General features: G+C 42.0%; 3 protein-coding genes across 6 annotated transcripts; 1 reads left to right on the forward strand and 2 right to left on the reverse strand.

Moving 5' to 3' along the window:
- The first annotated feature begins 8,641 nt into the window (after window positions 1-8,641).
- Window positions 8,642-13,132, forward strand: SS18L2 (SS18 like 2). Its single transcript, XM_060253994.1, has 3 exons — window positions 8,642-8,864; window positions 9,877-9,953; window positions 12,518-13,132. The coding sequence occupies exons 1-3, from the start codon at window positions 8,796-8,798 to the stop codon at window positions 12,612-12,614; spliced, it is 243 nt and encodes an 80-aa protein (XP_060109977.1). The 5' UTR covers window positions 8,642-8,795; the 3' UTR covers window positions 12,615-13,132.
- Window positions 12,560-92,099, reverse strand: GARRE1 (granule associated Rac and RHOG effector 1). Of its 3 annotated transcripts, none has more exons than XM_060253991.1 (14): window positions 91,953-92,099; window positions 55,511-56,837; window positions 40,575-40,781; window positions 38,057-38,197; window positions 37,057-37,152; window positions 36,805-36,966; window positions 31,662-31,820; window positions 29,176-29,273; window positions 28,918-29,043; window positions 26,130-27,112; window positions 22,199-22,364; window positions 21,567-21,701; window positions 17,619-17,697; window positions 12,560-16,609 (listed from the first exon to the last, which is right to left on the reverse strand). In XM_060253991.1, the coding sequence occupies exons 2-14, from the start codon at window positions 55,991-55,993 to the stop codon at window positions 16,292-16,294; spliced, it is 3,153 nt and encodes a 1,050-aa protein (XP_060109974.1). In that variant the 5' UTR covers window positions 55,994-56,837; window positions 91,953-92,099; the 3' UTR covers window positions 12,560-16,291. The 3 variants fall into 3 exon arrangements, with proteins under 3 accessions (XP_060109974.1, XP_060109975.1, XP_060109976.1); XM_060253992.1 differs by lacking the exon at window positions 91,953-92,099 and adding an exon at window positions 69,259-69,382; XM_060253993.1 differs by lacking the exon at window positions 55,511-56,837 and having other exon boundaries at window positions 91,953-92,084.
- A 14,377-nt stretch (window positions 92,100-106,476) lies between these two features.
- On the reverse strand, window positions 106,477-140,002 carry LSM14A (LSM14A mRNA processing body assembly factor). Of its 2 annotated transcripts, none has more exons than XM_060254475.1 (10): window positions 139,584-140,002; window positions 120,735-120,898; window positions 116,959-117,091; window positions 115,099-115,218; window positions 113,956-114,132; window positions 112,998-113,060; window positions 110,519-110,692; window positions 109,315-109,477; window positions 108,931-109,171; window positions 106,477-107,841 (listed from the first exon to the last, which is right to left on the reverse strand). In XM_060254475.1, exons 1-10 carry the CDS (start codon window positions 139,702-139,704, stop codon window positions 107,818-107,820), a joined length of 1,380 nt encoding a protein of 459 aa, XP_060110458.1. In that variant the 5' UTR covers window positions 139,705-140,002; the 3' UTR covers window positions 106,477-107,817. The 2 variants fall into 2 exon arrangements, with proteins under 2 accessions (XP_060110458.1, XP_060110457.1); XM_060254474.1 differs by having other exon boundaries at window positions 110,519-110,686; window positions 112,986-113,060; window positions 139,584-139,944.
- Between the last annotated feature and the right edge of the window lie 4,177 nt (window positions 140,003-144,179).

Raw genomic sequence — 144,179 nt, forward strand, 5'->3', positions numbered from 1 at the left:
CTAAAAAAAAAAAGAAACAATCAACCCTGGCTTTTGTTTTGGGTGGTTTGGGGAGTGATTGTGCCTGGACCTTTTGACTGCTCCATCAGCAGTGATCTGCCAGAGGAGGCTGACAGTTCTGTCTCTGCATGTGTGGATGCGCTGAGCTTTCATGCAGGACGCAGAACATTTGCTTGGCACGCAGAAGGTCCCAGGTTGGTTCTATTAAAAGCACCTTCCTGACCTGTTCTGTTCTAATATACCTGTCGCCTTTATAAAAGTGCCATCCTGAACAATTCTGGTTTACACAGTTCGAGGAATGACAGATGTCACAGGAACCTTCCTGATCCCCTCAGGCAGGCCCATTCCACAATTTGGGGCTGCGACAGAGAATGCATGTAGACAGCAGTTGCCGACTGTTCCCATTTGCAGTGTGGCACATGCAGAAGGCCCTGCTCAGGTGAGTAAAGCTGTCATGAAAGCTGTCATGGCAGAGCACAGGAGGAGAGGCGGTCCTGCTGGTCCAAGCCCTTGAAGGGTGTTATATGTGACAGCCTGTACTACCTTGAATTGAAGCCAGTCACTGATGGGTAGCCAGCAAAGTAACTGCAGAATACATGCTCTGTCCAGCTCCTGACAATAACCGAGCTGTGGTACTCGGTACCAAACGGAGTCTCCAAGTTGACTTCAAGGTCAGATTCGTGCAGATGGAATGTGTTCACAGAGCTGCCCTTATCCCAATACATAGTTGGGCTCCTCTGGAAAGCTAGGGGGCAGGGGATTAAAAATCTCGCTAAGAATAAACATTTTCTAGCACATTCTTGGCATTATAAGGGTTCATGACAGACACCACATTTTAAGGAGCCAACCATTTCAGCTGACAATAGATGGACACAATCCAGTTTTTCTTGTGCAAACTGAAAACTTGGTGGCATCTTAAAGACTAGCAGTGTGTATTTCAACATGAGCTTTTGTGAGCCACAGCTCACTCAACATGTGCCCCCCAAAACCTTATTTCCATTTTCTAAAACAGTGTTACTTCTTCCCTTCCCTTGCTCTCAGGAGACTGTAGGACATCCATTGAAGGACTAGCTGTGTTCATAGAAGTTTACTTATTTATTTGCTTCATTTATGTTTCTCACCACTGTGGGGAACAAATCAGCTTATATTGTTACATCCATTTTATCCTCAGCCTAGTTTGGTGTAGTGGTTAAGTGCGTGGACTCTTATCTGGGAGAACTGGGTTTGATTCCCCACTCCTCCACTTGGCACCTGCTGGAATGGCCTTGGGTTAGCCATAGCTCTTGCAGAGATTGTCCTTGAAAGCCCCACCCACCTCACAGGGTGTCTGTTGTGGGGGGAGAAGATATAGGAGATTGTAAGTTGCTCTAAGTCTCTGATTCAGAGTGAAGGGCGGGGTATAAATCTGCAATTCATCTTCTTCTCACAAAGCCCCGTGAGGTAGCTTAGGCGGAGAGCGTAACTTCCCCAGCGTCACTCAGCAAGCTTCCATGGCAGAGCAGGGATTTGAACTAGGTCTCTCAGATCATAGTACAATATACACCATGCTGGTTCTTATAAAGTTATGCAATGAGTAGATAAAGTAGATAAAATTTTTCCTCCCTTTTCTGTAAGAGGAATGTAATTAAGTTGATGGATTATAGATTTCAGGAGGGACAAAAGGAAATACTTCCTTTACTCAATTGAGTTTTTAAACTGGGGAATTGACTGCCAGTGGTGGTAAGTGGTGACCATGAGAATGGATGGCTTTAAAAAGGAACTCAACAGATTCATAGTGGAGAGATCCATCAGGGGTTATTATCTAGAATGACTAAAGGAAACCTCCATATTCAAAGACAGCAAACTTCAGAGTACCAATGAAGGAAGACAACATTTGGAGAAAGTCTTAAACTTTGTGTCCCATTTGTTAGCCCTCCAGTGCAACTGGTTGGCCAGCAATGTGAAACAAGATGCTAGACCAAATGGACTGCTGGCCTGATCCAAGAGGGATTATGTTCATCTAATCAAGGGATGCTCAGCAGTCAGGCTGTTGATTTGGCACTAAAGCTTTTCCATGGATTGTCATGTACAGAGTGCCACTAGTATGGCTTTAGGCAAGCATGGAAAGATTGCATAATGGGTTGGTTCTCTGGTAACGAAACTTTTCCTCAAGCTGTTCAACACTGTTACGCAATTTTCATGAAACCTCGCTAATCAACAATAGCCGAGAGGGGGCACCAAGATATTAATTACAGTTCTGAAATTATGCTACTCTTCATAAAGACCTGTATATTACAAGCCAGTTATCCCAATGGCTATTCTTGGTAAATCAGCAGACACTATTACTAAATACACAATTACTAGGCACATAAAGAAACAAAGCCTGCTAACATAAAAATCAGCACGGCTTCTGCAAAGGAAACTCCTGAATAACCAAGTTCTTGGAGTTCTATGGGCAGGTTAACAAGCATGTGGACAAAGACAATCCAATAGGTATAATATACTTGGACTTTCCAGAGGCTTTTGACACTGAACCCTCCTGAATAGGTTTAACAGTCATAGGATAAGAAGAAGACAGGCCCTCTTATGGATTAAGAACTGGCCAAATAAGAGGAATGTTATTGGGACTAGATCTTTTCAATTTGTTGATCAGGGATATAAGAAGAAGATGAAGAAGATATTGGATTTATATCCCGCCCTCCACTCCGAAGAGTCTCAGAGCGGCTTACAATCTCCTTTACCTTCCTCCCCCACAACAGACACCCTGTGAGGTGGGTGGGGCTGGAGAGGGCTCTCACAGCAGCTGCCCTTTCAAGGACAACCTCTGCCAGAGCTATGGCTGACCAAGGCCATTCCAGCAGGTGCAAGTGGAGGAGTGGGGAATCAAACCCGGTTCTCCCAGATAAGAGTCCGCACACTTAACCACTACACCAAACTTGGGGTGAGCAGTGTAGTGTCCAAGATGGTGATAGCAAGGAATTCAGGATTGTGAAGAGCTCCAAGAGGATCTCTCCAGATTGGGAGTGTGGGTGATAATATGGGGAATGTAGGAAAGTGAAAGGCAGAACAAAATATTCTAATTCTAAATACACGCTGATGGGCTATAATCAGGCTGAAGTAGAGAGGGGAAAAAATCTTGGGATTGTAGTCGACAGCAAGATGAAAATGTCGACATAGTGTGCAGCAACAATGAAAAAGACAAAGTCCATGTTGGGAATTATTAGAAAAGGGACTGAAAATAAGATGGCCAATATATAGATGCCTCATATATAGTGTATGGTGAGGCCCCATCTAAAATACTGCATGTGATTCCGATTGCTGTAATTCATAAAGGATATTGCAGAGCTGAAAAAAGTGCAGAAGAGGGCAACCGAGAAGATTAAGGGGTTGGAGCACCATTCCTATGAAAAAAATTTCGAATAGCAGTGCTAGGAGGTGTCACGTTCTCAGGATGCAGGCAGGCAGGAGTCCAAAGCCAGTCCAAGGTCAAAGTCCAGGAAGTCAAGCAGGAGCCAAATCACTAGTGCAGAATCACAAACCGGAACCAGAAGTCAATGTCCAAAAGGTCAGGGTGCCAAGGAAATCAAGCAGGTCAGGATCAGGAATCGGGAAGGAGCGTGGATGTAAGTCAGAGAACAGACTTGTTGCTTCCACAAGGTTACCAGGTCCTGGGTAGGAGCTATATGGGAGTCTCTATCAGCCTGCTCCCTGGGTGGCAGTGACTCTGCTAGAACTCAGGGCTGAGAGATCTGAAGCATTGGTGTGCCTCATGTCTTCACTCTGAAAGTTCTTTCTGGAGCCTGCTTCGAACACTTGAGATGGGAGGAGGAGAGCTTGGAGGAGACTGATCGTCAACAGATGACACTGATGCCTAGAGAGTGCCTGATGGGCCAGCTGCTGTTTGTTCAGCTGAGGAACTGGCTGGCAACTCTTCCAGGTCTGTTAACCCTTCCAGCTCCTCCTCGTCAGGGCTCATGACACTACCCTCCACCGCAGGATGCCCCCCCCCACACAGACAGGCCAGGCCATGTGGAACTGCTGCATGAGGTCAGGGGCATATAGGTTGTCTGCGGGTTCCCATGAACGGTCCTCGGGGCCATAGCCTTCCCAGTCCATGAGGTACTGGAGGTCCCCGCGGTGGATTCGGGAGTCCAGGAACTGGTGGACCTCGTATTCCACCTCGTCATCGACCAGGACAGGAGGCAGCGGTGCTGGAGGTGGCGGTCAAATGGGATCCGGTGGTGTAGCAGGAATAAGGAGGGACTGGTGGAAGACTGGGTGGATGCAGAGGGTGGCTGGCAGCTGTAGCCAGAAAGCAACGGGGTTGATTTGGTCCATGATCAGGTAAGGCCCTGCAAAGTGAGGGTCCAACTTGCGAGACTGGCCAGGCCAACGCAGGTAATGGGTGGAGAGCCAGACGTGGTCCCCAGGCTTCAGTGGGGGCCCCACCTGTTGCTTTTGGTTGGTGGCTGTCTTGTAGGCATCTTTAGCCTGTTGGAGCTGCTCTCGAAGCAAGTCCTGGAGAGCCCGGAGTTCCTGCAGGTGCGCATCAGCAGCAGGGACTGCTGTGGGGGGCAGGACTGCAGGAAAGAAGCGAGGGTGGTACCAAATGGCAGCAAATGGGGTGGCAGCAAATGGGGTCTGTTGCATGGATGCATGTACGGCATTGTAGGCAAACTCGTCCAGGGGTAGCAAGGCAGCCCAGTCATCCTGCTGGTAGCTGGTGTAACAACGCAGGTATTGTTCCAGTGTGGTGTTGGTGTGTTCGGTCTGCCCATCCGTTTGGGGATGATACGCTGAGGACAAATGCACCTGGATGCCTAACCTGGCGTGCAGGGCTTGCCAGAATCGGGAGGTGAACTGGGGGCCTCAGGCTGAGATCAAGTGTGCCGGGAGCCCGTGCAGGCGAAAGATGTGCTGGAGGTAGAGCTGGGCTGTTTCAGGAGCCGTGGGCAGCTTGGGACATGGAACAAAGTGAGCCATCTTGGTGAAGAGGTCCACCATCACCAGGATACAAGTGTGCCCCTTGGACCTGGGGAGCTCTGTGATAAAGTCCAGGGAGATGGTGCCCCAGGGTCCTGCAGGCGTGGGTAGGGGATGCAAAAGCCCTGAGGGCTTGGCCCGTACATCCTTGGCCTGCTGGAACTGACATAGCGGGCCACGTAGAAACAGATGCAAGGCCACCGGAACTCCTGTGTGAGCAGGTGCAGGGTCTTGTGTTGGCTGAAGTGCCCAGCAGGAGGGGAGTCGTGGGTCAGGCGGAGCACGTTGGCCCAGAGGGGCCCCGGAGGTACATATAGGCGCCCACGGTGCAGGAGGAGACCCTAGCGGGTAGAGAGGTCCCCAGTTGGGCCGTCTTGCACTTCCAGGAGGCATTGCTGAGCCCAGGGCTCATGACAGGAGGCAACATCGGCAAGGTCGAAGCCCCTATGCTTCTTGCTTGTTGGCCATCCAAGGAAACTTGTTAGCTACAATTTGATAGGATGCTGAACTAAATGGATCACTGTTCGGATCCAGCAAAGAATGTTCTTATTCTCCTCTCTCTACCCATACTGCGTCTTACCCTCCTCTCTCTACCTCATACTGCTCCTTAACTTATTAGGTCTAAGTAGATTACTAAAGTATGAAAAACTATTCCACATTTGAACAGCTGTGAAAATCCATCACAGACACACAGAATTTTACCGCTGAAAGAGTGATAGGTCTACTATTATCTTCAACTAAAAGATGTAGTGTCTCCATACAATCTATATTTTGAAGCAAAGGAAGAATGAATAAACACCTAAGCTCAGAAAAGTAGTTACATTCAAATGTCTCATGATGCAGAGTGTCTACATTACCTTCACCACAATCACACACTCTATCATAGGATGGTATCTTGGATGAAGTCAACCAGAACTTTCAAGACATAATTGAACGTTGGTTTGAATGTTACACTTTAGTTGGTTATTTAGATCAATTTAACTTGGTTCCCCCCCCCCTATTGAAGACATAGTCTTATTAAACTTGCATAAGATATAAAATATAGGACATATTATACATGTATGCACAGAGGTTTTTATTGTATATTGTTTGATTATTTCTCAATATATATGATCTATATCATCATAGATTGTAATAAAGCTTTTGAAGAAAAAAGAGTATGGTATCTTAAGATACCTCCCTTGCAAAACTCTAGATGATAAGGCATTAAGGTGTGCCAACATAAAGGCACACCTATACCAATAAACAGTCAAATATCAATAGTAACTGGGAAGCTTGACAGATGGAAAAATATCAGCAAACTAAGTAGAACAAATGTGTTGTGCTCTATAGATTGTACTGTTATAATCATACTTAAATAGACGTTTCTTAATTCTTCTCATATGTATGCCTTATATGTATGGACTGGTTTCATTTCACTTTGTCTGAGGAAGTGCATGCAAATAAAAGCTCACACCCTGAATAAAACTTTGGTCTACTGATAATCATAGTTACTAGAAGAACTAGTGAAGATGTTAGCAAAGTGTTCCTCCCAGGTATGCAAGGAAATATGAGATACAAATGGGTTTCTAGGATGTAATATCTAGTAATCCTTTAACTCAATATTACTGGGACACAAAATAGTTGAACACCATCCTGTTAAGGGTTAAAGTTTTTATCAGTTTTTAACTTAAAAACTGTATTAACTTTACATATAATTTTACATCATTAATAAAAATAAAACAAAAGTTCAATAAATTAATTAATTGAAACAATACATCAAATATTTTAATGTTTGATACGTTGTTTACATTAATGCAGTAACCCACCCTGAACTTGTTTGCAGGAAGGCGGAATAGAAATTAAACCAAATAAATAAGTAAATAAATAAATCAGAACTAACCAGCTTCCAAAATTCATTAAAATTCCTACTATTTCTGGCAGCTCTGATTAGTTTTTGCCATTTAGTAAGGCAAGCTTCTTCTTTATTCTTTGATTATAACTTGTCAAGATGGTTTTTTCAAAAAGAGAAAAGCTTGTAGTGTAACTGAAGAGTTAGCACATCTGTATTCCATAAGTGCCTAACAGCAAAGGTTTTTTTTAGACACACTCAAGATTAAACCAGCTATTCTGGGTGGGTTTCAAGGCCTTATCTCAGCCGCCCTGAGCCTGCCTTTGGCGGGGAGGGCAGGATATAAATTAATTAATTAATAGATTGGTTTAGAGTAGGTAGGCAAGGAGAGTAGATTTGCTGTTGTTTACAGCAGCTATCATGCACACAATCCTGAATCAATTTCTCTCTTATGTTAATGTACCTGAAGCGCTGCTTGGAAATAAGTCATCCTGAGCCACAAGTCATCCTGAGCCTTGGAGACAAGTCATCCTGAGTTTCTTGATTAAACTGTTTCTTAATTCCTCCAGCAGCAACTCACCAGGGCCTTTCCTATCACTTCCTATTAGGGTTGTCAGGTCTCCTGCCAATGGTGGGAGATGGAGGTGGGGTATGATTGCCAGATTCAGGTTGGGAAACTCCTGGAGATTTGGAGATGGATCCTGGGGAGGACGGGGGTAAAATACTATAAACTCCACCCTCCAAAGTATCCATTTTCCCCATGGGAACAGATCTGCATAGTCTGGAGATGAGTGGTAATTCCAAGGGATCCACAAGGTCCCACCTGAAGGCTGGCATCCTTACTTCCTACATGATCCTTAACTGGAGATGCCAGGGACTGAACTGGGACCTTCTGAATGCAAGAATGTATTGTTCTGGTAGGGGTGCCACATTAATCTGTCACTCACAGCTAAATAAATCAGGAGCTCTACACATACATACATACAGGTAGATCCAGGTGGGCAGCTTGGCACATAACCGTACACCAAAGGATAAATGGACACAAATCTGACATCAGGAATTACAAAACTGAGAAGCCTGTGGGAGAACACTTTAACCTTCCAGGGTATTCAATGGGTGGCCTCAAAGTAGCTGTACATCACTAGGAAATACATGTCCTTTTGTTTTACCTAGACTTGTAGCAAAAGCCATCAACAGGCAACTTTTATTGGGTTCCCACACAAATGCTATCCAGACCAAATGGTCTCCCAATTTGTTTATTGGAAGCCTGAGCCTGCTTCGGCGGGGTATAAATAAAAATGTATTATTATTATTATTATTTATTACACCATTTTGCCATTTGAGCCTAACTGTATCACTTTACACTCTTAACCCACCAGCTATATGTAATTCTGCTCACTGTATCCCATTCCCTCGTCTGAAGAAGTATGCATGCATACAAAAGCTTACATTCCGAATAAAACTTTGTTGGTCTTAAAGGTGCTACTGCACTCCTACTTCGTTATACATACATACATAATTTGTTGCCGGGGTTGGCAAATTCCTGGAGATTTCGGAGCGAAGTCTGAGGAGGGTTGGTTTTGGGGAGGGAGGGGAACTCAAGAGGGATACAATGTAATGTAAAGTGTTTGTGTGTGTCACACAGACACACGACACTATTGGCAAACGATTTTTTTTTGTTTACAATACAAAAGAATACTAAACGCTGGCATACACATAATAATCAATGGTGCACGCCTGAACGAAGTCCCAGAAAAACGTAGCTCAGCTGAAACTTTCTTCCGCCCTCTTAAAGAGCATCACGCTATTCCAGACCTTAGTATACCCAGGCAATGCCCGGATACAGATAAGCCGCTGCTAGAAGCTTCAATGCCCAGCCCTAACCCGGAAGGAGTACGTTTTTGACGTCAGAAGCAACAGCCAATCCGTGCGAGGCCCGGGTAGACTGCTCCCAGCATCTCTTGCGTGCCGCGGCCTCTTTTTCATTTCCGACGGTGCCGTCATGTCGGTGGTTTTTGTGCCGGAGAAGATTCGGAGCAAAGTGGAAGTGAACCAGGAGACGTTGCAGCGGGTGAGCGGCTGTGGGGTCCCGAGGAGAGGGGCAGCTGCGTCAGGCATGTTCTTGCTCGACATAGCAGCGTCGCTCCATCCGCTCTCCGGAGACTTCAATGGCCTTTCCCCTTTTATCCTAACAGCAGCTCTGCAAGACAGGCTGGGCTGAGAAATCCGCCTCTTTCTGAACACTGCGCCACAGCGATAGAGTTGGTGCCTCTTCAGCTTTCTCTGTGCCTGCATTGGTTGCTTTGTAGCCCGTCACTGGAAACTAGAAGGGCTACCTTAATCTCATGTTTGTGCTGCTTGTGGGGTTTGTTGTGGCAATGCAAGAAAGGCCTGGTTGTGAGGCAGTACTCCACCATGCTGAAAACTGCAGCTGGTGTGGATTTTAGGGATCAAGTGGTGGCTTGATAGGACATTTGCTTTACTTACAGAATATCCCCAGGTTCAGTCTCCAGCAATATCCCCAGGTTCAGATCCCAGACACCAGCTGCTGGGAAAAACTTCCACCCGAGACCTTGGAGAACCAATGCCAGGCAGAGCAGACAGGAGTCTCACTGTGCATAAAGCAGCTTCCTGTGTTCATTTTCCATCATACATTGCCATGAAAATGTCTCTATCTCCCTCCTTGCTTTCCCCTAATTTTTGTTGAACATCCAGCCTGAAGAGGTCCGGAGAACTCTTCTGTAGAAATAGTATTTTCTATTTTCCATACAGTTTGTCATCCTAAAAGGTCCTAATGTGTTTATACAGCAAAGTCACTTAAAAACACAAGCCCTTTGAAATGTTGAAACAGATTACTGATTGTACCATGAACAAGTATATGCCATGGCCACTGACTTAAATGGGCAACAATCTGTAGTCCTTGATTAAGAACAGGTGGGTATTGTTTTTGTAGCCTATAGTTATCAGGAAGCGTAACACTTGGCCTTAACAAAGAATTATCCCCTATTCTACATAATACAATAGCCTTTTTAAAATTAATCTCAGTAATGCACAATGTGACCAATCATTCTTGTGGCTTTCAGCTGCTAGAAGAAAATGACCAATTGATTCGGTGCATTGTCGAATATCAGAATAAAGGAAGAGCTGCAGAATGCGTGCAGTAAGTGCCTCCTAAGACTCACCTATTACAAGCTATTTGCTCCTTTCTTTTGTATTCGTTCCATTCAAACTAACAGCTATAGTAATTTTGAGATTTCTGAACTGTTCAGACACATGCAAGAATAGATCTTACCAGACCTGAGCAATGTGTTGAAGCAGCTGCATTGAAACGGGATAATAGCAAACTGTCTCAACCCTGCACATACAAGGCTAGGGTCTCAAACTATGTGGGGTGCTCCCCAAGTGTGTTGACAAACAAATTAATACCCTCTCCTTTGGTGTTTAAAAATGGATTTGATGTTCCCAAAGATACGAAATGTTAAGTAGCAGTGTCAGTTGAAGGCCAAAAGGTGTGGGGAAGATTTTGATTGGGAAAGATTTCCACATTGCTCCTGTCAGTAGTTCTTCATGGGCTTCCATCTGCTCCTGAAGTAAAGGCAAGTGGCTTAATTGTTCATCCATACAACTTTTGTTCTAATGATGTCCATTTATTTCAGCAGGGACCAGACATGCACCTCTGGGAACCTCACAAGCAAAGCACCAAAGCCCACTGCCTTTTCTTCTGTTTCTAGTCCTCAAGGGCCAAACCAGATGGGGGCTTCCACTTTTTCACCTTTTAAAGTAGCTATGTGTGGTCTGGTTCAGGCTGAGGTCATGAGGTGGCTGGAGGGGTGTGTTAACTCTGCCCTCCACAAGAAACAGTCCCATAAAGCTGTTATTAGCTCTGAGGGTTAGATGAAAAATCAGTTTTGCAAGGCACCTCAAGTTGGGAAGACAGTACAAGAGGAAGGATTAAGTCTTCCCCTAGCATTGCTGTTCTAATTTGATGGAGTGGGGGGGGGGGGCAGGGTTGCTCCATGGAAAAGGGAGAGGGAAGCTAGCATCACATGTGGTTTTTCTCTGATATTCTGAAGTGTGCTATGTCTCACCATGGATGTCTTGTCTAATTACTGGAACAAATAACTTGGATGGACAGTCTCTGATTTTTAAAAAAATAAAGCCTGTTTTAAATGTGGCACCAGCTACTCCAAAAAGCACTTTATCATAGGACTTTGCACTTACCACCTGTAGCCTAAACTGGGCTGCTACTTGTGCAAAACAACTTTTTTATCCCTTTAGCAACCTAGTTTACTACAGGCACCATTCTATCAGCCACTATCACATCACACAATAAACTCCATGTTAAATGGTCTGTTGAGTGAAGAACTTTCTATTATCTGCCCTGAAATTATTCCCAGTCTAACCCAAGCACTAAAAAGTGATAGAATGGTCAGGTCTTTCTACCAATGCTCCCTCTAAGCTGTGGAGTCTTGTGAGAAAAATTCTACTTTGTGAGCTACTGGTATTGTGAGTGATTTGGCTATTGCATAAATTAGTTTGCTCTGGGGCCATCCTTCCTGAGCTAAGACAAAAACGTGTGAGCCAGAGGCTAAAAAACTAAGCTAGCTCATACTTAGAGGGAATACTGCGTCCTACCGTACTTGTTTTCCTAAACTGAAAAGGCTCAGTTCCTGTTATGTTGGAAACAGTGGGTCAGTGAAATCCGACCTTCACTGTTGGTGGAACTGCCTCAAGGTGAGAGTTTTCTGGGGGAAAATAATTTAACGTATTAAGAGAATCACAGGCTATATGGTACCTTTACACCTAGAGGTAGTCTTAAATCTGTGAGAAATTCACAATATCCCTTTATCTAGAAAAGACCTCTGCAAAAAGCTCTGCTGCCCTCCAATTGGAAGGGGAAAGATTTATGCAATATCCTGGCCCCCAGTTGGAAGCATAGAGACCTGCCTTCAACGGCACATTGGTACAGGAAAATGTGGGATCGTTTTGTAATGGATAAGATTTCAGAACAGCTCCAGTCCATAGAAAACCCTGTATATCAATCTTTCATTGAGTGTTGGTTTCCCTTCTTAAATTTTGTGCTTAAAATATTACAGCCACATCTGTTCCATCTAAATATTATTTCTTAGCTTTGTTGTGACAGGAATTATACAATGTTATAAGGCTGATAGTTCTAATATTATTCACTGATGCTGGATATATTTTGCTGTTACCAATTTACATTGACCTTTTGTTTCAGTAGTTGATCCAAGTTCACTGTTAATGTTTTTTCAACATTTTGTTTTTACCTATTCAGTCTAGTTGATTTTGTATACTAAGTTGCACAATTTAATAAAAACGATAGCCTTTTAAAAGCTCAATATGATTTAGCCTGCATATGGAAAGCTTTCTATCACTTTAACTGCCAGCTATGGGATAACCTTCTTGATGCATGCAGCACCATAGCTTTATATCAGATTTCTTTATGAGGGTAGTCAGAACCCACTTGCAGCTAGAGGCAGGATTTTTCTGTTGTGTTGCTTTACGTCCATTGAGTCCCACATACTGTCTTTTACCTGATCACCTGTGTGTCTAAGTGACTTTCCATCTTCACATAAAACCCTTTTGAGTTTCACGTATCTTGAATGAGCATTAAAAGACCTATTATCATACTAGTTAATCATTAGCTAGGGGAGCCATTCTTACTACACTGTTTACCATAGTGTTGTTTGGCTTTTTTTATAGACACCAACACACTTTGCACAGAAATCTGATTTACCTGGCTACTATTGCTGAGGCATCTCCATCTCCCAGCACAGAGAAGACAGCAGACAGTGCCTGAATACAAATATCTGCCTGGAGAAAGTATGAAGGATGTCCATCTGGAAGAATGAGCGTTCTAAAAAATGCCATGCCTTTAGTGATATCCAGCTGAATTGTGCTGCTTTGTCAGTAAATAAACTTTTTGTACTTCCAGAAAGTGGCAGTGCACATAGGATTAAGATGAGGCATTGTATGCTATCTAAAAGTGTGATAAAAGGTTTGCAAAGCACACTTGTTAGAATGCTGTGCAGAAGTGTTAAGCCTGCTCTGTAATTAGTAAGGAGCAGGAGATGTGCTGTAATGACTTGCTATTTGAGGGATAAGACTGCACCGCAGATATTCAGTACAAGAAGCCATGAGCTAGACCGAAGAGAAGTTAAGTGCTTTGTTTCTTCAAACAGTGGCATAATTATGCTGTGCTACCAGTAGAGGGCAACACTGAACTGAAATATTTTCCTTTCCCATAAAAAGCTGTATTGATTTTTATTCACTGAATCTACATAATGTGGTCAACAATAAACCTCTAAGCAAATCTGATATTTTGGCATTGTATATCTTTTTTTCAAGCAGCTGGCCCAGGGGGGCTCAGTAGTGACTTTCCCCCATTTAGAATTCCAGTAACTATTTAAGGTGGCTGGCGGCAGCATCCTTTCAAGATGGCAGTGGGCGAATTTAGCATAGCCATGGTCTATGGCTATGTAGGAGATGGAACATCCTTGCTTCATACTACCAGTTGGTTGTTGCTCTCCTAATACGGGAACACATGTATTCTAGGAGAGGGCTCTCTTCCCCCAGGAGCATAGCTCATACCCAGTTATTTTAAAGCTGCTAAATGATATCTCCAATAGCACCTTCTATAAAGGAGAAATTCCTGCTTTATAAAAAGTACTCAGTTGCTAAAAATGCCAAGGTGGTTCAGGGATGCCATTACTACTGCTGCTGCTCTCAATAATACGCTTTCATCAGATGTTTAACAAGCCACATCTATCCATACATCCTTTATGGTATAAAAAGGAGTCCTGCATTGTAAACTAATCCCATTCCTCCACTACTGCTATGTTCAGAAGCCAACGAACAGCAGCATTTAAAAATGTTAACAAGAACTGCAGAATGGCTGGGATATGACACAAAATCTTACATAAAGGCTTGAACAGTTCCTGAACAATCAAACCTAGGATCCAAGAAATACTCTTGACAGGAAGAGTTAATTTTTTTCCAGTGGGAAGACAGCTATGTGGTTTATATGCTCAAATGCATGAATGCCTTGGATTTTCACAGCTGCTGATGGTATTTCTCCAGTTGTGGACCCACAAGCCTTTGCAACCTCTTTGCAGTCGTCATTGGTAGGTTTACAAGGTAAGGGGCACACTTTTCATCTTAGGTAATGCGCCATTTTGGATTTCTCAACAGTATCTGTGATAACAGAAAAACAAGTCTACTGAAGATAATGATGAGTACCTGTCAAGCTGCAAGTTATCTTCAGCAGAAACGTTAGTTTAACAAGATATAACCTATTATTAAAGGTATATCTTTATTAAAGCAAATAGGTTTTTTGTCTTTAATTACAGGCGCTTCAAAATTAAAATACAAAATATACAGTTCCAGTTCCAAAGCATGAGCTATTCACAGGAGTGTTGCAATAAGGGTAAGTTAACTGAGCACCAAACCCCTTTGCACCTGGCAGTGTGAAACGTATGGCAAGAATCGGGTGCCAAGTGCACATAAACGTGGAAAAATTACCAGTGTTCAGCATGGTTGGAAGCAGAGGATGACATAGCACCTACGAGACAAACAGATTAACTTGTATTTCCACTTTTCACTCCAATTTTAGAAAACTGCCAGTGCTTGCATTTACCACTAAATTGCAAAAAAAAAAAAAAAAAGCTGTCTAGATGCTTTTCAGGGAACTTCAAAAAGAGAAACAGCAAAGATTTGTACTTTGATTTGTGGTAAACAACTGCAGTAGCCTTTAGGGTCCAATATAAGTTTTCAATGGCATACTTGAGGAAACTCATAACCACTTGTTAAATTCACCAATGTTTTTAGCAGAAGGTACAGAACATTAACAATTTACAGACAGAAGCCACACAGACTGTGCAAAGCACATGACTGTAAAGTTATGCACAGCAAACAACTCTGTAAACATGGTAAGGGGTGGGTTTTTGGGGAACATGGTGACAATATCATAAATACAGGCAACATTGGCATCTTCAACCAGCACAAAGAGTAACATTCGAGGCCTGCCAAGATGGCCCACTGCTACACAAGCAGGAGGTGGGGGAGGGGGCTTTGACCCTCCCTACCCAAACTGTTAGTGTTGTGTATTTTTTCATTTATATATAATTTGGTATCTTTAATATACACATGTACTTAGTTTGTAGAAAATGGGAACTTAAATGTGCTTTTATCTTCATCAAAAAACTATATGCATTTATAACTAATAACCCATTTTACTTGTCAATGTATTAGAATGATATGACTTAAGAAAATATAAAAATAATATTAATACTGTCAAAAACCTTTATACCAGAAAATATTGTGGTTTATAATTACTCTTCCAAAGATGAAATATGAAAATTTAAATAGGTTTTTTATAAAGACTTCTCTTGCCTCAATTAATATACAATGGGATAACTATACATATTTACCTTTTTTTTCAATTTAAGCACCAGTCACTCCCCCAGATCCACTTTGGTTGGAAGATAGTTCCTAATTCCACAGGTTCACTTATTTAATGGCACATATTGACTGAAAGTAGTTAACTTTTAATTCTTAGCACTACAAAAAATAGTGTTTTTAAGTTCTCCCTCTTCTGAGCCAGCTCATGTTTACACACTAAGTCTAGCACTGAAATAAGACTTTAAATATTTGCAAGTAGTCTTAACTATTCTTTCACACATTTAAGGAGCACTGTATGGATAATGCCTTTGGCCAAATGTAAAAGTATCAAATTGTGTATTTCAAACATAGTGAGAACCCACAGATGAATGCAATCCACCAAGAATAGCTTTGTGGGGCTTGAGCATAGGTTACAGGTGGATTGGGCCCACTGAATGGCCAGTCACATGCAACCTAACTGGAACAGTTCCAGCTGTTTTTGTTATTTTTGCATGAATAAAGTAACTGGAAAGATCAGTTTTTTGCAGTTGCCTTTGAGCCACTGCTGTTACAAAAAGCTCATGTGGCACATTAACAACCAATGCAGTTCTTTAAAAAAAGTTTCAGCAGCCTAAGTTAACCTGCGTGAAGCCTTTCTTCTAATCTTTTGTCAGTTAGAAATCTAAACAAGATGAGTGTTGAGCAAAACTGACTGCGAGATTCGCCTTAAAGTACTCAAAATTCATTTTAGCAAGAAATGGTAACTATAAATCTATATGAAAAAATAGCTATAAAATACAGTGTTTTCTGTGGTAATAATGTAGCAGGGTTTGTTTTTTGTTGTTTTGTTTTTAGCAGGATAAAAATTAAGTCCACACGCTTTGAAAGCATCACAGTTTAGGGCTGTTGTGTGTACACCTAATATCTTGGCACCATATGCTCAGCACTGAGAGAGAAACCACCACTAGAAGCTGTCACTCCACAGAACAACCAGAAGACAGCCACCACCGCACAACTGTAAAACAAACGAATGTTCATCATGTCGAAGACTTTGGTCCTCTGCTGCTGTGTCTTGCTGGGGGGGGGAGGGGGGAAGGGTCAGTACTGATGCATATAGGATGGTCTACGTTCGTGCTTGACTGGGAAAGGTTTAAAGCCCTTATTCATCGGTTTGTGCTGAGACGGCTGCTGCTGCTGCTGTGGTGATTGTTGCTGTTGCTGCGCATAGGCAAAAGTGGAGGCGATTCCTGTCGATGGAGTGCAATCGTTGGCTGTTGACCAAACTGGTGACTGCAGAATCTGCATGGTGTCATTCCACTGGCTAGCAGGGTTACTCATCTGGTACAAAGACATGCTTTGACTTGGCAGTGTGTGCTGCCAAGGGGCTTTAGGAGGCCAGGTTTTGGTTTTGTTGTCCTGAAAGAGACCAAGATGGACATCTTAGCTCCTTGCAGTTTATCCTCTATCAGTGCTAGATTCGTTCCCAAGGACAGGCTGTGACTTTTCCCATAAGAGTGATGGAAGTGGATCGCTGTTTGAGTGGCAGAGAAGCTTGCTCCTGATGATTCCCAGCACTCTTTGATCCCTGGAGCTATTTTATCCTATGCAATTGAACATGGTCTGGGCTACAGGACTGTTTGTGTTCCCACGTAACTTAAAGGGAGGCACTGACAACAGATCTTGGCTACTTGCAAACACCTCCTCCCCGCTTTCTTCATCATATTAGACAAATTCCAGGAACTGTTTCACAGGTAAAGCGTTTAAGGGGGAAGGTGCAGAAGAAGGATGAAATGGACATATTCCCTTTCCACAGCTCCTCCTTTCCTCCCTTACCACCACCTCCTCCTGCTCCCCCACAGTGATCCTAAGCACTGCCATAGAGGAAGAACATACCCATCCCAAGCCACAGAATAATTCAATGGGGTCAAAGACTTCTTCCCTATTGCCTCAGCTACACTATTCCCAGCTGAGCAAGACCACCCAGTCTGTATCAACACCAGGAGCGGGGAGGAAGGCCCAATTCATCTCAGCCCTTCTAAAGTAGTAAACTGAAATATGAAGCCTGCTGGAAAAGTGCAAGTAAATCCATTCCCTTCACTCCAAATAATTAAGCACTTAAGACTAGTAAGAGCTCATCTATCTTAAAACCTCTGCAGAGCTGCCAAAAACCAAAGTTTGTGCTCCATGCGGGCCAATTTCTTTTAGGTATTTTTTTAACTTTGTAAGTCACTGTGTGCTATTATTAATAGAAAAGAGGGATAGAAATGTTCTAAATAAATGTGCTACATTAAGTTTATCATTTTCAAGTACAATTAAGACTGGTGATGGTAGCCTCAAATAAACGGTTTCCAAACACACCCATAAAAGCCCCATTACCTGTGATAACACTAATTGTCCTAAAAGCACAATACAACTTGTCACTTACCTGATTATGATCATCCACTGTTGAAAGGAGTGGCGGTGATGGAAGTGTGGTGGGATCTTGCTCACCACTGCTGTGTTTTCTGTGGGGATTCAGTAAGAAATATTCAGCGTCTTAGGACAGATCAGCAAATATTGCATCCAATGCATAAAAAAACCCCTTCATAATGCAAAAGGAAGAGAGAGGGGTGACGGCAGTTTCCAGAAAATAATTGGGAACTATTAAAGGGCAATTTTAATATCATGTGCAATATGCTGACAAGATGCTCTCATGGCTAGAAAAGGCCCAGGGACTACAGCAAGCTCTTGATCACTACATGTAAGACATGGCAGTCATTGCTTCAGCACCAACTACTTCGAAACCTTAACAGTGAGGTCTTGTGTATCCACAATATCCTGATATTTAATGATGAATTCTTCTCAAAGCACTGCATAAAGCATGACTGATGGACTTAACTTTTAGTTAACTGCATTCTATTAAAAACAGCCATCGAATCTGAGAAATCAGCACTAGCCCTAACATACGAACAATTCTGCTGGGTCAGACCAAGGTTTCAGTGCCCCTTCACAGTGGCCAGCCAACTGTCTTCAGGAAGCCCTCAAGACAGACATGATGGTACTAACTCTCCTTATATTGTTTGTCCCCCATCATCTGGAAGCCAGCTAGTCTCCTGACTGCACACAACAGTGGTTTTTAAACAAAGCCTCAGCCATTCACACTGATGAAGTCTTCCAGTTCTTTAGTCAACTAGACTGATTCACTAGTGCAGTGGGACTCACTCAATGGATCCCAGAGAGCCATATTCAAAATCCCTATCAAGAGAGCCTCACAACTAGTGTATAATCTTGTGCAATTCCCCCCAAACACAAACAATAATATAACCCTTTAAATTACCAGGGTTCGTCTGAGCATGCAGAGTTGTCTTTCCTTACTACTGCTGAACCTTACCTAGCCTTTTGTATCTGGAATGAGAAGGGCTGCCAAGTCAGAGATGATACAAAATTGTGTGCAAGCTTTTGGGTTCTGTGAACTATTAGGCTGAAAGTTTAAAAATGCTTCTCTATATTAAAGGTTCCCTGTCTTCAGGCTTTACTTTAGTTCTGTGGGAGAAGAGGTAGTCAGAACCAATGTTCCCTCTAAGCTGAGTTAGCGTGAGCTAGCTCACAGATTTTTAGCCTCCAGCTCACACATTTTTGTCTTAGCTCAGGAAAAATAGCCCCAGAACACAATTTATGCAGTAGCTCACAGAGTAGAATTTTTGCTCACAAAACTCTGCAGCTTAGAGGGAACACTGGTCAGAACTTCTATCTGTGCTAACTTTTCTACTTGCAAGGAGTTTTACTATATGGGTTGGTGACCATTGTGATATGCCCCAATCCATCACTTCATTCAGCAGTCTATGCTGGCCCAAACTCACTCAAAGCTGTTCAGATGAAGGGCTTCTATGCATAAATGTCATGGAAAAGCTGTGTCATGTTTTAGAAATAAAACCACAGTGATGAAATTATTACCATATCTAAAGAAGCTGCCCTCTCGCCTAGAAAACGGGGCAGATGCTAGGAGAAACAGTGCTCAAGAGAGCCACAGGTGGCTCCGGAGCCACTGTGGATCACTGCACATTGATTCTCTGACTGGTGTTGCACACAAATGCGAGCTATCAGTACACACAATCAGACCTAAATTTGCAATCATATTTAGCACAGATATGTATGTCTCTCCCCATGGTCTATAGCAGTGTTTCCCATTTGCAGGGTCGTGACACCTGAAGTGTTCTTCAGGGTATGAGCTTTCATGTGCCTTGCAGTATGTTCTTTTGGGGAGATTTCCCCAGGAGGCCTGGGCAGCAAAGAAGGGTGTGTGTGTTTTTTTCAGCCAGGAGGGGTGGGAAGTGGGCATTCCAGTAGGTTTTTTTTTTTTTACCAAACGACCCCTGGGCAGAATTTTTGCTGGCTGGGGTCATCTGATGGTGAGAAAGGCTTTTTTATTCTTTGCCTCCCTTCCTTCCTTCCTTTGCAAGTGATGCTCTGTCTGTATTCTTGGTGCTGGGAGGGGGGAAGCAACAGTGGGAGGGCTTCTAGTGCCCTGGCCCCACTGGTGGACATTCTGGTGCTTTTGGGGCATTGTATGAGGGAATTTTGGACTGGATAGTCCACTGGCCTGATCCAACATGGCTCCTCTTATGTTTATGTTCTTACTTTCTTTTCTTTTCCTTTCCTTCTTTCCCTTTCTCTTTCTCTCCTTCCATTTTTACTGGATGAAACTTTTCTGTTCATCATACTGTTGTTGCAGACATAGGAGCTCTACCAATGAAAAGTTGGCACCCCCAGTTGTAGCCAGGTGGCCTTCTATGAGATTTCTGTGTGAGTGAGTATAAGAGGTGTGGAGCAGAAAGAGATTATTGGAGATTACTGTGGTTTATCTCAACAGCACTGGAAGAGATGGTACTATGAACTTGGCACCATTTTACTGGTCCTGCTTTTAACAGCTGTCTGACACCAAAATTAAACTCCTCTTGTAGATATTAAAAAGGATGAAAATAGTTCACTGGCTAAGTATCTGCACAACAGGTTGCTTTTAAAGGCATGGGAAACACAGCCAGTAAAAAAGCTGCGAGTCCCTCATAAATATCCTTTTTGGGATAACTGCAGAAAAGCTTGTATGAACTTCATATAACTTGAAATTAATTCATTAATTGCAGTACAATTCTCTGCTACCTTTCACAGCAATTTCCCTGTGTTTCAACCAAAAAAAGTATGAAAAATAGCTGTCAAAAGATTTTCTTGAAACCAAACAAGCTTGGTTGTAGCTTGAGGCAGGGTTCCAATAGTAGCAACTGAAGGAAGAGCCTACTAAATGTGTCAGCATATTTTGAGATAGAGCAGCTGCCAGGGCTCAGTGTGGGTAGTACACAGTGCTGGCATTCCTGATGGCAATGGCAACAGCACTCCCAACTGCATACACTGGCCAGTGCTGTTGAGGAAGGGATGTGTAGGTGGTGCAGGCAATTGAACATGGACATTAGGAGTGCTTGCAAGCTGGAGAAGAACACACAAACAGATAGGTGCATGCAAGTGTGGGGGTGAAAAGAGAGGACCGCCCACTTTCCACCCTCATTTTGGCTCAGCATGAGTTTCAGAGAGATTTTTCTGAAAATGAGTTTACTTCTGAAGAAGAGGCAGGTTTGGGGGAGTGCCATGGAAGTGACATCACAGGGAAAGGTGGAATTTTGTTTCAGTGTGGCCCGGAAGTGACATCACTTGGTCTTTGACACCACAGGAAATGACATAATTTCTGTCCCCCGGCTCCACCTCCAAAGTCTCCTGGCTCCACCCCCAAATGTTAGTGGGTCATGAAAGAGACGTGTAAAAATAACTGGGCCATGGGAAAGAAAAATTTGGGAAACCCTGGTCTATAGTATACAAAGTGGCCTGCATCTGTAACAGCCAGAGTTAGCAAATCCCATCCCACGCTACATTTCCTAGCTCTCTGATGCTTACAAAAGTCCAGGAGGAAAAGGACAACATCATCCCACAGAAAAGTGGTTGAAACTGCAGTCTGAAAAACTCAGAATTGGCTCTTCAATCTTCCTTTCAAATAAAGCAATTCATATACAAACAACCCCACCCTTCTTCCCAATCTCTCTCCTAATATCAATTCAGGGGAAGGGAGAGTTTTGTTATTTCCAGATCTAGTTTGCTTTGTGACTCACATGTGAACAGTCAGAATAGAACTTTCAAGTTGGGTGCAGGGAGTAACCTCTGCCAGCTACTTCAAAACAAGCACACGTGCTCTCTCCTCAAGGGGAGGGTCTCAGCAAGAATTTTAGGAGCTTTAGCTCTAAAAGGTTATTGTTGATGCTCTGTACAGGTGTTGCACATATTTGCAGACAGATCACAAAGCATCTGGGATTCTGCCTTGCCATGGAAGTCAAAGGGATCCCCATCTGCTCACCTTCTTTGCTTGACTGCAGCAACAATGTCTGGCCCTGAGAACATGGAAAACAAGCTGTCTCCATTGGCAGAAGAGGTCTCATCACTGGAGCTGGCAGAATCACCCTGAGTACCCGACCAGCTGCTGGTCATCTCACTAAGAGAAGACAAAGGAGCAGAATGTGTGTGGGGATAAAAGCATCCAGAGGTGAAGTTATATATTTAATAAAATGTTAATGAGACAGGAGTATGTGCCTGACACTTATTCGAACTCCTTTGGACAAGAAGCAAAATCCCCGAGACATTTTCTACATTACAAGCAAAAGGCCAAACTGAACAATCCAGTCTCTTTACAATGAGGTCTTGTGGCTTCTGTTTCTATATTTGTATCCCTTCCACTCCTGATCAATTTCATATTCTTTATGTATTCTTTACATATTACATATTCTTTACTACTGATGTTACAACCTTAGTAGCAACTTAATACCCGTACATAATCAGGGTTTGCCATTTTGAACTTCATCCATTGTCAAAGCAAAACTACTTTATCCATTGTTGAAGCAAAACCTTATTAAGTGAATAGTAAATTACCAGCATTTTACACTCATTTGCAAAGCTAAGTATAATGGAAGAGCACCACAGGTGGCTCCTTACCCTTCTGTAAAATACTCAGGAAAGGGCCAGGTTCTGTGAGGGTCATCAGGATGAGGCCAGTTGCTACGTGCGTTGCTGGGGCGACGGAAGTGCTGTGCTTGCCTTTTTTGTTGCATGGCCTGGCTGACCCCAGCCACATAGCGAGCGAACTCTGGATCAGAGCCAACTGGATGCAAAAAGAGAAACCTGGCAGTTGACATATTCAACTGTTCGTACTACAATTATCCCCTCATCTAACTCTCTAAAGCTTAATTGTCTGCTCCTCAAAAAGAAAAGAAACACACATCTCTCTCTGTCACACACACACACACACTCCCCACAATGTAAGCCAGTCAGCAATCGGGAATGTTTGTTCAAGTGCTGCATATTAAGCACTTAGCCAGAAAGTGATTTATGGGCGGGCAAGCAGGCAGAATGTGCTGTGTAGAGGAAATGAGAATGGAGTGGAGGGAGAAGCCAGAAAGTGATGGCTGGCCATCCTTAATGTCCACCTATAGAGGAGAGGTAACAATTGTCAATTGAAACTTCTGCCAATTGAAAGCGATCCTTAGAGGCACAGGATATCTTCTGATGATCCTTCTGTTTATTTCGACCCAAGGCTACTCACAAAGTCTTTCCTAGTGTGGTTCTTCCGCAGCCCCTCAACTCCACCCCACCCAGACTCTGAGCCGAAACTTGGTCTGCACCCACTCAAGAGACAGAGGTCTCTTGCAAATTGATTTCGGCATGTCACCATGCTTGAGAGCATCAAGCTGAGAAAACCTGCTTCACAACCTGTTTCCTGTTGAGAGAGAACAGACTGAAAAAAGTCTGAAGGAAGCACATCCAAGAAAGTAAGAGGCACAAAAGTGTTGCTTTAACACTACTTTCTCTGCCTCAACTAAATGAAGAAATGGCCAAGTCAACCTGAAGAATCTAAGCAACACAAACATGTTCAATTCTACTTAGATAAGCAAAGCTAAACACTAACAAGGAGGACAGATGTGAGGAGCAGGGAGACTGCATTGTGCTTTGCAAGCTGCGCATCATTTCCTTGGCCAACCGGGATGTTTGAGAGAATCATATACAACACAGCAAAAGCAGCAACAGTCCCCAGTATGCATTCATGAAGATACACACAAAGCAGACTTTCCCTTCTTACTCCCCTCTCTTCACAGGGCATCAAGAAAATGGCCCAGGGAAAGGAAGGAACAATGCCCTGGATTAAGTGTATGGGGAGGGGGGGGGGAGAGATGACTCTGCCTTGTGATTTCAACCACCTGGGCTTAGGAATCCACCCCACTTCCTACCAATAAGGTCAGAACTGACCTTCGTCAAAGCACCACCACTAGGAATGGTTCCACAGGGTTAAAGGCACACAGATGGCTACAAACAGCAGTCGAACTGCTTAGATTTTATTGATGAGTTCCTGGCATGACCTGCTCACATGTGAAAAGAACAAAACAGAAGCCTAGGAGGTATCCTTCTCCCAGCATTTAGGTAGGTGACATTTTATGCAGCTGACCCAGTCTGCTATTTTTTGTTCTTGTGTCTTGTAGTTCTTCATTAGCAAAAGCCTTTTAATCTACAGCTGTATTTATTCACCGCAGATGCAAGGTAGAGGTACACCAAAGATGATACTACAAAATGCACTTTTCTGTGGCTTGTGGAACTGGAGAAGGGAGAGAGAAGCCAATTTGACCAAGCTGGTGCTGTGAAGTGGAGCTGTTTCCACAGTAGTGCGCTCCCACCCACATATAATGAAAGCTGCCCAGAAGGCCCAGAGAACTGTAGGAAGACGGTTTCTCTAGTAGCACATTTTTGAAGGGAGTGTGAATCTAGCCAGTGCCAAGGAAGCAAACAATCTGGTAGACCCTTCACAAGCACCACTGCTGAGAAACATGGGATAAAAGGGATTCCACATACATGATCCCCTCCCACTTTGCAGCCCGCAGAGGCAACCTACACATCTAATCCTCTACATGTACCCTCTGTGCGGGGGGCACAGTATGGGAACTTTCATTTCCCACTCCCCATCTTCATCATCCTCTGCTGTCCCTAGAAACTGGACAGTCTCCTTTTCTCTGCCCCTTCCCACCCTTTACTAGAGCTAAACTGGATGAGATGCTGGGACTTCCATGATCAGAGTTCCCAGTTTTAAAAAATGTAATTACCATGCATATACAGGTCCAGTTCTGATTTAAAAAGGTAAAGGTAGTCCCCTGTGCAAGCACCAGTCGTTTCTGACTTGGGTGACATTGCAACATGACGTTTTCATAGCAGACTTTTTTACAGGGTGGTTTGCCACTGCCTTCTCCGGTCTTCTACACTTTCCCCCCAGCAAGCTGGGTACCCATTTTACTGACCCTGGGAGGATGGAAGGCTGAGTCAACCTTGAGCCGGCTACCTGAACCCAGCTTCCGCTGGGATCCAACTCAGGTCGTGAGCAGAGAGCTCGGACTGCAGTATTGCAGCTTTACCACTCTACGCCATGGGGCTGCTCCAGTTCTGATTAGGACCTGGGTTTTTTTGGAAGGGGATTAATCTTTCTCCTGGTGCCAGAGGAACATGATGTTTAACTCCTGTTCCCAGACACCTCCCCCCCGCAGAATAGAAGCACTGGTTTCTATATCCTGCTTTTTTCTACCTTAAGGTTTCTCAAAGCTGCTTACAGTCATGATCCTTTCCTCTCCCCACAACTAGCAGCTTGTGAGGGAGGTCGGGCTGAGAGAGATAGGAGAGAACCAGGACGGGCCTAAGGTCACCCAGCAGGCTTCATATGGAGGAGCGGGGGATCGAACCCAGTTCTCAAGGTTAGATTTTGCCACTCTTAATCAGTACACCATGCGGACTCTGATTTTTAAAAAGTTGGGATACCGTGATAACGGAACAGCCAAGGCCTAGTCTAGTCTGTGGGCTGGGGAGAGAAGAAGAGCGCCTTTCAAACAGTGCCAGACAGTTGTTGTTCTTTTCCAGACACCCCAGCTAGAGCCATCTAATGGGTGCAGCTTTCTCCAACTCCAGAGAGGAAGGTAAAGTAAGGCCAAAAGCCATCGCTGGAAAGCCTGCCTTTGTTTTAGTGAAGAAGCTGGGCTAAATGAGGAGCTCTGTGCACTGGGTGCAGGGAAACAGCGTGGCGGACTACACTATTCCCCAACCACAGAATCACCCTGGGGGGGGGAGGGGGAGTTGATCAGACTCAGATTGGCTCTATCACTGAAGTCATGGTAAGGGGAGAGCAGCACCACAGTAGTATCTGTTAACCAGTGGTATGCGGTCTCTAAATCAGAGGGCTTCATTCTGAGACATCATAAACCACCACTTACAGACTTTTCCTCCTCAAATGTATTGCTTTGTTTTTAAAACTCCTGTATAGCTCCAGAATGCACACAGTCCATTTCCAACAGGTTTCTTCTGCTTACTACCACTAATAAAAAGGTAAGTGGGGTACAGATAGGAGCCCAGATAAGTGCCACACTTCCTAATGGAAGCAATACACTGGGGGAAGGGGAACAGGAGCTTTTTGTAGGGATCCCAAGAACTAATCCACTAGTAGACAGTCTGCCTTCTCTGTCCACCCTGCTTTAGAAAGAAGCTGATGAACAAAACGGGGAACTAGCTCAGGATTCATTCTACATCCCTCCCCCTCAAACACCTAGATGTTCATTTCTAACTTTCTGCATGTTAGCATCTGTCCCAAAAGTTTACAGGGGACAATAATGGTGTTTCTTACACTACCATTTGGTGTTCAAATGGAAATGCTAGCAAAAACTTCACAGAAGTACCCTGACAGATAATATCTATGTACCTCCTAGTTCTAAAAGCAAGCTGCTTTATATCTATTCTTTTCCATCATTTTCAGACAGGAGACCCAAATGTGCTACTGATGAGCAGCACTGAGTACATTCAAGGCCATTTCCCAATAAACATGCATACTACGACATGCACACACCTGCCGGGTCAAAAGGTAGGAACTCTCCCAACATCCCAAAGATTCCATCACTTTGGTCGCGGTTTGGCCACGTGTTGTTTCGAGGTCCTTGTGGCTTCTGTCCCAACATCTCTGACATCATGTTGTCCATATAACTATTTACCAGGCCCAAGCTATACAGATCGGAGCTCAGATCAGAGAAGGCGTGACTGCTCCACTGATGCATGTGAGACAATCCCGGGCCAACAGTCTGGGCTGGCTGCTGGTTGGAATTGGTTGGCCACTTCCCAGGGGGACGCTGCTGCTGGGGCCCAATGGGTTGAAGCAGATGCTGATAAAACTGCATCTGTTGCTGCTTTTGCGGCTGCTGCGACAGCCCTTGTTGAAGATGGTGCAGAGGGGTGTGGGATGAAGACTGAGGCTGCTGCTGCACGGCTGCAGGCTTCTGCTCTGCTGCAGCTGAAGAGGATGCAACAGAATTCCTCCTTTTCACCAGTGGGGAGGTCTGCTGGGATTTGCCCATATTGAAACCGGAGAGGAAATCTATGACCTCCTGCATTTCTTGGTCAGTTGGTAAATTCATGCCTTTGGCATCTTTGCTGCCATCCCCCTTGCTGTTGTCTCGCCTCTCGAGAAAAAACCCATTGAGAGTCTGGTTGCCTGGGCTCTGCCCAGGCTGTGTCGACTCTACTGCCCTGGGGAAGTTACCAATGTTCAGAATGCTTTGCAGCCGTGTGTCCGTGCTGTTGGGTGTTTTTCCTTTGTCCTCCGAGTTGTTAGCTATAAAAATGTTTTTGGAAGGTGTATTAGGAATGGAGTAGCTCCCACTGTTGCTCGAATTTGCACAGGAGGTTTTCTTTGTAAACCGCGACGTCAACTTGGAGAAAGTCTTTTGCAAGCCACCAGTCGATTTGCCTCCATTTCCATGTGGCAAGTCGATATGACTCCCAAAGTCACAGATCTCACGCTGGAGCTGAATCTGAATGCAGGGCAAAGCTTGCTCTCTGTTTAAAAACAACAGAAGAACCAAACAGAAATCTTTACATAATCAAGCATTTTTATATACACCAGCTATAAGACATGCAGTTTAGGATTATCAGTGATATAGTACATTAAAAAACGAAAATATGGACTGGTGAAAATAAGAAGTGCTGCACAAAATACTGGATTAGCCAGTCTAGATGCTAGTAGACTGAGCCACTTGTGGGAAGGGCGGGGTATAAATCTTAAATAAATAAAATAAATAAATAAATAAGTATGTAATTTCCTTATTCAGAAAAAAAGAGGTTGCTGTGAAAAGCTCCAATATCAATTAGGATAAGCAACACTCTGCTCTGAACACAGATGCTTAATCTACAAAAATGCTGTAGCAGAGGAAAAAAGGCTATAAGCATCTTGTTGAAAGATTTGTTGGGAGATTCCAGGCACCTTACCTGATGTTATAAATCTACTTGATAGTTTTGAGCCATCAAATTAAGTGCATCATAGGCTAAGCGTTTAGCTTTCCCCCACATGCTTGCCTCCACCCCCAATCTCCTTTACCTTCCTCCCCCAAAACAAACACCCTGTGAGGTAGGTGGGGCTGAGAGAGCTCTCACAGAAGCTGCCCTTTCAAGGACAGCTCTACAAGAGCTATGGCTGACCCAAGGCCATTCCAGCAGCTGCAAGTGGAGGAGTGGGGAATCAAACCCGGTTCTCCCAGATAAGAGTCCGCACACTTAACCACTACACCAAACTGAGTCTCAAAAGATAAGGCTTGGATCCCATGACATCATTCCCCTTGCACTTTCCTTCACTGCTGCACTCATCACCTCTGCATACATTCATGCTCCTTCAAAACACAAAGAAGTGGCTGCAGCAGAGGAAGTGAGCGTCACAGTGGAGGAAAGTACAATGCTCACAATGTGGGAAAGTGAATCATTAGTCAGGTGTCTCATCTTTCCTGTCTTACTAACATCTGGCTGGAAAAGGTGACCAGGTTTGGTCCTGACAGTTCGAGTGCTGACTCGATACTTAGCCAGCATCAGCCAGTGTGGAGAAGAGCAACCAAGATCTCTAAAGACATCTCAGCTGAAAGGATGTACTCAGCTTCTAACAAGACCCATAACCAACTCTTACCTGCATGGTTTCCGTTTTACCCAAAGAACTGAGGAAGGCATTTAATGCTAACCTTCCACTCTGTGGCTGCTCCATGGCTGAGCACTGCTTTCCAATCATGCATCCAGTTTATGAAGACTATTTTACAATCTATGTTTTTCAGGCACACACAGACAGCAGTATCCCATGTCAGAACTAGGCCCAAATTCTGCTGCGGTCAGGGTGTTCATAAGCCTTCTTCATGCAGCAAATAAGAGGCATTAACCCATTGCAGTACTAAAGACCACATTTTCTTGTAGTGCTTACAGATTTGTTACTCTTTTGCCATTTACTGAAACATTAAATTGACCAAGCCCCATTTCCTTCTCTCTTTTTTAAAGGGAAGAAATGACCTGTGCTGCATTTGCTCTTTCTTTGTCACCCACTGCAGTTAAGTCTCTCAGGAACAAGCCTAGGTCTGATCACAGCCATTTGTGCATGTGACTGGAAAGAAGTGCCTCTCTGTCTCAGAGATTTGCAGCGCCTTTGCATGACAGCTTTCTACCCACAAGTTATGCTTTGCACATATTTGCCACTTGGGCTGACTGACCCTAGCTCAGATCCTGCCTCCAGCTTCTTCATTCACATGCTGCCATGTGATGAGCCACCACTATATAACTCTCACTCATTTTTATTTGGAAAGAGTGCAGCACAAACCAAGGGCCTGCCCCACCTTCCTTCCTTCCACCGACTCAGGTCAAACACTGCAGTATAGAGAACATCCACCAGTCCCAAAGTCTTCTCTGGATCCAGGCTTCTCTGTAGCAGAGACATGGTCGCAGGATCTTCTTTTAGGCACCTAAGGGACACAGGCTTTGATTCAGACTTTGTAGATATTGACTGCTCACTCACCAATCAAATATTTAATTTCCACATTTAACATACACACTGACACACACACACTCCTGCCTGCATCTTTCAAGGTAATTACCAAGTTGATGGTACTTGAACCACAATTCTGGAACCTTCTAAACTGATCTGTGGAGCATACGCCTCTTTGTTTTCAATCTGCGCAGTGTCCACAACCACCTAGCAAAGTTGGGGTGGAAAAAAAGCTGTAAGCGGTCAGCATTTCACAGATGCAGCTCTGTTTTTTAATCTAGAACAGTCCTCCCCCAAGTATTGAGGAAAAAATTAGCACCATTCCACTGGTAATATATCCCCACAAGAGCTGAACATGACATACATACTGCAGTGAGCCTGTATGAAACAGCGGTTAGAATATCAGACTGGAATCTGGGAGAGTCAGGTTCGAATCTCTGCTCTCTGCCATGGAAGCTTGCTGGGTGACCTTGAGCCAGTCTCATACCCTCAGCCTAATTTACCTCACAGGATTTTTGTGAAAATAAAACAAAGGACAGGGGAACAACATAAGCTGCTTTAGGTCCCAATGGGGAGAAAAAGCAGGATATAAATGAAGTAAGCAAATTAATATATTGCTACTGCTAGCTATCTAAAAACTGCATGCAGGGAATTTCAATTTGAAAGAAAAGTCTGCCTCTTATTCCCTGTAATGAATCCAAAAGTTTAATGTCTCAAAAAGGCCACTGACTACTTAAAAGGTTTTTTTAGCTGTAGATAGCTGAGCAGCTTTTCATTTTGTGCTTCTTTTGGGAAACCGAATCTACTTTCCAATTACGTGGGAAACTCAGCCCTGAAATTTGCTACATAAGATTACACAAACAAACCTTTATAAGATTATCATTCTGCACACTGGCTAGAGAATCTTAAATTGTTGCTAAATTTGGAATGGGAGCTTCTCAGTTCTGCAACTCACTGAAGCATCATGGGAAAGGTTTATATAAATGATATAATCCAGCAGCATTTGGATGAGAGGTGCTTTACCTACTGAGGTTTCATTTTATCTGAGCAAATTGAAGTCAGCAGCAAATTTCTCACACCCACCCTAGGAAGCAGCTCCCCGATAACCATTGTTCTTACTTCACAGATGTTTCCTCCATCACTCCCACCCATGGAACAATCTAATAGTGAATGAGGCTCTCATTGGCATGCAATGCAAATGAAATTTAAACATAGTGATGAAAAGTTTTAAACTAGAACTGAAAAGAGCACAGTTTCTGTCCAACTAATAAAAGCCCCTGCTCTGACCACATTGCAATTTATATCATTTTTATCCTGCTCTTTTCTCCAAGGAATTCTGGGTGGCGTACACAACAATCCCATGTGGGAAACCAGGCTGAGACAATATGAATGACCTGAAGTCATCCAATTATAAGAGATTGGATTTATACCCTTCACTATCCAAAGGAGTCTCAGAGAGGCTCACAATGTCCTTTCCCATCCCCTCCCCAAAACAGACACCCTGTGAAGTAGGTGGAGTTGAGAGCTCTGACAGAAACTAATCTTTCCAGATCAGCCTCTGATAGTGTTATAGAAAAAACTGCAAGAATTATCACCAGTTACTTTCACACATTCAGAGTGTACATAAGCTCTATTCAGTGAAATTCAAATAAATATTCATCAAGTATAGTCATATGTTGTTTGCAGCCACTCAAAACTGAAACACAGGGTGTTTCCATGGTTTCATATCTCTGGTCCTTCCAGCCAGAGACAGAGGTTTTGAATTACATGCGTTGATACGTATTTGAAAAATATGTACTGTGTCTCTGAGAAGCAGTGTCTTTGAGAGAAAAGGCTGAGGAAGGACCAGGGATATGAAACTATGGAAAATCCTGGGAATACGGTTCCTTACTCTTTCAATTGGAATTGCGTTTACAGCTGAACTCTAGAAGGCTCCACCCAAAGTTACAGACCAATGAACTGATTCAATAGAGGCATTAGCCTGCTGGAACACTGAGCAGTAGTTTGAAATAAGACTTTTTGGGGGGAGAGAAGAGCACCCTGTGTTTCAGTTTTGAGTGGCTGCAAACAACATACACCAGCACCTGTTGTATATTATAATCTGACAGAGTTATGACTGGCCCAAGGTCACTCCAGCAGTTGCATATGGAAGAGTGGGGAATCAAACCCAGTTCTCCCAGGTAAGAGTCTGTATACTTAATCACTACATCAAACTGGCTTAGTTTAATGGCAAGTAGGGAGATTGAAACTTTCGGTTTAGAAGGATCTATATTTTCATTACTGCAACAGTACAGGACGACTGAAATAAGATGCACCATAACTACAGGGAGAGGGACTGCATAAGGGTTAAAATAGAAAAAAGGGCAAGAAACGTGATCAGGATCTCTTGCGTTTTATGTAAAACTTAAAACAGTTCCAGGTAGACTTGAAATGTCTAAGTTTCATTTCATTTCACTTGTAATGAATCTACAGGGCTGAGGATAAATTTTTTACTCCCCTTCCCACCACCAAGGGGCTGTTTCTCTCTCCCCCCCCTCCCCCCCCCAAAAAAAGGCTGCTAGTTTTCCCATAGGACAAAACATGCAGGTAACTCACCAGCCCAGCTTGGCCAAAGAGCAACTGTACAGCAGTTTTACAAGCTCCTCGCCATGTGGAAGGGCAAACCTGGTTCAATATTTCAGTCACAGGAGAATCATCCCTTGGGGTCACTCCATTATGGTACCCAGTTTCTTTGATCAGTTGTATCATAGTGTGCTGTGAGGGGAAAAAAAGTTTTGAAAATTAACCAGTGCGCATGAAGCAAACAAAACAGCAGATCTCATACATGTGAATGAATGCAACAGTGGTTAAAATACATGTTAGCCTCCCACTTCTGAGCCAGTAAAACTGTCAAGTTTATTTTATTTTATTAGATTTATATCCCACCCTTCCCGCAAGCAGGCTTGCAAGTGTTATACATATATGATGGTGGGTTCCATCATATATGTATAACACTCTGTGATGTATAACACACTGATGTGCACAAGCACAATATAATGGTGACAAGGGCTGAAGTGTCATGGGCTGCTGGAAGCAAAGCTGCAAGGGGTCTAAAAACCACCCAGTCCTGTGCACCATGCAGGATGACCTAAAGCATCCCTGACAAACTGACCTATCTCTGCTTAAACAGAAGGAAGGAGAATCCCGAGCAACCATTCCCACCACAGAACAGCCTTTAATATTAAGAGGTTTCCCCTTTGGTGGGGGAGGGCGGGATATAAGAATAAAACTTACTTACTTACTAATATCCTATCAGTGTCTCCTCAACCATAATTTAAACTTCTTATTGTGAGATTGGAATAGTGGCAATATATGGGAGGGAAATGGAGATGCTCAATGGACCTGATGGCTTGCATAACCAAGTTGTACTTCCAAACAGGGCTTTTTTTGTAGAAAAAGCCCAGCAGGAACTCATTTGCATATCAGGCCACACCCCAACATTGCCATTGCTTCACACAGGGCTTTTTTAAAAAGAAAAGCCGAGCAGGAACTTATTTGCATATTAGGTCACACCCTCTGATGCCAAGCCAGCCAGAACTGCGTTCCTGCTCAAAAAAAGCTCTGCTTCTAAAAGCATAATGCCCATTTTGTTGACAGAACTGTATTTCTCTTGGTGGAGAAAGGAAGGGTGATTCCTGCCCTCCCCCACAGCAGACCCCTAATGTTGCCTCCCACAGTGTCCCTGGAGGTCCCCCTGATCCACAGGAACATGACTGCAGAGGGAAAAGCTGGCTGCAGTGAGGGCAAGAAACTGGTCTTTTACTGTTCTGCTCACATTGCTTAACACTTAAGCTCTCTCTCCCCCCTCTCACCACAATCACTGATTTCTGGATAAAAGATTAGAACATTTCACAAAATTAAAAACCAGAGGAGGGATATATATGTAAAAGCCTTTGTGAGCTAACAAGTTTTTAAAAAAGAACAGAAAAGATTGGATTTATACTCCGCCCTTTCACTCAGAGTTTCAGAGCGTCTTACAGTCTCCCTTCCTCTCCCCACAACAGACACCCGGTGTGCTCGGTGGGGCTAAGAGAGCTCTTTCGAGAACTACTCTTGAGAGAACACTAACTGACCCAAGGTCAATCAGCAGGTGCATGTGGAGCAGTGGGGAATCAACTACACCAAACTGCCTCTCAGTTTGTACTGAGATCCTTAACTAGATCATAAGCTATTAAAACAATTTTATCAGCAGTGGAAATGGTATCAAACTAGATCCAAAATAGATAGGATGCCAGTGGGCCTGTGACTGGAACAAATTTTAAAAAAAACTATTAAAAGCAGCCAGTGAGTCACCCAATTCAGGTTGAAGATGTAGTATTGGGGGAGGGTGAGTAGCTAACTCTTCCTCCCCCACATGCTGTTGTCCTAATAAAAATCCACCCCACCCTCAGTTGCTAATTGCCCAGCAGGGGACATGTGAAGAATCAAACTACCTTCTACTGAGTCAGATTACTGGTATGTAAAGAACACGATTGTTTATTTTGACCAGCTGCAGCTCTCCAGAGTCTCAGAAATCTTTCACACACCTGATCCTTTTCACTGGAGATAACAGGGAATGAACCCTGGTCAGCTCTTGGGGGGGGGTGTGTGTGTGGAGAATGACAGAACAAAGTAAACCCCATATAAGATCTGATGCCTGATCTCCCCAAGTTTTGTCTAGTTTGGCCTCAAGACCACGCTGTCTGGAAAGTCTTAAGTCTTAGAAGGCATACTGATGTCATACAATGCAAGACATAGCTTCATGCAACCTCCCCTCCACCCCCCAAAATAAAAAAACAAATTCTCAATTGGAAAAAGTCACTTTAGAAGTTGCTGAAGTCACTGATGCATACCACCTATAGATGTGTATTGTGGCCAATCCCCTTTCAAACAAACCTGTGTGGCTAAGGAATTATTCAGGAGCAGGCATCTGAAACTGCATACCCTAACAATACCAGCAATAGCACCATTATAGTGGCTTAGAACTTATCAGGGTGATGTTTCAATTCAGGGTTTGCTCCCTGTCTTCTTTCACCACCACCCCCTTTCAGGTTTGAGGAGAGGAATCACTCTGTGCCATGTGCATACAAACTAACTGTATATGTTTGAGATGTTTTAATAAATTTATTGTGATTTTATTGTAATTTTATTTATTTATTTTTCGGATTTATATCCCGCCCTCCCCGCCGAAGCAGGCTCATTTCATTCATTGGGAATTTCATTCCCAAGTGGAGATTCAGGAGTTCGCCCTTCAACGGCTTAGCTTTTTTCTCCAAGGTCGGGAACAAAGAGTGGTCATAGGGAAGCCATTGCCCCAGAGACACCCACTTGTGTGTGGTGTGCCTCAGGGGGCGGTTCTTTCCTCAACGTTATTTAACATCTATATGCGCCCCCTTGCCCAGATTGTCCAGAGATATGGGCTGGGATGTCATCAGTATGCCACCCAACTCTATCTATTGATGGGGGGCCAGGCCAGCTATGTCCCGGAAAATCTGGACCTGGTCTTGCAAGCCATAGTGAAATGGCTCAGGCAGAGTTAACTGAAATTGAACCCAGCAAAGACAGAGGTTCTGTTTCTAAGCCGAGGCAGCTCGGGAAGAGAGATTCCTTTGCCGACCTTTGATGGGGCACCTTTAGCACCAGCTTCTAGGATCAAGAGCTTAGGAGTGCTCCTGGAGCCCTCACTGACTATGGAGGCCCAGGTGAAGTCTGCCAAATCCGCATTTTATCATCTTAGGCAGATAAGGCAGTTGGTTCCTTACCTGGAGTGCAGTGAGTTAGCACCAGTAATCCGCACAATGATCACCTTGAAATAGACTACTGTAACGCCCTCTACATGGAGCTGCCCTGGATGCAAACTCAGAAACTGCAACGGGTGCAAAATGTTGCAGCCAGGTTGTTACTGGAGCTACTTTTACTTGAACCTGCACTGGAGACGTTGCACTGGTTGCCTGTGGTGTTCCAGGCTTGCTTCAAGGTGCTGGTTATGATCTTTAAAGTCCTATGTGGCCTGGGACCTGACTACCTCTGGGACCGCCTTTCCCCATATGAGCCTCAGAGAGCACTACGATCAGGCTCACAAAATCTCCTAATGATCCCTGGGCCAACGGACATTTGGCTGTCCACCACCAGAGCAAGAGCCTTTTCGGTGGCAGCCCCTACCTTCTGGAATGCTCTTTCTGAAAACAACAAGGCCCTGCGGGACTTGCCACAATTCCACAGGGCCTGTAAGACAGAATTGTTTAAACAGGCTTTTAACATCTAATGGAGGCGACCAGTACTTCACCACTCCACAGCACTGATATCCTAACTCAACCCAAACAGAAATGTAATGTGCTAAACAACATCCAATAACATCATTGTAAATAGCGCTGATTAAGAACTGATAATAATGCCATCTAGGGATTAGAATTGTATATGTTCGAGATGTTTTAATGATTTTATTGTAATTATTTAATTCCATGTTGTTTTAACTGCTGTTAGCAGCCGTGAGCCAGTCAGGGGAGGGTGGGATATAAATATAAATAAATAAAATTAGGCTCTGAGAAGACAAGTCTTTTGGAGAAATCCTCTATCAACTTGTTAAAGCAGCATGACAAAGCAGATGAGAGAAACTTCCAGAGGCAGAAGTCATAGAATTGCATGAGTTGGAAGGGGCCATCCAGTCCAATACCCTGCTCAGTGCAGGATCAGCTTAGAGCAGGGGTGTCAAACTTATTTGTTATGAGGGCCAGACCTGACATAAATGAGACCTTGTCAGGCCGGGCCATGTGTGTACCTATTTAAGATTAGGTAGTGGAGATATAAACTTTTTAAAGGATATAAACTTTTTAAAGGACTAAAGATATACTTTTTAAAAAACTTAAAACATGTTTAAAACATTAGCACTTGTTGGTCTTAAAGGTGCTTTCTTTGTATGTTTCCCATGGGATCCAGGAAACTGGGAAAAGGAAGCTCTGACTCTTTCCTTCCTTCCCCAGAGCACCAGGAGGGGGAGGATCCTCAAACAAAAGAGAAAATTTAGGTTTTGCTCTGTAGCTTCTGTGCAATTGAGCAAGCCTTGTAAAGCAAGCTGAGATGCAGAAGGAAGCAAGAGGGAGAAGGAAGAAGATGAGCCAGTTGCTTGGGGGCCTGATAGGAGCCCTCTGGGGGCCTGATTCAGGGCCTGCATGTTTGACACTTCTGGCTTAGAGCATCTCCGACAAGTGCTTGTCCACCCATTGCTTACAGATGATGAAGAAGAAGATATTGGATTTATATCCCGCCCTCCACTCCGAAGAGTCTCAGAGTGGCTCACAATCTCCTTTACCTTCCTCCCCCACAACAGACACCCTGTGAGGTGGGTGGGGCTGGAGAGGGCTCTCACAGCAGCTGCCCTTTCAAGGACAACCTCTGCCAGAGCTCTGGCTGACCCAAGGCTATGCCAGTGGAGGAGTGGGGAATCAAACCCGGTTCTCCCAGATAAGAGTCTGCACACTTAACCACTACACCAAACTGGCTCTCCAGTGATGGGGAGAGACTGCCAGTGAGTCCCTGCAGTGGAAGCAAGTTGCAGTTTGTGAAATGCAACTAGCTTTGCTGGGCCACAAATTCACCTGCAATCCAACATTACCTAAGCACCTCAACACTTTCTTTTTTCTCCTGAATGTGCTTGCTAAATTGACACAACCTTAAAGTGTTTGCTTTGCCAACCCTCAAATAATTATATTTAGTGTATTACCGTTTTCAACTTCAGGTTGTCTGCTGCAGACTCATTGAAGGATATTCCTTTCAGGAAGTGAGCACCTATCTGAATGGGAATTGTTGGGAGCTCACACTGGATTGGCTGAGGAGGAGTCTGTCTCCGACCAGCCTGTTGGGCTTCGGCATCACTGCAGCAGCCCTGAAAGAACAGAACACCAAGTGTGCAAATCAAAGAGATCCATCTGCAACAAACTGAATGTCTTTGCTGAAAAAAAGAAATTGCTCTTACCTGCAAACTTGCTTCAATAGCTTTTGGGTTCAAGTGGAAGCCAGCCTTCATTGCGTATTCACAGTGACCCAAACTTTCCAATGCAATTTTATATGCCTGTCATTTAAAACACACACACAAACCCCCCACAAATCAAACAAAAGGCAAACATTGTGAAGGGTTTTTTAATGCACAAAGCCCTGAAACTTTAAAGGAGATGGCAAATACAACTTACACTATCCAGCTGTACCCTGTCTTTGCTTTCAGAGATGTCCCATTCAGCAAACTTTGTCCTCAGGATGAAAATTTATTAAAATACTTGCATTGTGCCTTTCCCTCTGGATGAAGGCATCTTACAAAAAAAAATTTGAAACATACAGACTATGACTCCAAGTCACCCTCTTCTCTCCTAAGCAGTAACCTGCAGTCTATACCTCATTAGTAGTCCTAGTCAATAGAATGGCCTTGCATTGTCTCCTAAAAATTTCTAGACACATCATTCCCATCACTGCCTCAAGGAGCCCCTTCCATAAAGTGGAAGAAACCACCCCCCACCCCCCAGAAAAGCACAAGTTCTAGTGGATACCAAGTAAACTATCCTAAGCAGGGAGACAACTAGCCCATGGCGACCTGAGGACCACAACTGGTACACAGGGCCTTATGGGAAGACATTGTTCTTTACAAACAACTTGCTGGAAATTTGTTTGAGGAATACCTCACTGGATATGACATCCTAGTGATTCCCTTCCTGGTGGCAGAAAGTGCCAACAAGTCGCAGTCTACTTATGGCAACCCCATGAGGGTTTTCAAGGCAAAAGATGAACAGATAGTTTGCTGCTGCCTGCCTCTGCATAACAACCCTTGACTTCCTTGGTGGTCTCCTATACAAGGACTAACCAGGGCTGTCCCTGCTTAGCTTATGAGATCAGGCTAGCTTGGGCCATTCCCCTCCTAGCAAGCATAAATCCCCACTTCATCCAAGTAGCAATATAAAGAAAATGAAAGCAGAGATGCAGCTAACCTGCAAAGCACTGTCTATTTTCAAGTTGAGTTCTTTTAGCTGGTGCTCAGGAATTGCCACACTTTGAGAACAGAAGAGCTGTTGGACCTCAATTCCAGCCAGACAGCCATCACAGCCTCTCTCTCGCAGCCGTGTTGTGGCCTTTAAGCAGAACGAATACAGTACAGACAAGACAAAAATAGCAACAGTTCAAAATAAACTTTGAAGCACTATAAAACTGCTGTGATAAATGCAAGCAATAAGGGGTCAATTTGGATTATTTACTATAATAAAGCAGCACATTTGAACGCTAGCTTTTCAAGAGGAAAAAAAAAGCAACAGTACAGGAATTTAACAAAAGCCTGGTTAAGAGCCAATCCTACTTATGTTAATCAAGTTTAATGTACGTGTCAATGTAAACCTTAACTATGTTTAAGGCTGAGGGATGGGAAATGAAGAAGGGAAGGCCTGGGGGATGCAATGTGCAATACAACAGTTCACTCCCTTAATCATGTTTACAGAATGGAAAGTGTGCAACGGCCCTATATTTTGTCTTATGCTTTGTCTAATGCAAGATCCCAGAGACCATTTAGGAACTAGAATTGAGCTCACACTCTATTGTTTGAATCCTGTCCACTGAAGTGGATCATAATTTCCCAATAAACAACATCCTGTAAATTCCATTGCTAAAGCCAAATCTATAGTTGTTATTGTTTAAACTCTGGCAAGCTGCTGTGCGGAAAACATTCAAGAAACTCCACTTTCTTTAAGCCATTTAATCCTGGTGGCTCTTGATTCCTCCAGGAGCTTGCATGTTGACATACACTTACATTTCCAATCAAGAGGACAACATATATGCATTTGAAGGCTTCGGCATTCAGTGCAAACCACTTTTAAAGAAGCCTCACAAAGAACATTTGATACAAAGATTCAGTTCAATAAAACACACACAGATTCCATCAGAATCAGCCACATTCTGGACAGAGTGTGAAGCCATACTTTAATGCAGCTCAGCAGTGGTTGAAGCCAATCCAATGACATATCCTTTTATTAGCTTGAACCAGAATCAAAACAGTTCAGTGCTCTTGACTCTGTTCCAGTTCAAAAACTAGGTGCAATACAAGAGGTTCTGGCCTAGCTTTTTGCACAACATGCCAGTTCTTTAAAAATGCATAAGCTTTTTTTCATGGTGTGCATTCTATCAGGTGAATCCTCACCTGCTGTCTGAAATGAAACAGACAAGACTTCTGAGTTGTCATATTATCTGCTGTTTCTAAGAACTAGGTCAAGTGTCACCCATAACCCATAAATGTTAGGAAGTATGCATGAAATATAAATAACCAGAATGCTTAGCAGTACATTTGCAATGTGTTTTCAATTTGTGTTTTTTAAAGTGGATTGCAGCTTTAACCCAGTGGAAGTTTGCCCTGTATGCTATCTTTCAAACCATGAAAGAAAACAGAGCACTAAACATAAAATGTGCTGGATCCACTCAATCCAGTCAAACTTCCCTCCTTATTACAGCCCATATTCCACATGACACTTGTCCACACAATTGTCATGGTACCCAGTATAGACTTTTTTGTAGACTCTTCCCATTTTTAGCAGAGGGAAATCTAGTTGCCTCCAACCCAGTGTGCAGAAACCCTCCCAGACATAGGTTTTACAAGCACCTCATTCGTTCTGGTGGAAGTCACAGACTTTTAGTCCCAGACACACTGATGTCATGCAGAGTGACGTCATCACACTGGCTATGCAGTGCCACATGCGCACACCTCCCTGCTTTCCCCCAACCACTTAAAGGGAGCCTCCTCTTTAAATCGTTGGAGGGAAAGCGGGCACCATGTGTGCCTGCCTCACAAGCCACAAATTTGCCGTTTGCACTTGAAAAGAGTGAGTGCCCTGCATGCCTGACCTGCAAGCACACAGCGCCCGCTCTTTCCAAGTGGGGTGAGGGTTTCCCTGCTGGCCAGCTGGTCAATGTCTAGGGGAAGCCCAAAAAATTGGGGGATCCTCTGCCTCTACCTGGGGAACTGGCATCCCTAGTAACACTGTACAAGATTGCACTGTAAACCTTTGAAATAAAAGGGAGGGAAAGAAAAAATGAACAAATTTTCTATCAGGAATAACAAAGTCTAGCAGCACGTAATCTCATAATGCAAACTGGAGACTGTGAGCTTCAGAATAAGATGCTTGACTGTTGCATTCTACAGCAACAAGAATGGGGACATTGTTTTATGGGAAATGTGGCCTTGAACAAAGGACTGTTCCCCCCCCCCCTCCATTTTTGTTAGATAAATGTCAACATGCTAACACTGTAACTTTTATTTATTCACCCTATATATGCCAAGTTTTGTTGACTTGGCATGGAATAACTGTACTGGGAAAAAGCTACAATACCAGAATTCAATACTGAGGACAGAGATGGGAAAGCAAGAACCTTTCATGCCTTACTGATGAGCTTCCAAGAAGCATCTAATTCATTTTTATTGGAAACAGTAAGCAGGAGATTAACTCCAGATAGCTATTATAAGCTTACCTCTGCTGCTCCTCTCCAGGATCGCACAGCATCTTCTAGCTCAGTTGTGGGGTTTGGACTGGATGTCTCACCCATACTAGAATTCTTCCTTTCCTGAGCTACCACTTCAGCAAAACATGAATGAGCCACTGGTTGGACCTTCTGCAAAGCTTGGGATAAAAACTGAAAGTGTACCTGCATCACTGTCAAGAAACATCGTCCAAGTACCTATGAAAGTGGGAGGGAGAGAAAACACATCAGGATTTCTTCCATTCAAATAATTGGTGTTTGTGTGAATTCTAACATTTGAACTTGATCTTCACCCATCTGAACACATTTACTTGCCACTGGGATGAAAACTTAAGTACTCCGAATCTATTCCTGTAATTGATAAGAGCTTCAAATGAGCAACTCTCAATTATGTAAAATGATCTTATTTAATTACTCAACACTTGTTTCATCTATTTCTCTTCTGGGATGAGAGACAAAGGCAACTAATCAAAACCTGTTTCAATGAGTGAGAGGTGCTCAACAGCTGTGTTACCCGTGTCTAGATGTTATCTACTTTCCTGTTGCAACTATGCACTCCCTTTGCTGAGAAGTCAGGGCCAACACAGTGGGTTGGCAGACATCAAGTACAAATGGAGAAGAAAATAAATACGATCAAACACAGTCTAGAAAATTTTGTGCTTTTGTGCTTACTCTGTAGCTCTAATAGTTCTAAATACTACATGCTTCTGCCACTTTGTCTTTGCAAAGCTGTCCAATGGAGTTATTCTGGTTGGCAGGCTGTTTTTGCCCTTGACCCTGATGATTATAAACCCAGACTGTGAGATAGCCAGCTTATGACCTTTTGCTAAGCATTTTGCAGACAAAAGTCACTTGTATCAACACTGACTCGGATTACTATAGCAGATCAGTCGTAAAAGGTCACTGGAATGCAGTCTCAAACTTGTTTGGATGAATTTCCGTTACTGTGGCCTGAGGATGTGGACAAGTTGCCTGGAAGAGTCCAGGCTACCATTCTATGCTTGGCCCTTTCCTATCTTGGCTTATTAGAATTTGATGAAGGGTATTTCCTGGCTGGGTCTTGGTTCTGATGATTAGTCTACTGAGGGAAGGGGCAGCTACAGCCACCTTGAAGGAAACAGTTGTAAGAATCGTTCATAAGTATCTTCCTTAGATTCCAACTTATTGGTTGGTTGCAGATTTCTCCCTTTTGGACAAGGTCCAGTCTTCCTTGGATGAAATGGAATTTTTGGACTCATTTCAGATCTAATTGGGGGGCTAATACCATCTTTGTCTTCCTGAATGACTACTCATCATTGGAAGAAAGACATGGAAATATGACCTTGTTGACTTTTTAATACCCACTGGGGACTTTTGATACCATCAATCACTGTATACTTCCAGACCAGATAGCTGAGGCAGTAATCACAGGCACTGCAGGCTCTGATGCTATTTGGCACACTGGTTTCAAAAGATGGTATGGGGCATATATCATGTCTTTGAGGTTTCTATTCTGTTTCCTGTGTTGTTCAGAATCTACATGAAACCACTGGACAAGGTTGTCCGTACTGAAGTGTCATCAATATGCAGATAACCTTCATTAAAATGGCTAAATTCTCTGCTAAGGTTTTATTCACAAGGAAACTGATAAGTTAATCTAATACCTTCTAGCAAATACAGGAAGGTTTTTAAATTTAATTTTTTTCCCCTTGAAATGTTCACACCTATATGTTGCGTGTACTAGATGCAGATTCTGTTATAATGTTGTTTGCAGAGGTGACCCTAGGGCATCTGGCGCCCTAGTCACCCCCCCCCCCGCCCAAAGCTGGAGGGCAGGAAGGGCACACACAGCAAAGCACAGAGAGTCTGCATGCCTCTGCTCGCCGTCATTCCATCTTCCAGGTGGCACACAGCCTCCCTGCACTTTGCCGCGCTGGCATGCATGCCCTCCCTGCCCTCCAGCTTTACCCATGGGGGCAGTGGAAGGGGGCAGATGCTGTGGAGGAGGCTGGGTGGCATGTGGCCTCTCCTGGACTCCCAGGGGCCTCCCCTCCCAGGTGGTATCAATCACCCTGGAGGCAGGGGTGGGGGGAGGGCCCAATCCAATGCCCTAGGCAGCTGCCTAGGGCTGTCTAGTGGACGGGACGCCTCTGGTTGTTTGATCTATGGATCATAAAAAAATGAATGAATCAACATATAGATGACACCTACTTCTATTAGTGGTGTGCCAAGAAACTGAAGCCCAATCTGGACAAGACTGAGGTTTGTTGGTCAATGGCAAAAGCTGCTTGAAGGTGAATCTTCCTGGAGGGGGCTGCTCTCTGTCTGAAGGATCAGATTCACTCCTTGGAGAATGCTGTTGGAACCTGGCTTACAGCTTACATGTCTCCTCCATGGCACTTAGTGCCTTTTATCAGCTTTGGCTGATTCATAGCCCTTTCTCAAAAACTATCACCTGACTATGCTGATCTATGCTCTGATCACACTCAGGTTAAACTAATGAAATGCACTTTATGTGGGAATACCCCTGAAAACTGTCCAGAAACTTCAACAGATTCCAAGATACAGTGGCTAGAATATTGCCATGGCTGGATATGAGATTAGTATCATGGTTCACATTTTACCAATTTTAAAGGATTATTATCAACTACCAATTTGCTTCCAAACATAATTCAAAGTGACGGTCATTACCTAAAAAGCCCTCCATAGCCTGGGAACAGGATACTTGAGAAGCTGAGTTCTCCTATATGAACCTGGCTACTTGTTAAAACTGTTCTCACAGATTCTGTTCTGTGTGTGCCCACTTACGTAGGATAGATGGCTACACACTGTACCTTTTCTTTTGTGGTGCTTTCTGCGAGATAATCTCATGCCAACAATGAAATCTTAAGGGGCCAGGCAAAAAATATTTTTATTTCCCCAAGTTTATAAATCCCCACTTTTGAAGTTTTAAAGAGATATATCCATTTATTTTGCTGGCTGACAAGTTTACTGGAACATGCTCTGCTTTTGCAATTTGCAGCTTCAAGTGTTCTTTTGATGCTGCTTTTATTAATTTTCTTGCTCAATTTTTATTTGCTCATTTTATGCTGCTTTATATTTTAAAGATTATGATGTTTTATTATTTTAGATGTGTATGTAAACTGTTTCAAAGATATTATTATAGTGGGAGCAGAAAACAAATCCATGCGATTCAATGTAGAAAGTGCTTTTGAAGGGAGACGTCAAATAAATATACATAATTTGCATATGCAGTTCTTATTCAGCGGAGCAAAAAAAGTAGTACCATATTCACTTAGGCAAATATTCGAAGTTGCACAAGCAAACATCTCAGTTGACACTTTCCAGTTTTCACACAGGACATGATTTCTGCCTTGAAAAGTATAAGACAAACTTAACTACTGCAGAATGAACACCCCCCCCCCTACACACACACAATGCATATACTGTGCCCCAAGCACCAGTAGAGTCATACATCTCCTTTTGCTTGTGATTCACCTCACATGAACACATGAAACTAGCTGCCTTGAACCAGACTTTTGATGGCCATCAAGCTCGTATGGTCTACTCAGACCGATGGCAGCTTTCCAGGGTTGAAGCAGAGATCTGTTGCATCACCTGCTACTGGATCCAACTGCACACTAGAGATTGAGCCTGGGACCTTCTGCATACAAAACAGATGCTCTGCACTGAGCCACAGCCCCCTCACTGACAGCCATGAAGGGAATACTTCTTTAGATTATGGCCATCCCTTTTCCTCCTGATATGTTGTTAGCTCTTGGGATTTTCAACATATCTCGTCCTGGGAGGAAGAGGCTAAAGCATGTACCACATAACAGCTTCCATTCCAGTATTTAAGGAAGAGCAGCTGGGAGCAAAAATATTGGGACTGGATGGAGGGAGGGGAAAGTGTTTTATTTTTAAGTGTACATAGCTTTGAAAAACTTACACTCTGAAAGCAGGATCTAAATCTAAATAAGTGATAGATGCGGACACAAAGGTTTTCCCCACTGACTTAGCTGTGCCTCACTTGTGGCCACCAACTGTATGACTATAACTATGGCTAAATGGAGAACCACTAAACCTTTTCTTATTTTAATGGGTTTATGAGTGTGTCTCCTTCTCACAGACAGCAAGAAGAAATGGCCATATGATATCCCTCCAGACTGATCATCAGGAGCATGGAGAACCATGACTGAGCCTAAGCAGCCCCACCTCTGGCAAATGATCAAGAGGAGACAAATGATCTCAAACCAGGAACTTCCCTCCTTCCTTTCCCAACAGGAGTTTAAAAATCCCAAAACTACCACAGCACTGTTCTAGGTTGCTGGTATCGGTCTGAACAGGTCTTTTTATTTCCCAAACCAGCAGCTCACGTGAATGTTGGAAAATTCATCTAGTTATAATCCTAGCTGGAGACTAGCAACTGCTTGGCGTTTTTAGTGGTATGCTCTTGAACACTTGTGACTTTCCTGAATAGATAGGTCATGTGACAGCTGAGGTATACAATTCACTTTACAAAATCCTTGTGACAAATACACTCACACCAATCCTAAAGTCTCAACATTAGGACTGTAATGTTTAGTCAAACAGACTAAACCTGTATCTCCAATTGAGCAACGCACATGTATTTCAAATGTTACTTTCATGTAGTACATATAAAAACAGAAGACAGGCACTGTTTCTCTCAACATAGTGAGGGATGCCTCTTCTGTAGGTATGTGATGCTTGCACATGTTGTGCCATTTTCAAAACATTATATATACCGTATATGATTAGAACTAGGCAATGAAGTATTTTTTAAGTTGGCTGACATCAAGTCAAGGTTTTCAATTTACTATTTTTTTCCATTTTTTACTTGCTTCCCTGTTTCCAGTTGCAAACACTTCTGCAATTAACTCTCTCTGCAACTGCAGAAGCTGAAACCCAAAGAGAACTAGTATCCTCAGCTAAACCCTTTACTGGAAAATGGGAGGTATGGAAGAGTTTGCTCAGGAAAGGCACCTCATGGATTTTGCCTTTCCCTTCAAGAAGCTGGACTTTGAGGATTCTATGATCAAATGGGCTGCATAATAATTGCAATGCAGTCTCTCTCTCCTCTTACTCCATTTAAGGAATACACATACAAGCAACACATTCTCTCAAAGCACAGGAATATACAGCTCCCTTCCAATTGTATTCTATGAGAACACATTTATATATTTGTTTACAAGCAAGAGTTTGTCAAGATGGCAACACTTCGATCTATTTAAGAAGAGCTCCTAGTCGCAATGGCTCCCTGCCCCCCCCCAGCTTTCCGTCTCGTCTCCCTCCGACATTCCTTTATGATTCAATCATTTCCCCTCTTTGTACAAAGTTTAAACTTAACAGTTTAGGTATGCTGACTGACCTCTCCAAGTGCAGTTTGCGCTTTAAAAAAAATATTGACTTGGCATCCAGGGAAAATAAAATCTGGGACAGTTATACTTTTCTAAAACAAATTATTGTGGAAACAGCAGTACTTTTATTAATTCTTGCTGGATTCAGTTTTACTCATGTTAAGGCTTATTAAAACATTTTGAAACCGTTAAAACTTTAAAGTGAATTCACCTCCAGGAAAATCAAAGGGGATCAAGTACCTCCTTTACAGTAATAACCAGACCTTGCCTTACTATTGGTCTCCCCTCCTCAGTCCTGCGGGTGAACGCACTATAAATGCCACATACTTGCTATTTTATAACATTATAACACAGTAGCCGAAAATTACAGGAGTAAGGGATGTCCTCTGCGGTATGTCACTTTTTGGACTACCACAAGAGCTGAGAGTTTGCTTGGTCAAAGTTTCTAAAACATCTCATTGAGAAAAGAATGGAGCAGGTGGTGAACTTTCTGAAAGGGCTTCAGGCTGACCAGAAATGTTGACTATTCTTTGTTCTGTGTTATCTAAAGCTGGGAGATTCCACTCTGAGATGCTATCTTAGAGGGGGATGTATACATCTCCAAACTTCAAATGAGACATGAAAGCATGGTTAGAAGATGTGAGAATCACCTAAAGTGGCAGCAGTAACCACCAGAGATGATAGAAAGCACTTTTGACAGACTCCTCTCCTCACTTCCTACTAAGCAGGAACTGATCCTGTATTCTTATGAGTCACAAACTTACACAATTCATGTGTCCAGAGTTAAAGAAAAAACCTCAGGTATTTATCCTACTTTCCCATCCTCCATTTGGTGAAGTTTCCCAACATACCAATTGGGCTGAGCAGCAACCACTTAAAAGAACCTGATGCCATCCCAAATGGAACACCAATTAAAGAGTACTCCCTCAGTCACTACTTCCTGTAACATTCCATATTAACAGGTTTGAAGAATTCAGTTCCTGCTTTATTCAGGATCATGTTAAAGCATGCTCTGCACAATCTGCAATGGAGGAGATGGACTGAACAAAAGCCAACAATCATACAGGAGGCCAATGACCCTTCTGGATGTAGCAAGGCCCCTGACACTGCCAAATTTATTTTTGAAATAAAGGTCATTACGATGCAGAGTTAAGAGATGTGTGTGTCAACTGTAGATGCCCAAGAAATGGGGGAAGCTGCAACTTGAAAGTAGGAGAATTGCAGATGTACACACCACAATGCAGATAAACTACCTAGAGGCACAGGCAAAAAGGAGCAATGGAAAGCTTCATAAATCTCTTTCAGCAGCAGCCATGAGTACCAGATTTACATTTTAAAAAGACCTTGTGACATAACCACAAGTTGCCGATGGCCAATAGAGTTCATAACTTGTTAGAAGGTGGCTTTGTTATCTAAATGTACAGAAAAAACTTAACGCATCTAATGCAATGAGGATTCTATCATGTTTACAAAAAAGACACCAACAAAAAAGACACCATGAGACATAAAATTTATGTGTATATTTAGCAGTATGCTGAAGGAATGTTCTGCATCTGACTGCTTATGTATGTCCATTGCAGATGGCAAGGTAGCTCATGTGATACAAACAACTGCAAATATACAACAAAAATAAATGACACCTGTTGCTTTGACTTACTACAGAATGCCCGGGGGCATAATGATGTGACAAGCAAACACACAAAGCACTCAGAAGATGGAGCTAACAGTGCAAGTTATACAGGATAGTATTGCCAAGTTGCCTTTCAATAATATTTTAAAAACCAAACAAATCACAGAAATCCAGATGGTGCTTGATGCAACATGCAGCCTGACAACCAGCATGGTGCCGTGGTTAGAATGTCAGATAAGGCTCAGGTTCAAATCCTTACTCTGCCATGAAAAACTTCCAGGTGACCTTGAGCCAGTCACAACCTCTAAGCCTAACCTACCTTACAGGATTGTTGCAAAGATAAACTGGAAGAGAGGAGACCAATACAAGCTACTCTAGGTCCCCACTATGGAAAAGGCAAGGCAAACAAATAATTGTAGAAGGTGATATAAGCAAAATGGGCAAGACCAGGCCAAAAAGGTAATTCAGTATTGAGAAATCTACTATTGTCTATCAAAATTCCAAGGGTGAACTTGAAGACAGAAAAACATGTGGAAGGCAACCAGAACAACAGGTTGTGTAATAACAGGTGATTAAACTACTCTTACAGTGAATGGGTAAGTCTGTGTTTAGGTCATTAAAGACAAAATCTCTTAATACCATAAACTACTTTTCCTTTAATGCAGTTTTTGTACTCTGAGTCCCAAGCCTCAGAAATCCACATCTGCGCTATGTGGCAATTATGCTAAAACATCAGACAGATGAGATTCAGAACAAGAGGGGTAGGAAACTACTAAATTATGAAGAGTTCAGCAGTCTTGTGCTGCCCCTACCAGAGTCTAGTAAGACAGTCTGTAGCCTGTAATAGATCAGTAGTTCTGTACCTTTAAGATGAAGCCTCATGGGAAATGTAGTTTAGGTACCTTTGTAGGTCATGTGTTGTTACATTACCTCACTCACTGGCTCAAGTTAGAAGCCTCAAAACTTGATTTATGGCTCTTTTCTTGCGTTTTTGTTCTGATTTCTTCATTGGTAAGGAGATACACAAAAACAGTATTTTTCCACTGAAAGATCTGAAAAAATAAACTCTATTCTTATGCAAGATGATTATCCAGCCTGCTGACAGAATGTGAGTTCTAACCTCTGAACCTTTCTGCAGTAGAATAAAACCAGTTTTTATTTTTCTATGAGTTACTTTCTGGGACTTTTGTGTTGTCACTATCTGGCAAAATAGACTTGATCTGATCCTGAACCAGATTATTATTATTGCATCATGGAGCAGGGTGTGTGTTTCTTATTGTAGACCAGGGGTGGCCAAACTGTAGCTCAGGAGCCACATGTGAAAGACACATATTGTGTGGCTCTCAAAGCCCCCACTGCCCTGTTGGCTTTTGTCTCTTTAAATCACTTCTCCAAGCCAAGCCAGCTGGCGGCTTGAAGAATGCATTTAAAGTTAAAGTTGTTTTCTTTCTACCTCTCCCTCCATCTATTTGCTCCCTCCTTCGTCTTGTGGCTCTCAAACATCTGATGTTCATGTTTTGCGGCTCTCAAACATCTGACACTTATTCTATGTGGATCTTCAATTAAGCAAGTTTGGCCACCCCTGTTGTAGGCCCTCCAATGATACTTTGTGGACTAGTACACCTCAACAGGTAGCATAACAGGGTCACCCACAACTGTGTTTGTATTTCTGCATACTCTAGGGACTGTTGATACATGCAGAAAAATATAAAGAAAATTTTTAAAAGTTCCTCTTCCACAGCTTGATGAGCATTCTCAAACTTCGGGGGGGGGGAGGGTAAGGGGAAGCCTACTTTCCACTTTGTTTTCTTTGTACTGTGTTAGATTATTGGTCTATCTAGCTCAATATTTATTCAAACAGACTTCTACTCCAGCCCTAGGCTCTCAAGGTGGCTTACAATATAAAACAGTATCATACAAATTAAAAAGATACCTGTCTCCATGCCCAAAGCTTTTTTTTTTAAAAAAGCCCCAATATGAAAAACCTGAGGAAAATTTTAAACATTAAAAAGTGGAATAGTAGTTAAAATAATTTTTAAAACCTCTGCAACTATAGAACATCTGTAGGAAAGGAAAACAGTATTAATAAACTGAAACACACGCAGCGTTGTTAACAACCTATCAGAAATATCAACAAACAGCCTACGCAAACAAATACCTTTTCACCTTGCACTAGAAGCTCAACAGATTTGGTGCCAGGCTTCACCAGGCATAGCAGGTCTCAAGCAGGGAAAGGTTATTTCACAACAGCTAGTAGCAGAGAGTTGTGGTTTTTTCAGAATGGCAAATGCCAGGGATTGAGTCTGAACCTTCTGTGTACAGAGAGACATGCTACAAGTGAGTAATGGCCCCTCAACTGAGGCTGCATTCAAACCTATTGACCCATCAGAGACCAGAATGCTTCAGGAGCCTGCCCTTTGAATCTTCTGTTTCAGACCAGTGGCTCCCAACCCTTTTCAGTATGGTGACCCTTGAGTCCAAATTTACTTGCTATAGTGACTCACTTAAAAATATATATATAACTTGTACAAATCAATAAAATAACAAAAACCCACTTTCACAAGGCTTTGCAACCCACAAGCTGGGAAATACTACCTTAGACTAACCATCCCAGTACTTCACATGATGGGCTCTGATTATTTGGAAGCACAGAGTTTTGGCAGAGGGGTTAATTAGGATCCATGGAATAGCGGTCTTTCTGATCCTAATTAATCATGCTGGCTATAAAGAGAACAAACCCCCAGCCAATTTATAGTATCATGGAACTGGAGATGAAGTTAGGGTAAATTTATATACTGCGAAATGTGACTTCCCTAATTCCTTCCCATTCTCTGTCCCAGGGTTCAGGACTAGATGAGCAGCTTCCTGCTCACCTGGCCTGGGCAGTTGTGGCAAGGTTCAGAGATAGCACATAATCTGCACATCTAACTCCAGAAATTAGAGCAACACCACTGTGGGAAGCGATTCCTCATTTATCCTGACCTCCCCCACCAATTTCTTGCAGGGCCTCCAACTTTAACGATCCAGCATCTTCTAATCTTCATCCCCCACCCCTCCAAACCTGACCATCCTGGATGCTGTAAACTTTTAATTAGTTTGTCCAATTAGTTTGCAAGTAAAAATGTCCAGACTGAAGGATTAACTAGGATTGAAGGGAAAGATTTTCCTTCAATCCTAACTAACTACATCTTCCATCTCTGCTCTGAAGGAAGATGAAAATATCCAAGATCAACAGTACCCCAGCAACGATGCAGGGTGAGAACTTTTTTAAAACTGAAGACCTTCCTTCCTACATATGTAAATATAGTCTGTAATCTATAGGTGTCCGGGCTTTGTGCTACAAACCCATAATGTTAAATAGGCTAGATGTGGTATATCAAGCATGGAGAAATCCTAGTATTTGCACACAATCCAGGCTTGTACATGGAATACTTGCCTTCTTTTGTTAACAGTATTTGAATTTTGCTAACATTATTTAAATTGTTTAAATTTGGATTGAAAAATTTCTTAATTCAAAATTTCCCAGAAAACCCAGATCACTGGCTCCAAGGTAATTTCCTCACAGGCAATGTCCCTGAGCTCAGACATTAAACACAGGGATTATAAAATGTACCCTGCTTGCATTTTTAAAGTCACTACCGCTTTAGGATGTTTAACTCTGCCCTACATAAAATGCTTCCACAATGTCTTAGCTCCATCAGCCATAGCAACTTCCACTGCATGGTCCTTCCAAGGTAGATTTAAGAGCAGCTCAGTTTCCCAAACAGAATGTTTTTGTGGAAATTCCAAGTTATTTTAACCTCACAGCATGCTGGAGTGTTCCCTTCTAACTAGGGAATGGACATCACTGAAAAATCCTGCATGACCCTATAGCTGACCTTCACTATGAAACGTATACTGAACACCAGCTATCATAGGTAAGGAAGGGGGAAAGCCCAACAATGTTTCTTTGTTTAAACCCCAAATTTAATGTATTAACACAAATGCTAAAGTGTTTTTCTTATCACAGCTACTGTAACAATTGATTTTCCTATGGCTAAATTTTTACAACCACAATAAGCAGAAAACACAAGGGGCGCATTAAGATAAAAATGGCATAAATATGGTTTATTTTTAGTAGAATAAGCCCTTGAAGTTCTTAGATTTGTGTGCTCTCTTCCTCTCTGATGCAGAAGTGCAAAAACCATTGTTTCTTGCCTGCATATTAAGTATGGCTCTGACCTTAATTTTATGCCTAAGGCTACAGATCTGAAGTGTGTTTGTGTTAGGAAAGTTTGCAAACTACAACTAAGCATGTTCATGGATTAAACTGTAGTTTAACTGTGATTTAACCCATCCTAGTTTGTAGACAAGAAAGAAAACAACTTAGAATAAGAAATCCTCAAATACGCAAACCATGCACCAGGGTTGGGGGGAAAGACAGGGACCATGTGAGCCCAAGCACTTTGTGTAATGCCAGACCAAGTTCATTATAGGTTCTTTTATCTGAATGAACGCAAAGAGTATACTATATTATCAAAGCAGCTGAACTTATTCCTACTAGATCTACTTGTGTCCTCAGGCATGGAAGAATTCCACTAAAGTAATCATGAGTTCCCCAAGATCTATGATGCATTTTTTCTTATAAGGAATCTACTCTCAGGTACAAGTCTATGAAGTGGTCTGTTTCTTTCATCAAATACTGGATTGAATCCATTATTCATTTTCTGTTGATGGAAAGGCACTTCCATAAGTCATATGGAAAGCACAAAACATGTGTGAGACTATGACAAAACCAAGCAGAAGTTATAGAAACACTTTTAACAGTAGCTAACAATGCAATCTACAACATCCCTGTATATGTACTTATTTCTAGTTAACAAAAATCTGACAAACTGGAATACCAATAACCTCATTGGCAACACTCCACATTTCCCTGAGCATTCCATCTAAGTTGCTGCCCTGCAAGACAAGTTAATTTAGGCAGAAGGTGGAATGGGTAGCAGGGGAAGAAGTTATGCAAAGACTTAATTTTGTGAACCAAGTTCTCAACGAGGACTATGGACTCCACTAGCATAAAACCAAATCAAAGAAATTAAGGTGCACTGATTCAAGATGAAAACCTCTCCCTCTAAAATTTAAAAATACTGCCTGCATATGCTTCTGGATGTTCAATTCATTTCAGCAGCTGACAAAATGGACTGGGATTAAGAAAACTCATGCTTAAGAACACAGAATTATCATCTGAACCGGGTTTGCCACTCATAAAGTCAGACATTCATTGACATATATAATTGGCATATAACATTGGCATTACAGAAGCTAGCCTCAGTCTCCTGCCTCCCCTGGACATTCTTAACACATCTTTCCCCAACTTCCTATTTTGCCACATTGGCAACCTATGGTTTGAATACACAGTCAATACTAAAAAGTGGAAATCAAACCACATCTCATACATTGTAGCAATGTGTCCAAAGCAGGGCTTCTTTTGTAGAAAAGGTCCAGCAGAAACTCATTTGCTTATTAGACCATACCCCGTGATGCCAAACCAGCCGGAACTGCATTCCTGTGTGTTCCTGCTCAAAAAAAACCCTGGTCCAAAGGCTCAATGCTCTACAGTCAACTCCTCAAACCATTATTTGCACACATTGAAGGTTCAGAAAATGTAACAGTTCTGGAAGTATGCTTTCTTTTTCATTACCCTCCCCACAAACTATTTTAATTTTGCTTACTAGGTTACGTGTAGTCTGCCTTTATCACAGGGACTCAAGATGGATTACACATAGTACAATCAACACAATGGGACATTCAGTAAACAATGCATTAGGATTGTAGAAATCTAGAATTACCAAAAAGAACTGAAGCACAGCATAAGTTTGGTATAGTGGTTAAGCGTGCAGGCTCTTATCTAGGAGAACCAGGTTTGACTCCCCACTCCTCCACATGCAACTGCTGGAGTGATCTTGGGTCAGTCATAACTCTCCCAGAGCTGTTCTGCTCAAGAGAAGTTCTTGGAGAGCTCTCTCAGCCCCATCTATCTCATACGGTGTCTGTGATGAGGGGAAGGGAAAGGACATTGTAAACCACTCTGAGACTACTTTGGGTAGTGAAGGGCGGAGTATAAATCTAATCTCTTCTTCAAAGTATTAACATGACACATTAAGCATTGCAAAAATTACATAATAGGATCCTACTTACAGTAAGCTATACACAGCAGTATATTAACTGTATGGACTAATTTCCCTTTCACATTCCCATGTTTCTCATGACTATTAGGCTCTTCACTATCAATTACATAGAGGTTTCGGTTTCCCAGGGTGAAGCACAGAACTATTGTATTGACCACTGAAAGAATGATTTTGTTATTTACAATTTCCTATTATTTTTGTCACTAATGTTGCCAGTCCTGATACTAAAGAAGTACACATCCCTTTTCCTTTCTTCTGGTGTGCTTGTATGCATATCTGGTATTTATCCAGGCCCAGCACTGGGGATTCTGCTGCCCCAGGCAGAGCCCTGACCCTAGCCCCTGACTTCCAGGGGTGGGGGGAAGGCACTGCAGCCAGCTGCTCAGAGCTTGGCTCTCTGTATGCCCATTGCCATGCTGCCCCCTGACCTTGGTGGCAGTGGGTGTGCTCAAAGCCAGGCTCCAAGCACGCTCGCTGCCACGCCTCCCTCCCAACCTTGCCCAGGCTTCCCGAGTCTGGAGAGGTCAGGGGGGAGGGGGAGGTCAGGGCTGGGCTCAGAGCGCGCTCAGTGCTTGGGCACTCCGTTGACCCCACTCAGCCTTCCCACGGCCCCCAGGAAGACTGGGTGGGTTTGAAAGGTGGCTGGTCTGACCCAGGAACGCAAAAGCAGCAGGTGGCACCTCGCAGGCTCCAAGGAGCGCACTGCGCAGGGATTCCCACTTTCGTGTTCCTCAGGTCTGTAACAGACCCAAGGAACGCAAACCTGGCCAGGCAGCATCTTCACACGCTGCGTTTGGGGAAAGGAAGGTGCCTGGTGGCACCCTGTAGGCCAGGTGGCACCCTAGGTGGCCACCTACTTGGCCTACTTCCACATGCCGGCCATGTATTTATCACTCTGTGGGGTAGGCTAACTTTTGACCACCAGGAAATCAGATGACCTCTTTAGATCTGCAGGAAGAACAAACTAGGACAGATTCAGTTTCCAGACAGAAATGCTTTAGCATTAGCTAAGATGACATTCCGCATACAGTAAATAAAACTATCTGACAATGGTTTAAACAAGCCGATATGAACTAGTGTCCCGGTCTGATGATTGGACAATCATACTATTAGACTTCCTGAAATTTTAAGAAAATGTAAATTGTCAAATGCAGGTAAACTTCAGTAGGGGGAAAAAGAACAATGGGGTATCCTAAAATGACTGTGTATGCATGTTGCCTCCCCCAAATGAGATGTCACATACTCATAAAGATGCCTGTTCTTGGAAAGAATGAATGCTAGCAAAGAGAATAAATAAAATAGATACAACTTATTTTTGTCAATATTGTTTGTGCCATGCACACAAAAGCTCATACCTTGAATAAAATGTTGTTGGTCTTAAAGGTGCCACTGGACTAGCTTTGTTCTACTGCTTCAGACCAACATGGCTGCCCATCTGCATCTATTACTATTCAAAATGTTTCTTTCAGATTTTTACAGGATCAGTGACCTGAGGATCTTTCTGTATTAATAGATTTGAATATGTTGAGACATTGCAATATGCTCCACCAGTGCTGTTTTAATTTTATTGTGTCTCGAAATAGTCACTGCCATTCCCATTTTAAGACCAGGTAAAGACAGAGTAGAAATCTGACACAGATGCATGTCTAAGGCTTCAGTGAAGATGGACAATTCATTGTAGAACAGCCCAAAAACCTTTAAAGCTTTTGAAAATACTACCCACACGCACAGCTAAGACGACAGACAGAAAGTCAAAGTGAAAGATGGTCTTACCTCAATGTCTTGTAGGCTGAACTCCTTTTGATCTTTAAAGTTTGCTGCTCCAGCACTCAGTTCCATAAGCATTTTTGCTATTTCTGGTTTTATTGCTGCCGTGAGTCGACTTGCTGCTTCCATGACATGTTCCTGCACGTCTTTCAGTTGCATAGCTGCCTTAGAATAGTGCGAGTTCCGAAACACACTGCTGAAAAGGTCTGTAAGGAAAGCGCTCGCACGGCAAAATACATTGAGTGCATCCAGATATTTGGAGATTCCCTGCTGGATGTCTGCGATTGGAGTAGCATGGTTGCAGCCGCCAGCAGCAGCCGGGGAAACCAGAGGGGATGTCGTGGCTGGAGATGCTAAAGGCGTGCTCAAGGTCCTGCCTAGCTCTGGCATTTGATACTGCTGGTGTTGCTGCACTTTTTGCTTGGACCCGCCAAGCAAAAAGCGCCTCTTATAGTCCATTTTACTTTCCTGTGCACTGCAGCAATACATAAGGGAATACTTGTCCAAAGGTTCCTTGAATTAACAATCTACTCTCGAGTCTTGCTCCCCCAGAAGTATATCTATGTATACTAAGCAGTAGTAGAAGAGTAGAAGTGTATGCACATAATTCTTGTAAGAGGCATTTCAGAAACAAAAAAGGTAGGTAAATTCGTATCAGCAGTGAGGAAGGCAGGAGATCTGCTGGCTTTGTACTATTCAGTGCTCAAATGCAGCACCGCTGCAGTTGCAAACTGTATTGTAAAAGCAAGCTGTGGTAGCTTAAAAATACTGTATGTTTCCTGCTTAGCATTCTACTATGTGCTCAGGATACAATTTCAAAGCATGAGGCAAAAAAAGCTGTCTGTTCCAGTTCTCCTGCCAATGCATTTTTGACACCTTATGTTAACATTAATTTAGAATGAACAAACTTTAACAATCTTTCTAAAAGTAATTTCATAGTAATAAATGTTTCAGTTAGTATCAGGGGAGGAAGAGCAAAACCACTGTTCAACAGTGATTGTTAACACAGAGCAAGTCTTTCCTTAAAGAACTACTGAGCCTTCACATCAGCAGATCAAATAGCTTAATGGTTTGATGGAGCCCGTCAATCAAACTGCTTTGACTTTCCCATCTTAATACTGAAAAAAAAGACAAGTTTGCTTCCTGGAGACTTTGCAAGTACACATTATTCAGAAAGTGTGTGTTTTTATTGCAAGCCTTCTTTGCCTTCCCTTCTGTATGTTGAGGTAGTTTCCTTTTAACATTAGTTAAGTGGTACTTTCAGAGCGAGCGTCTCTTGATTGTAGAGTCTGAAGAATGCAGAAATGTATTTGTAAGGCCTCTAGGTCATTTCCTGGCAGAAGGAAAATTACAAAGATTATAGATAAGTGAACCATTCATTTTAAAAAAGAACTCCTGCTTCTCTTGCTATATTTCCCTGGATGTAAACTATTAATAGCATGGCAAAAGGTACAGTTATAGGAATATTAAAAGTATCTGAAATACAATAAAGTAAGCCTATTATGTATGTTATGTATTCCCCCTCTAGCAACCCAATGCTTAAATATACTAAAGAAATGCTAACTAAAAACATTTTGTCTGAATGACTTAAATGAGATTAAATCAACTGATGTCCAACTACATTAGCTTAGTTATTACTTATACTAAGCTACAACAAATAAGCTACTTAAAAGAAAAATTATAATTAGATTGATGCAACAAGTCCACACCATCTTAGCATCCTGTTAACTGCAAACACCACAAACTACAGCATGGATTTCCAAAAATAAGAATGACTCAAAATCAGATTGTTTGGCAGGGATCTGACAATACACATTTGCTCCATATCTAGAACGAAACAGGCATTTTACGGACCCAGCATGTGGCTTAAAAATAAAAATCATCAATAAGGAAACACCACCTGGAAAACAAACATAGCTAAGGACACTGGCTCCCAGCACTGAAATACAAGAGGAGTTAAAGCCGGATGGGTTGGTTTAAATCCAAGTGATAAAACTTACAACCAAGAAAGAGCTAATTTTAATAATTAAAGATTCCTGTTTCTTAATTCACGTGTTTATTTGAACCACCATATAAGCTAGTGGGTTGCTGCAACAATCAAATGTTATCTTCAGCTAAATGGAATCTTTCTACCAAGGAACATAAGCAAAACTTCTGGTGGAGCAGCCTCCATGCCTCTTGTGTTGTGGAACCAATATTTGCTTTGGGGAGAAACTGGAGCCATTAATTTTGGCTCTATACATAAAGGACTTTAACAAGATCTTTTGAATACTAATAGCCCAGAACTTTTCAGAGTCAATGGCTGGTAGCTACTTTGCAGAACTGTGCTCTTTCATGAAGTCTGGATAACAGAGTTTAGCCATCCAAAGTATGCACAGTATAAACAACATTCATAACTTTGTGTCTTAATGACCTGCAAAGTCACGCTTTCATTTAGAAAATTTATATGCATCGAATGATGGGCTGAATGGAGCTATAAACATAGTTTGCCCCTTGCCGTTCTTCTCCTCACTCTGTGAGGCTGCAGCTCCTTGGTTTTCCAGTGACTAGAGCAACATTGGTGGAAGGCTTGGGATGAATCAGAAAAAGCATGTCATAAAGCTCAATTTGCAGGCCTATGAGGTGGCAGTGATGACAGCAAAGACTTTTGTTCCTGCCACTGAGTCAGCAGAATCTTTTTCAGCTCAATTGCTTGAAGTGGTTCATGACTTGATAACTCCTAAGTCTGACCTTGCAATGAAAATGTGGCCACCAGCTATAATATTTTTGCAAGATGCTTTTTGCTAACAAATCTCTCATCCATTCTAACTTGGGGGCCAAGTTGAGGGCAGATCTGGTACCTGAGAAGCACCTGCTTCTCCTTTTGTTATTAAAGGCCAGAAGCACCTGCTTCTCCTTTTGTTATAAATACCGTCGTTTCAGATTGACACTGCTTATGGATGGTGACAGGGACCAGTTCCTTGGAACTGTGAAGGCTGCCACTCGGGCACTTCTAAAATCTTGTTGGGGAAAAAGGTATTAGTGAAAATTACTAACTCCTCCACATATTTGAAGGACAGTCTCCCTCCATATTGGGAAGGGATTGGATAATCATATGGAGCACAGGTCCATCAGTGGCTATTGGCCACAGCATAGTGATGGAACTCTACCTGGGGCAGTGATGCTCTGTATTCTTGGTGCTTGGGGTGGGGGGGGGGGGGAGAAAAAAACAGTGGGATGACTTCTAGTGTTCTGGCCTCACTGGTGGACCTCCTGATGGCACCTGTTTTTTTGCCTATTGTGTGACACAGTGTTGGACTGGATGGGCTACTGGCCCCATCCAACATGGTTTCTCTTAAGTTCTCATAAGTCCCTGTGCACCAACTACACTAATCTAGCAAAAATCTGTTAGCAATTCCACCACTTAGGGTGGGCCACCTAACACTGACCAAGGCCTTTTCCATCATGCCTCTAGTTCTGTGAAATGGACTCCTGAAGAGGGGAGAGAGTCCTCTTCTTGGAGATCTTCAGGAGGTGTTGCAAGATCTGCCTGTTTGCCAGGGCTTTTGAGGGGGGTCTGAATAGCAAGTAACTTTTAAGGGAGGAAAGATTTGTGGTTTACTATTTTATTTTTAATTTTATCTATGGATGCTTTAACTATCATCGGAAGCCACCTTGAACCAAGAGGAAAGCTGGGACATGTCTTAATAATTACATGCTGCCGCTCCAGAGACTAGATAGCCCCGTGGCGCAGAGTGTTAAAGCTGCAGTACTGCAGTCCTAAGCTCTGCTCACGATCTGAGTTCCATTTCCGGTGGAAGCTTGGTTTTCAGATAGCCGGGGGAAAAGTGTAGATGACAGGGGAAGGCAATGGCAAACCACCCCGTAAAAAGTCTGCCATGAAAACATTGTGAAAGCAATGGCACCCCAGAGACAGAAACGACTGGTGCTTGCACAGGGGACCTTTCCTTTCCTTTTCTCCAGAGACTGGCTAGAGGTGGCTGGTTCATTCTTTTACACAGACAAGAAAGCTAATTTATTTGTAATAAATCAATCTTACTACCTTCTGCAAAGGGTCCACTAAGGGCCTTTTAAAAAAGCAAGGCATAACACAGATTAATTAAAACAAAATTAATGAGAAACTGAAAGACTACAAAAGCAGCAGAATGAGAACAACTGAACAAGATCCCAACACTCAACTTCCCCAAAAAACAAAACGAACAGGACAGCTGTCATCTGGCTTTTAAATGCAAGAGATGAATAGCTATGTCTTTGGGAAGGGACATTCTTCCGAGGTCGGTAAATTTAGTATCCAGTTTGCTGGGGGGAAAGTGTAGATGACTGGGAAAGGCAATGGCAAACCACCCCATAAAAAAAGTCTGCCATGAAAATGTCATGATATGACGTCACCCCAGAGTCGGAAACAACTGGTGCTTGCACAGGAGACTACCTTTACCTTTTTTTAAATTCTGTGTTTAAGGCATCATGACTGAGAAGGTGTTGTCTCTTATGGCAAGCCACCTAACTTAATCTCTTAAGGATGGCACATCCAAAGTTGTCTTGCCTGATCTTAGTACACAAACAGGTTCACGCTGGTCCTAGGCTCTTTACAGTTCTAGGAATGCAAATACAGCAAACTGCACCCAGAAGCAAGGAAAATATTTCAAAATAGACAGAACATATTCATTGCAATTTCTAGGTCACTGTGTTCTGAACATTTCTTGAAGTTCCCATTCACTAGCAGTCTCTATACAAAACATTGTAGTAATCTGTTAATTACTAAGGCATAAAGGTAAGGCCATGTTTGTAAAAGAGAAGGTACAGATGCACACCGGCTGAAATTGGTGAAAGGTGCTCCAGGTCTTGGACACCACGTGACAATGCATCAGCAAAGATCAATTTAAGAACACCAAGTCACGAAGCCGGTTCTTATAGGGAAATACAATCCTGTCCAAAACCATCTAAATTCCAGCTGTATCACTTAAACAGCACTCACATCTTGTCTGAAGGCAGCTCAGATGATCAGCTGATCCAGCACATTAATGAAGACAGGCCAAGGTACATGCCAACACACCTAGACTAGATGAAACAAACAATGTTGCTATCTACCTACTCATGGCAATTCACTCCAAATCAACAGGCAACCTCTCCCAATAGTTTAATGTACATGCTGAATATCACAGAGTACAAGAAGGAACTTTATGGCAGTCTGCATTATGAATGCTGTTTGAATGAACAGGTCCCTCAGCATTAAGCATCATCCCCTAATGCGAGAACCACAACTCTAACCCAACTCTTTCTTTTTAAAGATACTAATTACTACTAAGCATCATCCCCTAATGCGAGAACCACAACCATAAGGCCAGTAATTTCTAGCCTAGACAGGTGAACTCTAAATGATTTTTGTCAAAAACTAGTGAGAGATCCAGCAGAAGTGGAATCATATTCCCTCCATCTCTCTCCTGACAAAGGTTATCAGGACAGTTTCACTCCCAAAGTGGTATAAGAGTCAAATTCAAACAGGTCTAGGATAATCAGCTTCATCCAGGAGTATCTAAGAGCCCCTTGACATTAACATATTTGTATTCAATTCAGACATAAATCTTATGTAAGGAAAATTTTAAATAACTTAAAAAAAAATAAAAATCTGATTCTGAAATCCAGTCATCTACGCTGAATTAAGTTGCACTGGCTGCATGAGGATGGATATGAATAAGCAGCAAGACATTTGCCCACTAGGCTGAAGTCCTTCTCCGCTCAATGCAACTAATCACATTCGTTTTTACAACAGGCTGGAGGTTCCCTCATGGAATAAACTTTAATGAAGTCAAATCTCATATTGACTTAAATGGAAAAGAGTTTGTGCTATTGATTTTATAGTTATAATGCAGTACAGTATTCAAAGATTTAAGAGAAGACTGGCTGCAGTTGTTGAGAACTACTAGCTGCTTACTCTACCAAACGCTGCACCAATCGTAAAAGGGACAGGTAGAGAGGAGAAAGCAGCACAGCTTCCAAATTGTCCAGTAAGTGTGTACCAGGCATCTGTAATAGCACTGGAGTGGGAGAGCATCTTTCCTGAGGGACAGCCTTTCCTGAGGGCTTTCAGTAGCCTAACTCTAACCCAACTCTTTCTTTCTTTCTTTTTAAAGATACTAATTACTACTAAAACAACTAGAGTAATTTTCTTGAAGATGAAAAACTAGCAGAGGAGAGAAAAATATTTCCCTCAAATGTTACAAACTGCTACAAACACTGTAGCAGACAGAAAGGAGCTGAGCAGGTACTCATCATACATTCTCCATGTAGTCAGGCCAATGGCAGAAATTATCCAGGAAAGGTCTTGGCAAAGTTTTCCATTTAAGGGAAATTTCAGCCACATCTGGAGCTCATTATGATCTAAAGAACTACACAAGCTACCAAGTATAAAAGCAGTCACCCCTGGGCAGACAGTTTCTAGCACAATAGTTACTACAGATCTAGCTCTCTGGCAGCTCTCCCTTGACTCTCTAGGCTGAATGTTGTATCACTTACCTTATTCTGCTTTCAAGCTGCCATCGTTCCTGCTTCATTGCTGTGATGTGCAGCAGCATAAAAACAGCTTTTTGATGAAGACGACTGCAGATTTATACCCCGGCCCTTCTCTATGAATCAGAGTCTCAGAGCAGCTTATAATCTCCTATATCTTCTCCCCCCAAAACAGACACCCTGTGAGGTGAGTGAGGCTGAGAGGGCTCTCACAGCAGCTGCCCTTTCAAGGACAACTCCTACAAGAGACAGGGGGCTGCCCCTGTCCCGAACTCAGAAATTGCAGCTGGTGCAGAACGCCGCAGCCCGGCTGTTATTGGGTCTCCCAAAGTGGGGACACATTCAGCCGGGTCTTCAGACCCTGCACTGGCTTCCAGTGATATACCGAGTCCGGTACAAGGTGCTGGTTATCACCTTTAAAGCCCTATATGGCTTGGGACCTGTCTACCTGAAGGACCGTCTTTCCCCGCATGTTCCCCAGAGAGTACTGAGGTCGGGAACACAAAATCTCCTTACTGTCCCTGGGCCGAAAGAAGCCCGCTTGAAATCCACCAGAGAAAGGGCTTTCTCTGTTATGGCCCCTACATGGTGGGATCAGCTGCCGGAGGAGGTGAGGGCCCTGCGGGACCTTGTTCAGTTCCGCAGGGCCTGTAAGACGACCCTCTTCCGGCTAGCCCATACCTAGCTTGAGAACCTAATGCAACTTGCCAGATTTCCTTTTTATATATACTTGAATATTTATTAATTTTTAGAGTTTTATCTGTTTTAATTGTCTATTCCCTCACATGTTTAAATATTGCTTATTGTTATGTGGGATCTATTGTTGGAAGCCGCCCTGAGCCATTCGTGGGAAGGGCGGGATATAAATTCTAAATAAATAAAATAAATAAAGAGCTATGGCTGACCCAAGGCCATTCCAGCAGCTGCAAGTGGAGGAGTGGGGAATCAAACCCAGTTCTCTCAGATAAGAGTCCATGCACTTAACCACTACGCCAAACTGGCTCTCATCAAACAAACATCAAATTATGTTCTTAACAACCCACTACTAAACTTCCAGCACCAGGACCAAGATAATCCTCTATTCAAGAATTTTGGCAGGCATGACCTTATCAGCCTGAAAAATTACTCCAGTATCATGCAGCTAAAATTTCTCATAAAAAGAGAACACATCATCACGGCACAATTCTCCACAAAAAATAGTTTATAGCACATTTCAAGAGTTCAGAGTGCTTTACAATACACACTTAAGTTATCCTTGCAAACAAACAGTCTAGCAATGTAGGCCACTGTTACCCCGCCAAGCAGGGGGAAGAAGGAGACTGAGAAAATAAGAACTTGACTATCTAATAAGTTCTGGTTAAGAGAAATTTTGAATCTGAGCTTTTCTGGCCCACAGACCATTTTTTGCCTGTTCTCCTTAATCAAAGAATCATAAATGAGCAAAGCACTGAATCATTCAGAAAATTAAATTGGATTTCCCCCCACAGCACAAAGAATCACTCAGAAAATTAATTTCCCCCCACCACACAAAGACTTGGATTACCTCCCAAATCCTAGTAAACCCTTTCTAAATTAAATTTTCTCTTCTTCATGTCATACATGAGAACAATGTCCTATTCCCACATTATCCTAACACCAAGTGGCAACTTTTGTAATTTGAAGCACCTCTGAGGGCCTTCTCTCCGGGAAGGTGACTCCCAGAATGCACTTTGAAACAAATATAGAAATAGAGGAATTGCAAGAGAAGCCATTGTGTGGTCAAACTCAATATATTGTTTTCAGAACCAATTCATATAGGCAACCCATCAATGCCTCAAGTTTGGCCAGAATCATGTTGTCGATGCCCCAATTCATCTGGATGTACCAGATATCAGAGATAATCTCAAACTCATGCCAGGAAAACCCTGTCAAGATTCATTTCCAGAATAATCCCCAGGTGGGTCACCTGCAGTAAGCAAGATTTACTTATCTTGAAGCCTGTTAAGAAACTGAGTCCCTTCAGTTCATCTGGACAGTCATTCTTCTAAAAGACAGAACAAAGTTCTCAACAGAACATGAGGCACTTTCAAAGGGTTCTACTATCCTTGCAGAATGTGCAGTCATATTTCATTTGGAGAGAATTTCAAGGCTTGGAATACAAGTCAACATTAGGAAGGCCCAGGTTTAGCACAATGTGCTATATTTGTACTTGTTTTTCCCTTCAACACATATGCACAGTCCAATAAAAGAATCCACACGCTTGAAATATATCAAATTCAGCAGGGCTTTATCAAGGCAGGGAAAGCTAGGAAACTGCAAGTCCTAAAAATGTCAGTGTACTGTGGTACACCCAAAGTAAAAGCAGGAACTGGGCAAAAAGTCACTTAGCTGATGCCCAAGAGATTTTGTAAGAGTTTGTGGATATCCAACTTACATAGCAATACTGCTTTACAAAGGGCCCAAGTAGATGTGATGACATCTGACCGATGGATGATACAACTATTTTAAGACAATTTTAAAAAATGCCATGAGAACCCAATCCGGATCAGGCCTGCAGCACAGTGTCCTGAGTGCCAGTCAGGATACACAAACGAAGTCCTTGGAGGCAATTCATCTGGCCCCTAACATTTACTGAAATATCTGTCAGACCTGAAGCACAATTACAACACAACACATCGTTAAATAATGGGCATTGAGAGCATCCAATTAAACCAACAGATTAACACAAGGCTAAAAATTCTAGAAAGTAAAAATATTGGTTTTGAATAATTGTATTGCCAGTAATGTAGTGGCAGTAACGTACTACCACTAATGGCAACCTGTTCTAAGCAGCTTAGAGGTGATGGCTAGAATTGGCCCTCTTAGTCTGGAGCAAGTGAAGTATGCACCAGATTGTAAACAACACATTTATACAACAGACTAATACCCTCCAGCAAGCTCTAAGATACCAGGCAATGAAGGAATACCCTTTCTCAAAATAATAATTGCTAACAAAATGAAACAGAGGCATAGGGAGCCACAGATAGTCAAGTTCTCAGAGTTAGAATAAGATAAAATGGATGACCCTAAATATTTATATCCCACTTTTCAACCCATAAACAGACCTCAAAGTAATATTTATTTAGTCTTTGGAGCCAATCCTTATTATGCTGGTACAAGAGCTGGAAACACAGGAAAAAGGATCTGAAACAGTGCCAGTATTCTAGAGAGAGGGATAATTAAGTAATTATCACATTTCTATCCTGCTTTTCTTCCATCATGGACCCCAAGGTGGCATACAGAGGGTTCCCAGGAGGACTCCCATTCGCACATTGACCACAGCCAACCCCCTTAGCTTCAACAAGATTGCTGGTGCATGATGCACCTTCCAACCACACCTCGAGTCCAAGACAACTTGTAAAAAAGCAACAGATGTACAGAACGGTGTACACAAACCTGTTCACAGAGCCTTGTTCAGTAACATTTAGTGCAGAAGATACTCCAGGTTCAATCACGTGTATTTCCCAAGAATCTTAGAGGTGGAACTAGGGGAAAATTTCCTCTGACAGAGATCCTGGCCAGCTGCTTCCAGTTAGTGCCGACAATACTAAAGACAGATCAGTGGTTTGACTTGGTATAAGGCAGTTTCACATGTACCACTGTTTGAGAATATTCAATAGGTGTTTCTAGACTGCTGCATTTTTCTTTTACACAAAGGATAGCCCTAGGCTACAAACCTCATAAAACAGGGGTTCCCGATATTTTTGAACTTGTGAGCACCACTGAAATTCTGACACAGCACAATGGGTGCAGCCACAAAATGGCTGCCATAGGAGGTGCAGCCAGCTACAAAATGGTTGCCCCAGATTATTTTTACTGACATAGTGAAGATTTTTATGCTTTGGTGGCAGCTGCTTCCAAAGCATTGTTTTTAAAAATCTGCACAACCAACCGAAAGCCTTGGTGGGCAAAAGCCCCACCTGGCCCCAACCATTTCCTAAAAGCGCTTAGTGGGCACCATGGCACCTATACAAGCATGTTGGGGACTCCTGTCATAAGGGAATTCAGTGACACTTGCTTCTAAGTTAAGATCAGTCACACTGCTAATCTTTTAGAAACTTTTGGTATTAACATTCTGTTGAATATGTTGTTGTGCAACTGGTTTATTTTTCATCCTCTCACAACTACAATGCATACATTGTTCCACTGATTTGCAGCTATGTACAGCTAAACAGACTGAGAGATGGGCGTGTGAAAGACTGCTTTCTCTCATATGATCCTGCCTGACCTTTATGCCCTCCAGGTGGGTGGTGAACAAGACGACTCCCTTCAGTGACATCCCTGCTTCACTGAATACTTTCCTACAAACAGATTTGTGGAGCACCAACACCATGTTTTAGGTGCCAGGTCAAACCATTAGCCATCAGGCCATGTAATGACTGAAATGTGCTTCTTATTTCCTAAAAGCTATCTCATTTCTTGCTTCAGCAATTAAGTTTAAACTTTTGTTTTATTTTTGTTTCCTAACAGTGTATAATTAAATAAAATATTGATTTAATGTCTGTTCTTAATCTTCGATTTCAAATGCTTTACTTTAAATAATCTAAATAATTTGAACAAAGCCTTGTCCTGAAAAATAGTAGTAATGAACCTCTCTAAAGCTATAGCCTAGAGCACACAAAGACAGACAAAAGTGTGTCATTCTCTAAATGTACTTATAAAAGTGGTAGCTGATCACTACTTTCTACTAGCCCTCTCTCATTTTTCAGAGCCCAGATTCCCTCCTAGCTATGATTAATATAATTGAACAAATATTCTCCTGTAGTGACTTGACTGTTTCTTGGAACTCTACATTTTTATAATTTTAGCTACTTATTCAAACAAAATAAACATTAGTTACTCTAGAGTAATGAACTCATTATGACAGCTGGGTCTGACATAAACGTCACTTTGTCAGGCTGGGTCATGAGAGCCATAAAAATGTAACACCAGGCACCAGAAATATAAACTTTATAAAGGTGATTTCAGATCTTTAATGGCAACAGCAGGTGAATCACAATTATTATTATTTATTAGATATATATCCCACCCTCCCCATCAATAGCAGGCTTGATTGGATTAGGTGTGATATGCAGACAGGTAACCGGAATGGAGATATCAGCAATGGTAATGATACTCAAATGCTACTCAAAAAGAGCGCTTTTGGTCTTTTTGTTGGCTCCCTTTTACAGTGTAATTTATTTATTTTAAAATTTTCTATGCCACTTTTCCATTCCGTTCTGGATACATTCAGGATCCCCAAGGCAGGAAACACTATAAAACACTTAAAAACAAAGCACACATATTAATTCACAGAGTGAGGATACAGGATCTTGGCAGGCTGGAAAACTGGGCTAAAACAAATAAAATAAATTTTAACAAGGATAAATATAAAGTTCTGCATTAGATAGGAAAAATAAAATGCACCGTTATAGGATGGGGGAGACTTGTCTTGGCAGTAGTATGTGTGAAAAGGATCTAGGGGTCTTAATGGACTATACACTAAACATGAGTTAGCAGTGTGATGTGGTAGGTAAAAAGACAAATGCAATTTTGGACTATGTCAACAGAAGTATAGTGTTCAGATCATAAGAAGTGGTGGTATCACTTTACTCTTCTCTGGTTAGACCTCATGTAGAGTATTGTTTTGGGCACCATAATTTAAGGATACAGATAAACATGTTCAGAGGAGGGCAAAAAAGATGGTAAGGGGTCTGGAGACCAAGTCCTATGAGGAAAGTCTGAATAGGCTGGGTATGTTTTGCCTGGAGAAGAGATGATGGAGAGGTGATATGATCACCATCTTCAAGTACTTGAAGGGCTGTCATACAGAGGATGGTGCAGAGCTGTTTACTGTTGCCCTTGAAGGTCGAACCAGGAACCAACAGTTTGAAATTAAATCCAAAGAGTTTTCAACTAAACATTAGGAAGAACTTCATGACAGAGTAATTCCTCAGTGGAACAGGCTTCCCTTGGGAGGTGGTGGGCTCTCCTTCCTTGGAGGATTTTAAACAGAGGCTAGATGGCCATCTGACAGCAATGCTGATTCTGTGAGCTTAGGCAGATCATGAGAGGGAGAGCAGGAAGGGTTGCACCAGTGCTTAGTTCTTGTGGTCCTTTCTTACTTCCCCATGCTGATTGCCACTTTGGGATCCTAGAGGCTTTTTACCATCTTTTGGTCATGGAGCAGAGCTCACTGGGGTGGGGAGATGTATTTGTGCAAGGTGTTGCATTGTGCAAGGGACTGGACTAGATGACCTTGGAGATTCCGTCCAATTCTGTGACTGTATTATTTTATGACACACACAAAGAGGGAGGAGGGCTAATCAATGTTAGAGCACATCAAAGCAAAGAAAAAGTCTTCACCCGCTGGCAGAAGACAATAGGAGACAGCACAATGACTGTGAAGGCCCTTTCTCAGGTTGCCACCAGACTAGCCTAAGATGGCGGAACATCTGAAGCAGGCCTCTGAAGATGACAGCAGTCATCAGGAGGTTCATATTTACTTGAAAGTCATATGACTATTCATTTACTACATAGTCATATTTACTTGAAAAGCACTTGGGTTTGCAATGGAAACATATACAAATTAGGTAAGGGTAAGCTCAGCAAGCTCATGTGAAACAGAATAATCGATCAACAGCAATTTTTTCTACTTAAGAGTAAGCCTGCTGAATCATACCAGCGTCCAACTTGAGTTTTTTTTCTCCTGTTAATTCTCTACTTAATTTGGTGAGCAGGTGTCATTGCATCAGGCTGTTCAGAACACATAAAACTTTCCTTGTCAAGGACAGGGTCAGAACCTCACTGACCAACTGCTTTTCTTGACAAGATAAAGGCAGCTGGAGTAAACTATATAAGACAACTGTGCTTCTTGATTAGAACATTTGAAACAGCATATGTTTAGAGGAAGAGCCAGGAAAGGGGAAAATCTTGCTCATCCCTGAAAACAAGGGTTTTTTTTAATCAATTGGCTCAGACAGGACTGACTGCACAGGTATGTAGTAGACATTCAGAGAATGCCAAGCCAGCGAAAGTATCCACACTGCCTCACTCATTTAAGCTTTAATCAGCTCATTTATTTACTTAGCTAGCTTCTCATGAATTGATTACCAGGATTCCTTACTGGTTGAAAGCCCAGCATGAAAAAGAAAGCTGCAGTTGATCCAAAAAGCTATTATAAAACGTGTCACGAGGCCAATTGTGATCGAGTTTCTCTTTTTTAGCCCAGATGGCTTTGCATTGCTTACCGAAATGAACTTGCACCTGTTCTTGCATATGTTGGTTTATTTGCCATTCCTAAATTCCTCATAGATGTGAGGTGGCTGTTAGAGTCTCCAATGCTCAAGCTTCATGCCTATTCAACTTCTTGAACAAGTTTAACACACGTATCTGATCAAAAGATGAAAGTGAAATTACTGTTGCTAAATACCTGGGCAGTAAATAAGATTAAAAACTGTCCTCACCTAGATTTTTAGTGCTAATTTGCCATGGTATCATGCAGCACATGCCAATAAAGTTTACACGGTACTTTCAGATATACTACTGGCTGACCTTTTTATTAATTGCTCAATACATAATCTAATATTTTGAGTTTATTTCTTTCTTTAATGGCTTTATTTTTCAATTTCAAACACTTCTAATCCTTTGGCACAAGGACAAGAATGGAGAACAAGACGTAAGGGTTAAAAGGTTGCATAGAGTTTTGGCACTGTACAGGATGTCCAACACAGGTTTTGCACAAGCTCCAAACCCATTGACAAGAAATGGGGTAACACCATGGTAAAGCCAGCAGGCAACAATCATTTTATAGAACTCGGTAACTTCTGGATTTTTCTGGGAACTTCAGTGCTGCTTAGACAAAGGTTATCTTAAAGAACAAAAAGCTCTCTCTTATGATTGTTTTCATTTTTTTGAAAGTAAAAGCTATAAAACATTTAGTATCAATGGGGAACACAATAATTACTGGTATGTGTTTAGCTCTGTTCACAAGTTACAGTGAACACACATACAACCTCTCTAAGTGTGTTGAGTAATTCTCATGTTATGATCAACATGCGTACAGGTAAATGTGTGATTGAAATTGCACATTTGTCCCGATACTGGTCTCCAATTTCATTTGTGAAGTAGACACACACTGACTTTTTCTTTGAAACAGATATATACATACAAGTACATGCAGAATGGATGTACTTTCCCTGTAACATGCAAACAGGGTGCTCCATCAAGCAGCTATATGCCTAATGCCAGTTTGGTACAGTGGTTAAGAGGGTGGACTCTAATCTGGAAGAACCGGGTTTGATTCCCCACTCCTCCACTTGCAGCTGCTGGGTGACCTTGGGTCAGTCACAAGTTCTTTCAGATATGTTCTCTCAAGAGCAGATCTCAAAAGCTCTCTCTCAGCCCCACTTACCTCACAGGGTGTCTGTTGTGGGGAGAGGAAGGGAAGGAAATTGTAAGTTGCTCTCAGACTCTGAGTAAAGGGTGGGCTATAAATCCAATCTCCTCGTTTTTACAGGACAATGCAAAGACTACTGGCCTCCAATCAGTTTATAATTGTGGGGAGCAGGAGGGAAGGATGATGAATAAGGAATGTGTCAAATGCTCAGCAAGACAAGGTGAGCTTTGAGGAGGATGTAAGCAAGATAAAGGTATCATCATGTAAGTGTTCCAAAAATAAACAGCAGCAATGGAGAACTGACAGAGTCATTTAAGAGACAAAACTTCTGGATATCCACGGTCAGCTGAGGATGGATGGTCATAGTGGCATACTTACACAGGAGGACTGAGGCAACAGAGCATGTATTAATAAGGCATGAAAAGGCCAGTGACAGTTCCAGAGCGGATGTGGATCAAAGGAAGATGAATTTGTAGAAGGCAACCAGCAAACTGTCTCAGAGGGGCATCCAGCTACATGGGAACATGGATAGAAACATCATATACAGGAGTTGAGCCATGACTGGGAATTATAGGGGCTGATCATTATAAAATCACTTGCCCTGACCTGAATAGCCCATGCTAGCCCAATCTTGTCAAATCTCAGAAGCTAAGCAGGGTTGGCAATGATCAGTGTCTGGATGGAAGACCACTACGATTGCTATGCACCAAGACTGCTATGCAAAAGCAGGCAATGGCAAATCACTTCTGAATATCTCTTGCCTTGAAAACCCTATGGGGTTGCCATTAGTCAGCTCTTGACTTAACAGCCAAAAAAAAAAAAAAAAATTGGAGGGGAAACAGCATGCAAACAAGTCAAAGGTAGAGGACAGTGATGAGTTGAAGGCAAAGACCTCAGAGTCTAAAAAGTAGACTAACATCAAAAAAGAGAGAGGATGCTTCAGAGAAACCTATTACAGCAGGGGTGGCCAACGGTAGCTCTCCAGATGTTTTTTGTCTACAACTCCCATCAGCCCCAGTCATTGGCCATGCTGGCTGGGGCTGATGGAAGTTGTAGGCAAAAAACATCTGGAGAGCTACCCTGTATTACAGGACTACAATATTCAGAAGAAAAAACAGGCAAATGGAATATACACAGTTTAGATCAAGTAACGGTTAGAGTACTACAGTGGAATATACACAAAGTTTAGATCAAGTAACAATTTGAGTTCTACAGGTTAATATTAAATCTTAACAATGCACCTAGACTCAAGGCAGAGGCTGCAGGAAGAGTTTAGAAAAACGGGAGCCATCTTAGTCAGAGAGATTGTCTTCAATTTGAATACTGACATTGGCTTACATCATGCTCCTCTCTTAGGGATGGGCACAAACTGGGGAAATTGAGGTTCATGGTTTGTGAGGCCACATGAACAACAAACCTTCCCATTTATGAAACCTGTTCCTTTTGGGAGGTGTGGCTCACATGGAGGTGTTATGGGAGGTTTGGCTCAAGAACCAGCTAATTTTCATCACAAATTTAGGTTTGTGAGCCGATTCATGCCCATCCCCTGTCCTCTCTTGTACTTTTATCCTCTCAACAATTCTGTGAGGTAGGTTAGGCTGAGAGAGTACAACTGGCCCAAGGCTACACAGAGTGACAACTTGAACATGGATCTCTCAGATCCTAGTCTGCTCTAAGTGCTGTTAGAGATGGTTGTGGCAAGCCAAATTAGCATCAAGAACTGAGGTAAGAGAAGGGTGAAGAGGGATATTATGATAACATGGAAATGAAAAGATCAGTACAGTTGTACAAAATGGACACCAAGAGTCTGACACATGACTACAGGGGCTCTGGATGGATAATGGCTGAATTGGCAGACCTTGAAAATAAGAGGGGGCCAATACTACCAGTGCAACCTACAGCATAGTTAAAATCAGTTATTAATAAAGGATCACACAAATGTCACAGTGATAGAGTGCTTTGAAAAAATGGTCCCATGTGATACAAGCACATTACTAAAATAAGCAGAATTCTTAGACTGTTTTTCTTGCAATGGCTACAAAAGATTGTCCTCATGTTGAACATTCCTCCATAAATTAAAACAATGTTACTCACAGCAAAAACATAATTTTTGCTTATTTTACCTATTCTTATGGATCTGTGTAATGTAATAAATCACTTTTAAAAGAATTAATGCTGAGGCTAATTAACTGCATGTATTAAACTTTGTGCTTTCTGCAGAACTGCACAAATTGTACTTCAGGTAACAATGACAGATTCCCAAGGAAACGTTTTCAGTAGTTAGCATCTATTGCAGCTAAAAAAAGCAATAATACTGTAGCTTGCTTTATTTTCCTAATTTGTACAAAAATGCTTTAATGTAGGTAAGAATCGGTCTGGACAATGATCTGTTTTTCAATTCAGCTTTGGAACATTTGTGTCATCAAATGAGATCAATAGTGTATTAAGTTCCTTGGTATTTCTTTCACTGAATTATACCTATTAGAAAATCTTGAAACTAGAACAATCTGTCAATCCCCCCCACCCCCCAAATCATATTAAAAACTTTAACCAGGTTTGGGGCTGGGGGAGAGAAAAGAGAACCCTTTCATAGCATGTTAGAAATATTTCAATAACTTTCCCACCAATACAAGCACTGGGCAGTAGATTACAAGCTGGAACATGAGAGTATGCCGGGCAGGGGGACGGTAACAACTTCCCTCCTTGTTTTTTGAAGGAAGCAGCAGGATTACAGGGAATGGAGAGAGGAACCTGTTTACACTCTAAAATACTGGGCTCAGAATTTCCCATTCTGAGTGTTATATAAACCATTATAATACTTGCTGGTTGGTGGATCAGCCATTCAACAAGCTTTTCATTTGCAGAGAAGATGAGTAAGGAGTGAGACTGGACTGTTTACTGTTCCCAAGCATGTGACACTTGACAGGACCTTAGCTAGTAGCTAAAACCAGTTTCCACTGTCAGTTTCCTGAGCTGTTCTTATGTAATATTGTTAGCTCCTGTAGTTCTAGATGCATTTCTGCTTCCCCTGTGGATAACATTAAACCTTAACAAATGACACCCTTAGTAAGTATTAAGTCAACAGTTTTAAACTATTTATGCATTCATTTTATTCTGTGTTTGAACAAGATTTCTGAAGGACAGAAAAGACATGATGTTAAATCATATTAGGGAGGGACAGTGGCTCAGTGGTAGAGCATCTGCTTGGTAAGCAGAAGGTCCAAGGTTCAATCCCTGGCATCTCCAAAAAAGGGTCCAGGCAAATAGGTGTGAAAAACCTCAGCTTGAGACCCTGGAGAGTCGCTGCCAGTCTGAGTAAACAATACTGACTTTGATGGACCGAGGGTCTGATTCAGTATAAGGCAGCTTCATATGTCCATTCTACAGAAAGCAATAGAATAAACCAAAAAATGCAGCTTTGAAATATGGCCCATTTTTAAGGAAGGGGAAAAAATAGTTGAACTCTAATTCCCACTGCAATATTATATTAGAAATGTAGTTTTTGTAATGATTTAGTCCATAATAAACATTAAAGTCAGTAATAAACATTAACAGCAACAAGTAATCAATGGCTTTGGATAAGATAGTTTGAAGCTCATTCTGTAGACCAATGTAAAACTAACAACTCAAGGAATATAATTAAACAGGGCAGGACACTGTGGTTTTAAAAACTACAGACAACAACAATAATCAAGCAAGGTCATATGAGGTCACAGGAACTTTAATAGGCCTAACTGGGTAGACTGTAAAGAATACACAACAAAGTATTTCCTAATAACATTTCCATAGCTCAATTCAGAATAAAGTCATTGAAAATTTATAAGGACAGAATATTTTCTATTTGACTCCTGAAAACGATAGATGCAGCCCCAAGACAACTATTTGGGAGAACGTTCCATTTGTTTTCTCTGCATTTTCCCAAACTATTCCCATCAACATTAAAACCAAGAGCACTATTTCAATCATGGATAAGCAACAAAGGGTGGTAGAAGGACACCTAAGAACATCCTTTCCAATAAACCAACTCTAGAACACGACAAGTTTGCCGCTAACATGACATCAATAGTTTCTTTGTCAAATTACCCCTAAATGATCCAGTAGTGACTTTAAGACCTTCATGTGCAGCACACTCCCAGTGCAGTCTCTAGAAAAACAGCAACTGACAGCATTTCATGATAAACACCATTGGGTTATAACATTGTTTTTAGCTAACTTGGTTATATCAACTATTGTAATTTTTATTGTTGTATATGGCCTAGAGCCCGGCACCAGCTGAGATGAGAAGATTTATCAAAACAACAACAACAAGCTTTGGATATACACATTTCAGTGCTGCCCCAACTCTTAATGAATGAGCCAATACTTTGGAGGCAAAACCTCTCATTTTATGGGCTGGCCACTTGTGTAAACTTATTTGCAGTTCTGAACAAAGATGGAAAATATATAATCACAGAACCACTGGTAGTACCTACTCCTGAACTAATCCCAGGACAAATGTTGAAGTCTCCCTACCATAGCAACAACAAAAGACCATAAACTCCAACTTATCTGACAAGAAAGAATGATGCCTAAATCAACAACCATTCCTAGGTATTGAACTGACACAGAGCTGAATTCTCTCTGATTAATCCATGTGGCTTTCCAAACTTTACCCCTCTGCTTTATGAAAACAGCTGTCTATGCCACCCAAACAAGCTGCTACCCTAAACTTTATGGAACTTAGGGAGTAGCCTCCACTTCAGGATTAAGAGCTATGTTTGTGAAAGAAAAATCCATGCACATCAACTGAAGAACTTAGGCCCAAAAGGCTCTTTAGGTCCTGGCTATTTTTATATAATCTAGTAACACATGTTACTACTTGTTATTGGCATCTAGAATATCATTAGCTACAGCTGATTTAGTGAAAGTAACAACAATGATGATTAGTACCTGAATACTGCTTTAGTGCTTCATGTATGCCATCCTGGTGTAATCCATACAACTACCATGTAAGGTGGGTTAATATCATCATCCTCATATTGTAGAGCAGGGGTGGTCAACGGTATCAGGGGTGGCCAACTCCCATCAGTCATTGGCCATGCCGGCTGGGAGTTGTAGGCAAAAAACATTTGGCCACCCCTGTTGTAGAGAAACAGTGACTTGCTTAAGCCATCTAATCAGTTTACAGCAGAGGTGAAATCTGAACCAGGGGCTTCCCAACCTGCAGTTCAATCTCTTAGTGAAATTTTGAAAACCCAGTGCAGCACAGTGATTATCACCATCAGGACCTAACTTGCAAAACTTCCTAAACTAGCTCTTCCTGACAAAAGTTTTCAAGAGGACAAGATGTAATTTGGCAATACAGGACTGACAATGGAATACAGACAGCTTACCTGCCTTATTATATAGAAGACGTTCATTTGTCTTCAACATAATGCTGCTCCTCACTAAAAAAAAATATTTAACCATGAATGCTTATGCTTAAGCTTTACTTAACACTGTGTTACAAGTCTCCACCAGGTTTACTCCACAACAGCACACAAGCCACCAATAAGGGGGAGGGAAAACAGTGGACTGCATGATGAAAAACGGTTTTTCCTGTGATGCCGCTGAAATAATCCATAGGAGTTGGCCTGAAGAGGAGTTGGTGCCACTTATAGATCAGAAGTTTGTAACCTTGTACAATTAAAGAGCCAAACTATGTTAAAACACAGAGCAACAGATCAACAAAGAACCAATATAAAAAAGCCCAAGAACTGTTCCTCTTGGCATTATGTACGGAAGTTTTGGAAGAAAAAAATAAATACAGGCTATCAAACCTAAGTTGCTTATTGGAAATATTTCTAAACTTGTCTCTAAACCTTAAACACAAGGTTTTATCAACATATAATACAATTTATCTTCACTAAGGTATAAGTTTGTGCTACAAGCTCTATGTACGAAATTTAAAAACATACATTCCTTGGATTTTCTATCAACAAAACTGAATACATATCCAAATACTTGAGAGAGCTGTAAACTGCTGCCGTTATGCTACCTTTACATATGTATATCCTCCTCATAAGGCAAAAATTAACATTGAATGGCAACCAGTGTATGCAGCAACTCCAACCCACAACACTTAATCTAGTACTATTTTGTTAAAGACCACTGAACACATGAAGCTTCTGTATACTGAATCAGACCTTAAGGTCAGTATTGTCTACTTAGACAAGCAGCAGCTCTCCAAGGTCTCAGGCAGAGGTCTTTCACATCACCTACAGCTTGATTCTTCTAACTGCAGATCATGGGGTTCTCCAGTCACGTGTTGTTTACCCTAACGAGTGGCAGCTCCCCAAGGTACAAAGATCTTTCTAATCCTACTGTCTAAAATCCCTTTGTCAAATTAGATGCTAAACCTAGAAAACGTCTTCATGCAAAGCATCCAATCTGCAAAAGCCCCTCCTGCACTCCCCAAAGACTGCAGCAGAATTTAGACCACCTATGATACACCATTGCAAATATCTGCTCAAAAGGCAATCCCCTTTAATCTGTTGATTGAATCACCTTTACTCAGAAAGACTTCTAGTGTGACAAACTGCTGTTTACTTTTTAAGCATAATTGGAAATCACACCATTAAATGTAACTGACTAACAGTGGAATGTGATATATTCAAATGACATGCACCAAGCAAGACACAGGTCCTTTTAGAAACTAAATTGGAAAATAAACTTTTCCGCCCTACTCAATCTTCAAAGGAAAGATACAGTGTGTTCCTCCAAAGCCTTCCATTTGTTGACTAGAGATTTATTCTATCATACCAGTTCTTCACCACAAAAATGTAACTTTTTTACCCCCCCCCAAAAAAAAATCACAACATGCATCATTAGTGGCTTTAACTAGACTTCGTATCCAGCAACATCTGTGAGGCAGAAGGTTTCACTTAACCAGATGAAGATTTTTAAAAACCACAAAACCAAGCAATAGTTTAATTTCAAAACAGCAGAGCTCAAATATGTTACCTTCCCACAAAGAACAAGCAACATGCTGAGTCATACATTCTTACTACCACACCCTACTGGGGAGTTTCACCTGCTATGTGAAAAAGAAATGGAGATTTTGTTCTACCTGTTGAGCCTCCTTTCCAGACAGGAACAACACAGCCTGAGCTACCGATGAATCCCTTCTCTGTGAAATAAAGAGGCAGGACCAATAAGGACTTCCTCCTCCAACAGTGTCTGTTACAAACCAGAAGCACCTTCAATTACTGACATGTTTACAACCAAGAACAAGTGGAAGAGAAATATGAGATGTAAAAGGCAGATGACTAAAGAGAGACAGAAAGCCTCTTCAAACTACGGATGGCTAGCTAGTAAACAAACAACTTAAAGGATGTTCTACAGGGTCACTGAACTCTAAAGAAGTCCTGCAAGCTCCAGGACTATAAGCAGAAGGGGATGGGGTATCACTTGTTCCTCACTGGAAAGGAGATTTAGATGTTAAGAGCAAAAAACCCCCAAATCTTACTTTTTTTTTAAGTCAGGCTCAGGAGAACTTTTTGAACTTTACAAAATTCATGTCCCATGAAGTGGGGAGGGGAAGAGGATCATTGATAATAGTCTGCAAAATCTTTTTACAGAAAGTTATATCCAGGCAACCTAACAGAAGTCTGGACAGTTGATCACATACTACCCCTACAGAAGTCCAGAGGAATGTTACCCTATAAAGCTTGTCTTGAACCACAGCGCATGGTGAGAAAGGCAGCATATAAATACCTTCTTTTTAAAAGACAAGCCACTGAAGTAACATCTCCCTAAACTGAATGAGCAGTTACTGTCTTTGGCATTTGTTCACCAGAAGCTCTAGATGCTTCTGTTATGGCCCAAATGAGTCACCTGGCTTGAGAAAAGTCTGACACTCTTCCCAGCATTCTGACAGAACTACAAAGAGGCAGGATGAGTCAGGAAGCCTTTGGTTCAGGGGATGAAATATTCCTCTCAACATCAAGTATGTGCCAGACCTTCTCCTGAGGATGCTTTGGATCTCAGCAACAGGAAGAAGAAACTTATGCAAAGACAAATTTATCTTATAATGATGGGTCTGGTGAAGTATCACCTTGTTCCTACAAAATACACAACTTATAAATAGACATTTGGTTCTGATATACAACAGGCCAATGCCACTAAGGAGGGTTGTCTTATAGGACAAAGATTTAATAGGAAACTTGTCAATGAGCTGAAAGGAGAATTGAAGAGAAGGTTCAGGCACCACTTAAGGAACCAGTGAACTGTGAAAGCACATAGAATTCCTGCTAGTGTGGACATTTCACCTAGTGTGGACATTTCAAAATTAATGTCAACATTAATCTAATAATAATAATAATAATAAACAACTTTTATTTATATCTCGCCCTCCCCACCGAGGCAGGCTCATGCTGGAAAAGACAGAACCAAAGGAAACAGTCTTATGCTTAAGGGATTTGGCATTGAAGGCCCTGATCTTAACTTCCTCGAAAAGACACTTGAAGTATAAGGAAGTTCTGCTTTGACTGGAAGACAGCACACTTTCGGTGCAGTCCTAAGGAGAGTTACTCCAGTCTAAGCCCATTCATTTCAATGGGCTTAGACTGGAGTAACTCTCCTTAGGATTGCTCTGTTAGTGGCCTAGAGCATGGTGTTTTCCATGTGATGGTATAACTTATTAATGGATGACTTGTGGGAATCACCTGATTAGACTAGTCTAAGGAATTAACTGATGTTCTTTAGTTTCAAGGCAACTAATTGTAACCAAAGTAGATGAAGAATTAGACCTTGGAACTGATTATCTGGGAAATTTGGGATTTTCCAGAGAGCCGTGATAGACTGTTTCTGGCCTCTCAAAAACCACAAGTATCTGTTCCAGTATTGTGATAATATGACAATTCTTGTTTAAACCTTCCAAACTTACTGGAGAACCCTGACATCAATGGTGTCTGATACAAGGCAAACAGAAGCCCCTTCAGCCATGCGGGGGGGGGGGGGAGTCATTTGCTGCTACCTGGCAACAACAAGTGTCTCGGAATTGGACTGGGTTTTTTTTTGCAAAAGCTACAGGTGCCTGCTCACTGTGATGAGCTTTTGGCTCTCATGGAACAAGTCTGCTCAGGAGCTGTTAGTCTGAGGTTTTATCAAAAGTAAGTGCAAGTAAAATAGGCCTACAGGTTCACCCTGACTCACATATTTTTTCAAAACCTTCTTAAACTCCGAAAGGTTGGTGAGGCAGGACTTCTCTATACAGATGCCCTGCTGATTCTAGACCTGTCCTCTGTTTGATGTCTAATCTAATACTTTCCGACCATTCTACCTGCAATTGAGATTATGCTAACTCACCTGTAATTTCCTGGCTCTTCTCTGGTTCCCTTTTAGAAACTCATACTCTTTTCCTTCAAGTATCTGGCATGAAGCCAATTGTGAAGATGTTGCATACATCTGAGTTCCTTAAGTACCCTTAACTGCATGTCTTCCAAATCTGGAGACTTCTTATTTTAAAAAACTTGTCCACTAGCCCTTCAACTTCATATTTTGTAATCTTTGACTCATCACTTCATAGTCATGGATAGATGCACTTCAGAAGTTAGGTACTGGTTAAACGACAGGAAGCAGAGCAGAGGAATGGATTGTTTATACAGTGGAGGGAAGCTCCAGTGTTGGCAAAACTTCTGGGAGAGCAACTTCGAATCATCACTACAGCCCAAAGTCACACAGCAAGTATCTCTGCCTAGCCTACTTCAAAGGTTGAAGAGCCAGCATGGTGCAGTGGCTAGTGTTGGAGAAGGATCCAGAAAACCCAGGTCTGAATCCTCACTCCACCATGGAAGGTTGTTGGGTGGCCTTACTGATGGAAAGATAAAATGGAAGAGAGGGAGAGCATGGACATTGCCTGAAGTTTCTTGGAAAAACAGCAGGATAAAAAGACAAAAGACAGAATTAGGGTGAGGAAGTCAAGTGGCCATGTATGCAGATGGCACCCAGTTATTCAGGATGGCGAGGACCTTCTAGATTATGAAGAATTATAAATGATGTTTGAGCAGATGACAATTAATCAAATGAGCTTCAGTGTAAACAACTGTAAAATTATGACCATGGTGATGGGTGGAGAATACACTGCTAGGGTTTGGCAACTCCAGGTGGAGACATCCGAGGAAGGGAAAAGTCTGGGGAGGGCAGAGTATAGTACCATATAGGCTCCAAACTGAACTCCAAATTGTTTGACTTTTCCTGTACAGCACTGTTTCTTCCTCTTGTTCATAGCCTTGGCCCCTTGGGCTAGCAAACTAAGCACACATCTTATTATGTGTAAGACTCAAGGGTTGAGCAGCTATCCTCATGCCTCCAATTATTCTGTTTATATACATTGAAGAGTGGATAACATGTGGATACCTTAGATCAGGGGTGTCAAATGTCCAGCCCATAGGCTAGAACTGGCATGCCTAAGGCTTTAATCAGGCCTGCCAGCTCTTTTTCTGCCTTGTCTTTGCCAGTTGCAGCAGGAAGCAAAGCTGCAAAGAAAATGCAGAGTGGATTTTCCATTAAGGTCTCTGTGCTCAGATAGACCTTAATGGAAAATCCATTCCACATTTTCCTTGCAACTTTATCTGTGCTGCAATGTGTTTCAATGGAGCGGGGATATGTTTCACTTTTCAGTGTTCCTATAGCCAGCCAAAGCTCATGCTTCCTGAAGTTGTGTCCTTGCAAATAAAGGGTTGATGCTTTGAGCCAGCTTGTCTTTGCTCAATGGACCTTAGAATCAGTGCCTAGTGAGTACTCTAACCTGGGAACTCACAGCCAAAGGGGATATTACACTGGAGAGCCATTGCCCATCTGAGTAGACTGGGGGTGGGGGGTGGGGAGAAGTTTGCAATGCCATTTCATTGTTTTCCCAAGGTCAGAGCATTTTATATTTTTTTGTTCCTGCTGTGCTTTTCCTTGAAGTTTTATTTTTAAAATTGCATTGCCAAATCCCATTATTCCCCCCACTATTTCCATTTTAACTGCAAGAATTTTAAACATGTTTGTTTTTTAAGTCAAAACATAATATCTTTAATTGAGTTTGTGTCCTTATAAACTCTGCTACCTCTCATTACATTTTAGGACACACATGGCCCAGCCCCACAAAGTCCCATTTGTGTTAAATCTGACCCTCCTAGTAAATGAGTTCAACATCCCTGCCTTAGATACAGCCAGAACTCTGCATTGTAGATAACAAGGAATCCAAGCCAGAAAGGTTCAAGTAATTTTGTTCAGAGTTTAACAAACCTGTCAAACCAATGGATTCTCCAACTCCACAACTGGTATCAAAAGGAACAGGCACCTAACCACATGGAACAACTGGAGACTGTGCAGATATGATAGGTGGCAGAGTTAATCATAAACCACCACCAACCACCAAAAATATTGGATCCAAGCTGGTTTTAAGAACTGGATTCTCTCCCCCTGCCCCCCCCCCCCGATATGCTAACTCTATTTAAAAACCCAATTTAAAGTGAAACACACATAATCACAACCCAGTACAAATAAGTCTATAACCTCCACTGAAGTCTGTCAACATGGTTTGATGGTAAAACCATCCATTAATATATACTTTTGTTTATAAATGTGAAATGTCAAAACCAATGCAAAACATGACATATCTTTTAAATCAGTCTATATTCTTATTAGATGAATAATTAACAGCACAATCAAATGCAAAGTAGTTCCAGTCTACACCCACAAATTTCAATGAACAAACTGCAGGAACTCTGCGCCATACTGCACTGTTAGCTTTCCTAATTTAAAAGTCAGCCCGCCAAGCTAACAACTTCTTATTGTGATGCACAATTCATTCAACCTCTTATTGTGATGCACAATTCATTAAGCTACAAATCTTTAGTCATTCACTTCAGCATATGTAGCACAGCATATGTAATACAGCAACACACCAATAAATGTATTCAATTTCCTTCCATCCTGGATCTCAGCTACCTAGCGAAGTGGAACAGTGTTCTTAGGAAACTGGTTAAGCAAACAGTACTTTAATATCCAGTTTGTAGAGGAATCATTGATTCACACTGCAGCTGTATGTACACCAGCAGAGACAAAGGCATGAATCATTTTGAGGAAGTAAGCAATGGAAAGAAAAGGTCACTAGGATCCTGCTATCTGTATTATTTGACACTGGGAGGGCAATAAAGCCTCTGGACAAGGGGAAAAACAGGTACGGAAACTCTCAGGTTTCTGGAAAAACAGGTACGGAAACTCTCAAGAGGGAAATGAAGGAGAAACATATAGGATTCTTTGAAACAATATTATTTTATGTGCTACAGATTTACCTGCATGCTTATCTATAGTTTAAAAGGACCAGGCAGTAGGTGAAGCAAAATTAGGAGCTCATTATGGGAAACAGAGGCCTTTCTACGAAAATAAATAAATAATTAAAAACAAAAAACCTGCCTGAGATCCTTGAGAGTGGGATAGACAATACTGACCTTGATGGACCAGTGGTCTGATTAAGCATAAGGAAACTTCATGTGTTTCGGGGTTGGTCTTCATAAAAGGTATTATATAACAATCTGGGGGATTTTTTCTGAGACAATGGAACAGCTTGCAAGTTTTATGTGTGAAGTTCAGGGGGGTTTTTTTTCTGGAAAAAGAGGTACCAGAACTATCAAGAGGGAAATGAAGGAGAAATACACAGGATTCTTTGAAGCAATATTATTTTCATGTGCTATGGACTTTAAAAAGGTAAAGGTAGTACCCTGTGCAAGCATCAGTCGTTTCCTTTACCTCTATTTTAAAGCAGTTTCCAAACTTTGAACATGTCACCAACTTCCTTAGTTCTTTTTTGGGTCCTGCTTTTGATACATAACACCGAATGATGGCCTTGAAGCCACCACATTTTAACATAACTTTGTTGGATCAAAGACTGCTAAGGGAGGTCCAACAATTGTTATGAACAATGAAGATGTTATGATTTTAACTGACAAGGAGCACCTTTCTGGACTGACAATCAGGTTCACCTGAGAAAATCCCCTTCCACACTCACTAGAGGAAATTGCTGTTGCCTTGGTGAGAACAATTCCCCTGTGCTGCCTGGCTGCTTTCCTGCTCATCTGCAGCTTTTACTGGGCATCCCCTCATTTAAATATGTTTGTGACATTACAAGTGGCATCATGTTCCTCTTGTGCCCCTTATAAACTTTTTTTAAAAAATTATTTCCACAAAGAGGTTCTGGAACTCCATTCCACCACATTCCCCCAGGAAAAAAAGCCCTGCTCTGGACATCAACACTTTAAACTCAGAGATGGACTTAAAAGCACTATTCTGTAACTTTCAATGCTTTAAAAAAAATACTTAAAAGCCTACCCATGAGCTCCATTTATTTATTTAAATTCTCTTATATACTTTATCAGTCTAATCAGGGTCACCATCAGGTTCCACATGATATATAACTACATTCAAGTATTACACCAGAGACCAAATTTTTCTACAGAACAGAACAAAGCATGTTACAACAAATTAAGAAAATTATTCTAACTGGAGAACTGAAAAACAGAAACACTTAAGAAATCTCATTTTAAGACAATCAGGAACAAAAACCTTCATCTTATGCCATGACATTCAGGAATATTCTCATAAATCCCTTAGATATGTTAAGTGCATTATTAGGGAAACAAGAATGTGGGATTTAACTCAGCATGCTTCCAAACATTTGTATTAAATGACTTGGTAAGGAATGTAAAATACATTTGTGTGTGTGTGTGTGTCTGTAAAACTTACCTGTATCACTAGGTTTTGTATGAAATTTGCATTAGGCAACTGAGCTATTTTATATTAAGAGTAATTTCCTTTTCCTGCTTTAGTGCACACAAATAGTACAAGCTGTACTCCAAGGACACGTTCTCTCCCTAAAGTTTCTGCATACAGCTTGGACTGTACCCCATGAACAGACGGAGAACCTATTCCTACCTCACCTCCTCCTTCCAGTAAGCAGGACAGGAAGAATCAATGGTCAGATAATATCATACAGTGGTATCTTCCTGACTTTACAAGACTAAGCTACATAATTAGAAAGAGGGGTCAGTATCTCAGGGTCATGGAGGAGACATTAAGTTTATCTGAATGCAGTGTTTGTGATTCAGTTGCTTCCTTCCCTCCCATGGTGAGGAAAGACTGTAGGAAGAAACTTGTGACCCCAAAATCTTGCACTGCTTATACTCATGGTTGAAACTATGTATAAATAGGCCTTAAAGATTTCAACACATTAATTCTGAAAGGAAGTCAAGGAAAGAGGGAACTTAGCAACTGTCTGTACTAAGGTTTATTTCATGGATCTAGAATCACTGTCCCAACGTATCCGATGGGATTGTCTCAGGTATCCAGTATCCTGCTGTTCCTCTCTTGTCTTAGTCTAACTGAAAAGCCTTACACCAGCCTTTACCCTCCCTAATATCTATGCAGGGTTGTTGACCCAATACAATGTCCCTATGTTCTATTTTCTCATCAAAATTTTTCTTAGTCTGCAAGATTCTGACAATTTTCCTATTCAGTTTAATAAAAATTGTCTATAAGAAGTTACATGCAAGCATGGTAATAAGTTTCCTCAAACTATTTAGGATGATTTTTGAACACTGATAGCCATTCCCTATGTAGCTGATCAGGTGAGGAAAGGCTAGTGGATCTCTTTGATATAACGGTTTTATCATAAAATTAGGATGGATTTTAAACCATGATTTAACATCCCTGGGCATCTCCAAGTTTGGACTCTCTACCCACTAGCACTACTGTCCAAATACACATACCCTACTTTATTCGTCCTTGCAGGAGAGCAAGGAAGACTTGAAATAGATTCCAAGCAGACATGTCCACATGAGCTGTTAACAGGTATGGTCAGGGAGGTCCACAATGGCTACTTAACTTCCAGTCACACACAGGCCAAAATCAGGACTGTGGGTAGAAGGGCCTGAAGACACCCCCCATGCCAGTTTCTTAACCTACAATAAGCTGTGAGCCCTGTTGGGAAAGCGTATGTGTACTGAGCATTAAAGTTTCCTCAATGCAGCAAATAGCAACCCCCTGGAGAAGTTTCAGGTTGTGAAAACATCACACCACATGTGGAGGTGGATTTAAGCCCCCTCCCCACATAGAGTTGCCAATTATCCAGAGAAAGAGTCCTGTCTTGTTAATAATGTGCAGGAGTGGGAAGCTGAAGCTCCTTGCAGTGTGGAAATGTAGAACATCCCATTTGTCTATTAAAAGGACAAGATATGTTTTCCTACAAGCAGTAAGTTGGCAAATCTACCCCCATATGCTATAGCCCCAACCCATATAGAGCCATCACTTGCCTGCTAATTAAGTTATCAGCATTGGCCCCAGGCCCCCAGATGAGAGGAACACCTCTCCCACACACAAACTTTGAACCACACAAGAACACAAAAGCAGAGCAGAAGTGGCTGGGAGCACTAATAGGCTCATGAGTTGTTGACCCCAAAAATCCACCAAGTTGCAGACTTGAAGCCTTAATTCATGCCATGTATGCAGTTGTCATAACATACCCCTAAGCTATTAAAAATTCAAACACCTTTGACAGCCTCTAACATGACTGTTGTGAATGACACTAAATCATGCATACCACTGATCCAATCACACATCAGTGAATGGGAGGAAACATTGACATTCTACAAGATATGCCAATCATTTCTGCAGTTCAATGATGACAGTGTACATATCTGTCTACCAGAACAAGAAGCCACATTTCCTACTTTGTTACAGTATTGAACACTAAGCATTTACATATAGGTCAAAGCCTGCTTACTTTGCCTTCACTCTTGTTACTCTCTATTGGTGACACAGCAAAATACTTACCTTAGTGTGCTAACTTCAAGCTCTGAATCTTCACCATCTTAACACCAAATCTTAGCTGATAATTTGTTAGACCAAACCATGTTTACTGCCTTATGAACTAGCACCAACATTTTTGCAGGTGAACCACAACTACATAAATCAAAGATCATTCCTGCTAAAGCCTTGTGCCATAGGAGTTCCTTTGAGTTGGAATACAGTGCCCAAAACATCATTTATTCCAACAGTCATGTCACCCACTGTGCAAATGTGTACTGTTCTTAAAAATGTAAGAATAGCATTTCACATTCAAATATTAACATTTGAAGGCTACTTCATACATTGTCTTCTTTGCTCAGAGATCTTCTCTGTTTAACTTGTGTAGGAAAGGGTTTCCCTCATAACACAAAGGACAATGTAACTTGGTTCTTTCCACCAGTACACAAAACTTCATCAAATGGATGCTTAATTTGATTGTTTGTGGGGAGTCAAGAACTTAAGTTGGTCCTTAACATCACATATATTTTTCTATACAAGGATTATATCCAAGAAGAAATAAAACACGCAAAGCATGTTAACTGAACTACTATATCAAAATAACTTGATCACTTAATATAAGTAACCACATTACATGCAAATCTGAAGGGTGACTCGATTGTAACATCTGCCACAGGCACTGGTGGCTGGAAAAACTACTCTTCTCCTTGCCGTATGCTGCTGATACAACTATCACCACTCCTCATTCACACTCACTACCTCATTCACAGAGCAGCCAGGAAGGAACAGAACACAATGCTGTTTTGCTTCCTTTTCCCTCGTAGCTAAGAAACTTCTTCCTACAATTGTGATACAGAAGAACTAAAAAAAAAAAAAAGCAAAGTACTCCCTGATGAAAGTCTAGGATCACAGTTTGGGACTATTTCTGGATGCAGCACTGCTCCTGGATGTACAGCAAGCAGCTGTGGCTAGAACTGCCTTTTATCAGCTTAGGCTGATCGACCAACTGCAAGTCTTGCTGCAGAAGTGTGACTGGGACAGCTGCACTTGCCTGGGCGACTTCCAGACTACTGTAATGAGCTCTACTTGGGGCAGCCTTCAACAAGCTCTCAGAAAACTGCAACTGGCCCAGAATGTGGCAGTTTAATTGTTCACAGGCTTTGATACTATTTTACTCCAGCTCCAATTCAGGCTCTTTTGACCTTTAAGGGACTAACTGGTTTGGCGAAAAGAATATTTTAAGGACCACCTGCTTCAACATAAGCCTCACCACAGATATAGGGAGATGGCCCCACTCCATGTGCCGCTGTTTGCAAAAGTTTGCCTAGTGATCACATGTTACAGGGTGCTCAGCAGCGGCACCAAGACTTTGGAACTCCATCCTGAGAGCAGTAATAAAGACCATCCTATTTTCAGCAGGCTTTTGTTTCAAGTTGGATGGCAACTGTGAAGTCTTGGATTTTTATCTTTATAGCTCTGAAGGCTACCTGTTCTCAAATTTGCTGTCTCTGACTACACTGGCAAGTTGCAAGTCGTTTTGGAGGTCTTACCAGAAAGTGGGATAAACAATACATGCAACAGAGTTCATTGAGATTTGCTTCCTAGCACACAGAGTTAAAAATACCTGCAACACCTCTTGTAAAAGCTTAACATGTGAACTAGTCTTTAAGACCGATGTAAACACACGGACTCAGGACCAGAGACTTGCTCCCCAACTAAAGTTTTTTTCACTAATGTTATAGATTCTCCAACTGCTACCATCACATTCCTTGCATTGCTCCACAAATAGCACCAAACAGACAGCCACACACTCACTGCGTGTTTCCATACATCTCTAGATTAGCATTATTCATGTGCATAATACTTTCACTGCAAAATGCTGTACAATCATTTCATTCATTATTACAAAAGCACATTAAGGAGGATTATAATTCCTCTTTAACAAATGAGGAGGAGAACGGTGAAACAGACAAGCACTTGTTGAAGACCACTGTGTTTGTGGAATTACTGGAATATAAATCCATGTGTCACATCAAGTCTTGCCATGCTGATGATTTTCCCAAATTAGTAAACTGTACCCACAAAGTCTAAATATTTGCTGCCAGCATCTTTCTCTGAGAGTAGTGTGTGTCACTTCTCTGGTTTGATTAACGTTAGCCTGTTATACCAAAGACTGTGCAAGGATAAATTAACACAGTGGCTCATACACTCTGAAGTAGAGATATTTGGTCTATGTGAAATATACAAACTGAGGAAGCTGAACACTTGCACACAGTATAAGAGTAGAGTAACAGCAAGCTTTTTAAAAATGAGCCAAACATTTTTTTTAAATATAGGCTATGCCAGCTAAATACTGAGAATTTACTAGAACTGATATAGTTGAGTCCCCATTCTGAAGATTAAAACTTTTTTCTGCAAAATTCTGCACTGAATCAAAAGTTTATCCATAAAAAAGAGAAAAGAACAAGCTTTTCATTTAAGTAGATTATGTGACTACAAGGGACTTTTTTGGGGGGAGGGGTAGATGACTGGGGAAGGCAAAATGTCATGATGCGATGTCACCCCAGAGTCAGAAACAACTGGTGCTTGCAAAGGGGACTACCTTTACCTTTTTAACACTCAAGATATTTAAAGCATTATCAAAATGATTACACAAAACAATTATAAAACTAATATGGATGAAAATTATAGTCAACACACAAGAGGCTTTTGTAGATGAAAATACATAAGTGTAGGTCTCCCACTATTATCTCTATGAGGAGAGTATGCAGGAATAGCTCTGTATAAAAATTAAGGAGTTAAATAGTTGCGTTCAATAACATCAGATTGAATACTTAGCTACTAATATACACCATTCAAAACTCAGGAAAGGGGGTAAATCTAATTCAGTGGTAAAATCCATATATTAAGGAGCTACCCTTAAAAATTCATTTTTTATCTAGAGACTAAAAAGAAGATAATCTCCAAGGTGTATGATTGGTTACTCCAAGTTAAGATGCAAGACGAAGTTGTAAAAGAAACATGGATCCGTTGGCTGAAGGACTTCGGCTACAATATAGCCTTAGATGAATGGGAAAAACTATGGAAACAGAACTTAAAATTAATAAAACCAGCAGATCTCAAAGAAAATTTATATAAAATGGTATATAGATGGTACCTTACACCAGACAGACTGGCTAAAATCTATCCCACATATTCAAACAAATGCTGGAAGTGTCGTGAAGCTAAAGGGTCGTTGTTTCACATTTGGTGGCAATGTAAAGATGCAAGAAAATACTGGACCCAAGTTAATATATGGATTCAAAAAATCTTGAATATACATATTAACCATGTGCCGGAGTTGTATCTCCTGAACATTTGTAGACAAAACTTTCCTATGATAAAACTGAAACTGCTACTGTACATAGTTACTATCGCCAGAATACTTTATGCCAAGTATTGGAAGATTGACAGAATTCCTAATAGAGATGAATTTATTAACAAGCTGTTGGACGCCGCAGAATCTGATTTAATGTCCACAAGATTAAGAGATGGTAATGTCCAAAAATGTCAGGAGGAATGGGACCCTATTTATAAATGGGTTAAAAGTAAAGGTTTTGGCATGGTTTTCCCTTTGTTTTTCAAACCCTCTCCATCTCCTAGTGTGTTTGAGTGGGTGGTTGTATAGTTATTAGATTTATTATTGTGTTTTGAATGTACTGCGCATTGAAGTGTCATGAATGCTCTGTTTTTTTCAATGTATTGCGCATTGATGTGTTCTTGAATGTTTTGTGTTTGTATTTTTGATAATGTTGATGGTATTTGTGCTTGTTTTATGTCCATTTCTTGTGTGTCAATGTGTTTTCACTTTTTGTGTGTTAATTCCTTTTCTAATAAAAACCCTTTAAATTTAAAAAAAAATTCATTTTTTAAAATTACTGGCAAATCATACTTTTACACCATGTTTTATACATTAGAAGGAAACACAATACAGCATAAATGCATGAAAATCTGAAAGCTCTGAAGCCAAGGTAGCCCAACCTTTTTTTAGTCTAACAGTAAGGCTCATATAACATTTGAAACAAAGCAATTCTACTTTTATTAATACTAGATTTCTTTAAAACAAAAGCAAATTCATTTTTAATTTCACTAAAAACTCACAGGCACATATCTTTGTGATTAAATTGAAAAAAAACCTTTTATAATTTAAACAAAAAAACCCATACCACACAGCTACATCTCCAATGATAAACCAATTAGTCACCAAGGGTTAAGTGGGAAGCCACTGATGAAGAAAAATCTTTACACTCAAATCTACTGAAATAAGCTTCATAACAGAAGTTACGCAAAACACCCAGTAACATTATGATCATCAATTCCCTCTCAGAGATTGGTTAAAGGGTGTTTACAGAACCTATTTATTTCGAATCAACCCAGAGTTGTTTTTTTTTAAATTGGCATTTTGCAGCTACTCCTACAGACCATGGACGCATTAGACAAGACCTCATCACAGATAAACTCTGCCTTAATTAATGAAGTTCAGGGTTACCCCCAGAAGCACATAGGGAACGTTTTGCAGCATAACCACTCCTAACCTTCGATGCTCCTCCTAACACCTCCTCCCCAGATTCCTACCCTTTCCAGAACTACTACAAATCACAGATAAGCATATTCAAGTCCCTCCTGCAGAACAGTTCCTTATAAGCAGGCCTTGAATTCAGCAGGAGCTCACAGGAGCACAGCTCCTGAACCTTTCTGAGGGTTCCCCCTCCTCCTTCCCACTTTCTCCATTGAATAGTAGGTGCAGCCGCATAACAATCCCTGTCCTCCAAGCATACACAACACCACCACCCACTCCCGCAAATGCCCTACCATTTCCAGAACTGCTCCAAAAAATCACAGACCTGGCCTGTAGATTCTCACAGCACACTGCCTCGGAAGAGTGGGGCGAGAGTTGCCTTACCCGCAGGAGCACGGAAGGAAGGGCGAGTGTCCTAGGCTTCCAGCGCTCTGAGGAGCAAGACCATCCTACTTTCCTCCTCCCCCTCCCCCAAGAAGAAATCACTCACAAAGCTAAGCAATGGCCTGTCATCCGTCAGCGAGCGCGTCCACCCAAGCAAAGAATTCCTGTACCTTCTCTCCCCCCCCCCTCCCTGCATGTCGCGGTGTCATGTTTTCCTCTCTCGGTCCGCCTCGCTCTGGGAGACTCCCTCCCTGGAGAGCCAAAGCAGGCCTTCCTCTTCTCTTCCCCCCTCCTCGGCTGCAATACACCCCCACCCCCGGCCCCCTTGGCACGGCCGAGGCTTCTCACTCACAGACAGCCGGCGAGAGACACCCCGTCTGCGAGCCCTTTCCTTGGCGAAGCTCGGTCACTATTTAGCAGGAAGATGCATAGGAATTCGCGCAGGCGCAGTCCGGCCCACAGCCGCACTCGGAATTTGCCCACCTTCATAAAGAAATAAATAAATGCGTAGGGGCAGCAGGAGGGAGAAGACGGGAGGGGGCCACCTCACGCTCTCGCCTAGCCCTGCCGCCCCCCTCAGCTTCCTTCCTGCAGGGGGCGCCTCAGACAACCTCGGCCCGGCCCGGCCCGCCCCACCGGGCGGCGCCGTAGTCTCTCGCCTTCCCTACCCCTCAGATTCGCCCTTTCCCTCACATCGCCGCCGCCGTGCCCCCTTCCCTTCATGAGATGCACCTCTTCCTCACGAAAGGCGGGTCGCGCTGAGGGAGCTGCAGACCCCAAACGGCTCTGCTCACCTGCCGAGTCCTCCCAGCCAGGCCGGACTCTGCAGCGAGGCCCGTTCCGCCTCTCACTGACTCGACCCGTGTACGGACGCTTGACGGCTGCGCTCCGGAAACGGCGGCGGCGGCTCCTCAGCCGGGCGCCGAGGAGGGAGGGGCCTAGTAGGGCCAAGGGGCGGGGCTCGGCCGCAGAGTGACAGGTGGGAAGGAGGGGCCCGCGCTGCCCGGTCGAGAGGGCGTTCTGTGAGGGAAAGTCGCTGAGGCGAGAGAAAACCTGGGAGGGAGCAGGCGAGTCCGTTTAGGAATCCTCCCCTAAGCACCAGACCTTTAATCCTGGTCCAACCCTGTCCCCAAACCGATTTTCTACACTAGAATAATAGAATCATAAACTCATAGAGTTGGTTTCCTTTCAAATAGATTTTATTGCATTTAAATCATCAGATACAAAGGTCATACATATTATGTAGTATGATCATGCACCAAACATATAACATAGTAAGCTATCGTTTACTCATTAAAACTGATTATACAGCTTTAACCTTCATATGAAAATGTACATATAGCATATATTTAAACTTATTAACTACGAACAAAAGGAAGTCATATTGTAAGTGCTAACAGCAGAGATGAGATAAAATTCTACCTTAAAGAAAGATCATTAATTATATTAAGAATATCTTGCGAAGTAAGATATTCTAAAATAGGAAACCAGATAGCAGAGAAAGTAGAAGATAAGAGAGGACGTTCAAGTTGGTTTCTGTGATTCCATGATTCAAGTGTAGGATTTCAGTTTGGGGACAGAAGGGCTGAACCAGGATTAAAAGTCTAGCGTGGAATTTTTGTCTGGCTACTCAGAAGACGTAAGCCCTGTGTTAGGTAACCACACTTACTCTGGGGGAAAGTCTTTTTAAAGACTGCAGCCTTAACCAACGACTTTGGTTTGTTTAGTCAGTTTATATTTCGCCGCTCACAACTAAAAATCCTCAAGGCTGTCTGCAGGACAAAATACAGTAAAATTTCAGAGCATCAGTGGCATGCAGTGCAGTATGATTAAAACACAGTGAAATGCAATAAAATCAGTAAAGCAGTAAGGTTACCACAAAAAAAATCAGCGAAACATAACACAGTACAATTAAAACAGTTAATAGAAGTGGTAAAGTGGCAAAGCACAATAAGACAAGTAGTAGTAATAAACATTAACAAAATCAGAAAAATACAGTAAATGCAGTTAAATCAGTTAAACAGTAGAATACAAAAAAAGTCAGTAAAATGGAAATACAGTAAAATAAGGGAAAAATACATTGCTGGCATCTGGATTCAACTCTAGTATCCCGAAGGGGAAAAGGGATATTTTTACAGTGTCACATGTTAAATCTGGTTCACATGTGATGGAGTGAGTGAGTGACACCACTGCAGACTGTAGGTGCAGGAAACCATTTTGAAGTGCTGCCTTCTTTTCTACAAGCTCCTTGCAAACAGAAAATAAAGAGGCAGGACAAGAATGTTTCTACCCCTTTCTTCACTTACTGGGCTCGTTTTCTGTTTAGTGTTGCCAGTTTGATGTAGTAGTTAATAGTGCAGACTCTACTCTGGAGAATCGGGTTTGATTCCCCACTCTTCCTTCATGTAAAGCCAGCTGGGTGACCTCTCTTAGAACTGTTCTCTCAAGAGCAGTTATTTCAGAGCTCTCTCAGCTCCATCTACCTCACAGGGTTTCTGTTGTGGAGAGAGGAAGGGAAAGGAGATCATAAACCACTCTGAGTGAAGGGCGGGGTATAAATCCAATCTCTTCTCTTCTTTGCAAGAAGTTTTCCATGCAATGGAAATGCATCCTCACCACTACACTGCCAGCAAATCTCACAATTTAATTATGGAGTGATGCACTTCTTTTTGTCCATCCTGAGGGTGTCCTTGGAGGTGTGGAAAGCCTCAGCACTGAGGAAAGGACAGAATGATGAGAGGGTTGTGTGAGGAGCAGACACCCATCACTGTTGGAGCTCCCTGCAGGATTACCAAACTCCAGGTGGGGCCTATAGATCTCAAGAGAATCACAACTGATCTCCAGGCTAGTTTCTGTGGAGGTGGACTCTATGGCAGCCCATGAGCTCCCTCCCAAACCCTCCCCTCTTAGGCATTGCCCCCAAATCACCAAGCTGGAATTGGCAACCCTAGGTCCGTGGGACGTTTTGGACTCAGTCAGATGGGAGTTAGCAGTTGAACCCAAGAACTGTGGAATGAACCAGCTAGCAAGATTAAGAATTTTTAACCAAATCTCCATTTATGAATTATTTTCAACACAAAGTTTCTCAGGATGAAGTCTTCAACCAGTCTGTAAACCGCTCCAGGGTCAGTGAAGCTGGTGTAATTTGGCAGTGTGTGGAGTTTCAGGCGGCAGAGGCAAAACTATTGGGCAAGGTGCAAGAAAAGAAGGGGGGAGAAGCAAGAAAGGGTGAGCCCTGGATGAGCAATTTAAATTAAATGAGAAAAGACAAGGTAAGGCTGCCAACCTCCAGGTGGGGCCCGGAGATCTTCTGGTATTAAAGCTGATCTCCAGACAACAGAGATCCATTCTGCTGGAGAAAACAGCAGGTTTGAGGGTGGACTCTGTGGCACCAGGTCCCTCCCCTCCCAAACCCTGCTCTCCTCAGGCTCCACTTCTAAGGAATTTTGAAGATAGAAGCTGGCAACCCTAAAAAGAAAACGGAGGACACAGGGAATGACCCTACGTATCAGGGCATCAGCCTCTGTGTGTCCTGGGAAAGAGTAATGTCTCTGAGCCAGGGCAGGCTATTTTCTGCTTGGCTTTAACAGTTAACTCCACTCCTGACCTCACCAGATCCCACCCTGACCCACCAGGTGCCAGCTGCCACTCAGCTCCATTAGGCATCTTCCCTCCATCAATCTGCCAAATGCCAACTGAGGCTCTGAGCCTCAGCAGACCCTTGACCAGGCCATCCTGGAGGGGGGGGGGCAGAGAAAGGAGAAGGTTGTGAGGAAAAGGAGATGGAGGAAGAGAACAGAAGTAACCAGGTTAAGTTTGTCGTGGTAAAAACAAGCAGGAGTCCAGTGGCCTAGTCAAGGTGAAAAAGATTTTATTGGCCTGGTCAAGGTGAAAAAGATTTTATTGGCCTGGTCAAGGTGAAAAAGATTTTATTCTGGCACAAGCTCTGGTGGAATAGCAAACCTAGGGAGGCTGCCAGTTACTGCTATTTTGAATGGCTTCTGTACTTACCTTGGTTACATTGGAATTCTACATAGCTGCATGTGTCTTTCTTGACCCTGCTCTCCCCCCTCACCCCACAACCTCATACATAAATGTTTGCCTACTGCAGACCCTCTGCAACTTCAAGGTGCCCAAGACTCCTGTTTGGTTTAACAACAAGGAAGTAATGTGACAACAAGATGAGAAAATTACTCCATCAAGAAGGGGTGTATCTCTTGTTCAGTGGGTAGAGGTGGAGGAATGGTAGTAGGGTTGCCAAGTCCCCTTAGCCCTGGAGTGGGGGACCTATTGTATCATAGAGTTTCCCCTCCCAAATGGCTAAAGCGTCCGGGAAAACCATACAGTTTTCCCAGAAACACTTTGAGCGGCTGCTGCATGCTGTCGCTGGTACAATGACGTCACTTCTGGGTGACGTCATCGCGCCAGCGACATAGGGTGAGGCTCCCCCACCGGCCCAATGTGGGCCGGTGGGTTGGGAACCTCCCAGGTGGGGAAACCCCCGCCCCGACTGGGGGCTTGGCAGCCCTAAATGGTGGGCAGGAGCAGAGGGCAATAAGGGAGTCTGAAGAGGGATAAAGTGGCAACAAGATGAAGAAAAGGAGAAGATGTCTGTTGGAAAAAATTAGAGCCCTAAGGCTCAATTATAGAGCAGCTGCTTGGCATGCAGAATGTCCCAGGTTCAATAACCAGCATCTCCAGTTAAGAATCAGGTTGTAGGTGATATTAAGGACCTCTCCCTGTGGACCATGGAGATTTGCTGGTAGTCTGAATAGGCAATGCTGACTCTGTTGGACCAAGATTCTGATTCAGTATCAGGCAGCTTCATATGACTGTAGCAAGCGGGCAACTAACTTAAAAGCCCAGCCCAAGACTTTGTCACTGGGAATAAAAAGGTACAAAAAAGAGGCCTTATGGTGGAGGTAGTCCATTTGGCACAGAGTATCCCTGCATTAATATAAGATGGAGGGTGATTTAAGCCTCAATACAAATGGGAAGGGCCTCCCTGAACTTTTGATGTATACAACAAAGAAGTGTGAGGAACCTTCTTCAGCCCCTAAGCCCCATGGCTGGTCAAAGAACAGACATTTGTGTGATGTCTGTATCCCCTTTGCCAAATGCTACTATTCCTCAATGCATGTTTCCTGTCCTGGGACCATAGTTCCCTCTAAGCTGGCTTAGTGTGAGCTAGCTCAAAGATTTTTAGCCTCCAGGTCACACATTTTTTGTCTCAGCTCAGGAAAACTGGCTCCCGAGCACACTAATTTATGCAGTAGCTCACAACTTTAATGCCAGTAACACACAACTTTAATGCCAGCAGCTCACAAAGTAGAATTTTTGCTCACAAGACTCTGCAGCTTAGAGGGAACATTGCCTGGGACCTGAACCTTTGCATGGGCTGTGGGCTTGCATCTGCCAAGTGAGCTGTGGAGGTGTCTGAGGAGGCTGTTCACACTTCCTTCTCTGTGTCAGAATGGTATTTATTTGCCTAAGGGGATTTGAACCCCTTTCTGTAGAACATCCATGAATATGGTGGTTGTAGGGCTCCAGCTGGGCACAATTAGGATGGTCAAACCTAGCTTGGGAAATCCCTGGAGGCTGAGGGGCTGTACCTCTGGACAGTGAAGTTTGGGAAGGAAGCTCAGTGAGAATGCGATGCTATGCAGTTTACCCTCTGGAAGATGCCATTTCCATCAGGGGAACTGATCTCTGTAGTCTGCAGATCAGTTGTAATTCCAGGAGAACACCAGGTCCCTCTTGGAGTTGGCAGCCCTCCCTCCTGACAAAGATTCGAGTGCTGCTGCGGCCACCATATGCCAGTAGGGAGAAGGTCCCACGCCCTAGAAGGACAGAGCAAGGAGCAATGAAGGAAGCAGGCTTGGGGGTGGAATAGTTGGGTTGATGGGAGCCTTTTGTTCCCTTATCTTTTGCAGCACACAGCATGGACCTTGCTAACCCAGCAGACTGAAGCCTAGCTGGCTATTGTGGGAAATGGCTGTTCAACAACACTGGCAGAGTAGCTGATCTTGTCCAAATAAATGTCACAAAACATCTTTTCCAGCAGGCAGGCAGGATAAAGCCTATTGTTCTGTTGTCCTGGACTGCTGGCCTCCCATTTCCGCTAGTGGGCTTCAGTTCTTTGTTGCCAAGATGAAAAATAAAAAGATGCTGACGCATCTAACCCAGAGTCATTAGTGACAAACTAGCCTTCCAATATGGTCCAGGTCAGACTCTTGTTTTTCTAAAAGACCCATTTGAGGATGGTGGGTGGAATGCCACTGTAAACTGGGCTGCTAGTTATACCCAAGGGGGGCAGGTGTGTATTTTTAGAGACATTTCACTTTGCCTCTGAAGTTGCAAATACTACTACTGGTACCCTTGGAGGGCTTAATTTTGTCACTGGGGCCATCTAGAGTTGCTCACCCATAATGTATATTGTGGGCTTCTGATGGAAAAGCCTTCATTTCCTTTTTTCAAACAGCAGAAAAATCAAGCAGCTTCTGGACAAGAAAGGATCTCGTTTAACCCTCTGCTGTGTTTAAAAGGATTCTTAAAAGCTCACACTTATTCAGTTCTTGGCTGGAAACCTCTAGGGAAGGGGATTTCTCATGTTTTTCCCTGGGCTGAACCACTCACAGGAGGGCAGTCTTCCTAACTTTTACTCAAACTCACCATTTGGCAACATCCACACTTTGCTTCTCACCTTACCTGATACTGGACAAACAATTGTTTCCCTTCTTTTCCTGTCCTAAATTTGAAGTGTGTCAGCATCACCCCGCATGTCCCTTTTCCTAGGAGTTCTTTCATCCATCCTGATAAGGTTTGCCTGCTCATGGCCAGTGGAACCAGCCCCATAGCTAGGGCCATTGGGGGCCATGGGAGAGGGGGCCCATTAAATTGTGCAGGAGGCTGGTGACTGCTCCTACCACCTCTCCTGCATAATGTAGAACCCACCGATCAGCTGATTTCGGGGCCCTATAAATGGCATGGGAGGGGCAGCAGTTGTCCCTGGGTGCCCCTCCCATGCGATTTAAATCATGCAGGAGGGAGGCAGCAGCCCAGGGGTGAGGCCCCCCAAAGCTGTTAGGGGGCCAGACCCCATGGGCCCCTGGTTAGCTACAGGCCTGAGTGGAATGGATTCCAGGAGCTAGTTTGGCTAATGTCTCCTCCCTTTAAGGAGCCCAGCTGGCTGAAACAGAGAAGAACTTTCTTAGCCATAAGAGGAGGAGTAGGATGAGATGTGGAGGACTGATTTAATGGTCCTGTCGTTTTTGTCAAAAGGACTTTCAATTCACACAGAGGGAAATGTGCTTTCTACATGCATGTCAGAATCTTAAAAAAAAAAAAAAAAGATCAGATCCCACAAACCGTTGAAGGGTTTTATTTTAAAGAAAAGGCGTTTTTAAAGAAAAAGTATTTCCCAGCCCATTTCAGTTCTTTTATAATCACATATTACGTTTTCTCTGAGTCAGGTGGAGAAGGTGCCATCGAGTTGCAACCAATGGCAATCCCATCCATAGCACACTCCAGGCAAGAGGTGAGCAGAGATGGTTTGCGTTTACCTTCCTCCATGTAACAACCCCAGTCTTCCTTGGTGATCTGCCTTCCAAGCACTAATGAAGACTGACTGTGCTGAGAGTGGGCTAGTTTGTGCCATTCAGCTGGACAGGCAGGTCCCAAATTTCCATGCTTTCCAGGTATGCACAGGTCGGATCCAAATTGGGACCACAGTGCATAGAAGAGCTTAGACCTTCCATCCCATGTCACTTTAGTGACATGAAATGGTCTTGAGGGGGCATGATTTATTTGCCGGAGCTGCATGGGTACTAATGAGCTGTACGGTTCTTTTGCACAACAGAGAGGCTTCAGATTTAGAAATGGTGCAGCGAAAGATCCAAGTTTCCTCTCTCTGCGCACCACTGTCCTCATCCAAGTGGGTGAAACAGCAGTTTGAGGGGGTGGGTTTTGAATGGCAAACAGCGGGAAGTGAAACAAGTTGTGCTCCCTCTCCCCTGTGGTCACAGCCTCCCTCAGCTACATTTAATTAACACAAACCATGCAGAAGAGCTGGCATTATGTCTGTGCTGGAAGACTGTGATGTTGAAAGAGGGCCAACTGCACAATGATGTAGAGAGAACTCCAAATAACCCTGACTTTCCAGCATGTATGAAGCTTAAAGGTAGCCAGGCAAGTCACAAGGACAATTTTGGAAGCACTGGATGCAAGATGGCGCCCTTGCATTAATGGTATGTGCAGATATTTCAAGGGTGGGGGCATAGCTCAGTGGCAGAGCATCTGCTTGATTCACAGAAGGTCCTGGGTTCAATCCCCACTGTCTCTAATTAAAAAGATCAAACAGGAGGTGATATGAATGACTTTCGCCCGAGACCTTGGAGAGCTGCTGCCAGTCTGAGTAAATACATTAATGGATCAGTGGTCAGATTCAGTATGAGGCAGCATCATGTGTATATTTCTCAAGAGTGTCCACAGAAATACGTAAATGTATGTGTCAGGGTTCACTTAAAAACCCAGTAAATTAAGGATTCCAGATGGGCAAACATCCATGATATTTCTACACTGCTTTCCTTCAATGCTCAGAACAGTTTATAAGAAACAAACAAATCATATTTCCCCCGTCCCTCCTCATTCCCAATATTAGTCCCCTCTGCTGAGTGACTATTTTAAGGCTTGCCTTCCAAGATGAGAGGACTTTATGGTCCCAAAAGCTAAGCAGGGAGGAGCCAGTACATAGGCGGAATTTGCAGGGGCACCCTTCTTAGAAACAGGCTCCAGGCTAGGAAGCAGAGTGTGCCATCAAGTTACAACCAATTTGTGAAGACCACAAACATAGGATGTTTAAGGCTAGAGAGAAGCATAGGTAGTATGCACTGCTTTCTTCAGTGCCAGTGTTAAAGATATTAAGGGTATTAAGGAGTAGGCACAGCTTGAGACCCAGTGAGATACTTCTGTGATGCAGCCACCTCACTTGCTTGGGAGCATTCCACATGATACTGCTCTTGTACCAATTCTGTACCTGTCAGAGGGTCTTGCACAGAGCCAGGGCTTCATAGATTATGCCCAATGTGCAGAATTGAACCACTGGCTCCTCCCACATTAGCCAAATCAAGAGCATTAATTGTCCCCAGCTTTGCACTCTCATACTCAAGCAATCTGAAGAAGCGTTGTTATTAGTAGAAAACACAAGTATTACCACTGCTTCAGAAAACCCGATGATGCAAACGTCTAGGATGTCTTTTTTAGCTTGTTTCCATCATGAGACCATTAACACAAAGGAACTCACAAAAACCACAGAAATGCAGTTTGTAAACCTGAAGTCTAGCAAATGCATTTACCCAGAACCTTAGCCTTCTGAATGATCTGTTTTGGTGAGGGAAAACATGGCTAGGAGTTTATTAAACCCCAGCAGTCTGGAATGTATGGGAGCAATGTAGACATGTGCAGTTCACAGTCATTCCCTATAGTTAATTCAACCACAGGAGCTATTCTCATACTTTTGGTCAAGCACAGGGGTGGCCAAACTGTAGCTCGGGAGCCACATGTGGCTCTTCCACACATTGTGTGGCTCTTGAAGTCCTCACTGCCCTGTTGGCTGGCTTGGAGGATGCATTTAAAGTTGCTTTCTTTCCACCTCTCCATCCACAATCTATTTTCCTTCCTTCCTTTGATGTTCATGTCTCGTGGCTCTCAAACTATTCTATATGGCTCTTACATTAAGCAAATTTGGCCACTCCTGGTCAAGCACCTCTACTATTGTGGACAACTGCAGGCCCTGTAAGAAAAACTGTGATTTCTGGGGGTGACAGTAAGGTTTACTGTCATGTTCTCAGGGTGCAGGCAGGCAGGAGTCCCAAGCCAGTCGAAGGTCAAAGTCCAGGAAGTCAAGCAGGAGCCAAGTCACCAATGCAGAATCACAAACCGGAATCAGAAGTCAATGTCCAAAAGCCAAAAGGTCAGGGTGCCAAGGAAATCAAGCAGGTCAGGACCAGGAATCAGGAAGGAGTGTAGAGGCGCATCTTTTTGAGCCCAGCAGGGTCAGTATTATTTATTAATTTATTAGTATTATTTATTAGCTCAAGGGGAAGATTGCAGCGAGCGCCAAGGAATCAGAAAACAGTGTAAAGAAATAAGGCACCATCAGACTACTGCATTCAAAATTAATAAGATGGTCCCAGAGGAAGGATCATAAGGATCTGAAATGAGAACGGACCGGTTTTGCATCATCGGACTGTATTGTTTGGAAAGAACCTGATATCATCTTATGGACAGTAGTGAAGTTGTGTGCTTTGGGTGGTATTTGTCACTGAATTTGTTACTGAAATTAACATTGTAATACTATGTTGTGAATGGAAAGTATTGTAGTTATATGTTGATATTGTTTCGTAACAGGAGAGTATCTTTTCTGTCATTTCCTGATTGTTAACCTCCGTAGTCCCGGCATTGTTTAATGTCATCATTAGAGGAAATGGCAGTTTAGGACTATGGAGCTGATAGAATCTTATCTCTACAAAGCTTCCCCAAACTATGCTCCCCAATCTGCAGGAATTTTCCAAACCTGAGCTGGTGATCCTAATAAGATCCCCTGTCTAAGAGCCACTGCTGTCTTTGCAATGCTGCTGTGTGTGTGTTCCCTGGAAGGAAGCAAAATACTCAAAAGTGTGCTCATTCTCCTTGAATGAGAAAACATGCATTAGAAAGAGAGTGTGGGTCATGAATCTGGAGAGGAAGCTCTGAAAATCAGTATTATTTTCTTTCCTTCTTATGGGCTCATAAAGATTGACACCAAAGGTTTCTGTCTTACCCTGTGGGCCTTTAAAATGCCTGCCACCCTCTTTCTCTAGCCCAGTTTTCTTCCAGGAATGGTAGGAGAGAAACAGTAGTATCGTATAGCAGCAATCTGACTGCAAACGATTGGATCTGAAATCTGGAAGAGGAAAGGGCTTTAGAGGGGCTTATTCTGGGTGCTTTAAGTTGATACAGGTAAGTATCACTTCAGATTGATTTAGAGACAAAAACATGAAATGCATTATTCTGTGGAACTTTAATTTCCATGCCATAGATCTGAACAAAGATGCAGCACACAGGAGACCCAATGCTTGTTTGTGTATGCAGGCTAATTTAAACCAAACAGCATACAGTAAGTTAAATGCTATGTTAGTTCTGACTTCCCCAAAAAAGGCAACAGGGATCAAATGATTAGCAATATTCATAAAAGCCACTTTGGCTTCCCATTTTGTGGGAGTGGGTGGGGAGAAAAGCAGGGTAGCAGAGCTTTAAATAAAGCCCAGTTTTGATCATTGTTATATAATAACATTTTTAATTCTCTTGGTCTACCAGTGCATGGATAGAACAGTGTTCTGCACTGCCATCCACTGGCTAAAATGGAATACTGCATCAAGCCATATGAAATCAATAAGCTGCTTTGTAACAAATCAGATCCTTGTTCCATCGTTCAGTATTGTCTACTCAGACTGGCAAATGCTTTCCAGGGTCTCCACGAGGAGGTCTTTTATATCACTTGCTGCCAGATCTTTCAACTAGAGATGCCAGGGATTGAACCTGAGACCTTTTGCACAAGCAAGACACTTTACCACTCAGCCACTGCCCCTCCCAAAGCCTGGTCAGTGATCAGTTCCTATTTAGCCATTTCCACACAGTGATTTTACTCCCAGTGCAATCCTGTGGTTTTGGTTATGCCGGCAGCCACTAATGCTAATGTGGTTGGAATTCTAGGCATTTCCAGCTGCAAAACAGAATGAAAAGGATGCCACTTTGAACAGTGGAAGGAACAGGATTGTCACATGTTGCGAGGAGAGCAAGCTTTTAGTAAGGGGACAAAATGCACAAGCCACAATGGAAGCTGCAACTGTGTGGATTCAGGAAACAGCGTACTCTTCCACCCCCCAGATGTCAATTTGTGTTGAAACATGATTCTTCTGTCAGCAAATCCACCACACACTGCCAGGAGAGTGTCTTAAAATCTGCTTTCTCCATTTAAAGAAATTTGTTACATCTGCCTTGATGAAGAGTTCTGGGGAACTTGAAAGCTCACACCCTGTTATGCATCACTGGGGTTGATTTTGATAAACGTATTGCATAGATCGAGTTCTTAGTTTTTGGGATTTCACTTTTATACTAATAGAGTTTCAAACAACTTGGAAGACTTTTGGGTGACTACCTAGAAGCCATCAGATTACAGCGTCAAAATTAGAACTCGCTGCTCACATTCCACTCCTCTAAACCTACCACCAGACCCCATGGGCTCTTGAGCCCAAATGTTAAGTCTCTGGAGCTGCTGGCCCATCCTCCTCCGCACCACAGCATCTCATATCCCAGATGGACAACAGAGGAAGTGCACCCTGATCAGTGAGAGCTGCAGTAGTCTACCAACTCCAATAAGATCTAGCTTGGAGATACTTAGCTACAGGGTGAGCAACTAATTCACACACACACACACACACACACGGCTCATGCATCACTTAGCTACAGGGTGAGCAACTAATTCACACACACACACACACGGCTCATGCCTCACTTCTGTCAAGCTCTGTGGTCTCCTTGTGTGCCTCTGGGCCATTAGGATGGATTCCATGGCTCTGTTTTGCTACCAAAGATACATTTCTCCAGCAGAAGTCTTCTTTCCCTGCAACTTTTTTGGGAAGGCTGTCGGAATTGCAAGACTTCTTCCTCAGGTCTCTCACTGCCCATTCAAATCTCAATGAAGTATAAGCGGAGTTGGTGTAAAAGTGCTTCACTTCGCATTTACTGGAACTTCATTTGCCATTCTACTACTCATTCACTGTGCTTGGGAGTGATCTTTTTGGAGTTCTCCATAGGTAGCTTCTGCCTTTGCCATGCTAAGTAATTTGGAATCAACCACAGGATTTTACCAGTGTGGCCAAGTTCCAGACACTTTACGACTTAAGGCTAGATAACATAAGTCTTAATAAAAGAGCCCTGGAAAACCCTTCTTCATTGTGAGAACTGCTTCCTCCAACCCTTTGTTTCCCTTTCTTTGAACAATTACTAATCCACAACACAGCCCATCCTCTTACCCCCTTAAATGCCAAGTGTATGTCTTTTGAAGCACTGTGTCAGTTTTCGGAAGATCACTGTAACTCTTTCCCAATCTATGCCCTCCTTTCATTCTCCTTTTATTTGCTTATTCCCTTTCATTTGGCTCAGAGTGGGGCAAGGTAATATTAATACCTTTAGGTAAGCTTAATATCTTTGGCCCAATTATCAATTAATTCACCCTTCATGGGATATTTATTTTAGAAAGACTGGATTTTATTTACATAAATTCTATATAAAGTGTTCTACAATGTTATATATTTCTAGTTATATATACTGTATCATACCTTTTTTATATGCAGTAGAATTTTGTTATGTGCTGAGTCAATTTATTTGACACTACTTCATTGTACAAAGCTATGTATAGTTTGGAATTTTTCAATAAACTTATCATTTTATTTTTTTAAAAGTACACAACAGCTGCCATTATCACCCTTACACACAAATTTGCCACCACATGCAAAGAACTCCAAAAGGCTGGTGTAATGGACTTTCCTTTATAGAAACCTTGCTGGCTCTTCCCTAAGCCAGGCTTGTTCTTCCATAATAATATATTTAGTTTACTTTTTCTACCAGTTTCCACTGTGGACCCTTTGAAGGTTACCTTGACCACGTTTTAGACCTCTGCTCAGGAGGCTGACTTTAAAGACAATGGGTATTTTCTGTTCTAAAACAAGGGAATCTTCGGGCGCTTTAAAGATTAAGACATATGTTTCTGAGCAAGCCACTTCATAAGATTCATGAACTGTTGCATTTAAGTTGGCAGACATGCAGTTATTATACAAAGGGAGGTTAAAAATCACAGGCATTTTATGACACAGAAGCATTTTCTGGCACAGCAGAACAGAGAGAAATAAGAGCTGATCAATAGAATGATCTAATCACTTCAGTGATGACTTGGAGAAATGACAATACCTGCTAAACAGAAGTATGTTTGATGATCCCTCCAGTAAATGTTTGAGGATATGGCTAGAGAGACAGCTGTTAAGTAGGAACTGTAGCTGACAGCCAGTGGTGCTTAGTTAACTTCTCCAGGCACAGTGCGAAGAAACTAATTCCTGGCACACACCTGGCTGGATTGAACTTCTTCACTGCTTGGGGCAGGTTCTCTGGTCTGACTGGACCCTGCAGCAGTTAAATTTAGGAAATGCTGAGCTTGGTGGCCTCCCTACCCCAATTCTGTTGTACCTTGTCAACTGAGATGACATCTCTCAATGGAGCACAACACTTCATGCATGTAATGGAAAGCTTCTGTCCCATAATTTGTTTGAGGTTTCAAAACACTTCATTTATGTCATAGTTTGCCTTTCTCACCGAGACTCGAGGCAGACTTGAAAATATAACCAAATTATCTTATGCTATCCTGGCTGAAGAACTGAGCTGACTGTAGAAGACTCACGTAACTCTCCCCCACCCCAATTATTTTCATTATGAGACTGGCTGAGCTCTCATTTTTACTTTAAGAATTCTCCGGTATCTCCTGACCTAATCAACTCTAGAAACACATCAATATCTCTTTCTATAGGTGAAAAGATGCAGTTTGAAACAACTATGCAGACTTCACCACTATACAAGAAAGAGCATACAAATTTAGCATTTCCTTCCTCTCCCCTTTTGAAACAAGGATGGGATGGGGGGGAAGAAAAAAAAACTTTCACAAATATTTTTTTCTTGAACTGTTTTATTCTGGCTTAAAATAAAAGATCCACTCTTCTGTAGCAAGGTACACTGAAGGTATGACATGCTGTTCTTTACTGGAGCATGAACACACCCCAACTAGTAAATCCAAAGGATTGGTGCGTAAGATTAAACTCAATTCATACCTTCACAGAACATCTCGTTGGTATTTACAGTTTTATCTTGTTTAAATAAAACTTGGGAGACCTCAGACAGTATTACATTGTTATTGCAACAGGACAGGACTTGCCTTTTGTTTAAAAAACCCAAACTGTTCAGTATGATGATTTGTGGATCCCAAAAAGGCATTGTTAACATGCAAGATATTACTAAACAAGAGTATCTAAATTCTACATCTGCCAAATACGTGACCCCATAAGGAAACCAATTACAAAATACTTTCCTTGTAGTGCTATACAAAAAGATATAAAATTATGATTCTATCAATCACTTTTAAATATCCCCATTTCCTAACAGTGCAGTTATCCACATCTGATCACTACTGAACATTGAGAAAGAAAAAACCCAGCAAATTAAGATAAAAAATGCTTTAATCTTTGGATCCCTTTATTCCTGTGGCTTTCATATACAAATACAAACACAAATTACCAGATTACTGTATCTAATATAACTTAATATTTAAAAAAGGAGAAGTCATTAAACTAGTTATTCAGAATTGGTGTACAATTACTTCATATCAAATCACTTGTGGGATACTGTCTAAAAAATGAACATTCAATGTCTCCAAGCTACAGTCCATCAAAACTCAGCAATTTCAAACACTAGGAAATTCACTTTTAAACTGAGTATGTCAACAATATTAAAACAAGAGTCAACGTTTCAAGAAGTGATACATGGAGACTTTTCAGTTTTATGTCAGGCACAAAAAGGAGTCTCAGAACTTGTGTGCCTGGGTCACTGACCTTTCAGTTGCGTGAGTTAACACAAACTGCAATGTGAAGCCTCTAGGCTTGTCTTGATTGACAATGGGACTTTAAATTTGGTCAAACCCTTTGATATGCCAGAAACTTACAAAACCGAATTTCTCACCAAGACAGAATAGTTTTATGCAGGGTTTTTTTTTTTTTATATTGCGGAAGAACATTTTCTTTTCTTTTTTAATTTGTAGTCAAAATATAATAAAAACCAAACAAGTTTAAAGCCTGAAAAACTACAAAGAAAAAAAAAACCTAAAACAAACTCTTGTGTGTGTGTTTTAGTGTCTCAACACAGCAGGTCTGTTGACTTAAAAATGTTTTATTCTTTTAAAAAAATTAGTCGCTTTTTATACAGCTATACAAAGTTCTTCAATGTTTCTTTGGCAATGGGTTAATCATGGAATTTTACAACTATAAAAAGTTTTCCTTTGCCCAAGAAACAATATTTACTGTGTTTACATTTTTTTGACTGACAAATCAAATTTTCTACTGCCCAGCACCCTATCTGAGAAAAAGTACAACTATTTCAGAAAAGGGATCTTACAGGAGTCCCAAAAACAACCTTCAGTGGATCAACACACTCACAGTACTGACGGCCTTCTGCATACTATTGTCTTTGCAATCTGCAGCAATCAAATACAATTCAGTTAAGAAAAATCTTTTCTGTGATGAAAAAAATACTTAAACGCCATTGACGTACTGCTTTATAGCTTAACTATATGTAAGAAATTACTTATTTTTCTATCGCAAATATATTTAATGCTCGTTGTTTCTGAAGATGGCATTTTTTTTCAAAATGGTTACTGCTTCAAACCCCTTTGGAATTAAAAAACAAACCCCACTGCTGGTGACGAGTTTTACGGCAAATTAAGTCAATTTCTTTGCAAAGACCAACACATTCTCTGGACTATGAAGATCAGCAAGTCCACTTGGCTTTCAACTTCCTCGTGGACTATGCGGCAACCTTGTTGTCTTTCTAAAAAAAAAAAAGACCCCCCCACCCCAAACATTAATGTTACTTACTGGTCAATCAAATATGAAACAAAATTAAATCAAACACTTAGGTCTCAAGCTAGAGAAAAAAGGATAACAGAACTTAAAAGCCATAACTAACTTCATCTGGACGGCATTGGCAGTCACTTTTTAAAAATGTGAAATCTCATTTTCCAGATGCCAGAATCCAATTCCTTTCTACCCCAAGTAGGCCCGGGCGCAGGAAAGCCTTCAAAAAACTGCAAAGTACTATGCAGCTCTTAACACTACATAAGGCTTCTAGAGACCTTCCCCAACTCGATTACATGTAGGACATGAAGTGAGCTCCTTGCTTGGCTCTATGCCTGCAGCTAATCAAAAAGTGTTCAGAGCGGAGTTGACAGTTGCTGCACTGCTGTTGATAAGAACTTCTACAAGGTCAGCTTTTGGTTCTAAAAAAAAAGGTTCTGCCTCACTCGCTTTTAAAACAATATATGGCTAAATTCCCTCCTTTTAAAACCAGAATTGTGGAAGAAATGGAGGCTTGTGTTGACATTAATTTGATAGCTGAGAAAAAGTTCCATCTATTTAACTTTCCCCAAGCCATGACTGCTGGGTCGAGGTGACAGTCTCTCTGCCAGGCTATAGTATTTGCAAAGATGATGTTCTGCCCAGGTCCCAGCCTGGGGGAACATGCTCCCACCTGAGATCAGGGCCCTGTGAGACCTATTACAGTTTTGCAGGGCCTGTAAAATAGAGCTGTTCTGCCAGGCCTTTGGCTGAGGTTGCAGACACCCAATTATTCGGCCTCCCTTGCTGAAGCTTCTAGCTGTATACTACCCACATAAATTTAGATATTACTGTTTTGATTATTGCCTAGCTCCTCCCAGTGATTTGGATCACAATTGTACTATCTTCTGTACTACCTGCTTTTAATTGTTTTAATTATTTATATTAGTATAACTGTTTTTATAGCCTTGTAAAATTGTTGTCTGTGACCCAACCTGAGTTCGTCTGTGGGGAGGTGGGATACAAATAGAAATAAATGAAAGCAAAAAAATAAGTGAAACTTTTGAGAAAAGAACTATGTTACCCTGTATTCAAAATCTGCAAATTCCCTGCCACCACGTCCACCTCTGAATCCACCACGAAACCCCCGAGGGACACTGAAGCTTCCTCTGCTGCCGCCACGTCCTCTAGCACCCCGAAAGCCACCAACTCCGCTACCACTTCCTCTCCCTCTGAAGCCCCCACGGCCACGGTTTGGACGCAACGGAATCCCAAATGTCTCTGCATTTAATCTTCTTTCTTCTGCCCAGGTAGGTCTTCGTTCTCTGAAACATACAACAGAAGGAACTACTAGCTACTAATAACCTGAAGAATGTTTTAAATTAGAGCAAAAATCTCACTGATGACTTGTCACCTTTTGGATACAATTTGAAAAGATTGCTTATAGTGGACTGAGTACCCCCAGTACCTGTTGTCATCACAGGAGATGTTATCGAAGAAAGACTTGGTCTTGTCGTAATAGCAGTTGGGCCCAAGGGGGTCATCTTCGTCTGCATTGCCTTCACTGTTCTGGGTGTCGACACCTGAGTCACCTTTATCTTCCCCGTTTACCGGCTTTTCTGGTTTGTCTTCTGAGGGGGGTGGAAAAAGGGATAACAATGACCCAGACAGCAAAGCATATTTTCATAGCAGGAAAAATAAAACTGAGCATGACATCAACCTAACGGATGCACAATTCAAAGGCTTCAAGTCAAGAACCCTTATGGTTCACCTAAGCAGGCAACCCTGTTACAACACCTGGCTTCATCATGACTCACATAAATGTGGCGAGGTGTGTTTGAAAATACAGCCTCTCAACTGGTTCTCTAGGCTGAAAGGTGATGTTCTAATCCTTACCCTTAGCTGGGCAATTCAAATTCCCCTGCTGTGTGCAGCCCCTTAATATACGATGGAATCCAACAGAGATGTTTCTTACATCTGCCAACGAGTTGTGCAAGACATTTCTCTGTTGGACCCTAGGGATTTGCAAGCACTTGGATTGAAACAGGGGAACTTCTCTAAGTGTGTTTGTTCAGAATGCCGCATAGAGGTGGTGTTCTGCATCTAGCCCCCACACAAGTCCTCACCAGGCACTCCCTGCCTGTTTTTTTGTGGTTCATCAGAGTGAAACAATGAAAGTTGTTCCAACAACTCAGTTACCAGGCCCTTCCAGAAGAAGATATGATGAGCTTCTGCGAACTATTTTAGTATCGGTTGCAAAAACTTTCCTTGCATAACTTGCATCTTGTTGTTAATGGCTCTATACTGATGTAAGTAATATTCAAATGATCTCTGGGCTGTTCGAGTTAGAGTCAGTGAAGCAATGTTACTTTCCAAGCATGATTACAGTCTACTGCTTTTTGGCTGAATGTCTGCTTACAAGCAGAATAAAACTATACCCTGGCTTTTTCCCCAGTGGCAAAGCAGCTTATATCATTCTCCTGATCTTGCATTTTACCCTCACAACAACCCTGTGAAGTAGGTTAGGCTGGCCGAAGGTCACACAGCAAATTTCAACATAGTGCAAGATTACTCTCATTTTTAAACCAAAATCTAATATTTCTACAAAAGGCTCAAATTCATTTGTGGCATACAAGATGATCCTTTGGTTGGAAAATAAATGCACAGCTTACCTTTCAGCTTCAGCTTGTTGTGAAATTCACGATCTATTTCCTCTTTATTGAACTGAGCATTTGCACTTTCAAAATCAAAGTCTTTCTCAAATTTCATTGGAACATCCCGCCTGATACCGAATCTTCCTCGGCCTCCCCGGTGACCCCCACGGCCTCTTCGTACTGGAGGTACCCCTGTAATGGGAAAAATTGCTTTTGGAGGGAACTACAACAAAATGTTGCAACAAAGAGTAATTCCTCTTCTGGTAAGCAGCACCTCAATCTTAATATTATTACCATAAAAGCTGACAGCTACATCCTGCAGCTGATGTCATCAGATAATATCAGGCACTGGGAAAACAACATACCCTGGATACACTTTCAGCCATTAGACCATCTCTACTTACCTAACCCAGTTAGAAAGGCATAGCATCTTGTGGCAATGAGTTCCACAGAATGAAATGCTGTCCTCTATCCAAATCTACTGCTTATCCATTTTCAGCGCCTGATTATACACTTTTGCTTTTCAGGAGAATCAACAGAACGTTCTCCCCTGCTCACTTTCCCCACTAAAGCCTCTGCTATGCCTTTGATCACTTATTGCTTAAGACAAAAAGTCTTGCTTTTCCTTCCTAAAAAAGAACAGTTTACCCCCTCCCCCCATTTCTCAGAGAGAGAGAGAGAGAGAGAGAGAGAGAGAGAGAGAGAGAGAGAGAGAGTGTTTCATTTTCAGCTCTCTAAAACCAGAAATGCCTGCTTTAAAAATGCACCACAGCCCTACAACAACTGGGAATTGATTTTGACACAGGAGTCAGATCAGAAATAAATAAGCATCATTATAGTTCTTGCTGTTTTAATTTTCAACTCCTTAACTCTGCATTTACTTTTCTTACAATAACACTGATGCTGAGATTCAGAGGCTGCTGCCTCTGAATGTGGAAGTTCCCTTTAGCCACCATGGCTAGCAGCCACTGATAGACATATCCTTCATGTCTCTTTCTAATCCTCTTTTAAAGCCATCTATGACTGTGGCCATCACTATATCCTCTGGCAGAGAATTCCACATTTTAATCACTCAATTCCCACTTGCAGCCCAGAATCTTAATTCTGGAATTGTAGTGACCAGCTTGAATCCCTCCTGTGTTCCACATACTCTCCCACTCTGATACGCCGCATCTCCTCAGCTATTTCCTTGCACACCCTCCTGAATTTAATCAGCCCTGTTGAGACACAAGCCCATCTGTCCACCTCCAAGAGAGCAAGAAGAGGAGGAGGCAGGCATCCTCAGTGCACGAAGAGAACAGGGGGACTCCTGCCCGCAGCTGCTTGGCCTCTGTGCATCACACTGCCAGAAGATGACCTGCATACCTATTGGCATGCACATTTCTAAGAAGCAATGCAAGACTGTCCATAATAATAAAATTAGTCAAGAGGTGGGTGACATTGTCCTGAAAAATGACACAACCCAAGAAGCATTCTCAAGCACTGCAGAAGCTTCCTGAATATTACATACATACACATACATACAAAGCTGCCTTATACTGAATCAGACCACTGGTCCATCATAGTCAGTATAGTCCACTCAGACTACCAGTGGCTCTCCATGATCTTAGGCAGAGGGATCTGCCTGAAGGAGAGATCCCTTTCAGTGGAGATGCCAGAAACTGAACTGGGAACCTTCTGCACGAAGAGCAGATGCTATACTGCTAAACCACAGCTCCTCCCCTTACAAGGTTAAAAAGGCTGGATTAAATAGGATGAATGTAAACTGACTGTGTTGGTGTTTTTTCTCTCATAGTTTGCATTTTCTACCGTCAGAAGAACACACCTGTTCAGTAGACATCTGCTCCAGTGGTTTTTACCTGCTCTCATGAACTTGGCTTTCTTGACAGTCAAAATTAGGAATGGGCATGGTCCAAAAAAAATGGCGATACATGGACGGGTTTGAGGTCTGTGAAATCGACAGATCCCGCAAATCACAAAAATCCATGTTTAACAGACCAGGTTGTGGTTTGTGATGCTGCATGGCTTACAAAGCTACTTAAAGGGAATGCGGTCCCTGGAAGTGGGTGAAGCAACTGTTCGGCCTTCACTTGTGCACCACACAACTTTGTAAAAGCCATTTAAATGGAACACATTCCCTTAAAATGGCTTTTGCAACCCCATTAACACGGACCTCACAAACCCCCTGAGATGGTTGTGGGAGGTCCATATTAATGGGATGGCGAGGACTGGGCTCACAGACCACGAATTGGGCCCCAGTCAGTGGGAAAATTAGGTTCATGGTCTGGTCTGTGCCCATCTCTAGTCAAAATCATCAACAAATAAGATTGAATAACAGGACCCCAAATGAGTCAAGTATGGTATTTCCTACCATACTGAGTTTCAAAGGTCATGTCAGCACAAATGGAGAATATTGTGGTAACACTTCTCAATGCAGCTGTTTCTAAAGTCAGAAAAGCACTATTACATTTTACTTTTAACAAAGTATTCAATTTACCCAGTTGACGTTTATCACTTCTCAGGTGTTCTGCTTCGGATCTTGACAACTTGTGTGCTTCAGCTAAGGATGGAGAATAGTGCAGATAACATTTTGTTGCTCTTCACATTTGTACATGCTAACAGACTTTGTGTTATTCTATATCAGGGGTGGCCAATGGTAGCTCTCCAGATGTTTTTTGCCTACAACTCCCATCAGCCAGCATGGCTGGTGCTGATGGGAGTTGTAGGTAAAAAACATCTAGAGAGCTACCGTTGGCCACCCCTGTTCTATATGTTTGAAGCAAAAAGCAAACAAGCTAAAACCCACAAGGAACACAAGGATGAGGTTGGAAGGAACAGAGGATGCTCCTTCTATGGGTCAAGTTCACATCCCAGAAGCACCTGCATGTGCCCACATGCAGTAAGGGAAAGAAGTGTACATGTGTAATTCTTGCTTCCAAATAACCCTTTCCTTAAAAAAAAAATGCCAGGGTAGAAGCAGGAACACTTCCTTACCTTTCCCGATTCTTTCTTTTGTGCCTTTTGCACTCACATCTAGACACAATTTTATCTGGGCCTTTTCAGATTTTGAATTCAACAACTCCTATCTACCATGGAACCCCCAGGCCTCCTGGGCCTCATGCTGCCCCATATGAAGCAAGCATGTGTCCTGGAACACCACAACATACCCTGAAGGGCAGACAGGTTGCAATCAAGCCAATACTTATTTAGGAAAGTCTATCCACCTTTCCTGATCTTCTCCCTGAAAGACTCCTGATAATCCTCCAAAGAGCCTCAGAAAAATGTGAATACCATTGAGGCAGATACGTGTAATAAATCTCCAGGATTTATTACAAGTATCTTGAAGAGTGTTACCCACACATCATAGGAACATCACCACCAGATTCTTCAAAAGGAAAGCAGCTTGCAAAAAAGAAGTGATGAAATTTAAAGCAATACACATCCAGAAGTTTTACCTCGCCTGTGCTCCTGATTTTCTAAGGATTTTTGGTTACCGGATGCCAGAGGCCTAGCTGAAACAGGACTCCTGCGCCCGACTGGTGCTGATGCAGGTAAGTGGGCTGATGTGGTCTGCACTGCTTGTTCCAGGATTGGGCTCTTTCTCAAATGGTCTAACTGAGGACTGGTGCGACCTGAAATACAGCCAGAAGTAACAGTTCCTTACTGTTTGACAAAGGAGCTGTTATGAAGTCTATTAATCCAGGCTGAAGGAGTTATCTGCCTTGCCCAATCAAGAGTTACGTTTGAGGAGAAAATGTTTCTGTACCTTGAAGTGCACTAATCCACAATGGTGGAATACCTCCTCCAATTCAAGAGAAAGAACAGGTGGATAAGGCAATCCTTACTGACACAGCCACTGGCAATTATTGTAGTGACAGGAAAGCAAAAAAAAAAATAATAAAAAAATACCCCCCCCCCCCCACTTTGATTCAGTCCATATAAGACAATCTCTCGAACAGGAAACATTATCTCTAATTCCTTAATATCAGGATTTTTTGGAAGAGTAGTAAGTAAGCAGGATTTTATTTTTTTCTTGCTTAACAACTTAAAAGTTATGCAAGCGCTTATATTTATTTGCTAGTTATACCTGATCAGGTTAAAGAGTAATGGATTCTCCACATTTACTTTATAAAAACAACCAAGAAAAATCATCTCTAAAAAAGGGTTCAAAAATTTAACTGACAGGTGGATAAAATCTTCAGCCCAGAGTATAAAGTTGTTCTCAGTAGGAGACACTGTTAACACAGCAGAAAATGGCAGAGAAAAATGTTTGCCTTTTATTTCACCATACAGAGTCTCAACAATTCATAATATTAGTATCCATAGGAGTAATTTTCTGTTAAAATTTAGCGTCAGCAAGTCTCTTCAATGAAGGACTAAGAATCCAGCGTTACCACTTCCACCCCACTAGTATTTTAAGTTGGCATAAACTCCATCTTGTAGTAACCCAACCATCACTGACAGCTTTCCCCCCAAAGGACACAAAACCACAGTACACAAGTAACCATTTTATTTTTATTCAATTTAAATTAAACCATGGTGATGCAAGCCAGCATGAGAAGAACAGACAAAACATGCAATGCAGTAAAAACATTTACCTTGAGAGAGCTGCGTTTTTAATGATCGTGCATCTGTTGTAAAAGTGGAACCAACTGCGCTGCTTTGAGACAAGTTCGTATTGGCTGATGTTTCAGTTCCAAAAGATGTCAGTGAACTTCCTGCACAGTGAAAACCAAGAGAAGTCAAGCACAAAGCTTTAAGTAGCACACTTTTTGTCATTACACTATTAAGATCCCATCTACACTATGGTAATGCATTTGTGACTAACACAAGTGTCCAGGCAAATATCAAAGGTGGAAAATTTCCCCTCCCCTCCCTGTGTTTTTCTGGGAATTATTTGCAACACATATGTAGAGATAGTCTGCTTTGCCTATAGTTGTCAGGGCTGTTGTGCCGCAATTCAGTAAGAAGCACATATATGAAATGTCGAATATGAAGCACAGACAAAATCCATTGCTTGTACATTGTCCAAGCTTGTACATGGTGTATTTGCCTTTTTTTTGTTATCATTCTTTAAATATGTATATTTGAACTGGAACCAATGTCGCTCTGTCAAGGCTTGGTCCAAGTAACCCCAACATTTATACAAAATGTGAGGAATTCCCTCTTGGCGAGCCTGTACTACACAGAGAAGCACAAATTCCAGTATTCCGTGGGATAAAGTATGATAATTCCAGACTAAGAGGCATTCCCCCCAACCATTATAATGGACATTTGGTGGACTAAAGCCAGATGCACATAAACTTTAGTTATGTTTGCATCTGGCAACCAATCCGTTCTATAGAAACATCCCTAAAGCAGCTAATGGGGTCACTAGAATGTAAGTATTAAAACATGGACATTCCTCTTAAAACTGATTAAAAAAAGACAGTTTTTTGAAAGTTCCAAGCACCTAATTAGGTGACCATGTTTGTATAACTTTGTTATGCTTTGAGTGAGCCACAATCACTTGTCTGAATGCTTTCTCCATTGGTCCAGTGACTATTATACAGACCAGAGTGTAAATGCAGATATTTACAATGCATGGGATTTGGTCACAACCTGATATTCACAAATGTGCAAAATGAACACAATATATATATCAGGTACAGGACACGGAAAAGGAAATACTTCTTTACTCAACAAGTAATTAAATTCACAGTCAGTGGAGGTAGTGAAGGTCACAAGCACTGATGGCTTTAAAAGGTGATGAGTCATGGAGACGAGGTCTATCCAGGACAGCCAGACATTGTGAGTTAAGGGAACCACCATATTCAGAGGCAGTAGACATCTGAAACTCAGTGCTAGAAGACTGGGGGAGGCCTTGGCCTCTAGGCCCTGTTGGTTGGCTGTTTTGTGAAACAGGCTGATGGGCTACATCAACAACTGGTCTGATCCTGAGGGCTCTTCTTATGTTTTTATCCATATATGTTTGCTCACTCATGCTAGGCATTTTTGGAAGCAATGGATCAGTTTCCCCTCTAAGTAATGAAACCTGTAACACCACATAGCACTTCCCAAACATGCATTCACCTTTTCAGGTGAAATGCTTTAAATACTGCAAGCAAAATGTTTAGGTCACTACTATTATCAGTATGGTTCCATGTTCTAAAACAGATTTACTAAAGCCTGTAGCAAATATGATGTCTAACACGGAATATTTACGGCACACAAATATGCTCCACGCAGGCTCCATTAGAAGAAACAGGAGTTGTACAAGAGCATACGTGGGTCACCTCTATGGGGTTTTCAAACAAGAAATTCCCTAACATGTGTGTGTCTGCCAAACCTGGATTACCCCAGCATTTTTTCATAGTGTCACCTGAGCTACCTGGATGACAGAAGTGTGACTTGTGATCGCCTCATAAATACTGTACTTAACTTACTTGTCAATAAAAAAGTTAAAAACTGAAACATACCAACACCAACAGCACCAAACTGCTGGCTCACTAAGGGACTTGGACTGAACTGACTGTAGGCTGGCATCCTGCCAAAAGGACCATAGGAGCCCACAGACTGGAATGAAGTAGAAGATGATGATCCTAGAGAAGACTGAAGGAAAACAGTTGTACAAGACTCAATGCAAGGCAGAACAAGAAACACGGCTGGTTGAATCCAGTCTGCTTTTTCACTCAATGTTGGCCAATACCTCTCTTTATTAAGCCCTTCTTACTTTTTCAGCAGCAGAAAAGCTGGCTAGATCCAATCCAAAGTCATGAAAGAGGCAAAACACGTTCATTTTAACCCATCAAACTCTTCCAAAAGTTCATCAGTGGAACTTGCATCCAGAAATTAATTGTAGGAACCAATCTCTATATAATACTCAGGAATAGGGGTGTGCACACAAAAAAGTACTATTCGGCTTCAGGTATATTGAACCTTTAAAAATTCAGTATTTTCTTATATTCCTGAATCCCTAAACAATACTGGATTTTTCAGAAATCCCATTTTTTTCCTGGCTCCATTATACTCTGTGGGGACAATTATAGCCAATAGTCCGCATAAGGTATAATGGGGAATCGATCCAGAAGTATCTGGGGCTCTGTGGGGAGCCCGTTTTTTGAGGTAGAGGCACCTAATTTGCAGCATAGCTGCAAGTGCCTTTACCTCACCTCCCCCCCCCCAATTCTATGAGCCCCCAAAGGTGCCCCCATCCCTTCACTATTTTCAATGGAGGGGGAAGCCACAAGTGAACTCCAAAGGCATTTAAAGGGACTGCAACATCTTTAAACACTTTTTAACTTCAACTATCTGGCGGTTCCAAAAAAGTCCCTAATGTTTTTGAGTTTTAGGGCTTGGCCAATTTGGATAGCTGAAAAAATGCACAAATCTATATCCAGTGGAAAGAATAACCAGAAAATACTTAAGGCATTTTAAAAAATCAGGAAATCACTAAATAAAACATATTCCTATTGTTCCTAGAAAAACTAATTTCTTTGTCTACAACATGCTTTGATTTTTGGCTGAAGCAGACAGAAATGCAGTTTGTAAACCTGAAGTCTAGCAAATGCATTTACCCAGAACCTTAGCCTTCTGAATGATCTGTTTTGGTGAGGGAAAACATGGCTAGGAGTTTATTAAACCCCAGCAGTCTGGAATGTATGGGAGCAATGTAGACATGTGCAGTTCACAGTCATTCCCTATAGTTAATTCAACCACAGGAACTATTCTCATTATACTTTTGGTCAAGCACAGGGGTGGCCAAACTGTAGCTCGTGAGCCACATGTGGCTCTTTCACACATTGTGTGAATCTTGAAGCCCTCACTGCCCTGTTGGCTGGCTTGGAGGATGCATTTAAAGTTAAAGTTGCTTTCTTTCCACCTCTCCATCCACAATCTATTTTCCTTCCTTCCTTTGATGTTCATGTCTCGCGGCTCTCAAACATCTGACATTTATTCTATATGGCTCTTACGTTAAGCAAGTTTGGCTGCTCCTGGTCAAGCACCTCTACCATTGTGGACAACTGCAGGCCCTGTAAGAAAAACTGTGATTTCTGGGGGTGACAGTAAGGTTTACTGTCATGTTCTCAGGGTGCAGGCAGGCAGGAGTCCAAAACCAGTCCAAGGTCAAAGTCCAGGAAGTCAAACAGGAGCCAAGTCACCAATGCAGAATCATAAACTGGAATCAGAAGTCAATGTCCAAAAGTGAACTCCAAAGGCATTTAAAGGGACTGCAACATCTTTAAACACCTTTTAACTTCAACTATCTGGGGGTTCCAAAAAAGTCCCTAATGTTTTTGAGTTTTAGGGCTTGGCCAATTTGGATAGCTGAAAAAATGCCCAAATCTATATCCAGTGGAAAGAATAACCAGAAAATACTGATAAGGCATTTTCGAAAATCAGGAAATCACTAAATAAAACATATTCCTATTGTTCCTAGAAAAACTAATTTCTTTGTCTACAACATGCTTTGATCTTTGGCTGATGCAAACACTTTCAAAATTCAGAAGCACATGGATTGCACATTATCTGAAGGGCCACGTCTCTGTGTGAATCCATGCATGCATTACATTTGTTTAATCACTCCTCCTTGTGGCCTCCTCAATCAGATAATGAAGATCCTCTACAGCTTGCATTTGGCCTCTTTTTTTGGGGGGGGGGGGTTTGTGGTGGCACCATTACTTTGTGACAGACAGACAGAGGAGGGAAGACTCCTTCCACAATGATTTTTAGAAATTGTGCAAAACAGAGCTGCTTCAGAGTTTTTAGAGAAAGCTGTAATTTGAAACATAATGGATTGGTTTGCTGATGTCCAGAGCTTCTCTGGCTAGACTACTTTATATCTGAAGCGGATATCTTATAATTTGTGCATACTGAAGGGATTTCACTGTTTGCCTGTTACTACGGTATCATGTTTAACCACCATGAGAGGGTGCTTTTGCGTAAGGGTTTTAATTTATTTTAATTATATTTTAATTATGAATGAAACCTCTGAACAGCAATTCTTAGCACAATTTAAAATCAGCAGTTCTCACTGCGTCAACAGAAAAGAAAGCCAAATTGCTTTTATTGATGATACTACTGAAGCCTGTTAAAAATCCTAGATACATAAATACATTACAAGTGCCTGTACTTATACTGGTGTTCTTTGGATATGAGCATAACGTGAACTGTCTTTAGATCTCATTTGAGTAAATTACCCACAGTTTAAAAAAATCAGTTTTATCTGTTTTCAAACCTAGTGTGCCTTTTTTGTTGTTTATCCAGTCTAAAACACATACACAATTTTCTGAAACACCAAAATGAAACTGTATTGTCTAAACATCCCACATTTCATTATTGACTAAAAATGTTTTGGTCATTATTGCGAAGTGTATTTTTTGAATATCCCATTCTGTTTCTGTGACTGGAAATTGTTTGGCCTCTACAGTGCATTCTGCTCCTTCAATGCTTTATAAGTTCATTGTTCAGATATAGTATGCATTGTGGGCATGTGTAAAATGTTTAACATTCACACGCTTAAGGATTACGGTATTTTTCATTCAAGATCACTATAATGCACCTTATTCTCAAATCAGAAACTTCTAGTACTTCAATGCTTTGTTTTCCTGTAGGAAAAACAGACATGTCCTTTTTTCTTTGGAAAGGAAGTTATCGATACCTTATTAGAAATGGAAAATACAACAGAATAGAGAGTCCAAATGCACCGCTGTTCCTGTGCCATTCAGCCTCTTGGCATGATTCATGCACTCAGCTGGCAACGTTAAAAGTAAATTTAACCATGTGTAACTCTGTTGATCAACACTGTTATATTCCTGTTAAACTACAGAAGATTTACAGATGTTCAAGTTTACAGTGGGGATAGAATGCCGAAGATGCTATCCTGACAACCGATCAACTATAAACACAACATGACAAGGCAGGATCATTAGATACAGAATCTTCCTAGAGCCTTAACTACTGCCTGGGCTTTTAAAAGACTTGATTAATATAAAAGAAATATGGTGATGGGGAAGATTTGAGAAGGCAGGATAAACATAGCAACATTACAGCTGCTGAAGTTGAACTGCTCAGAAGAACATACAAACCTTTAAATTCTCTATCTGGTTGAAAGGATCTAGGGCACAATGACAGTGAGCAAGTTCACATATCCTTTGTGACAAATTAAGGTTGTGAACTCTTTTTGAAGATACACAAAGGCCTTTTTGAATTCTCTAATTGCATACTCTATAACTAGGCTTAGTACAGACTGTACCTGAACAATAGCTGGATCCTGGGGCAGTGAACACTGTGGTTTAGGCGGCTCACAAACAGTCAGATCCTTTATATCGCTGCCACGGAATATAATATATTCAAATACTTCATCACGAGGTGGTATAGGCCGATCAGTGGGTCTGTCTTCAGTACCAAAAGAACGAACTGCCAAAACAAAAAAAGGTTTAAAATATCATGTAGTATTTTACACATAAGCATAACATGACGCGGAAAATTCACTGATTCTTCTACCCTGACACTGTCAAAAGGTCACTTTTTTTTTTTTTAAACTAAGCTATAAGCAGGCTAACCCACTTTGACCACAAGTCAACAAAGCAGCTTTCTTCACTTGGTTGGCTTGGACTTCACAGGAAGCAGGCAGTCTGTACATTCCCTGAAAAACAATTTTAAATTGTTACAGGCTACCAGGTGAGTGGCATTTTAGCCTCCTCTAGAAGATCAAAATGGAATGCAATGGAAAAAGCAGTTCATCTGCAAAGGAAGACTGGGGGCAGGCTGGTTCGCAATATAATTAGGGTATGATGCCTTCACTGCTTATCTTTTGCTCTGGAGGGACATATCTCTTTCTGTAACAACACTGTCTGATGGCCACATTATCAAAACATTGGTAACCACTAAAGGACAGCAACAGTCACAAAGCTTAGGACAAAGTTGTGATGTCTGATTTGTAACAGTCACAAAGCTTAGGATACAGTTGTGATGTCTGATTGGTTAATTCTTCCACTTCAATTGATTTTAACTGATGTAAGCTTTGAGACCATTTTGTTGTTGTTTTTGAAAAGCAGCACAAACACTCAATAAAGTAATTAAGCCTGGATATATTGTATCAGTGCCCTGCCCAGGACAGCCCAGGTTTACCTGATCTCATCGGATCTCGGAAGCAAAGCAAAGTTGGCCCTGGCTCATATTTGGATAGGAGACCAACCAAAGAATATCAGGGCCATGACACAGAGGTAGGTAATGGCAAGCCACCTCTGAATGTCTCTTGCCTTTGGGGTAGCTATAAGTCAAGTATAAGTCAAGTATAACAGCAAAAAACAACAGCAAATAAGGTATCAGTGGGTAAGGTAGCACTCCGACACCCAGTGGAAGATTCATCGTATGCAATTGCATGACAAAAAACCTAAAACAAATTATGTGCAAGACACTTTTCTGCAGCAGGTACATGTTTTATTATCATATGTATATTGTTCAACATACAAATCATGTCAGACTGCCCAGATAACCTTGCGCTTCTTTCAGAATTTTACTTCAGATATTTATCTTACTGATTTATAGATACAATTATGTTAGATAAGTGCTTATCATTAATAACTACACATAAAACACCACATCATACAAAAGTCCCTCACTACTTTGGACCCTTCTCTCTGCAAGACCCTTCTCTTCCGATGTTCCACCACGACAGCTTCGCTCATCTCAGCAAGGCCTTCTGAGGGTAAAAAAGGTAAAGGTAGTCCCCTTTGTAAGTGCCGGGTCATTACTGATCCATGGGCTGATGTCACATCATGATGTTTTCATGGCAAACTTTTTACAGAGTGGATTGCTTTCCCCAGTCATCTACACTTTCCCCCCAGCAAGCTGGGTACTTGTTTTACTGACCTGGGAAGGATGGAAGGCTGAGTCAACCTTGAGCTGGCTACCTGAACCCGGCTTCCACCGGGGTTGAACACAGATTGTGAGTAGAGCTTGGACTGCAGTACTGCAGCTTACCACTCTGCACCATGGGGCTCCTTATCTTCTGATGGTGCCACCTTTCAAACTGGCAAGATCAACAACTACCTGTACATGTACATTCTCTGTTTTTTTTTAATTAACAATTTATTTTATTTTTACAACATAAACAAAATACAGTACAGTACAATGGTTATAAATTAACAGACAGTAATAAAAACACAGCATTTTAATGTATGTCTATTTTAAACAGATATTGGAAATTTTCAATATTTAGTTGTTTCAAACACTTCCTCTCAATAAAAAGTCTATAGTTTAAGACAGGCCTGCAGCTACAGTGGCGCATGGGGGAGGGCTCCAGGCCCCACCAATCAGTCCCTCACTGTCCTCAGGAGGCTCGCTTAGCTGCCAGTTCTAGTCATCTTGGCCAAGGAGCCGCTCCATCCGCCCATAGCTACCTGTCCATGGCCAGCATTGGTGTCTCTTGAGGCGGCTCCATGCATCTTGTACCTTCCTCCCCAGCCCCACCAGCAAAGAAAGACCTGCCACACTCCCTGGCTGGGCAATCGGGGGCCCATGCACAGTCCCTGCTGAGTGAAGTGCCAGGTCTCTGTCCTGTGAAGAAGCCTCATGTGTTCCCCCACCCAAAAAACCCTCCAGAAAATCCTGCTGTGGGCCCTACCAAACTTGAAATCCTGGCTATGGTCCTGGTCTAAGGAATTTAAAACCTGTAAAATCTACCATAAACAGAGTGTATCAATCAAATCGGGAACATCATATTTTGATAAATATTCCATTATAGGGAATCATATTTCCTTAGAATTGGATGAAATTTTTAAATAAAAAATGATAAATTGTCAGAGAGTTTGGCCATAATATATGTGTCCCATAACTTTTTGCACCATAGTGATAAATCTTGGGGGAGCTTTGACTTTCCAGCGTGAAGCTATAGTTGATTTCGCTGTGAATAAAATAACTGAGACAGTTTCAGATCTAAATGAGGGGCATGTGGATTCTCTGTTGAGGCTTCTACCTTGTGGAATGGTCCGCCTAAGGAGAAGCTCCCATTCGTCTGTTTTTCTGCATAGTACACAGAACAGAACTTTTCAAGAGGGTATTTGTATACAGGGAATAGGCCTATGGTATAATGGAACAATGCTTTTATAAAGGGAACAGGACTGAGGAGCATATTACTGTGTATAGTATGTATTCTGTGTTTGCAGTACACATTATCCTATTCTCAGTAAATTGTTTCTACTTATGTAATGCCATTTTCTACATTAACATATCATATCATGTCATGTCTAATACTTTACTACAGATTTCTGTAATCCTATGTCCAACTAGAGACATAACTGTTCAGAAAATTTTGAAACCATGGGGGAAAACTGTCTTTGTTCCAGTTTTTTCCCCTTGGGGGGAAATGGAAATATATGCAATATTTACTTCCCCATCAAACTTAAAACTTCATTTACTGATTTAAGATAAATACATCATTTATACCGTAGCATATAAAACAGTAGTATTTGGAATATTTACATGATTTAGAAGTACAAATATCTTCATTTTCTATTTAAAAATCCCCTGCAAGTGTAATACTTCAGAAAAAGTTGCAAACTGCTGTACTCTATATTACTACAATGCATGAATTTCTAATTTTTGCCATCTAAGGGAGGAAAACTAAAAGTAATCACTGTAGCTTGGACTGCCAACATGTTTAGATGTTAAGCTTAAGCAAAGAACACTGAAAAATCTGAATGATATATTATCCTTAAACAAATTACAATATATTAAATGATGCCAAAATTATTTACATTTAAACAAACAAAAACCCCTCTTAAAACACTCTATATGTCTGCAGTATTATTTTCAGAGCTTCCAAAAATCTCCCAACTTTCCCAGTGGAAAAGTTGAAACAGTCCTCAGACTTTCACGCTATACATTTTTAGTATGAAAAGCCTTGAGTTAAGAATCATTTTACTTCACAGGAGTGTCCTCCCCCCCCAATGCTCCCTCTAATTTTTTCACTGGAACAGTAGGGGGGAAAGCCCTTAGGGGACACTCCCCCACCCCCATGTATTCTTTTTCTGATCCTTCACATCTCTAGTCTCATCCTACTGACTGCATTATGTAATCTGCCTAGAGTGGAAAGGTAAATAAATTTCCTGCCAAGTTGTTTGCAAGTACTAACGCTGAAATTAAAACCTGGTTAATCTGAGCCCACAGCTTTAGCTGGGACATAGTACTTTTAAAATTTGCAAAGAAATGTTAGCATTAATAATCCTATCATACTGGCTATGCAAACATATTTCAAGAGGAAACATCCTGATTCCTTAAAACTCTTTGAAGGGAAGACTATGCTACTATAATCTGGAAATGGCACAAATAATTCATGGCAGTGACAGAGAGGCATGTAATAAACCTATAGCCAAAAGCTACAAGATATCAGAGGACATTATGCATGCATATGGTTGAATATTCAACTCCATCATCTCCAGTTGCAAAAAACTCAGGTAGCAGGATAGAAAAGGTTTAGAGCGCTTCTAGCCAGAATAAACTGCACTAGGCTGAACCGAGCGTACAGTTGCTTCATGTATATGTTGCAGGTCTGCACTGTGCGTATGCTCTATGGGCAGAACCAATTTCAGAATCTTGCCTCTTCAACAAGAGAACATTATGATGCCTCTGAACTGAACACCTGCTCTTTAAACTCCTGATTCCTACTTGTCACAAATCAAAGGGAGGCTTTTTCAGCCTCAGGATACTGAAGATCCAATATCAGAAGTCAAAGCAAGAGGCCTATGCAGTATCACAACCGAAGCCTTGCTCTAGTGCAGGGGTGGGGAACCCTTTTTTCTGCCAAGGGCCATTTGGGTATTTATAACATCATTTGTGGGCTATACAAAATTATCAATTCAAAAAAACAGTGCTCCACTGAGGGAGAAGAAGAAGAAGAAGATATTGGATTTATATCCCGCCCTCCACTCCGAAGAGTCTCAGAGCGGCTCACAATCTCCTTTACCTTCCTCCCCCACAACAGACACCCTGTGAAGTGGGTGGGGCTAAGAGAGCTCTTACAGCAGCTGCCCTTTCAAGGACAACCTCTGCCAGGGCTATGGCTAACCCAAGGCCATTCCAGCAGGTGCAAGTGGAGGAATGAGGAATCAAACCCGGTTCTCCCAGACAAGAGTCCACACACTTAACCACTACACCAAACTGAAGAATAATTCAGGCCAGCAAAATTAACATAAATAATTGTTTTTCTATTTGAAGTAATGTGGGGAGAGCCTAATTTGGCACAGCCCCCCCCCCCCCCCCAACCTGCCACCCTAGGAAAATGCCTAGGTCCAGGGCTTTTTTTGCAGAAAAAGCCCAGCAGGAACTCATTAACATATTAGACCACATCCCCTAATATTAGCGTATTATGCCATACCATCTGAGAGTGCAAACTGAACTGGTGGTAGCTGGCTCCCATCCCCCACCCTATGGGAGGTCGCCACATGGCTTGACTCGGCCCAGCAATCCCCGAGGGCTAGACCAAGTGATCTCAAGGGCTGTTTATGGCCCTCGGGATGGACGTTCCCCACCCCTGCTCTAGTGCAGCAGCTCCCATTTGTTATCAGGTACTGCTTAGTTAAAATCAACAGAAAGAGGAAAGCAGAATGGGGGATAGGTCAGGGATCAACTCAACATTCTTACATTCTCCATGGAGACAGCATTGCCAAAGTTACCCAAGGCATCGGATATCAAGCAAGACAGCAAATGTTAAGGCTGCACTTGCATGTGCACTGCCATACCTGCTCATATCCATAGGATATAGGAAATTGCATAGCTTTTCTGCTGTTGCCTTTGAAAATTGTAAAACGGGAAAGTGCTGAGGAGCACTGTTGCCCACCCACTGGGTTAATGGACCACACAATAAGAAAGAATTTCACAGCTTTGCCTAGAACCAATAAAAATTATGTGGCAGTTTTATAGCCTCTTGCTAGTTCTAGTGCTGTTTAATCTCTATCACATATGAAACATTCTGTGCACTATAAAAGTAAAACACAATTTGTCACATGGAGTAGACAAATTTCCTGAGACCAGTTTCTCTGAAGTTACCAACAGAATAACATCTGAAGCAGAGCTGTAGGGGGCTAATATACTAGGAAGGGAAAGAAGTTTTTTTGTGTATCTGAATTTGTTCTAGGGTGCTTTGGGTAACAAAGCAGGCGATAAATATAATAAATTTCCCTTGCCAAATGTGTTAAGATGACAACTTTAGCCTTCTTAAAGGCCAGCAGCATCCAGAACTTGAAGCAATGACTTAGCAGGGACCTATTAAAGCTACCATGAAGCAGAACATAACATAAGGAACAGAACATGCATTATAAACACTCATGGACAGCAGAGGCAGGAACATGTGAACTTATGAGGCTGCCTTTATACTGAAATTTTAAGCAGGCCAATAAATTCTAAGAGGTTTTTGGATTCAGGATAGGCACAGTACTGGCTTGCTTAAAATCATACAGTTAAGTGGCTTTGAGCTAAACTGCTGTCAAAAGAAGGGCTTGCTTGAAATTAAAATTAAAAATATTAATTATAAAGAATATAAGAGCAACTGGCCATCTAAAGAATAGCTTGCTTAATATATTGTAGAGGGCTAGGCTAGCAAACTCCAGAAGGCTTGGGCATCTGGTTAAATGAATAAGTTTGAACTGGCTCAAGCTCCTATATGAAAAATAAATACACTTTAGTGTCATTGAGCGAATGAGAGAGAAGATGATGCAGAAAAACATTAACATTTGGTTGGTACTTGAGTCTGTTAACCCTGGAAGAAACATAGAAAGGATTGCTCCCGAGGAAGTCTATACACGAAATGAGCCTACATCTGGGTGCTCATAGACTTTTTTTGTAATATGGGAATGTTAAAATTGGACCTCTGTTACAATATGAGGTGAGTCACTCTCTGAGCCAGAAAGGGGGGAGGGTTGACGTGGGTGCCATCCTTCTACCCTTTGGCATTACAGGCTAGAGCCCTTCATGCGCCTGCTACAGCCAGCGCTGTTGGGGGAGGTTGCGTGTGTGTGTGTGAGATGGGGAATGGGGGGAACTGTGGGTGCTCTCCTTCTGTGACACGTTGCTCCAGTGGCACAGGAGCTCCTGGAACTGGCTTTCTTCTGCAGCCCGCTTCAAAATGGGCTGCAGGAGAAAACCAACCACAGGAGTTCCTGTGCTGCATGGAGCACATTGCAATGATGGCAGAAATGATCCTGGGACCCACTCTGGTTTTCTTCTGCAGCCCAGTTTAAACTACAAGAGAAACCCTGCCCAGGAGCTCTTGTGCCGTGCAGAACATGTTGCTCCAGTAGGAGAGCCAGTTTGGTGTAGTGGTTAAGTGTGCAGACTCTTATCTGGGAGAACTGGGTTTGATTCCCCACTCCTCTACTTGCACCTGCTAGCATGGCCTTGGGTCAGCCATAGCCCTGGCAGAGGTTGTCCTTGAAAGGGCAGCTGCTGTGAGAGCCCTCTCCAGCCCCACCTACCTCACAGGGTATCTGTTGTGGGGGAGGAAGGTAAAGGAGATTGTGAGCTGCTCTGAGACTCTTTGGAGTGGAGGGCGCACTATAAATCCAATATCATCATCATCTTCTTCTTCAGTAGCAAAGAAGATCCTGCACTGGTTTTCTTCTGCAGCCCAGTTTAAACTGCCTTTTTTCTTTTAGTCTCCTCTCGCCATCTATTTTATTTCCAACTTCCCCCTCCCTCTCTTTCCACCTTTCATTTTCTCCCTCCCTCTCTCATCTATCAAATTTCTTTTTTTCTCTTTTTTTCCTTCCTTCCCTATATATTTGCTTTCATTATCTTTTCTCTTTCCCCTTTCTTCCTCTCTCCCTCCCCCATCTATTTGCTTTCTTTCCACCTCTTTCTCATTTCTCCCTCCATTCCCATTATTTGCTTCCTTGTTTTTCTTTTTCTCTTTCTTCCTCCCTCTCTGCATATATTAGCTTGCTTTTTCTCTTTTGCTTTCATATTTCCCCCCACACTGCTTTCATTCTCTTTCCCCTCCCTCCCCCATCTATTGGCTTTCTTTGCTTCTTTCTTTTTCTTTCTCTCTTTCCCCCTCCCTCCCCTATATTCTCTGTCTCTAAGTTCCAATTGAGGGGGCTACAGAAATATACCATTTTCAAAAAAAAAAAAAATCCAGCCAACAAATAGTTCTAGTAGTTCAGTTTATTACAACCAAATATAAGTTTAAAAGGAAATAAATATAACATTGTGCCAGCAGCTCAAGTCTGCTTTGATCCTGGTCTGATGAGCTCTCTCTTTCTGTAATAATGTATAATTGTACAGTGAAAAAGAAAATATTTACTTAGATGGAGTGAAAACTAACAAATGCCTTTTTGTTTCTGATCTTTTATGAATTACATTTTTTCCTGATTTTCCTCCAAGAAGCTTTAGATGGTTTGCATGATTCTTTCCTCCTTCATTTTTATCCTTATAACACTGTAAAAATGTGTTAGGTTTAGAAAGTATCTACATTTGACTCCAGTAACACCTCAGAGAGTTTGTAAAAAATTTTTTTTAAGTAAACTAATTCACAGCTATAATGGTTTGGTTATAATGGTTAGACACATTCACAACTATAATGGTTAGAGCCAGTTAAGTGCGTAGACTCTTATCTCGGAGAACCGGGTTTGATTCCCCACTCCTCCACCTGCACCTGCTGGAATGGCCTTGGGTTAGCCATAGCTATCACAGAGGTTGTCCCTGAAAGGCCAGCTGCTGTGAGAGCCCTCTCAGCCCCACCCACCTCACAGGGTGTCTGTTGTGGGGGGAGAAGATAAAGGAGATTGTAAGCCGCTCTGAGTCTCTGATTCAGAGAGAAGAGCGGGATATAAAACTGCAATTCTTCTTTGGCCCACAGAAAATTTTTTTTTTGTACACATTCCACAGCTTAGAAAGAACACCTGTCAGCAGACTAAGCAATTTGTCATCTATGTGCCAGCCCAGTAAAGATATTCAATCCAGGCCCATGTGAAGTTCAGTCATAAAGAAATTGCTCCGCAAGAAACACTTTGCAAGGAAAGCACAAAATCTCACAGGGTCTGCGCTCAATCTGGCTAGGACAGGAATTGTTAAAGTTTTGTCTCAAACAAACAAAAATAACAGAAATGCAGGGAAGGAATTTTCATGAACAGAGACCACTAATCGATTGGTCAGAGAGTCTTGAGACTGTTCTATGTTTACTGAGTATCAGCTATATCAGTAACCAGCCATACCGATAACTATTACTGGCTTCCTTCCCGCTATTTGGTGTTGTGTGTGTTTAAGTTTTTAGTGAAAACACACACACACGTGCCACACACTAAAGAATTCAGGCAAGGAAAGAATTTAGCACAAGTTTCTCTCTCACTTTTTTTAATTCTCCAAAGCCCTGTGAAAAGTAAGAGACCTCCCCTTTTCAGGCGTGTCACAGAACTCAGGAGAAGGGAGGAGTCAGCAGTAACTATAAGTAATGCTTGGCTAGTCAGCCAAGTAAAAAACCTGCATAAACTGTGCCACCAAATTTAACGGAAGAAAAAGCATAATTCTTAATTTGCATGAACAACTCCCCCCTCCCCAAAAAACCTCCAGCATGTTTCATTGCATTTATTTAAGTAGAAGTTGACTCTAAGGTAAAGCAAGCAACCATGTTGATGACAAAGTTACCTTCCAACCTCAAACATGGCCATGGGCACGAATAGATTGGTGCTTCTGATACAAATATGTGAAACCTGCCCCCCCCCTCCCTTCCGCAACGCATGCCTCTCAACTGCAGGGCACAATCCATTCTTATCTGTCACTGCACAACAAACGGTGCTATAACTAGTTCTATGCTAAGTGCAATACTTTTCACAGTCTTGATGTAAATAATGCTTAAGTTTGATAAATCAGTACTGCATATAGTTCACTTTATCCTAAGGCTTCAAATTTTCCATAAACCTATCAGTTTTATGTACTATAATGAAAGGAACTAGAAATCCACTAATATAGTTTTATTCTTGGGAACTGTGAACTCTAGGCCCTTGCAAAATTATTGCCTACTCTGTACCAATAAAGCATTTATATCAAGATGAGGCTAAGTGTCAGGGGGCAACTATCACTGAGGGTGCCCTACTGGAAAGATTAAAAGCTGGAACACGGAAGTAACTTCTACAACAAAGAAGCAACTTTTAACAAAGCAAAGATTCAGAATACTTCTTTGTGAACCTCTGTCTGCAATTAACTCAAATGCAGGCAAATTCTGTCTTCATGCAACTGTCAATACTACAAAATGTTGCCCTTGGATTCAATACAGTATTGGATTGCTTTTAAGCATATACATCTTGCTGTACAATAGTGCAACCTGAAACAATGCTAATATAAAAAGGTAAAGGTAGTTCCCTGTGCAAGCACCAGTCGTTTGACTCTGGGGTGACGATGCTTTCACAACACGTTCATGGCAGACTTTTTACGGGGTGGATGCTAATATAGCCAGGCACAAAAATATCACCTCCACATGCATGCAAAGACCATTCACAGCACAATCCTATGCAGAGTTATACCAGATTAATTCCACTGGTTTAAATTAATTTAAGTAACTGCACAAGACCACACTGCTAAATTAGAACCAAGGCTCACTCATTTTAGCACCAATATATGTGCTAAGGATTGCAGCCTTGATCAGACACCCAGTAAACCTGAGTCACAGAACACAATAAATGTGAGGGCCTTATGAGCAGAAGAATAGTTTGTCTTTTGGGGGGAGTATATCAATAATTTGGAGAACCATATTATAAACCATCATAATTACAAATTCTAAAAAAATAATACTGAGATTCTTGGGCCACATGAAAATGAACAATGTTCTCTGTGCTAGGCAATCAAGCTGAAATCTGTCATTATTAAATGAATACTGGGGGCTCCAAAAATATACATTCAAAACTTCTTTAAACAAATAATCCAGTGACATGTTAGTCTACGAAGTTGCAGCTCTTTGCTTAATCCTCACTCTCAGATGCAGTTTAGTTATATTTGGAAGCGAGAAAATTCTTATCCACCAGCTTTTGATTTTTCACTTCAGAACTAAATTGGGAAAACATTTCAGATTTCTGGTCATTCAGAAGTGCCTACTTTTTCTAGCCCTCTTTACAGCACTGTACTGGCAAAACAAACAAAGATCAATAGACGTATGAGCAGGGTAAAACTAACTTCCAGAGTCTAGTGTGTTTGCAATATGTAGTCAGTGAAGCAAAAATTTCTGAGTAGTACTGACTTACAATGAATTGTGTCCTATAGATCTGTCCCCGCCCCCCCCCCCAAAGTAATTTACAACACACACCTTTCCTTTCTTCCATTTCAGCGAATGTATCCTTCCAGGGATCATGCAAGCTAGTCCCTCTGTACACATTCAACTACTATAGCTTTACTACTGTGAATAACAGTATAATATCTATTTCCCAGCATTCTCTCATATGCTGTGCTATCATATCATTTGTCACAAATGTGACAAAGAGTACACATTAAAAAAAGAAAAGTGAGGTCACACTCATCCCAGCCCACAAGAAAAGGTAACACATCACAGACAGTGTTTCCACATCCCTCCCCAATTTGGAAGTGTATTATCTTCCCAGTCATGGAAAGAAACTGGGGAGAATAAACTGCTGTTAAAGTTGAGTTCTGATTTCTACTGAATGTGCACATTTTAGCATGAGGGAGAACCTTTAGCCCTGGCAAAACAATCAAACATGTCCAAAGAAAATTCAGTTTCTGCGCTTTGCCGTCAAGTGCTTTGCAAAAGCTCCAAATGCTGATTTTTAGATACCCAGCAATACTTCAGCTATCTCACATGGAAGAATTCTGCAAAACTTCCAAATGCTAGAATGCTCCCACAGGCATGCCCCAACACCAGAAACAGATAACAGCACTAGAACTTACTACTGCAGCAGTCACCAATTGTGGAAATTGCTCCCCCTACAGGTTTTGCTGACATTCTTTCAGAAGTGCTTTTTTGTGAACAGATACAAATACAAGGAGCCCTGTGGTGCAGAGTGGTAAGATGCAGTACTGCAGTCCAAGCTCAGCTCACGACTTGAGTTTGATCCTGGCAGAAGCTGGGTTCAGGTAGCTGGCTCAAGGTTGACTCAGCCTTTCATCCTTCCGAGGTCGGTAAAATGAGTACCCAGCTTGCTGGGGGGAAAGTGTAGATGACTGGGGAAGGCAATGGCAAACCACTGTGTAAAAAGTCTGCCATGAAAATGTCATGATGCAACGTCACCCCAGAGTCGAAAACGACTGGTGCTTGCACAGGGGAATACCTTTACCTTTTGGGGAAGGCAATGGCAAACCACCCTGCAAAAAGTCTGCTGTGAAAACACTGTGATGCAACGTCGCCCCAGAGTGCACAGGGGTACCTTTACCTTTTTTTAAGTCATTGCACCAATTTCCAGTAGTTCATGCTTTGGAAGAGCCCTGAAAAAAGCTGCTGTTACTTAGTACCAAGGAATACTGTCACAAAAAAATCCATGGGGTTTCAAGCAGCCGCCTGATATTTAAACTAACTAGCTGTTTAATTTGTTTTACTGGAAATTGTTTACTGTTGTCTTATTGCAATTTACTTCTTTTTAAGTCTGGGAAATAATTTTCAAAAGTTTCACTACATAAAAAATGAATGGCAACCCCTGAACTCAAGGAAGCTCACCACCTTGACCAAGCAAAACCATAAAGTTCTTTTATATGCTTAATTACATTACTACAAGTAAACAAGGCTGGCCCGCTGCCAATTACACGGTGTGGAAGATTTACTAGTATATACAGAGACTCTACCCAGGGGTGTCGAACTCATTTGTTATAAGGGACAGATCTGACATAAATGAGAACTTTTGGGGCCTGGCCATGTTTGTCATAAAATGTAATGCCAGATAGCAAAGATGTAAACTTTATAAAAATTACAAACACAATTAAAATTTATTTTTTAAAAAATCTTAAAATAAAACATTAGAACTCTTGCAATATTTTGTTTATTTTTTGATAACTGACACCACTTGCTCTAAATTATTGCATCAAAATCTGGAGACAATGTCTGTGCTGTAGTATGCTGTTCAAGTGTGTATCTGTAAGTTGCAAACTACTTCTTATTTACCGACAGTCATTACAGAAATCTCATGGTCAATGCTCTGTGTCCTAGGACCCAGGGGAAAACATGAAGTGGCTGGGCATTGTGAGTTTTTGTACATAAATTGCTCTGTGTGCTAGTCAAGAACATGTGAAGGTATCATGACACAGACTGAGGCCTATCCTACTGAGGGCATGAACACAGTGAAAAGGAGGAAGGAACCCAGTTGTGCCCAGGAAAGTCCTGGCAAAACTAGCTTAACAACAGCGCAGCGGGGGGAGCAGAGAGAAAAGCAAGCAAAAAGCCCTTACCTTGAATAAAACTGTGTTGGTCTTAAAGGTGCTTTTTGTATTTCTCCCATGGGATTAAGGCAGCCGAGCAAGCAGCATCTCTGTCTTCCTCAAGGGAGAGCCTGACACAGCTCTATCTTTGATTGACAGAGCTCTAGCTGTGCCAGGCTCTCAATCACACAGCAGAGCTAAAGAGTCAAGCTCCTCCATTGGCTGAGACTCCTCCTCCCTCTTCAACCCTTGGAGAAGGGGGGGGAAGAGGGGACGAGTGAGGAGAAGCTGCTTTACTTGGCTGCCTCAATCCCACTGAAAAAAACAAAAATGGTGATAACAAAAACAGGAGAGAGGGAAAAGCATGCAGAGCACAGGCAGTATCTCACAAGGGTACATAGAAACCCTCGGGGGGGGGGGGCAATTCAGGCCCATGCCCTGGACATTTGACACCCCTGCTCTACACAGTCTTTAGGAGGAATGGGGGAGATTCTCCTCAGCCAACACAAAGAACATAAATCCTCTTGAATCAGGTTGCCATTTGATATTACTTGAAGAGTTAACAGGTTTTAAAACAAAAGACTTCATAATATCAGCTGGCCTCTGTTCCACATTTCTAAACATGTGCAGATAAAGCTGATTATGCTAGCAATAGGATGTAAGTAGAGGGAAAAACTGTGGCAAGAGAGACTGGGCAAAGAACATTGAGAATTATACAATGATAGTCCGTTTCAGAGGCATATAAAATGCAATTAATTACTCACAACTGCTGCATATTTGTGAAAAGGATGGGTCAGAAATCAAAGCTGTGACAAGTGTCTAACTTGTAGTTCAAATCTCACACCAACTGACTTGCGGTGTATAAAGAAGGAAGATGTATGTGAGTGTAAACTGACAGCTTGTTCACATAGTGCAAAATCATGGTCCAAATCAGTCTGCCAGAGAGGGAAAGTCACCATGGGAGTGACAATAACCCTAAAATGCAGTGACCCAATATGCACAAAGAAAAATATTTGTGACCATGCTGTCAACTTTATAAGTATAAAGTAAGGGAAAACAAGAATTAAAGTACTTTATGCACAGATAAAAGTTATGGGGAATATGCAAAAGGAAAGGGGATTTCTAAAGCATATGTCTGTATCAGTCAGCACTAATATAAAGAACAGAATGCCGGGGGGGGGGGATCAAACAAGATTATTAAAAAGGCCAACAAGTGCAAACAGCAGTGCAGAGTCTCAGAAAAGCGCATGTTGCTTATCAGGCAAAAGTGTGCAGGTTTGCTCTTCGGCATTTCCAAGTAGAAAGAGCTCTTTAGGAGCTGTGTTTGGCTTTGCAGGTTTAATCCCTCACATAAATGTGGTTCTATGCAGATGTGGATGCAGAATAGGGGCAATAAAATAAAAATGGCTGAGGAATATAAACACTTAGTAAAACAGGAGTGAATGGAATGAGTATGCACCAGTCAGCATTACCTGTTTATGTTACAGATAAACAGCTGCATGATGCAGAAGAGGGTGGAGAACCAACAAAAACACCACAGAAGCATTTTGATAAGCCAAACAAGTTACATATTATACACATTTCATGAGGCTCAAGTGCAATTTGAACGCTCTTGATGCACAAACACCCACAGCCAAATTCTATGCACATATACTTGGAAGCACGTCTATCTGTGTTTAGTGGGACTTGAAAGTATGTGCAAGATGGAAACCTCAAAAACCTACTCTTTCCAGTTTTTTTAAAAAAGTTTCTGAACTCAAATGTTATTGAATTTAAGAATCTCAGGACATTAGAATTCAACAATACTTGGCCCACGTAGCCAGGTATCCCTCTCTGTATATAAAATTATAAAAACATTTAAGTGAACAATAAAAAATAGAATGCTGTATTATTTCAATATATTTGAAACAAACAAATATGGTAACATACACATTTAAAAATAGGTTCTGTATATACTTTAGAAAAATATCTTTTAAAGAATTAATATAAAGTTAAAATGACAACAAATACCCTGTGGAGAACTTAAAAACAAAGAAAGTAGAGCAATTTTTAAAAAGCTAACTGAAGTCTCTGAACATGAAACAACATTTTAAGAAGTCTTATGTAATACAGTTCAAACAAGGAAGTACAGAATCCAAGACTGAAAACAAGGCACTCAAACTACAAAATTCTTCGTATATTGCAGCTGAAGTGCTATCCTCAAAAGTGCATAAACAAATAATTTTTTTGAGGGGGGTGGGATTATATAACTTTCAGCAAAAAGTCCAAATGGATGGAAAGCAGCGTTAAAGATGAGGAAGAAATGACACCAAAACAAGAGGCTAGTGAAAACAAAACCAGACAGGAACATTACATATACCTTTACTATCCCAATTAAAGAAAACATGATTACATGAGAACTGACATTTCATGTGCATCTGTATCATTAAAAATTTCTTAGAAGTTCAGCAGCATTTGAACTGCCTCTAGAACGGGGATGGCCAAACTTGCTTAACATAAAACCCACATAGAATAAACATCAGATGTTTGAGAGCAGCCACTCATGAATATCAGATGTTTGAGAGGAGGGAAGAAAGGAGGGAGAAGTGGAAAGAAAGCAACTTTAACTTAAAAATGCATTTTCCAAGCTGCCTGCTGGCTTGGCAAAGTGATTTAAAGAAACAAATGCCTTCTTCAAGCCAGCTGGTGGGGGCTTCAAGAGCCACACAATATGTGTGAAAGAGCCACAGGTGGCTCCAGAGGCACAGTTTGGCCACTCCTGCTCTAGAACTTAGGTAAGAGAAACCTTAATGATGAAATTAAACCCTAAGGATGAAATAACAAGCACCAGGAGCAAACAAAAGAGACAGAACTCATTCCACTAGCCCTCCAGCTAGCTATAACTTACACCAATACAATTAACGTGTTTTAAATTTGAAAAGAAACAGAATAACCAACGTTTCCTTAACTTTGATTATGTTGTACAAAACAGACGAAGAGCCACAAGATTGCTTATTTTAACTTACTAACAGGCAAGAGAGCTCCGAGAAAAGAAAAAAAGCAAGTTCAAGATAAACAACCTGCAATTTTTTTTCCATCTGTAGGTCACAGTGCTTCACATAATCTAGGATGCATCTCTTCTACACAAAACCAGCCCCTAGCAAAATGTTAAGGAAAATATGCCTCCCCCCACTCTCCTCTCTGGTGGTTTCCACTCCCAAGGCCACAGAGGGCTGTGTTGGTGTGCCTAACAGTTTAATACTATGCAGAAGTTTCACAATCTAAACCCATTAAAATCAACAGATGGAATGGAATATCTGCACATGACTGCACCAAAGCAGCACAAGACTGCTGAATCCTCATTCCAATCTACCAAGACAGACTTTGGTGGGCAAAGCTTCCCAAACTCTCCAGAGAGGCATCAACTGGAGATGATCATTCTCACAAAAAGATACCTTGTATGCACATTAGTGATGACTACACACACCTGTGTGCAAGAATAAGCCAATGCAAATTTATTTTAGAACCCAGATACACAGAATTGAAATCACACAGTCAAATATATCTCAAATACTACATGAGAATCTCAAAAAGGGTATAAAGAAAAATGTGTACATTGTACTTAGTATTCAGTTTTGCATACACATTACAGTTAAAGTACACAACTTGCTCATTCAGTTTTAAAACTGTGCATTCAACTGTGTTCAAACACAGAGGAAGGGCTGGAGCAGTGCAAAAGTTAAGAGTGTCAGACTAGGACCTGGGATGGCAGAGTTTGAATCCTCTGCTCTGCCACAGAAGCCTGCTGGGTGACTTCGGCATGTCACAATTTCTCAATCTGATCTACCCTTGCAAGGTGTTTTGAGAATTAAGAGGGTGGCGAACATGCGAGGTCCACAGTGAGGGAGAAAAAGCATGATGTAATTTTTTTAAAAAGAATGTATCTTTGGAATTTCTCAGCGTACAAAGAAAAACTACAAACTGTCCAACTGAACAGGTCAGGCACTGGACCACTTATCAGCCCTTACAGGATGCTGTTTATGTACACTAAATACACAGCCCCTATAATGTGTGTACAGGGCTCACACGCATCCACTGAAACTTGCACACGGAACTATATCAACCAACTGCACCAAATTTACTAAGGAGCAAGTTCTGTAAGGCTCATTCCCTAGTAAAATCGTGCCTTAAAGGGATCATAGCATAATTACAACATGGAGTGGTAGTTAACAGTTCCAGACTTAGATCTGGGAGATCCAACTTTGAATCCCCACTTTGCCATTGGAACTCACTGGGTGAACTTGGGCCAGTCACATGCTCTCAGCTTGACCTACCTTACAAGAGTTGTTGCAATGATAATACGGGAAAGAGGAGAATGACTGCTTTGGGTCCAAATTGGGGAGAAAGGAATGATTTAAAGTACGGGAGTCTCAATAATTTGTTACAAAATGACAAAGATTGTAGACTATTCCAAAGGTTTATTGTATGTTTCACCCAACTCTTCCCTGAATTTTTTTGTATCTCTGTAATTCCATTATGACAGCTGTTTGATATATCACATCTTTTATGTTGTTCTTACATTGTTTTCTAACTTTTGTAATCCTAGCTCCATTGCATTGTTTTGTGTTTTACGCTGTCCGATAGTATAGTTTTATATAATCTCATCGGCCTTAAATTTCAGAGAAATAAGTGGACTATAATGCAATTAATCAGAATATTTTGGAATGAACTCCACTAGTCTGACAACAGAGAAGACACAGATAAGAAAAAGATACTATCAGTTACCTCTACACTTGAGAGGAGATGAGACAACAAGATCATATAATCACTCTTAGCATTCTTAACACTTAGATGTTTATTTGCCTGTTTTCTCCCAGAACTGATTGTTAACTATAATGACATTATAAACTTAGCTTGCTGTTTCTGTTTGCATCTGTTAAAACTTTTCAGTATATAGTATGCTTGTATGCTGTTCAGCCTTTACCTTATATATATGTATATATGGACAAGTCTGATTCCATCTTGTTTGACAAAGTGTGCATGCACATGAAAGCTCACATCCTTAATAAAACTTTGTTGGTCTTAAAGGTGCTATTGGACTCCAACTTTGTTCTACTGCCTCAGACCCAACACCTGCTTCAGACCAACAAGTTCAGCCCGCCTGGATCTATCTTGTTCACGTATGCAAGGCAACACTTCTCGACTTTATTTGATGGCATATCTGGAAAAACTCCTAGTGCAGCATCAGGGTAAATACTGTATTACGTCTGCCTCACAACGACTTGGCCTGACTCGTTACCCGAGTAAGAGACTACCCAGCCTTCTGGTAGGCCACTTAAGGGAGCTGCTGTCCCTAAACACATGAAAAACCTATCAGATTCAGCAAGTATTTACTTCTGAATAAATCCGATTACCATCCTCCAGGTAGAGCCTGGCTATCTTTTGTCTGCAGAGATCAGTTCCCATGAGAAAATGGGAGCTTTGAAGAATTGATCTTAAGAGATAATATTCACTGAGGTCCCTCCCCAGGGCCCACCCTCAAATCTCCAAGGATTTCCCAACCCGGAATTAGCAACCCTACGAATAAACATAGATTGAGCTAGAGTGAAAGTGAGAGATACCCACCTCTCCCTCACCGCCCACATCCATCCACCCGTCCGCCCCCCGCCGCCGCCCCTCAGACTCTCCCCACCCTTCCGCGGGCCTTCTGTGCGCTCGGGGGTGAGGGTCGAGCGTCCCCCTTCTCTCCACAACCCCTCACACCCCCCTCTCTCACCTTTGGCCAACGCCACGGTGGAGTTCTCGGTGTCGATGGTGTACAGGATGCCCTCATAGCGGATCTCGGCCTTGGAGATGAGGCTGATCTTACTACCGATATAAGGCGTCCCCCCGCTCATGGCGTCGGCGGGAGGAAGCCCAACGCGCGCCCCGGAAAGCCTCGTCCGGGTCCAAGACCGATTTCGGCGGCGTCTCCTCTTCGCCTTTCCCTCTCGGGGTCCAGCTTCACCACAGGGGGCAAAGCAAGAAAACCGACGCGCGTCCTCCTCACTGAGGCCTTCCTCAAAGCCGTCTCGACGCTCCCAACATGGCCGCCATCACCCTCTCCGCTCGCCTCCTCTTCCTCGGCCACGAAATGGATGCCGGGAACAGCGTGGCCCAAATCTCGCGAGAGGAAAGAAAGGCGCGTGGGGAGACCGTGAGGGGGGAAAGGGAGCGTTGCCTGGTCTTCGAGTGTTGTGTTCGGGGTCAGGCTCAACTCGAGAGGAAACTGCCTCTCGCATTTCCGAAACGCATTACCATAGCAAAAGCTCCAGTAAAACATCGGATTTATATATAAATAAATAAAATATAAATATTATTTATATATATATAAATAAAAACAACACAGCGCCCGGCACGCTCCAGACCACTCCAAATCGAAAACACCTCCTTTTTGGCTTTATACTTTAAGATGTGGGAGCAAAATAAAACAGCCAGCCAGCAATTAATAAAAAGAGGTCTCCTCCAGGTCAACATAATTTTGTACAAGCATTTCTGGATAAGAAGGTCTGGACCAGTAAATGAAACATACAAATGCATTTCTAAACATTACACTGATTTTTTTTTTTAAATAGTCAACTGTTTGCAAGCTTCTTGGCTTCGTGAAAGAAGTATCCCATGCTTAACTTTTCCCACCAAAACATTTATTACCAGCTGATGCAGAAAGCATGTGAACATCTGTGGTGCTGAGTGATTATCCTGTTGTGGGAAAGGTATGTCAGCAGAAGAATTAAAACACATGGTTTTTTGTTTGCATTTATGAATAATAGAGTCAAATGGCATACGCTTCTTTCTTTTTAGAGGCTTCTTTTAATGGCTTTGGCTTGTTTTTAGTGGATAGTTTTTTAATGGCTGTGTTTAATGGCTTTGTTGCATTTAGTTGTATGCTGCCTCAAGCAGTTAAGAACATAAAAGAAGCCATTTGGATCAGGCCAATGGCCCATCCAGTCCAACACTCTGTGTCACACAGTGGCCAATATACATATGATGTATATTGGCCACTGATGTAGCCAATTCTCCTGGAGCTTACAGGGCTCTTCTTACAGGGCCTGCTGTAAGCTCTTGGAGGATTGGCTACATCATGGGTGTGTGGCCTAATACGCAAAGAAGTTCCTGCTACAAAAAAGCCCTGCAAACAATCATATGTTTTAATGTTATTTAAAATCCCTTGACAATAGGTGATAATAGAATTCCATCAATGTATGTGCTCTGTTTCCCAGTAACTTAAGCAAATATGCCTGATCCCTACTGCAAAGACCTTAGCAGTCAACTTTTTGGTATTGGAAAAAACCACAAAGAGAAAGTTCAAGCGGAACAAATTTTGTCTTGTGTGATGGAACAGTCCTTCTCCGGCCTGCACACCTGTTCCATCCTGGGTTTTCCCAACACCTGGAGTGGCCTTTATTCTTCTCAGTTCAACTACTGCCATCTCCTGACCTCTATAGGAATTGCCCACTGGGAGGGTCAGGACTCCCAGCTTCCCTTCCACATTCTGCAGCCTTAACCCTCTCTCCCTTGCTACTATGGGGAACACTTATTGCCTTTTGCACCACTAGGGGAGTAGCCACTTGCCAACAGACTGGCCTCCCCTTCCTCCTGGTGCTCCTTTTAAAATAGTGTGTCCAAGATGGTGGAGTTCTTATGTAGAACAGAGAACCACTATGAGGATCAAAAGTTATAAAGTGTTTATTTAAAATAAAATGTTCACAAGCATACTTTTATCACAATACCACACTAAGCAAGGGATTCAAAAGAAAAGGCTACAACACAATTTCTATGTCCCTCTCTCACTATATGCCCTATCTGTTAAATGTAAGGCAGGCTCCTTAGTTTAGAAAATTATAGATTTTTACAGCAGCACAATTACCTTCAAGCCTCCTTCAGGCCAGTACATGGCAATGGCTGCCTCCTCTAGACCACAGTTAAGAGATCCATCTGCTTCGATGAAATCTGCACCCAAAGAGACCTTCCTCCTTGCTCCCAGAATTATATATCTCTCTTTCCTCCGCCGTCCGAGTGTTCCTTCTAAGCTGAGTAAGTTAGTGTGAGCTAGCTCACAGTTTTTAAGCCTCCAGCTCACATAGGGTTGCCAAGTCCTCTTCAAGCCCTGGCGGGGGACGTTCTCGCGTGCGCAACGAAATTACATCACCCGGAAGTGATGTCATCAAAATGGCAGCACGCACATGGACCACTCTAGGCGTTTCCGGGAAAACCATAGAGTTTTTCCGGAAACACCTAGAGTGGCCCTGCGTGCGCACCACCATTTTGATGATGTCACTTCCAGGTGACGTCATCATACTGGCGACATAGGGGGAGGTTCCCCCCGCCTGCCCAATGTGGGCTGGTGGGTTGGGAACCTCCAGGGTGGGGGATTCCCTGCTTGGACCAAGGGCTTGGCAGTCCTAAACTCACATATTTTTTTGTTTTAGCTCTGGAAGGATGGCCCCAGAGCAAACTAATTTATGCAGTAGCCAAATCACTTGCTCACAATGCTCACTCACACTCACCTCTCACCTTCTACTGTAGTCCAAAATGCTGTCTGAAATGCTGCCTCTGGGAGCATGTGCTTTTGAGCAAAGTTTTAAGCAGCCTTCACTTCACTTTGGATTGCAATTTCTGAGGGTGCTTTTCAGTTTAAAAAAATTAAACAGCCTAACTATCTGGTTTAAAAAAATACATAATTGTGTACATTGTGTTGTTTCACCTGCAGCATTGTCAACTCCAGGTTGGGAAATTCAGGAGATATTTGGGGATGAGGTCTGGGGAGGGCAGGGTTTGGGGAGGGACCTCAGCAGGGTATCATGTCATAGCGTTCATCCTCCAAAGCATCCATTTCCTCCAGAGGAACTGAGCTCCGCAGCCTGGAAATCAGCTGTAATTCCAGAACATCTTTAGGCCCCCCACAAGTGGGTTGGTAACCCTTACTTATCCTCTTTACCAGGGCCAGATTAACAAATAGGCCAAGTAGGCACTGGCCTATGGGCCCCCATGCTTTTAGGGGCCCCGGGCTGGCTCCCCCCTGGTTCCCCCCCTGTTTGCAGCCCTCTCAGCCTGCACATGCAGCCAGCAACTTAGTTGCTCTTTGCCCGACTTGACTGGTGTGGCTGCTGCTGGCTTTGTTGCCAAGTTTGCCTCTCTCTGTCTTTCCCCTGTAGCTTTGTCAAAGGGGCTTTTGAGAAAGTGCCTGCAGGCTGCAGCAGGGACCATGGGCAGCGGGGCAAGCATTCCAACTTTGAGATAATTTGTGAGGGGGCCCCTGAGATTTCAACTGCCTAGGAGCCTCTACAGGGTTTAATCCGGCACTGCTCTTTACATAGTTTAGAACAGGTGTGTCAAACTCATTTGTTATGAGGGCCAGATCTGACATAAATGTCACTTTGTCAGGCTGGGCCAAGTGTACCATAAAATGTAACTGGGGTACCAGAGATATAAACTTTATAAAGATGATTTCAGATGCTGAATGGCAGTAGCAGGCCTGATTGGATTAGGTGTGATATGCGGTGGGGTAGCAAGCATGGAGATATCAGCATTAGTAATGAGACAGGAAACCTAGGACTCAGTTTGGTCCAGGAGGATGCAAAGAATAAATGGAAATAAGTCTAAAGAAGTGAGCAGTGACTCACAAAAGCTCATACCCTACTACAAATTCTGTTAGTCTTTAAGGTGCTACTGGACTCTTTTGGCTGCTGTTAGAAACCACATCATTTAAAAAACTAATGGGGGAACATTCAGTTGCTAACCTAAGAGTAGCAGTTCTCTTACAAAGGAATTTCAAAGGAAGAGTAAAAAGACAGGCTGTTGAATTGCATCTGATAATGAAGCTCAAGACAATGCATTCTCCTGGACTAGGTTTCTTCTCTCATTACCAATGCCTACTATTGGCACTCAGCCAATGCAGGGAAGGGAGAGTTGGCTTTCTTTTTCTGCTCTGTGATGCAGGAAAGGTGAGAATTGGGCAAAGCAAGCTGTGATGTAGGAAGCAGACAAGAGCCAGTTGCTTGCAGGATGGATAGGAGGCCTTGAAGGGGCCAGTTCCATCCAGTGGGCCGTATGTTTGACATCCCTGGTTTAGAAGTTACCATCTAGCACAGGGGTGGGGAACCTTTCTTTTGCCAAGGGCCACCTGGATATTTATAGGATCATTCATGGGCTGTACAAAATTATCAACTTAAAAAACAGTGCTCTGCTGAGGGAGAACGATTCAGGCCGGCAAAATTAATGCAAATAATTGTTTTTCTATTTGAAAAACAATACATAAAGAAATTTTTCTTTTCTTCATAAAGACATGTTTATTTTTTAAAATTAAAATTTATTTAAATTAAAAATATTTTAA

This window comes from Heteronotia binoei, chromosome 14 (assembly GCF_032191835.1).
Source record: "Heteronotia binoei isolate CCM8104 ecotype False Entrance Well chromosome 14, APGP_CSIRO_Hbin_v1, whole genome shotgun sequence".
NCBI lineage: Eukaryota > Metazoa > Chordata > Lepidosauria > Squamata > Gekkonidae > Heteronotia > Heteronotia binoei.

Excerpts from the sequence above, each read along its gene's own strand:
- SS18L2 (XM_060253994.1), top strand. The coding sequence starts at position 8,796 with ATGTCGGTGGTTTTTGTGCCGGAGAAGATTCGGAGCAAAGTGGAAGTG. Across the intron at positions 8,865-9,876 it reads ACCAGGAGACGTTGCAGCGG|CTGCTAGAAGAAAATGACCA; the intron begins GTGAGCGGCTGT and ends TGTGGCTTTCAG. Across the intron at positions 9,954-12,517 it reads AGAGCTGCAGAATGCGTGCA|ACACCAACACACTTTGCACA; the intron begins GTAAGTGCCTCC and ends CTTTTTTTATAG.
- GARRE1 (XM_060253991.1), bottom strand. The coding sequence starts at position 55,993 with ATGTATTGCTGCAGTGCACAGGAAAGTAAAATGGACTATAAGAGGCGC. Across the intron at positions 31,821-36,804 it reads ACAACCTGAAGTTGAAAACG|CACACTATGATACAACTGAT; the intron begins GTAATACACTAA and ends TTCCCCTCACAG. Across the intron at positions 16,610-17,618 it reads CAGTGGATGATCATAATCAG|GACAACAAAACCAAAACCTG; the intron begins GTAAGTGACAAG and ends GGTCTCTTTCAG.
- LSM14A (XM_060254474.1), bottom strand. The coding sequence starts at position 139,704 with ATGAGCGGGGGGACGCCTTATATCGGTAGTAAGATCAGCCTCATCTCC. Across the intron at positions 117,092-120,734 it reads AGGATCCAGCTATTGTTCAG|TCTTCTCTAGGATCATCATC; the intron begins GTACAGTCTGTA and ends GTTTTCCTTCAG. Across the intron at positions 114,133-115,098 it reads AAAAACGCAGCTCTCTCAAG|GTCGCACCAGTCCTCAGTTA; the intron begins GTAAATGTTTTT and ends GCTGTATTTCAG.